Source organism: Rattus norvegicus, chromosome 7, assembly GCF_021556685.1.
Source record: "Rattus norvegicus strain SHRSP/BbbUtx chromosome 7, alternate assembly SHRSP_T2T, whole genome shotgun sequence".
NCBI lineage: Eukaryota > Metazoa > Chordata > Mammalia > Rodentia > Muridae > Rattus > Rattus norvegicus.
The window spans coordinates 140,419,601-140,560,826 of NC_141540.1; the positions used below are offsets into that span (position 1 = coordinate 140,419,601).

General features: G+C 49.0%; 6 protein-coding genes and 1 long non-coding RNA gene across 23 annotated transcripts in view; 4 read left to right on the forward strand and 3 right to left on the reverse strand.

The window, feature by feature from the left end:
• The first annotated feature begins 4,248 nt into the window (after positions 1-4,248).
• Asic1 (acid sensing ion channel subunit 1) lies at positions 4,249-33,734 on the forward strand. 10 transcript variants are annotated; one of them, NM_001414903.1, is given in 12 exon segments: positions 4,249-4,821; positions 5,700-6,077; positions 6,598-6,793; positions 27,439-27,589; positions 28,178-28,305; positions 29,053-29,203; positions 29,517-29,573; positions 29,999-30,152; positions 30,588-30,679; positions 31,155-31,234; positions 31,312-31,416; positions 31,550-33,734. In NM_001414903.1, coding segments are annotated over 11 exon segments (1,581 nt in total). In that variant the 5' UTR covers positions 4,249-4,821; positions 5,700-5,715; the 3' UTR covers positions 31,655-33,734.
• A 1,116-nt stretch (positions 33,735-34,850) lies between these two features.
• On the forward strand, positions 34,851-45,404 carry Smarcd1 (SWI/SNF related BAF chromatin remodeling complex subunit D1). Its single transcript, NM_001108752.1, is given in 13 exon segments — positions 34,851-35,032; positions 35,671-35,858; positions 36,150-36,192; positions 36,291-36,413; positions 36,868-36,990; positions 37,897-38,013; positions 39,072-39,173; positions 39,406-39,567; positions 39,680-39,777; positions 40,944-41,079; positions 42,534-42,656; positions 43,631-43,732; positions 43,836-45,404. Coding segments are annotated over 13 exon segments (1,548 nt in total). The 5' UTR covers positions 34,851-34,855; the 3' UTR covers positions 43,890-45,404.
• A 944-nt stretch (positions 45,405-46,348) lies between these two features.
• Positions 46,349-48,061, reverse strand: LOC148004980 (uncharacterized). 2 transcript variants are annotated; one of them, XR_015626024.1, is made up of 2 exons: positions 47,919-48,061; positions 46,349-47,014 (listed from the first exon to the last, which is right to left on the reverse strand). It is a non-coding gene; the product is annotated as an uncharacterized LOC148004980 (long non-coding RNA). The 2 variants fall into 2 exon arrangements; XR_015626023.1 differs by lacking the exon at positions 47,919-48,061 and adding an exon at positions 47,657-47,918.
• Positions 48,062-49,211: 1,150 nt separating this feature from the next.
• Positions 49,212-56,832, forward strand: Gpd1 (glycerol-3-phosphate dehydrogenase 1). Of its 2 annotated transcripts, NM_022215.2 has the most exons (8): positions 49,221-49,273; positions 49,785-49,962; positions 50,766-50,906; positions 51,541-51,679; positions 52,201-52,313; positions 53,606-53,839; positions 54,116-54,222; positions 54,973-56,832. In NM_022215.2, the coding sequence occupies exons 1-8, from the start codon at positions 49,233-49,235 to the stop codon at positions 55,067-55,069; spliced, it is 1,050 nt and encodes a 349-aa protein (NP_071551.2). In that variant the 5' UTR covers positions 49,221-49,232; the 3' UTR covers positions 55,070-56,832. The 2 variants fall into 2 exon arrangements, with proteins under 2 accessions (XP_087415012.1, NP_071551.2); XM_087558886.1 differs by lacking the exons at positions 53,606-53,839; positions 54,116-54,222; positions 54,973-56,832 and having other exon boundaries at positions 49,212-49,273; positions 51,541-51,944; positions 52,167-52,243.
• A 695-nt stretch (positions 56,833-57,527) lies between these two features.
• Cox14 (cytochrome c oxidase assembly factor COX14) lies at positions 57,528-59,867 on the forward strand. 2 transcript variants are annotated; one of them, NM_001377081.1, is made up of 2 exons: positions 57,528-57,638; positions 59,221-59,624. In NM_001377081.1, exon 2 carries the CDS (start codon positions 59,229-59,231, stop codon positions 59,400-59,402), a length of 174 nt encoding a protein of 57 aa, NP_001364010.1. In that variant the 5' UTR covers positions 57,528-57,638; positions 59,221-59,228; the 3' UTR covers positions 59,403-59,624. The 2 variants fall into 2 exon arrangements, with proteins under 2 accessions (NP_001364010.1, XP_087415152.1); XM_087559026.1 differs by lacking the exon at positions 57,528-57,638 and adding an exon at positions 57,924-57,995 and having other exon boundaries at positions 59,221-59,867.
• A 4,980-nt stretch (positions 59,868-64,847) lies between these two features.
• Positions 64,848-103,198, reverse strand: Cers5 (ceramide synthase 5). Of its 4 annotated transcripts, NM_001108993.2 has the most exon segments (11): positions 64,848-66,685; positions 67,465-67,572; positions 68,406-68,562; positions 69,155-69,261; positions 69,355-69,483; positions 71,125-71,217; positions 71,799-71,849; positions 76,155-76,212; positions 77,275-77,405; positions 81,391-81,496; positions 102,951-103,198. In NM_001108993.2, coding segments are annotated over 11 exon segments (1,350 nt in total). In that variant the 5' UTR covers positions 103,148-103,198; the 3' UTR covers positions 64,848-66,472.
• Positions 103,199-107,053: 3,855 nt separating this feature from the next.
• Lima1 (LIM domain and actin binding 1) overlaps positions 107,054-141,226 on the reverse strand; it is a 100,125-nt gene continuing 65,952 nt past the window's right edge. Inside the window, 7 exon segments of one of the 2 annotated variants that reach the window (NM_001191615.3) lie at positions 107,054-109,989; positions 113,415-113,548; positions 122,580-122,689; positions 124,426-124,483; positions 129,895-129,996; positions 133,824-133,972; positions 134,693-134,777. In NM_001191615.3, coding sequence (NP_001178544.1) covers positions 108,990-109,989; positions 113,415-113,548; positions 122,580-122,689; positions 124,426-124,483; positions 129,895-129,996; positions 133,824-133,972; positions 134,693-134,777 — 1,638 coding nt within the window. In that variant the 3' untranslated portion in view covers positions 107,054-108,989. 2 annotated transcript variants of the gene reach the window in all.

Sequence of the window (141,226 nt, forward strand, 5' to 3'; positions counted from 1 at the left end):
CACCCCAGTTTGGAGGGAGGAAGGGGAAAAGAAAGGTTCAGTTAGCTGTGGCTGCACGGATAGGGGCAAGAGCGTGGGGGAAATCACCACCACCTCCTGCCCCGTGTCCCTCCTGCCCCATGTCCTGCCCTGTCCCATGTCCTGCCCTGTCCCATGTCCTACCCTGCCCCATACACCAGCACAAACAAGAGTCCTTGAGCAGACCAGAGAGCCAGGAGTCAGAAGGGCCAGACAAGGGTGCTCCAGGACTATAGGGGCAGACACGGGGACCTGGCGGGCAACCATGAAGCTGCTGACTCCTGTCCCAGATGTGGGGCCTATTATTCAACAGATCCAAGTACGAACAGGACAGGAACCAGGAAGTTGGAAGAAGAAAGGAGAGGAGAGGAGAGGAGAGGAGAGGAGAGGAGAATGGGAGGAGGAAGAGTGAGCCTTGACAACAAAGAATGTGGTGACTTGGATGAGGAGAGGAGAGGAATGGGGTCAGAAGGGAGCAGAGCATGAGTTGGAGAGGGTGACAGTGGAAGCAGGCAAGAGGAGCATCTGGACCAGAACACCAAGCCAGCAGGGGGAGAAGGGATGGTCATGGGTGGGGGCACAGAGGGGTGAAGGAGTGCAAGGATGGGTCCCCATCCCCTTCCCCGCTGCCTGCTAATTAACTTCTTAATCGCCTCTGCATTTGCTGAGCCGGCAAAGGAAGTGGATGTGGACAGATTGGGGCGTGCGTGATTTCACGCACGGGGGAGCGAGAAGAGCTGCCTCCCAGTCCCAGGGTGCCTTGCCCCCCCCCTGCCCTCCCCTCTCCCCCACCCATCTCCGACAGGCTGGAGGGTGCTTCTATACATACAGCAGATGGGACCATATGCAAGGAAAGTATCCATGGGGAATTTGCCCCATCAGCCTTTCAAGGGGGATGTTGGTGCTTGGCACTACTGATGGAACACAGACTATTAGCCAGGCACGTGCTGTCTTATCCGCCTAGGCATTAGTCGCATTTTATAGTCTATGGAGAAAAGCGGGATCCAGGTACGCTAAATTTCTATTTTCCTTTTTAAAGATGTATTTATTTTATGTATGTGAGCACACGGTCGCTGTCTTCAGACACACCAGAAGAGGGCATCGAACCTCACTACAGATGGTTGTGAGCCACCACGTGGGTGCTGGGATTTGAACTCAGGACCTCTGGGAGAGCAGCCAGTGCTCTTAACCACTGAGCCATTTCTCCAGCCCTAGACTAGATTTCTTGTCCAGGGCCACACAAAGCTGGTGTTGCAGATGCATCTTGGACTGAAACTTAGGTCAGCAAGATATCAAAACCCTGGGTGGATGGGCCCAGAGAAGCAGACGGAAGCCAAAGGACCTCATCTCAGCCCCTGGATCTCTCAAGTGTCATCTAACCAAGGCTTTGGCACCACAGACTTCCTGGTGAGCAAGACCTTCTCAGGATAAGGACCTCTCCGAGGCACCTCCAGTTCCCGTGCCTTTCACAGCTGACCTTTGTTCTAGAATCCCTCATCAACAAACTCCGCTTTAATGCTGGAGGTCTTGAGGTCTGCCCTTGCTCACCATGTCCCCTGTCGGACACAGGGGAAGCTGCAGGAGATGTTTGTGGCAGTGGAGAGGCTGGGAGGAAGTGGCCCCTCTGCAGATCTCCCTCAGACAACAGCAAGCCACAGAGTGAGGAATTTAGGTTAAGATTAAGCTATAGAGAGGCTAGGGATGGTTGTAATTATATGAATCTTGATTCAGACATACTGAGGCTGAGGAGGCTTAGAGGTCTTAGGAAGCTAGGGTGGGGCTGAAGAGGGGCCAATGGCTAAAAGCTTCACCTGCTCTGCCAGAGAATTCAAGTTCAATTCTCAGCACCCACAGGTCGACTTACATCTATACACTACTTCCGCTCGGGAGACCTAGCGCCCTCTTCTGGCTTCCACAGGCACCAGGCACTCATGTGACACACAGACATTCATTTGAGCAAAACAACCATGTACAGGAAAGAAATAATAATATTTAAAAAATAGTTTGGCCATCCAGCCGGATATGGTGGCTTATACCTTTAATTCCAGCACTCGGAAGGCAGAGGCAGTCAGATCTCTGTGAGTTTGAAGCCTGCCTGGTCTACACCGTAAGTTCCAGACCAACCAGGGCTCCGCAGTGAGACTGTCTCAAAACAAAGCAAAACGTTTGGAGATCTAAGCTCCACCCACTGAGTGTGAGGTTTACTTGATCAGAATTAAACCCATTTGGGTCCATGTGAAAGACTTACCCAACTCCCCGAATTAGGAACTATCATCTCGAAGTCTGAACTGATATGTCTATTCTGGTGGGGGTTTTTTGTTTGTTTGGCTTTTTTTACTTCCAGATCTAAACCAGAATGCCAGTAATATTTGTTATTGAAGATTTACTAATGCAGATCAATGCACTACGCATTTTCCATCAGTAACTCACACAGTCCGTGAAAAACAAGGTGAAATAAATCCAACCTTCATCATACCGACCAGGAAACTGAGGCACATAACGACGGGCCAGTGGTATCTGGTGATGGGATCAGGTTATGGAGCCCAGATACCTGATTCATGCCTTTTATCTTCCCCCAGACTCCTCCTGCGGCTTTTCATTGGCCTCAATCAGTTGTCGCCTGCCTCCACCTCACCTCATCACCTTCCCTCCACCCCCGCTGCTCCCTGCTCCCTCGGTAACATCCCAGGTGATTGAAGCAATTTGCAGCCATTAGAAGAGGCTCCACGTGTCGCTCAGCTTGTGAGGGTTGCAAAGTGGAGGAATTACAGATGTTTCAAGATGGTCCCCACCTCCCCCGAGGACATTGGAAGGCCTGGAACCAGACTAGACCCAGGGCTAGAATCATCACTTAAACCCAGTTTGCGACCCTTCTAGGGTAATTCCTAGTCTTGAATGCCGCCTCCCCCATCACCCTCTGAGTAGAGTTTAAGTGTCTGGGAGAGTGCTGTCACCTAGTGGCTGCCCAGGGGCATGGCAGCCCACCAGCACCGCTTGTGCCGCTGGACAGCTCCCCAGGCTGAATGCAAGATTCTCTCTTTATTTTGGCAGCTTGGAGCTCTGGGTCCTGCTGAATGGACTTCTGTCTCTCCCCAGCCCCAAGCCCCTATCCCTGGAGGTAGGGGGTCTCCAGATTTCTACACTGGCTTCCAGGGTACCTCTCACCAATTCTCATCAACTTCTTCCCTCTGTGCCAGGTTCATTCCTCTAACTCAAACCCAGAACCATGTCCCTAAGACCTGTTTCTCACCCTGAGTCCTTCTCTCAAAGCTTCACCAGCCTGTAAGTGGAGCAAAAGAACTGCTACAGATAGAAATCTGGTCTCACATCACACAGCGCAGGCACACGCATGCGTATGCGCGTACACACACACGCGCGCGCGCGCACACACACACACACACACGCACACACACACACGCACACCATCATCTGACACCATCAGACCTCAACAGCCTCTGTGTTAAGAGCCCCTAATGAGCATCAGCAAATTAACAACTTCCCCTTGATTGCTCCTTCTCTGCTAATTGGATAGGGAGGGCCCCCCCCCAAGGCCTCAGAGAAAGGAGGGAGGGAAGGAGAGAGGTGACAGCTACAAGAACAACCCCCAGGTTTCAGGGCCCAGATTTCTGGTCCAGCCTAGAACATACTCCTCCTTGTAGCATTTCTTCATTCTGTACCTTTTTATTCTGTTTTCCCTTTCCCTACTTCTGACCCATTTGCCCTCACTTCTAGCTATGTCTCTTTTCTTCTCTCTGTTTCTCTTTGCTTTATAGGTCGGCCATGGAGGCGCCTGCATACAGGCTGCTTAAGAAATTCACTGGTATACAGATGGGGTCTGGGTGGCCGCAGGTGTTTCATATATGTGCATGTGTGTGGGTCACGTGAAGGTGGGAAGCAGGAATAGGAGCAGGTGAGTGAATGTGTAAACAGGTAAGTGCTTATGTGGGGGTCAGGCTTCAGGGATGGCTGAGTGGCAGGGTAAGACTCTGGTCTGAATGTGTCTGTATCTCCACACAGGCAAGTGCTTGAATCAGTCAAGTGTGACTGTGACTCGGAGTGTGTGTGTGTGTGTATGTGTGTGTGTGGACACGTGTGCATGTGCCACCAGAGGAAGCAGCAGCAAGAGGCAGGAGCTTCGATCTAAAGGAGACGACGTGGGGAGGGGGACGCTGGGGGCAGACACCCTCCTTCCTGCGCGCACACGTGCGCGTACACACACACCATAGTCACACACACATACCATAGTCACACACACACACACACACACACACACACACACACACACACACACACACACACACGCCACAGGGCCTCGCAAGCGGGGAGCGGGCTCCAGGATCCGAGGCGAGGCAGCTCTGCTGAGAGCGGCGGGAGGAGGCGAGCCAGTGGGGGGAGCCCTCGGTTCCGCTCCCGGGCCGGGGGCCCCCCGCGCACACCGGCCCAGAGACACCCTCGCAGACACTCGTAGGCGCGCACGCGCACCCTTTCCCCTCCTCCTCCCCTCCCGCCGCCTCCCGGCCGGACGATGGATCCCTGCAGATCCCGGGGCTGAGAGCACCGCGCAGCGCCAGCGCGCCGAGCCCGGGGCGGACCGAGCCGAGAGAGCAAGCGCGCGCGGGCGGCAAACCGAGCTGAGCCGAGCCGGCCGGGCGGGCCGCTCCCTGCAGGGCTCTACGCGGGTGCCGCGGCGGCCGGCGGCTCGGGTTCCGGGCCATGAGCCCCTCCGCGGCGCGGCGCTGAGTCCACGGACGGCCTCGCGCCCCAGGACCTGCAGCGGCGGCCGGCTTTCCCCAGCCCCCTCAGGTGGGTTTCCGACCCCGCCGCCTTGGGCCCCGGGCTCCCCGGCGCCCTGAAGCCTAGACTCTGCTCCCCTGTAGCTTTCTCCGGCTTCTGGGGAGGCTCGGCGGATGGGGAGGGGGCGGGGGGCCGAGCCGGGAATCTGACTGCGACGAGAAGCTGGACTGGAGGGGGTGCGTTCGGGGCGGGGACAACTGGCTGTCATAGGGAACCGCGCCCCCCCCTTCGTACATCCACCTCAAGCAGCCTACCATCCCCTCCCAAACACACACACACACACACACACACACACACACACACACACACACACACACACAGAACCTGCGCCTGTGCCTGTGCCTGTGCCTGTGCCTGTTTGAGAGCTGGAGACACAGAAGGTGAGGATTCAGGCAGGGCCCCTCCCCAGATGTACCCACCTCCGGAGAGGTGGCCCTGATTTAGCTCCTGAGGTGACAGCCTATTCCTGGGGATACCCTTGATCATGAGAAGAGCTCCTGACCCCTGGTTCAGCCCATTATGGGGAGTTTGATCTTGGATGGGGTAGCTGTTCCTGTCCCGGAGGGACCTCACATCTGGAGGGAACTCCCATGCCTGCCTGTGGGTGCACTGGGGTTTCCCTCATTCACTCTAACGGCTGTGTCTGGGGTCTCCCATAGTCTGGGAAGCTTGCAGGCCCTAGCTGACACCCCAAATATTTGAATGGTTATCATCTTGGATGGTCCCTCGGTTGAGCCACCTCTGAAGCCTGCATGTCAGGGAAGTCTTCCCCGAGCTGAGTAGTGACCTCCGGAGAAGGATTTTGGATGGGTATAACTGGAGGGGACCTGTATATGCCTTCATTTCAGGACAATGACAGAGTCTTGTCTCTTCTTTCCTCCCTCCAGGATCCCCTTGGCAAGGATGGAATTGAAGACCGAGGAGGAGGAGGTGGGTGGTGTCCAGCCGGTGAGCATCCAGGCTTTCGCCAGCAGCTCCACGCTGCATGGTCTTGCCCACATCTTCTCCTATGAGCGGCTGTCTCTGAAGCGGGCACTGTGGGCCCTGTGCTTCCTGGGTTCGCTGGCCGTCCTGCTGTGTGTGTGCACTGAGCGTGTGCAGTACTACTTCTGCTATCACCACGTCACCAAGCTTGACGAAGTGGCTGCCTCCCAGCTCACCTTCCCTGCTGTCACACTGTGCAATCTCAATGAGTTCCGCTTTAGCCAAGTCTCCAAGAATGACCTGTACCATGCTGGGGAGCTGCTGGCCCTGCTCAACAACAGGTGGGCAGCTCCTATCCGCCCCTCTGCATGGCTTGTGGAGTAGCAACCTCCTTAGCCCACCAAGAGTCAACCAGCTCTGCCCTCTAGCATCCCCTCAAACCTGCAGCTCACGGCGGAGGAACCGAGATAGCGCTGAGTGCCAGTCACCTACGCACAATCCTTGATTCCAGTGTAGGTCAAAACAGCTCTATCCCCACCCAGCCTGAGCCAGGAGGTATTGGTTCTTTCCCTGGAGAGCGTCGCCTGCCTCCTGGTACTATATCCACCTCGCCTCACTTAGGGGCTGGACCACCTTTAAAGGAGGAGAGGCTGTACCGTCCATAGCTCCTGCCCTACAGATCCTTGGTGTTCTTGCCCTCTATGTGTCAGGCTCTCCCAACACGCCGAGCTCTCCTCTGCCTGTCTATGCCCAGATCTGATCCTCTGGGGGCTCCGAGGGATGCCCACACCCCACCCCAAGTAGGACAAGGGTACCAATGATCATGCTGATCCGTGTACCCCTCACCCCCCCGGGCTCCAGGTATGAGATCCCGGACACACAGATGGCTGATGAAAAGCAGCTAGAGATATTGCAGGACAAGGCCAACTTCCGGAGCTTCAAGCCCAAGCCCTTCAACATGCGTGAATTCTACGACAGAGCGGGGCACGATATTCGAGACATGCTGCTCTCGTGCCACTTCCGTGGGGAGGCCTGCAGCGCTGAAGATTTCAAAGTGGTGAGTGAATCCCTGGTATAGGGTCTGTCACCCTGGTCTCTGGAAGGGGAGGAGGAGACAAGGGAGGAGGAGACAAGGAGCACATTTTATGTTTGCTGTTCTGGGAGAGGAGGCCCGGTGCTCTGGGGTTTGCTTCTGGCAGATGGGGACTTTCTTAGGCACATGGTGCCTCTGTACTGCATGAAGACTCGAGACTCAGCGTTGCATCCATGGTGGCAGGGTAGAAAGGCCGGGTATATACTACACAAACCACCCATGCAGACACTCACATACACGTGGGCACGCTTTACCCCTCCGAGCTTACGCTCTGGGTCGCAGAGGTCAGGGTCAGCAGTGGTAGGTATGCTCCAGTTCTTGTTACCCAATAGCAGGCCTGTAAACTGTCACCTGGGAGCTTGGAAGAAATGAATGACTTTGCCACCCCACATTCCTAACCCAACCAAAGTTGAGCCTGCGTTGGATAAGATCCTCAGGCGATAACTGCATGTCTCAAAGCTGGGACATTAGAAAACTTCCTCAGGAACAGCCACACGGGTCATTCTCTCCACTCGACCCTCACCACAGAAGGCAGGCAGGCAGGCATGCATGCACGCACGCACGCACTAACTCACAGGCCAGGGTAGGTTTTCCCTTGACATAGTCCCACACCCAGAGGCAGAGCGGAAAACGCAGCAATTACAGCTGAACCAGAGGCTCCCTTTGCTTCTGAAAATGGAGATGCCTTCCCTGCAGTTCACACCACACCCTATGGATACAGTGCCCTCTGGCTCATACCACAGGTTCTGGGGAACTGACTTTGACAACTGATATACTAGGTGTTCTTGGGAAAAATCACAGAGATTCCTCAGGGCTAAAAATCACTCATAGCCGGCTGTGGGGTACACACACACATAGCTGTCTATGGGGGGTACACACACAGCTGACTGTGGGGTACACACCTAGCTGGCTGTGGGAGTACACACTTGCAATCCCAGCCCTTGGAAGACTGAGCTTGATTGGGACTTTGAACCATATAGCTAGACCCTGTCTCAAACAAACCAAGACTGTACCCAGATGGGTTGACATGTTGGCCCAGCTGAGAGTCTGAGGAGGGATGAGCAGTTGAGCCCAGGAGTTCAAGACCAGCCTAGGCAACAAAATAAGATTCTAAAATTAAACAAACAAACAAGCAAAATCCTGGATACAGTCCTACAGGCTTGTCTGTAATCCTAGCACTTGAGAAACTGAGGCAAGAGGATTTTGAGTTCAAGGCACACTGCTTGGGCTATAGGGAGGACCTATCTCAAAATTCAAAGAAGAAACACATGCACACGCACACCCACACAAAGGCAAGAAAAACCCTAAAGATCTGGAGTCTACACTCTCTCAATCCCTTTGCTAAATAACCACGTTACTTTACAAATGCACAGACTGAGGAAGCAGCAGAATAATTTGCCTTAGCTCACTAGCTAGCTTGGATAATGACAGATCCAGGATTAGAACCCATGTCTCCTTAGGCACCAATGTACTGTGTTCTTATCTCCAGTATTCCTGACCCTGAAGTTCCCACGTCACTTCACTGTTGACATTGCCCCTCGGAAACCCCTTCTCTTCGGCCTCTTCCTAATTCTCCACTCTCAGTATCTCTCGTGCCTCCCTGACCATTTTCTCTTCAGCCTGCTTGCTTCCTCTTCGCCATAAGCAACAGGGACCCACTTGTTTGTGTGGAGAGGTTAGAGCCCTGGGCATGTTTAACATTTCCTGCCAAGGTTACACAAGGCTTCCCCATCTCTTAAGCTCTGCCTTGCAGTCCTCCCGAGCCTCACCATTACCCCCAGAAGCAAGTACTTCCTCTATTACTTCTGCACAACAGGAAAGTCCTAGATTCCCCAGACCTTGAGCCCAGAGGGTTCCCAGACTCACACACTGTGTTTCCAAGAGAATTAGAACTGTAGAAGAGAGAGAGTAGCTGCCCCTGTCTCAGCCTGTGGAATATACAAACAGAAGGGAGTGCTGGGGAGAAGAGGAACCTGCTGGCATAGCTGGTTTGGAGTGTTGGATGCGGTGGGGGAAGAGCACGGCTCAGAGCAGGGAGACGCTAAGGTAGTAAGTCCATGAAAAGCTTAGTTGGGGGCTGGTAAGATGGCTCAGTGGGTAGAGGTGCTTTCCGCCAAGACCGGTGACCTGAGTTCAACTCCTGAGATCCACATGGTAGAAGAGAAACACCTCCCACAAATTGCCCTCTGCACACACACACACACACACACACACACACACACACGCCACACACAGAGGTAATGAAATGTGATTGGCCTGTATTGTTTGAGGGAGAATTCTAAGTTATCAGCTAGAGATGTGTTTGGTTTGCAGAGTTCTAGAGCAATCTGGTTTCTTTTTTTTTTTTTTTAAAGTATTTTGTTATTTTAATGTGCATGCGTGTTTTCCCGTATATGTACGAACATGGGTATGTGGGCACCCTCAGAGGCTAGGGGAAGGGCTGGATCCTCCGGAGTTACAGGCATCGGATGTCAATGTTGGTTCCTCTGAAAGAGCAGCATGGAGCCCCCCCCCCCCCCGCCCCAAGCCCCAGTGTGAGTTCTTGCTCAGAGGCAGACACACAGGCCAGCGTCCTGAAGACCCAACTGTGGCGCTTCTTGGTTCTGTATTGTCAGGAAAGACTAGAGTTGTTCTGTTTCTGATGTCCAATGCCTGACCCTGAAAGCAGCTGGATCCAGACTCTTCGGCTTTGTCACTGCCGGCAGGGAGGCTGGCCTCACTGCCTCACTGCCAGGTCCCTTCCTCATGAACACTGCCATATCTGCCTGTAGGGGTCTTCAAGTGACAGCTCCTCAGTGCAGAAGGGCCTGGCTGGCCATCCTCTGCATCCTCTGCAGTCCTAAGGGGGCTCACATTCAGTTCCTCTCTCCCAGCTGTATCATTCTCTGCTATGCCTGCAGTAAGTGTCAGGGATGTGGGTCTAGACTAGGCAATGTAGCCCTAAGAAAAAGCATTTGTCCTCAGGGTCAGGGCCAAGAGGAGACTATCCTGGTGTCCCTCAATACCAAGGTGCCTTTATATATATATATATATATATATATATATATATATATATATATATATATATGGTGATCTTACTTTGTAGCCCATGTTGGCCTCAAATCCTTCCTGGGATTATAAGTGTGTGACTTATAAAAAGCAGGGAGTCTTAATTGAGGGCCAAGCCTCTGCTCCGTGTTGTTTGTGGGGATCATGTGCGTGGGCATATGTAGACCTCTTTGTGTGTTTTCCAAAGGTGGGCTTCATATAAACAGCAACTGCTCTGCTCATGAGGACTGTTCAGGAAGGCACACAACACAAGGCTACCCCAGTACCCAAAGAGCCGAGCTCTCCCAATAAGCCTTTCCCTCCCTGAGATGTACTTCTGAACCCTGGAGCACAGAGAGTAGATTGCTGCTCAGAACGTGGGGCCTCGGAGGGAGGATGGGGGGAGTGTAGGGCCTGAACCAAGTTAGGAGAAATTATTTTGGAAAATCATTTGGGATCGAGAAAGTCGGGAAGCGGGAGGGGCTATCCCTAGGCAATCTGGTTGGGTAGATATCGGTAGCTCCTTCCTGTGTAGCCAAGAGAGCAAGGAAGGCCCAAGATAAGGCCTCTTCTAAACTGGCCATCTCCCATCCTTCCCAGTGGGGTGCTTGGTTGCCAGAGCAACAAAATCTGAAGCTCCTCTCCTTCCCCACCTTGAGGGCAGCAGCCAGGCCAAGGCAGAGCAGGGTTCCATGGTAGGGGGGAGGGGTGGGGTGGAGGAGGGGGTGGGGTATGGGGGTAGGGGGACTCAGCTGCTGCTAGACTCTGGGAGGGGCTGGGGAGTGAACAGAGTCACAGCTGGTGGCAGCCTCCAGCTGCACCTTATCCATCCCTGGCAGTGGGAGCCGGATGTGGCTGGAATGCTGAACAGCTCCAATGGGAGGAGGGAGGGGGCCTGCAGATGGTTGCCCAATCCGCCCTATGCCAGCCCCTCCAGCTGAGGCCCGGAGCGTTTGCCTAGGGAGAAAGAAGCAGGGATTCATGTCTGCGCCTTGGGAGTGAAAGAAGAAACAGACAGTGGGTGTCCTGGGGGTAGGGGTGCAGTAGGAGCAGAAGTAGGGGTGCAGTACGAAGGGTAATCTTAAGCAGGGTTGGGCACCTGGGGCAGGAATCTATGGGGTGCCCATAAGATTACTCTAGATCCTGAAGCAGGCACAATCCCTTAATGACGGGGTGGAGTGAAGGAGGTAGGCATAGAAGGGGAGAGGCCCTCCTCAGGGTTCTGAAGGGAGACAAGAATATTCTGGAACACCGTGGGGAAGGAGGTGCTAATCTAAGAGGAGGCGAGATCCTGGGGCTCAGACTGGGGACATAGAGGTCATCTAGAAGCTGATGGGACACTTGACTGGCAAGAGTGAGGTACTAAGTCCTACAACAAAAAGGTAAACATTTTTAAACTAAGTAAATCATTATTTAATAAGCAAAAATTTAAAAACAAGTATTTAGAGCCCTGGGACGGCGGCCAATTCTCAAACACCCTTTACTCTCACTGGACTCCACAGAAACTCAGAAGAAACGTCCTTAGGAGACCTTGATCCAAGTGGATTTTTTTTTAAAACATCTATGAATATGCTGCCGTCTTCAGACGTACCAGGAGAGGGCGCCAGATCCCATTACAGATAGTTGTGAGCCCCAATGTGGTTGCTGGGAATTGAACTCTGGAAGAGACGTTACTGCCCTTAACCGCTGAGCCATCTCTTCAGCTCTCAAATAAATTTATTCCTTTCAATTAGGGCAGGAGTGATGAGGAGAGAAAGAGGAGAAAAGGCGGTCCTGATGACCCCACCCAAGGGAGTGTGGACAGGATAAACAAGCACCGGATAAAGAGTCTCCACTCCCCCAAGGAATTCAGACACACCCATCCCGCTCCCCTCCCTGGGAAGAACCGGAGCTGAGATGCAGGGGGAGGAGCTAGGAAGAGCCAATCAGGAACTCCTGCCTGGGACGTACCCGCTCGGAGATTACAGTGTGGGGGAGGAGCTAGGCAGAGCCAATCAAGAACCCAGAGACCCTGGGGAACAGTCTTCTTGCTGTGCCTTCCTTTCCTTTCCCTGCATAGTCTACAATCTTTGGGTAATTTAGCTCCCTTTCTCGCCGCTCCCCCTCCACCTCCCCCACCCTGGCCAGTTCTCCTAGACTGCTATCAGCTAAGAGGCTACTCTAAGCTAATTGATCTTTCTGCTCTTGCCTAAAGTAATAGGGAATTGATGTAAGTAACTAAGTGCCTCTGGGGGCAGAGTCGGAAGTAAGGACTCGGAGGAGTGGATGTCTAGCTAATGCCCAGCCGGCAGCCGGTGGACAGCTCACTGGGTGATGTGCTGCACCCCACTGTGGCCTGGAGAAGAATGCCAGCAGACTGGTTGGGGACATTCTGTTCTGCATACAGGTCACTCCTGGGTGACTTCAACTTTGTGGAGAGCATTTGCGATTATGGAGGGGAAGGTTGGGAATATGGTGAAGAGAAGTGGAGATTGGGAGTGAGGAATTGGGAAAAAGGGGGTGACAGGTTCTGTGATCCACTCCCCTTAGGCAGGCACTTCCAAATGCCAGCTCCTGCCCTGGGGGTGAGGTGTGACAGTGAAAGCCAGACCTCACTCTTGCCCTTGGGGGACCTAGCAAGATCCAGGTAGAATTCTTCCACCTACCTCCTCAGCTAGCTACTCCAAACACCCCAGGGTTACAGCGTGCTCCCACCACCTCCAGGCACAGATGACAGTTCTCCAGAGCCAGCCACAAGCCTTCACTCAGGTCTGCTCTGAGTTGTGGCTGCTAAGGCTGCTACCTTCTGGCTGAGAAGAGTCCAGTAAAGGATCCTTGGGTGGGCAAGGGCAAAGTGTACCTATCTGGGATGGAGGGCTAAAGTGAGATTGGGGCATAGTTCTAGGTCCAGTTTCCTGTGAGGAGAGGGGTCGTGCTGAAGTGTTGTCAAGGAGCAGCCCCTGAGGCCTCTGAGGTACTTCTGCCAAGGGTGAGTCTGCGTTTAACAGATGTGCCGAAGTGACTTAGGACATAGGACATCCTTTGTTTGTTTAGTTGGTTTTTGTTTTTGTTTTCTCGTTTTGTTTTTTTCAGACAGGGTTTCTCTGGTTAGCCCTGGCTGTCCTGGAACTTGCTCTATAGATCAGGCTGGCCTCAAACTCAGGTATCTGCCTGCCTCTGCCTCCTCAGTCAGTGCTGGGACTAAAGGATTGGGCAACCATGCCTAGCCCTGAGGGATACTTCTAAGTGATTGTGAAACTGTCCTACTCCCTTAAAAAGTTGTAACTACAGCGTAGCTGTCTTCAGACACATCAGGAGAAGCCATCGACCCCATTATAGATGATTGTGAGCCACTGTGTGGTTGCTGGAAATTGAACTCAGGACCTCTGGAAGAGCAGTCAGTGCTCTTAACCACTGAGCCATCTCTCCAGCCCCAATTAAGACCTTTTAAGATCCTATGAGTTCTAAGAAAGAGAACTCTTTCCCACCCCCACCATCTGTCAACTGACTGTCTCCGGGGCCCAGGGAGGTTGGGCTGTGCTGTTCAGTGTTGTGTATCTCTAATTGGTAAGCCCCATCAGTATGCCGGGCGAAGAACGTCCCTAAAGGAGAGTTTGCTGCAGTGGCCTGGGCCGTGACAGCAGCCAACCAGACTCCTCACGGTACACCCATTGGGTGTGTGTCCCTAGGGAGCAGCCGCTCCTGTGCACCTCCATTTGCACGTCTGCAGGGGAATGCGGATGTAGTATGTGGATGTGTGTGGTGTGGGAGGGGCCTTTCGTGCGGACAGACCTGCTGTTGCATGAGGAGCCCGTGGCAGCGAATTTCAGTCTTGCTTTGAGATTCTAAATCCCCTTTGTCTGTGCTCATTTAAGCCTCACAGTTATGAGTCTGGAGGAAACCTGCTATCACCATTGCAGAGAACGGGACACTGAGGGTAAGGGATGTTATGTGATTTGCCGGAGACCATGATGGCTTTGTCTTCGGATCTTCCAGGTCCAGGCTCTTGAGGCTTTGGTCACAGGACTGTGTGTGACAGATGAAGCTGCTTTGGGCTCCCCAGCTTCATGTCCTCAGGCGAAGCAATGTAGAGTGGTAGAAAGGGTGCAGAAGCGACCCCAGGAACCCCATCCCACCCCATGAGTGGGCTGAATGTCCAGGTGTCTGTTTTCAGTTGTTCTATCTGTTACTATTGTTATGGAAGGGGCTTCCTTAAGTAGCTCTGTCTGGAACTTGCTCTGTAGACCAGGCTAGCCTAGAATCCCCAGAGATCCACCTGCCTGTGCCAGGGTAAAAGGTGTGCACCACCACCCCATGCCTTTATTTTGTTATTTCATTTTATTTTATCTTATTTTATGGAAACTGTGTAGACCAGGTTGGCCTGGAACTCATAGAGATCCACCTGCCTCTGCCTCCCAAATGTTGGGACCAAAGCCGTATGCTATTCACACCCAGCGACACCTCTGCCTTTTTATTTCACCTTGTTTTCAGTCCCCACAACCCCGAAGGGAGTAGCCCCAGGCGGCCTCACTGTATGGAGAAAGTCACACCCCACAGTGGCACAGCATCAAGTCATCCCACTGTATCCGTGATCAACACCCTTAAGTTGACTTGCAGTGCTACCTGGGAAACACCCAGCCCCTTGTCATCCTGGTCAACTGATCGACCTCCTCAGTCGACCCCGAGCTTCTTGGTTCTGTCTTTCCTAGCTCTTCTTTTTTTTTTTTTTTTTTTTTTTTTTTTTTTTTTTTTTTTTTTTTTTTTGGTTCTTTTTTTCGGAGCTGGGGACCGAACCCAGGGCCTTGCGCTTCCTAGGTAAGCGCTCTACCACTGAGCTAAATCCCCAGCCCCTTTCCTAGCTCTTCTTACACCTCCTCCTGACAGATGACTGTGCTCCCATTTACTAAGGAAACAGAAGCTTCAAACAAGATCTCCCCCCCCCCCCCCGTAGCAACACCCGGAAGGGAGCAGTCATCCTATCTAAAATGGTCTCGACTTACTCTGTTGGGGCCCCTCTACCTGCTAAGGAGCTTCTTAAAACCGTTCCCTCCCCTACAGGACATCTCCACAGAGTGGAGCTGTCCTTGTTGACACTGAAGCATGTGCAGTGTGCTCCACCCTTAAAATACACACCTGAGCCAAGCCCTGTGGTACAGATGTGGCAGCTGTCTACAGGTCAAGACGATCCCTTGAGTCTTGGCTGGGAACCAGCCTGGATCACACAGTAAGACCCCCATCTCAAGAAAATAAACAGGTAGCTATAGCAATAGCTACCGTTCGCTGAGTACTTCCTATGGATCAGTTTTTGGGCTACGATAAAAAACCAAAGCATGTATCTTTCACACCCACGAGCCCTCCATATTTTTTCTTTTCCTTTCTTTTCTTTTCTTTTCTTTTTTTTTTTTTTAAGATTTATTTGTATTTAATGTGGGTGGGTGTTTTTCCTCCTCCGTGTGTCTCTGCACCACATGCATGCAGTACCCAATGAGGCCAGAAGAGGGCACTATATTCCCTGGAACCGAAGTTACCAATGGTGGTTAGCAGCCGTGTGGTGGGTGCTGGGACTCAAACCCAGGTCTCTGGAAGAGCGCTGCTTACCCACTGTCTCCCTCCAGCCCCCTCCACACTACTGGGATTCCCTCTGCTATGTTATTAAGAGTGATTTTACGGTTCTCAATACACATTTTCTCAACTCCTGCTTACCCAAGCTGCCTTCTCCCTGATCTGTCTGGCTTTAATTAAAGACCAATGGCGACATTCATGCTGTCAAATCCAGCAAACAACGTGTTTTATTCTTCATCTTCAGTAGCTTTCAAAACTGTTGAGCAAAGCCATGGGTGGTGGCACAGGCCCCAGGCTCTTAGACCAAGCTTCTCAGGGAACTGAGGCAAGAGGATCCCAAGTTCCATGCTGGGCAGGCTTTGTGGTTTCAAAGCCCATGCTATTCCCAGTGAGCTCTCTCTGCCTCATGCTTATATCAAGATGTGAACGCTCAACTCCTACTCCAACACTTGCCCGGGGCCGCCACGTTGACCATGGACTCTAACCTTCTAGAACTGCGAGTCCCAAATTAAACACGTTCTTTTAGAAGTTGCCTTGGTCATGTTGTCTGATCACAGCCAATAGAAAAATAACTAAGACAGACGTCGGTATCAAAAACGGCATTTCCTCTGTGATTTACCCATGGGGGGCTATCGAAGGCTTCAAACACCAGCCTTATCTATTACTGACAAGTACCGTCAGGTCTGCTGGGTCATACAGTCCAAGTGGCAGGACCTATTGAAGAGCCTTCTCCTGCTCTAGGCCCCGCTCAAAGCTAACAGCTTTCCTAACACACCCAGGTGAGGAATGTGCTGGTTCCAGACTCCAAATCCGGCCGCTAAGCTTTGAGCTCCTTTCTTGGAGGTGGGAGAGGCCAGGTGCACTAATTGCCTTTCCCTTAGAAGGAACATCTCTGCCTACCCCACACCACGGGACTCCTAGGAATCTCACTGAGGTAGAAGGCCCTTGAGTTTTAGTTGGATTTATTTCCCCGTCCTCTGATGTACGTATGTATTACCAACAAGTCCAAATGGCTGCTGCGTCCTGCCCACCTGGTCCAACTAACATAGTTTCTTTTTTATTGCCAAAATGAGACAACATGACCAGGCAGCTTCTCAAAGAAAGTATTTAATTTAGGTCTCATGATTCCAGGGGGTTAGAGTTCATGACCATCAAAATGGGGAATGTGACAGTAGGCCAGCAGACATGGCGCTGGGGAAGGAGCTAAGAGCTCACATCTTGATCCACAAGCAGGAGGGAATGACGGCTAATTGGGGAAATAGCATGGGCTTTTGAGACGTCAAAGCCCAAGTGGCACACCTCCTCCAACAAGGCCACACCTCCTAATCCTTCCCAAAAAGTTCCACCAACTGAGGACCAAGTATTTGAATACATGAGCCTATGGAAACCATTCTCATTCAAACCACCACAGGGAGGGAGGGCAGGGGACCAACTGAGATGGTAGAGGCTTGCCTAGTGTTTGCATGAAGCCCTGGGTCCTATCTCCAGCCCTGCACAGCTTGCTCCTATACCCTGGAGGTGGAGGCAGGAGTGTCCTTAGTTCAAGGTCATCCTTCCCTACATAATTAGTTCAAAGCCAGCTGGGATAGAAGTGACATCTTGTCTCAAGGGGTGGGGTGGGGTGGGAGGTGGAGAGGTGGGAATACTGGCACATTCCCGTAATCCCAGCTCTTGGGAGATAGAAGCAGGAAGATCAAGAGTTCATGTTATCCTCAGCTACTTGGCAAGTTCAAGACTAGTGTGCGCTCCAGAAGATGCTGTCTTTAAAACTTGAAGCATAAACCAACAGGATAAACAAACAAAGCATTGTCTGAGGGGCTGGGACAAAGCTCCGTGCTAAAGAGCTTGTCTCCAGGCAGAAGGCTCTGGCTTTGATCCCCAGAGCTGCATCAAAGGACAGCAACAAATTGTTCCCCTGTTTTCTAAACCGTTATGTTTCCTGACCGTCGAGTCTCTCGGCTTAACTGGTATGCCCAGCCGCTTCTGTTTCTTTACCAATTCGGTCCCTTCTATTTGGCTAGTGTGTACCGTCCTCACTCAGGGCTGTGGTTTCATTCTTCTTTTAAATCATAGGGATATAGTTTAAAGGCATAGCTTGAAGGATTTTGCGCTGGGATACCTTACACTGTAACAGTACGTACTGTTGGTCTATACTCTCACGGACACAAAACACCTCCAATACTTGAGGTGAGTGCCATCCCACAGGAGTCTGCGGTTTTTCTTTTTTTCAGAGCTGGGGACCGAACCCAGGGCCTTGCGCTTCCTAGGTAAGCGCTCTACCACTGAGCTAAATCCCCAGCCCCGAGTCTGTGGTTTTTCTAGTGATGAGGCCGAGTTTCACTTCTCTTAAACATCCCGGGCGTTGTACTTACCCTCCTCGACGTCTCAGGGTGACCTACTTTTGCTCGTGATCACCCGTGAGTCATGTTGCGATGGGCGTTTCTTTTTCTTTGCTGTGTGCTAACTCATTATATTCATAGAATGCAACTTATTTAGACGTTCTACTACTGCTAGACATTTGGGTTGTCACCGGTTTGGGGCTGTTATAAATAGAGAGGCTGTGAACATTCTTCTTCCTGGTTTTTTGGTTGACACGTGTACTCACTCCTCTTGGGTTTGGGAGTAGGAGCTATGGTTAAGTCATAAGGTAGGATTCTATTTAGCTTCCGTGGACAGTGCCAGATCAGGCCGCTTTTTCTCTCTTCCCATCTTTCTTTTTTAACTCCGTATTCTATTCCTGTGCAGTCACACCTTCGCTCATGACTTTGAATACCATCTACACGGTGCCGGCTCCAGGTCTCAGGCCAGCTCTCTTCTCAGAGCTTCAACTCCAGTGGCCAATTTTCCATTAACGTCTTTACTCAGGGGGCCTCGAAGCTCCTGAAAGCCATCGGGTGCAGAACCAAACTCATATCGTCTTACTTCTCCAACAAGTCCTCTCTCCCTTGAGTGTCTGCTCTGGAGAGAGCCCCACCAGTTCCACAGGCCCTCCCTGACACCTCATCCCCTCATCTGCCTTGACAGACCCTGCCAAGGACTGACAAGATCTGCAGCTTCATTCGTAATCTCTCCTTCTCTCTCCCTCTCTTTCTGTTTTGTTTGTTTGTTTGTTTTTTGAGACGGGGTCTCGTGTTGCCAGGTTAGCCTGAAAGTCACTGTGGATCCAAGAATGGCTTTGAACTGGTCCTCCTGCCTCAGCCTCCCAAGTGCTGGAATTATAGGTGTACACAGCACACCCAGCCAAAACCTAGCTTTGATTATCTCCAATCCTTCAACAGAGAGCGTACATTACTATTGGACCAGGAGTCTTACAAGGCCCGGTGACTTGGTTTCCCTTTTCTCCTTTCTAGCCACATAGCCTCTGTTTAAGCCCTCAGTCTCTTGTTTGAAACACACATGTGGCGGGGCCTGGGGACAGACAGACAGACAGACACCTTACAGGGGGCAGACATGTCAAACCTTACTTCTCAGGAAACTTTACTGATTCCCAGTCTGATTTAGGCTCCCCCGTCCTCCGCCCCAGGAATATTCTCATAACGTTCCTCATAGTTTGATTTGTAAATGTTTTAAATCATAAGTCTGATACGGGCAGGATCCAGCCCACGATTTGTTCCCCAGAAGCGAGGTAGAAAGAAGGCATTTACAGGTAGATGACCTCATTTTAACTGACAGCCCTTTGTTTGTTTGTTTCCTGGCTTGCTTTTGTGCTATTTTTGAACTATTTGCTCTGGCTATCCTAGAACTCACTCTGTAGACCAGGCTGACCTAGAACTCACAGAGATTTGCCTGCCTCTGCCTTTACAAGTGTGCACCATCAGTCCCAACTCCAATATTAGTACTCGCTGCTCATTAGGAGACTTGAATTGGTTTTTGTGGCTCAGCACTGTGTGTGTGTGTATGTGTGTGTGTGTGTGTGTGTGTTATTTGTGTGTCATGAGTTCATGTATGTGCGTGTGTGTACACATGTGTGTGCATGCATATGTGTACCTGTGTGCATGTGCATTATGTATGTGTTATGCATGTGTGTATATGTATGAGTGTGCATGCATGTGTGTGAGTGTATATGCATGATGTGTACATGTGTGTACATGTGTGTGCATGTGTGTGTGCATGTGTATGTATGTGTGCATGTATGTTATGCATGAATGTATATAAGCACACCTGCTCACGTGTGCCTGTGTAGAAGCCAGAGGTCAGTGCTGGGTGTCCTTGTCCATCTCTACAATGGGCTAGAATAAATTATTCTACTTTGTTACATGCATTTGTATTTTACACGTATGTCTGTGTACCATGGAAAAAGATGTGAAATCCCCAGGAACTGGAATTATAAACAGTTGTGAGTGCCCTGTGGGTGCTGGAATCGGACCCAGGTCCTCTGAGGCGTATCCAGGGCTCTTGCCTGCTGAGCCCCTTCATTTATCTTTGAGACAGATTCTCTCACCGAACCTGAAGCTCATGGATTAGCGAGGACCCAGTTAGCCATTGAGCTCCAGAGAATCCGCCTGTCTCCACCTCCCCAGTGCTGGGATTTTACTAAACATTGCCCAGATGTGGAAGGAGGTGAGATTCAGAAGGGATGCAGAGAAAGTAAGAAAGAACTCAGTTGACACACTTAGCGGTGGGGGAGGACTCGGGGAAGAGGCTCATCCGTGAATGGAAAGCCCTGAGTCATTACTCACTGACTTGTTTTTACTTTATGTATGTGGAGATTTATAGACGAGGTCACCCAGCCTCTGGAATCCATATAAGGACACATGGACAAGAGTGCACACACATATGCACATATATACTACTACATATATACTAGCTCTGGCTGGCCTAGAACTTGTGATGTAGACCAGGCTGGCCTCAGACTCACAGATCTGCAGCCCGACCTCCCGAGTCCTAGGATTGAAGATGTGTGTGTGACCAGGCTGAGCTATTTGTTCATTTTGAAGCAGGGTCTTGTGTGTCTCATGGAGGCCTCAAATTCACTCTGTAGCTGAGATCACCTCCTGGTCCTCCAGCCTCTTCCTCTCAAGTGCTGGGATCACAGCATGTGTGCAGAGGGAATGAATCCAGGAGCTCATTCAGCAAGCACTCCACAGCTGAGCCCCATCCTCAACCCAGGGCCCAGAATGGAGTGTAGGTCTGTGTTTGTGTGCACTTGATCGTCTCCTCATGGGCTGCTGTGTATGTCCACAGCCTGGGTTCCCTGTGTGCATAGTCCCTGTGTGTACACTGTCTCTGTGTGTGCACAGTCTGTGTGTGTGTCCACAACCTGTGTGTGTGCACAGTCTCTCTGTGTATGTCCACAGTCTCTCTGTATATGTCCATAGTCTGTGTGTATCCACAGTCTCTGTATGTGCAGTCTCTGTGTGCACAGTCTGTGTGTGTGCACAGTCTCTGTGTGCAGTCTGTGTATGTACAGTCTGTGTGTGTGTCCATAGTTTGTGTGTGTGCAGTCTCTGTGTATGCACAGTCTGTGTGTGTACACAGTCTCTATGTGCACAGTCTGTGGTGTATCCACAGTCTGTGTGTGTGCACAGTCTCTGTATGTGCAGTCTCTGTGTGCACAGTCTCTGTGTGTGCAGTCTTTGTATGTGCACAGTCTGTGTGTGTGTCTATAGTTTGTGTGTGCGCAGTCTGTGTGTGCACAGTCTGTGTGCACATTCTGTGTGTGTTCACTGGCCTTCTTACCTTACCATTACTGAAAAACATTGAATGTGCCTTTTTGAATGAAATGAAATTGAAAGGGAATTTGAAGGAATGAGGGGAGAGGGAATGGGGGAGGGAAAGTATAGGGATCTGACTGTGTGCATACTTATGTATGGGTGACCATGTGCATGCATGTGTCTGTGTGTATGTGTGTGCATGTGTGTGAATATGGTAGGAGTATGTGCATCTACATTGGTGTATGTGTGTGCGTGCATCTCCATGCCTGTGTGTTGCTGTATAGGAAGGAGTGCATGGTAGTCTTGGTGTAGGTGTGAGGGGGAGTTATGTCAGCTCAGTGTCCTCTAAAGCTGCTGTCCCTCTTTACAGCCTCCTCTCTGGGGGTAAACTCTCACCCTGAAGCTCCCTCTGCCTTAGTTTCCTCTTGTGAATCTAGGATATCTGAAGGAGGGAGACAGTGCCCTCTAGTGGGCAAGAGGTAGATGGGCAACTAGGGTCAACCACAGCCCGCACCCCTCAAGCCAAAGCCTCTGAAACTGAAGGGCAGCAAAGCAGACCCTGCCAGGCGAGAACTAAAGCCTGGAAGGTAGGAGAATGGCAGGTAGGAGAAAGATGTCCATGAGGCAGCGGACAGAAAGGAAGGGCACCCATGGATTTGTACAAGAGAGGATAACAGTTAAAGGTGACTGATCTCTCCTCATACCCAGACCCTCTTGTGGGTTTTTGTTTTGTACCACATCTCTCTATCTCGTTTGTGTATGGGTGCATTTGAGAGGTTAGAGGACAACGTGTGGACGTCAGTCCTCTCCTCCGGCCACCTAAGTTCTGGGGATCAAACCTAGGTGCAGGCTTGTCCGCAAGTGCCTACCTTTACTGCGGCCACCTTACCCATCCTCTTTGACGTTAGTCTTACCTTCTTTTTCCTTGAGGTAGCCTCTCCGCCTCAACCACTCCCCCTCACGGACTCTGCGTTCACGTCTGAAATGTCCTGTGTAGTGACTGACCCTGAGGCAGCCATCAGAGAAGATATGAATAGGGTATTGAGAAAGGACCAGGGAGCTGGCACGGTGGTGTGGACCCATAAACCCAGCTGCTTGGGAGGTGAGGCAGAAAGACAACTGGAGCCTAGGAGTTAGGGACAGCAACACAGTGAGAGCCTGTCTCTTTAGAAAGATCAGAGGGGAGATAGCTCAGCACTGAGAAGCACGGCTGCTCTTCCAGAGGATGCTTGGCCCCTTCCCAGTGCCCATGTAGCTGCTCTCAACCAGCTTCCGGTGGTCTGGGACTCCAGTTCCAAGGGATCCTCTTCTGACCCTCTTAGTGTGACACACATTGTGGTGCACAGTCACACAGGCAGACAAAAACGCACAGACCTAAATAAAACAACAAATTTTTAAAAAAATGATCAGAGGAAGCAGACATGGTCGTATACCTTTATCTTAGCACATGGGAGGCAGACGCAGCTGGATCTCTGTGATTGACAGGAGAAATGCCAGGCCAGCCTGGGCTACAGAGTGAGACCATGATGATGATGGCGATGATGGTGATGATGGTGGTGGTAGTGATGATGATGTTGATGATAATGATGACAACAACATCAGCATCAGAGGGCCAGCAAGTTGACTCAGCAGGCAAAAGCGGGGATTCAAGCCACTGTGCCCGGCTCCAGGCTTGAATTTGGTTCTGAGAGCCCAATGTGAAAAAGAAAACTGATGTCTAAAAACTGTCTTCCGACCATCACACTCCTCCACTCACATGCATGATAATAATAAATAAAATAAAAGAGATGAGGAAGAAAATGAGGCAGAGCTGAGCAGGAGTCCTGGGCTGTAAGAATGTGAGTGAGCTTAGTGGGCCTGGGAGGGTTGTGGCAGCTGGATGTTGGGCTGGGTGCTAGGCTGGATGTTGGGCTGGATGTTGGACTGGGTGTTAGGCTGGGTGCTAGGCTGGATGCTGGGCTGGGTGCTGGGCTGGGTGCTGGGCTGGGTACTAGGCTGGATGTTGGGCTGGATGTTGGACTGGGTGTTAGGCTGGGTGCTAGGCTGGATGCTGGGCTGGGTGCTGGGCTGGGTGCTGGGCTGGGTGTTAGGCTGGGTGCTAGGCTGGGTGCTGGGCTGGATGCTGGGCTGGGTGCTAGGCTGGGTGCTAGGCTGGATGCTGGGCTGGATGCTGGGCTGGATGCTGGGCTGGGGAGCAGTATAAGTAATGAGAGTACCATGCACAGAGCTATCGGGGAGTGAGCTTTACCATGAGGCACTGAGGAGTTTTAAGCCAGGGGCAGGGAGGTGGGAATGGGCAGGATTGCATAACTGAACTGAAAGTGCGGACATGGGGAGACTGAGAGACTACTAGTTGGGAGACCATCGTTCAGAGGGGAAGAACTGAGACAGTCTAAGGGGAATGGAAGACTGGAGAGGGACTGGGCCGAGGCTTTCTCCTCTTCTGGGGTTCCTTTTACCCAGCTAAGGATAAAGCTGGGCAAGGCTGGAAGCTGCACTCCTGTCAGCTCTTCTAGAACCCAGCACCTGCCCCTCACCCCAACACATCCCAGGTTCTCTCCCACAAACCAGCAGGGAATAGGAAGTCCCTAGTAGACTTGTTCAGCCTAGACCTACTCCTGGCCCTGCTGAGAAAGAGTTAATCTGCTTTGGCCCCCTTCTCTGTCTCTCTGTGTTCCTGTCTGTCTGTCTGTCTGTCTGTCTGTCTGTCTGTCTCTGTCTCCTCTGTCTCCTCTCTCTCTCTCCATCTCTTTCTTTCCCTCCCCTTCCTCCCTCCCTCTTTCCCTTTCCTCTTCTAGGTCACCTTCTTGGCCCTAGAGACTTGGCTGCTGGCTCAAGTTCCTCAACCAGTGGCCTTGGGTGACCAGAGCACACACCGAGGCCAGGGGCTAGGGTAGGGATTGGTCCATTAAGAGCAGAGGGAGCCTCAGTACTGAGGGGCACATAATGCTAGGGTTTGGGAGGAGCTTTCAAGTTAGTTCCCAACACTGTTCACCTGCCCCAGGCCCTTCTGTTTCCCCACTGGTCACAGTTCCTTCCACCCTCCGGAGGAGAGCCTCTCACATACCCCTTCTAAACTGGCTTTGTTTTGTTTTGTTTTTAGTGGGGAGGACAAACTGTGGAGGCGGTGATAGCATTCTGTTCAGTCAGCAAGCTTTTCCCCTTCAGGAGTCCCTCCCCCAGTGCTGGGAACTGGTCAGACATGAGTCTGTGGTCACTGAGAAACATCTGCTAATGGAACCTGGGCTGCCCCACAAGCCACAAAAAAAACGGGGTGGGGGGATGAGACCTAAGTGTGCTGAGCTTTGGGGAAGGATGAGGACCTAAAATAGAACTGTAGGTTAGGAGGAGAATGGGAGATTGAGACTAGCTGTGGGTCAAGGAATGACAAGGGGTATTGGAGGCTCGGGGAGTAACAAAGTAAACTGGGCAGGCAGGGAGTAACAAAGTAAAGGGGGAAGGCATGGGAAGGTAACTAAGTATCAAAGAAATGATAAAAGTAAACAGAGGCTGAGGGTGGGCTAGGAGATGGGGGCGGGGTCATCAATGAAACAACGGAGGGACTGTGAGTGGAGAGGAATTGAGAGAGCCTGCCTGCAGAAGGCCTGAGGCTTGGAGAGCCCAGAACCCGGGCTAGATCAAGTGAGAGTAAAGGGAGCCAGAAAAACTGAGGGACATTGGGGGGGGCTTGGGGGTGACAGCATGCATTGTGTCCTAGTAGAGGGCAGCAACTGAGGTCATCCTGGCAGTGAGAGGAGTGGGCGTCACCTCACCTGAGGAGAGGGTAACAAGATCCCAAACCCTCATCCTGCCGAAGCCAGTGTCAGACAAAGGTCTTCAGCTCTCCTCATCCCTGGCAGTGCCCCCCCTCTCTTAGCAGTTCTCCATCAATTATTCATCCTCGGCACAGACCACGCCCTCTCTAGCAGAGCAGTCTGGTCCTCCTCCCCATGCCCTGCCCCAGCTCAGCCACACTGCCACAGAGGCTCTGGTGAGGAAGGACAGACAGCTGGACCGGCGCAGACCTAGCCGAAGTCCAACCTCCGTCCCTTCTGGTGGCTTCTTCCTGTCTCCTGAACAAGATGCCCATCCAGATCTTTTGTTCTGTGTCATTCTCCTCTGGAGAGGAGGCCCCGGGATCCATGGCAGATATCTGGGGTCCCCACCACCACCGGCAGCAGCAGGACAGCTCAGAATCGGAAGAAGAGGAAGAGAAGGAAATGGAGGCAGGGTCGGAGTTGGATGAGGGTGATGACTCACCTAGGGACTTGGTGGCCTTCGCCAACAGCTGTACCCTCCATGGTGCCAGCCATGTGTTTGTGGAAGGGGGCCCAGGGCCAAGGCAGGCCTTATGGGCAGTGGCCTTTGTCATAGCACTGGGTGCCTTCCTGTGCCAGGTAGGGGACCGCGTTGCTTATTACCTCAGCTACCCACACGTGACTTTGCTAGACGAAGTGGCCACCACGGAGCTGGTCTTCCCAGCTGTCACCTTCTGCAACACCAATGCCGTGCGGTTGTCCCAGCTCAGCTACCCTGACTTGCTCTACCTGGCCCCCATGCTAGGACTGGATGAGAGTGATGACCCCGGGGTGCCCCTTGCTCCTCCTGGCCCAGAGGCTTTCTCCGGGGAGCCTTTTAACCTCCATCGTTTCTATAATCGCTCTTGCCACCGGCTGGAGGACATGCTGCTCTATTGTTCCTACTGTGGGGGCCCCTGTGGTCCCCACAACTTCTCAGTGGTGAGTGGGACCCATGCTTACCACAACACCCCAAGAGTCTAGCCACCATTCTCTCTGCCCATCAGCTCCTGAGACTGGGGCTGGTAACCGCTGAACCCGACCTAGCCTGGTCCTGAGCTCACCTGGGATGCCAGAGTCTGCAGCTAGCACAGCTCTTCCTCGTTGGGTCTTGAAATATGTCCCTACCAGTAATTAGTGTTGTTCTGATGCCTAGAATATCCTCTAGTCTCATCTGCTGTTCTCCAGACCTCTCCATGGCCCCGAACCTTGCTCTAGCTGTGAAGTCAATCTTTGACCTGCTAGGGGCTGCCTATGACTGGGCAGTGGTTGGCTATCATCCCTGGGGTAATAGTTGGGGGGGGTGGAGCCACCGTTTCTGGAGTGCAGAATGGGGTCATAGGTGGAGAGGGCAGAGCCCCTTCATACAGACACCTCTGTCAGCAGAGCTCACATCCTCACTTGGTCTCTTGTGCTTTTTCCTATGGGAGAGTCCATCCCCAACTAGCTCTGTGTGTGTGTGTGTGTGTGTGTGTGTGTGTGTGTGTGTGTGTATGATCCACATGTCTGTCAGTGACGTTGGGAAACTTCTAAATCAGAGTCCTTGCTCCCAGCTCTCATTCAGTGGCCAGCACTGGAAGAAGCCATCACTGGAAAATATCACCTTTCCCCATTGGTTCCCCTACCCGGAGGTGAAGGGAATTTCTAGATACAGAGCCAGTGGCCAGCCGCATCCCACCATCTCCCCAGATCAGCCTATAGTCCAGTCTAGCCTGATGCCCCTCTAGCCCATGTATATTTCAGATGCCTGGCCTTTCCCTTCCATACCCACTGCTCTGTGCCCTACCATGTAGGAGTAGATGGGGGTTATCCCAGTCCCTGAAGTGATTGTAACCTGGTGTTTTGGGCCATTGGGCCTCAGCGAGGGCAGAAGATACAGGATCTTCTAACAAGGAAAGTATCTCCTTTGAGGCCCTCTGAGCTCTACAAGCACCGGAATCTGCCATGCCTTGGTGTTTGGTCCAGGAGGGAGGGAAAGTGATGTGTTGGATGTGTTTGGTTCTTGCCTTGGTGACTGGGACTGCTCACAGGTTCTGCTGATAATGGGACAATGGTGGACACGAGAGAGGGAAGAGACTGAGAGGCTTAGCTTTGAGGGGCTTAGGTGTGGAGGAAGGACTTGGAAGGATTTTTAACTGAGGGGTGAAATCCCAAAGCAAGATCTAAAGATCTGTTTCAGAAGGCCTCAGAGGTTTAGCAGTCACAGGTCATGGTGACAACGGTGCATGTTAGGGTCCTAGCAAGAGGAAGATTGTTCCTTGATAGTTCAGTTGAAAAGACTTTCACGAAGGGGCTATTTGCAAAGCTGCGTGCAGGATTAAGGAAGCCAGTGAGGGGTGGGGGGAGGATGGAGCTAGCCTTAGTGGGAAATTGTTATCGCTCCAAGGCTGAAGGAGCACAAAAGGAGTCCTCCCAGCAAGGGTGACAATTGTGGAGGACCTAAGCCACTGCCTGGTTAGAGAGGCAGAGAGGGGATCAGTACTCCGTTCTCTGTCTGTGTCCGATCCCTTGTGGTTCTCACTGGTTAAGCCCGATCGGAAGCTCATCCTGCTGGCAAAACTCTCATGCTCTCTACTCTGCCTTCCACCAGGTCTTCACTCGGTATGGGAAGTGTTACACATTCAACTCGGGCCAAGATGGGCGGCCACGGCTGAAGACCATGAAAGGTGGGACTGGCAATGGCCTGGAGATCATGCTGGACATTCAGCAAGATGAATATTTGCCTGTGTGGGGAGAGACCGGTATGTCCGTCTGCTTAAGAACACCCTCCCTGGGCCCGCCTGGCCCCAAACTCAATTAGGGCTCCACTGTGCAGCCCTGGCACCAAATTCAGACACGTCCCCTTTCTCCCAAGATCTCACCATGTCTGTCTTTGCCCCTATGTGACTTCCGCACTCTCGGTTCCCTGGCTCCTCCTTCCTGGTTTAGTTACTCTCCAAGGTAACCAGGCATCCTCTTCCATCAGTGGCCGCCACTCACTCTATAAATAACTCCCTCTCTTCTTGGACTGCCTGGCTGTCTGGTCTCAGGGGACTTGGGGGCAGAGAGATGAGGAGAAAAGAGAAGGGGATGAGGAGAGATGGAGAGGGCCTGAGCCAGTGACAGTCCAGGAGAGATTATCTGAAACAGCAAGATACATTGTAGACACCAGGTAAAAGAAGTCTGTAGGATCCAGAGGTCACTGGAGCACCATGGAGCTGCTAACACAGGAGGCTGAAGGTGTGCTTGGACCCTATCTCCTCCTTACCAAGTCCCAGTGGAGGCTGCTTCTTACCAGGAAGTTGTGGTGCCCCAGGCTCCTCCCAATTCTCATGCCTTCATCTTTACAGACGAGACATCCTTCGAAGCAGGCATCAAAGTGCAGATCCACAGTCAGGATGAACCCCCTTTCATCGACCAGCTGGGCTTTGGCGTGGCTCCAGGTTTCCAGACGTTTGTGTCTTGCCAGGAGCAGAGGGTGAGAAGCTGCAGCGGGTGTTGGGGAGTCAAGATGGAGTTCTGGGGACCGGGGAGACGGCTCAGTGGGTAAAGTGTTTATTATGCAAGCATGAAGATCTCAAGTGAGACCCCAACACACATGTAAACCAGAGTGGTGCACAGCTGTAACCCCAGTTCTGGGCTGGGCGTGCAGAGACAGATGGATCCTGAAGCTAGCTGGCCAGTGAGCTGCCCCAGATCCAGTAAGAGATTCTCTTTCATAAACAATAAGTAGAGGGAAATAGAGGAACATAGTCAACATCTACTTCTACTTCTGGACTATGTATGGGGCACAGACACACACACGTGCACACATACTTCACACACACATGCACACACACATGCACACACATGCACACACACACTTGACACATACACATGCACATGCACACATGCACACACACACGCACACACACACGCACACACATGCACACACACTTGACATGCACATGCACACGTGCACACACACATGCACACACACTTGACACATACACATGCACACATGCACAGACACACACTCACACACACATGCACACACACTTGACACACACACGCGCACACACATGCAGTAGTGGGTGATCAAGGATGGGAGGAACACTCAGTGAACTCTAAGACCTTAGAGGTCCAGGGGTAAGACTCCTGAGTTCTGTATCTTGCCAGAGAAGTCCATTAAGGGGAATTGGGGAGAAGCCCCCACACTTCCCCAGCTCCCCGGCTCTCCCAGCAGCTCATCTACCTGCCCTCACCCTGGGGCACCTGCAATGCTGTTACCATGGACTCGGATTTCTTCGACTCCTACAGCATCACTGCCTGCCGGATTGATTGCGAGACGCGTTACCTGGTGGAGAACTGCAACTGCCGTATGGTGCACATGCCAGGTCAGGCTCCAAGATTCCAAGCACAGCCCTGGGCTATCTCAGGCTACACTGCCTTCCCCTGTTCCCTGTCTGTATTTTCCTTCCTAACCCTGGTCCCTGGTCATTTAATTTCTTATGTTTCTCACTCTTGTCTCTCAGTTCCTGCCTTTGTCTATAGGGAGCGGGGGAAGGGTCTTTAAAGGGTGGAGTGTGAGAGTAGGTCACTTCCAGGGCACCAGGGATAGCTCATCCTACTGTCCCATCTCCCAGCTTCTGCCCTACACGGCACCAGACCCCTTTAATCTCTACTTGTCCTGTCTTCTTTGCTTTGTAGGGGACGCCCCATACTGCACTCCAGAGCAGTACAAGGAGTGTGCAGATCCTGCCCTGGGTGAGCGTCTCTGGCTTGGGACAGTTAGGGGGAGGGAAGGAAATGCTGTCTGTCCCATGCACAGGGCACTGAGATCAAGGTTGGACTTGATTGGACAATGGTTGTGCTTCTACCTGCATCTGCCTCTAAACGCTGAGAACTGCACCTTCCAAGGTCCCTGTGGCGAATTAATGAGAGTCTCTTGGGAGGGCCTTCATCCTCTTCTTTCAGCCTCAGATGGTTGGTCCTTTAGAACCCCAAGGGAATGCTGCATAAGATTAAATGCAGGGGCAGGAAGGCCGGGTGAGAATGAGCTAAGGATTGACACAGGACCGAGGCGGATGAGAAAGGGTTCTAGGGATATTTTGGGCAGGGTCAGTGTGTCCATCTTGGGAAGGCACTGAAAGGAGGACGCCACTCAACGTGTGCCTTTCACGTGGGCACAGACTTCCTAGTGGAGAAAGACCAGGAATACTGCGTGTGTGAGATGCCTTGCAACCTGACCCGCTACGGCAAGGAGCTGTCCATGGTCAAGATCCCAAGCAAAGCCTCCGCCAAGTACCTGGCCAAGAAGTTCAACAAATCGGAGCAGTACATAGGGTAAGGGGTCTACGGCGCAGGGCGGAGCACTTGTACAAGGACCGCAGCGGGTACAGGTGGGCCTAACGAGAGTCTCTGGGTGCAAGGAAGCTGAGATAAGTCACAGAAGGTCCAAGAGGCCCCCGAAGAGTGTGGGTTGTGTGTGGGGAGACCAAGCTGGAAGTAATTCAGACACTCCTCTCCCTCCTCCTTTTAGCCTCTTAACTCCAAACTCATCCCTGTAACTGGGACCGCCTCCACTTGCCAGCGTGCAGGGTGTCTTTTCAACCATTTAATTTAATCCTCACAGCACCCCTAGAAGGCAGGCAGGACTCTTCATCCGTGTCTCAGAGATTTGGAAACAGACTCAGAGAGACTCACAGCTAAGATGACCTCTCTAGTAAGGGGCAGAGATATGACTTGAACCTAACTTTTTACCCCCCCCCTCCTGTGCAGGGAGAACATTCTGGTGCTGGACATTTTCTTTGAAGTCCTCAACTATGAGACCATCGAGCAGAAAAAGGCCTATGAGATCGCAGGGCTGTTGGGTGAGTTTCTGAACGACCAGCCTTCTCCTATGCCTAGGATAAGATATGACTCCCTCCTACCCCAAACTAAGTGCTCTCAGTCTGTCCCATCCCCAGGGGCCTTTCCCTGAGCCCTCTTGTGTGGCAGGAAGTAGAGAAAAGGGACCCGGTCTTCTCTTAGGACAAAGTGGATAAGTCGGGCATCAGAGGAGGGGTTGAGGGCTAGAGGTAGAAGCCGCTCCGTGTGTCCTTGAAAGTGGTCCAGACACTAAGAAAGTAGTGAGTTTTGTAAAGAGTTTATTTTTCTTGAATAAGAAACACTCATTTTGGGAAGGAACATACAGAATAGAGAATAAAATCCTGCCAGAGTGTGGTCTTCTAATCCTTCTGGATCAAGGCACCAATTTCTGCAAATATGGCTGGCCTGCCCCTGTCCTATTGAACCCCATAGCCCCTTGGTCCTGAGCCCACTAACCTCTCCGACCTGACCCCTCAGGTGACATCGGGGGCCAGATGGGGTTGTTCATCGGTGCCAGCATCCTCACCGTGCTGGAACTCTTTGACTATGCCTACGAGGTAAGGAGGTAAGGGGGCAGGGCTGGGCCACCCCACTGGGGATTCCGATCCACCCACCCTGCCACGACCTCTCCCAGGTCATTAAGCACAGGCTGTGCAGACGTGGAAAGTGCCAGAAGGAGGCTAAGAGGAGCAGCGCAGACAAGGGCGTGGCGCTCAGCCTGGATGACGTCAAAAGACACGTGAGGGAGCAAGGCAGGGAGGCGACCTGCGGCGTGCCCTTCCCCCACAGCCTCAGACCAACCCCGTCTCCACGCCGCCTTTTTGCCCGCAACCCTTTCTGTAACCGGTTCCCGTCTTATGTCCCTCTGTTAGAATCCCTGCGAGAGCCTCCGAGGACATCCTGCCGGGATGACGTACGCTGCCAACATCCTACCTCACCATCCCGCTCGAGGCACGTTTGAGGACTTTACCTGCTAAGCCCTCGCAGGCCGCTGTACCAAAGGCCTAGGTGGGGAGGGCTGGGGGAGCAAGGGGCCCCCAACTGCCCCCAGCTACCCTGTGGACTTAACTGCATTCCTGGTCAGTGGTTCCCTCTTGTCTGTGGTGAGAAAGGAGTCTTGACCATAGAGTCCTCTCCCAGCCTCTATCCCATCTTTTTATTTTAACGAAATTAAACTAATATAAAAAGAGAGAGATCGGTCAGGACCTCAGGCTGCCCCTCTGCTCCATGCTGCCTCCCCTAGCTCCAAGCCTGAATTCTGTCTGTCTGGCTGTCTGTCATCTGAGTGTCCACCTACATTCTGCTGCCACCAGTCACCAAAGCCCCCTCTTAGTGAGGGGTGGAGGGGATCTCCAGGATCTGAAGTTTGGCCCCAAACCAGAGAATGTACCTTAAGGGAGAGGGCTGGTGAGGGGACTTCCCTAGCCTTAAGAGATGCTCTCAGCCGGGTGACTCCCCAGGAGCCCAAGTCTCCAGGTAAGGACTCCATGCCCAGTTCTGCTCCCTCAAGCATATAGAACCTTTAGGGGGGCGGAGGATCTCCTGAAGAAGTAGAGACGGGGACTCCGTGTGGCCCTGGTGCTGTAGGCCACATCCCAATATCCGTAAGTCACCTCCAACCCAAAGCTGCTGGAGAGAGATCCCAAGAGGCAGCCCTCTGTGACATCCCCTAGAAGACCTGACTGGTTAGCTTCCAGCTCAGGGAGAGCGGCACGGCCGCCTGACCTCACTGGCTTCTCTCTCAGAGGCCTTTGCAGAGGGCCGCATCCATAAATTTTCTTATGGAACAGTTCCAAGTCCTCTTCCCTGACTTCATTTGCTTCTCTTGGCAACCTCATCTGCATTTTCTATTTCTATATGATACAGACTCTATATTACTATAGCCTTGTATATACTCCCCTCCGGCCCTGTTTGTCTCAGTCCCATTCCCTCTTGTCTCTGAGAATCATCCCCCAGCCCCAAGTTCTCCCTTCTGTCTCCCCCCATCCCCCCTGCCTCCCATTCTCCTGTCTCTGAATGCCTTTGCCTGTATAAAGAGTTGGATTCTCCCCTGGTGTCTGTACTGTGTACACACATCCCTTTGAGAAGCACAAGGAGATGACACGCGCATTGTAACCTTCACACTGTCTCGGTGGCGACATAAAGGAAGCTGTGAATTACAAGCTCTGCCTCTTTCTGGCCTCTCCCTCGGCCCCCATGACCGGGGCACTCTCTGCCCTCCCCACGGCCTTAACATGTTCCTGCTCCACCTATCCTGGTGCCCTTTGTCTGGCTGACTGTAGCCTCCCTGAGGGAAGGGATTGCTGGAGAGGTAGCTCCTATCCAGGAATGAAGGACACTGGCTGGAAACTAAGCCAAGAATGTTACAGACAGGGGGAGCTGGGGATTGGTGACTGACCCTTGCAGTTGGGCAGTGAGTACCCAAGGCCAGAAGCTGAAGCCCTCATTCATTCAGTGGCCTTTCTTTCCTCAGGGTGCCCAGTGCCCTGTCCTCACTTTGATGCCTAGGCCTACTGCTTGCATTTTCTGGTGAGCCAGGGCTTGGTCATGTGAGGAAAGAGGTAGGCCTAGAGCAGGAGTTGAAAGCCCTGCTGTTGTGTGTCCCTACCATACGGGGCTGGCTAAAAGTCGAGGTAGACGCTTACCTAGGAAGCGCAAGGCCCTGGGTTCGGTCCCCAGCTCGGAAAAAAAAGAACCAAAAAAAAAAAAAAAAAAAAAAAAAAAAAAAGTCGAGGTAGAGGGCCTCCCCACCCCCACCAGGTACCCTTCCCAGGCCAGAGCCCCAATATCTTTCCAGGCCTTCTCTGTCCCCACTGTCTCTTGGTCTCTAATTCCAAAACAGGACTTATGGGCAGATCACCTGTGTGGGTTGGCCTGGAGCCAGAGAGTGAGGCTATAGAATCTTTGAAACCTTTTGGTTCCCAAGAGTTGTTTAGAGAACAGAACTCCCCCAGAAGGAAGCAGGGCAAAGCAGGGAAATGGACACTGACTGGGGGGCAGCAGAAGGGGCTCTGGGTGACGCATGCCTCTGGTCTAATAAACTGGGTTTCAACCATCTCTTCAGTGTTGGTTTTCTGTTTGTTGTTTGTGTTGTGTTGAGACAGGGTTTCTCTGTGTAGCCTCGGCTGTCCTGGAACAGCTCTGTAAACCAGGCTGGCCTCGAACTCACAGAGATCCTCCTACCTCCCAAACGCTAGGATTAAAGGTATGAGCTGCCAGCACCCTGCACTCTGGGTGTTAACCTTTAGATCGGAGCTTGCCTTGAGGGCCACACAACTAAAGAAATTTGGGTGGTAGTCTGGTGTGGTGGTTCCACCTCTAATTCCAGCGCATAGGAGATGGAGCAGCTGTTTTCCATCACACAGTGAGTTTAACGCTAGACCAGGCTATTCGAGACCCTACATACTTGATCAGGTAAAAACACTGATCCACCTGGAAAAGAACAAATTCAGGAATCCTCTGTTCCCTAGGCAGTGGACCAGCAAAGTAATCTAAAGCAACAGATATCCGGGTCTCTTTGGAGAAGATTCAAGGTAAAATAATTCATTAAAATCTGAAGTTAAAGGTCTGAGGTGAAGGGCTAAGTTCCCGTGCCGGGGAGCTGTTAAGCCATTATTTATAAGATGAGGCCCTGGCTACCAGCCAGGAGACCCGAATCCAGGATGGCTTTTCTCTTATCTCGATTTGTCTTTGCCACGACATTCACCTCCTTTGAGTTCAGCTTTTCCGTTTGTAAAACGGACAAACAGCCTGTTTCCCTCTTTAGCATCCGGAGTCTGATCCGTAGGAAAACAAAAAGCAAACCAACCAGAATGCTTTGGAGAGGTAAACGCACTGGGCCGAGGTGAAGCATCACTCCAGCCGCCTGCGGGGTGGGCTGGGCTCTTTGCAAGGCCTTGACGTCCTCCAACCGCCCGGGGGCGCTCGCTCCCGGCACTTCTTTATCAGCACACCGCCTCTCTATGGTGCTCCCTCCTGGCCCGTGAAGGCGGGAGGGAGTGGTCAGCACGCCTTTCCCGCTAGTCGCCCCCTCTAGCCCGTAGTCTCGCTGCCCCGAGCCGCCCGTGCCCGCCGGCGGGCCGGGCCCACAAACAGCCCAGGCGCTCGGGGGGCGCGCGGGGGGCGGGGGGAGTTCCGGTTCCGGTTCTTTGTGCAGCTGCAGCGGCGGCTCCGGGAAGATGGCGGCCCGGGCGGGTTTCCAGTCCGTGGCTCCGAGCGGCGGCGCGGGAGCCTCAGGAGGAGCGGGCGTGGCGGCTGCTCTGGGCCCGGGCGGAACTCCCGGGCCTCCCGTGCGAATGGGCCCGGCGCCGGGTCAAGGGCTGTACCGCTCTCCGATGCCCGGGGCGGCCTATCCGGTGAGTGGGACAGGAGGAGGGGCGCGCGGGCCGGGGGCGGGGCCGAGCGAGGGCGGAGGACTGACAGGGGTGAGGGAGAAGTGGGAGGGACTCCCTAGGGAGGGGCTCGGGCCGGGAGTGGAGGTGGGGGAAACTGAGCGGAGGAAGAGTGGGGGGAAGGAGGTTAGCATCCTTACCTGCTCCCAGCGGCATTGTTTCCGTGTGAGGAGCGAGTGTGGAACCAGGGTGGGTGAAGTGGGCCCTGGGATGGGCATGGGATGCAGAGGGGAATGGGCAGCCCCAGTGTCTCCAGGAACACCCAAGCTATTGCAGCAAATTGAGGTCAGCCTTAGAGGAGACAGCAGCTAGTTTAAAAAAAGAAAAAAGTAGGACTAGAAATGTCTGATGAGTCAGATCCAGCATAGATCAGAAAATTCAAGTATAATCTAGTTTTTAGACTATATTCCATTAAATCACTAGTAGGCCTGAAGAAGCTCCAGTTACCATATTTCAAAGAAGCAAAGGATTGTCTTGTCCTCCACTCTACCCCCCCCCCCAGCCCTACCCCATCCCTGAAATCCAGCCTTCCACCACTTTTCCTTCCTTGGTGGGGCTAGCATGGAAAAATATGACATCTCTTGGTCCTCTCCCTTCTGTAGAGACCAGGTATGCTGCCAGGCAGCCGAATGACACCTCAGGGACCTTCCATGGGACCTCCTGGCTATGGGGGGAACCCTTCAGTCCGACCTGGCCTGGCCCAGTCAGGGATGGACCAATCCCGCAAGAGACCTGCACCTCAACAGATCCAGCAGGTCCAGCAGCAGGCGGTCCAAAATCGAAATCACAAGTAAGATGCCCCCTGGGGTGAAGGAAAGACGGGGATGGGAGGAGGCCTGTGAGGATGCTGATGCTGGGAGTCCCCAGGAAGTCAGGCGCTGCAGTATCAAATGGTGCTGCAGGGACTCACCCTTTTGAAGGCTCTCTGGCCTCGTGATGAAGTGGAGTTTTTGTGGTACTGGGAGATGGAGAGTCATCCCGTAGGCCGTAGTAGCTGTACCATAAATGGAGGTGCTCACAGCGATGCTCATGTTTTGACTAGTTCCTATCCCAACCTGATAACAGTATTTATTCTGAACAGTGCAAAGAAAAAGAAGATGGCTGACAAAATCCTACCTCAGAGGGTGAGTGCAGCAGCTGTAGAGGCCTTCCTGAAGGGGTAGTGGCTTTGAGAATAGAGGTGGTCAGCTCTAGGGCCTGACCCTATCTTTCTGTTCCTAAGATTCGGGAATTGGTACCGGAATCACAGGCCTACATGGATCTCCTGGCTTTTGAAAGGAAACTGGACCAGACTATTATGAGGAAACGCCTGGATATCCAGGAGGCCTTGAAGCGGCCCATCAAGGTACCAGGAGAGTACCAGAGGGTCACAGGAGGGAGCCAGGACGCTCCACCAAGCTTAGGAAGAAAACCCAAAGGCACAGCACATCTCTCTTTGGCATTTAAACTGCATCTTTCCCTTCTGCCTGCAAACCAGGAATTACATCAGGAGCATAGGAGTGGGGCGGCTGGCAAGGAGAGGGGCGGCTGGCAAGGAGAGGGGGGGCTTCCCACTCTCTTCAGCAGAAACACACCCTGTCCTTGTTTTTGCTCCTCGCTACCTTGGGAACCTGCCACTTTGCACGACTTTGTCTCCCTGGCACCCTGGCACATTTACTCAGGCCCAAGTCAGGGCCTGTTTGCTCCTCAGTGGAGTCCTTATCCATCTACAAAGCCAGCCTGGTAGGAGTGACCTGGGAGCTTTAGGGAACCTTGTGCTCTTGAAGCCCCACGGTCAATCCTGTTTCTGCCTTCCTCAGCAAAAACGGAAGCTGCGGATTTTCATTTCTAACACATTCAATCCGGCTAAGTCGGATGCCGAGGACGGGGAAGGGACTGTGGCTTCCTGGGAGCTCCGGGTAGAAGGACGGCTCCTGGAGGATGTGAGTTCAGGGTCCATGGTGGTTGGTGCTCAGGGTGGGAGCTGTTGGGAAGGAGCAGTGCTGTGTGGTCAGCAGGAAACCTGACTGGTGTTCACCACTCCTGCTGGGAGCTTCCGGAAGGGGGTTGGGGGTGCTGTGTTCCCTGCCTACAAAGACAATGGTCCTTTGTGCCTACTCTCACAGCTTCTCTGGTATCAAGTGGAAACCTTTGTTGCTCTGGGGTCTGGGTTGTTGTTTACTTTGCCTGGTGATGCTGCCCTTCGGATTTCAGTGCTCACTTATCCCCACCACCATCTGTGCTTAGTGTTTGAGCCCATGTTTCCTCCCTTAGGTCCTTGAGGTTATTTCTGTCTTCCCAGGTTTCATTGGAGGCACCACAGTTTAAGTACGATAGCCCCCCCAAAGGCTTGGCTCTTTGTTGCTCATCAGACTAATGAGCACCCCAGACTCTCCACCCAGCAGCTCATTGGGGAGGCTCGCCGTTCCCTCAGAGCTCTGCACTCTGACACTTTTAAACTGTGTGCAAGTGAGCTCGTCTGATGCACTTTTGCTGGGGAACCGAGCTGCCTCTGGGTAGGTCCAGGCTATTTGCTGGTCATGTGTTCTGTCCAGAGAAAGGCAGGTTTTGTTCCCCTGCCTCTGGCCTGGGATTCATTTGCCCTCTGCTGTCAGGCTTTCCTCTGCTCAGATGTGCTTTGTTGTGCTAGCGGTTTGGCTTAACTTGAAGTCAGAGATCCTGTCCTTGTTACTGTGCTCCTGGGACCAGGACTGACTCAGTGGCCACCTGGCCATAACCAGAAGATACTTCAAGGGTTTTCCCCATTGGAGTTAGAAACTGCTTCCTAAGGAACTTTGTCCTGGGGACTTCGTGTAACATACCCCTCCCCCTCCCCATCTCTTTTCTAGTCAGCCTTGTCCAAATATGATGCCACCAAGCAAAAGAGAAAGTTCTCTTCCTTTTTTAAGTCCTTGGTGATCGAACTGGACAAAGACCTCTATGGGCCAGACAACCATCTGGTAGAAGTGAGTAGTTCTGCCTTCCAGGCCTTAACTTTTTTGGGGGATGATGGGTTTGGGGACCAAGCTTGAACAGATTAGCCCAGGTATGGGGTTCCGCCGTTGCAGTTTGCACATTGACCTCCAGGCGGCGCTAGCCGTACTGAGTTGGGACCCAGGAGCTCTTGCTATCTGACTTGACCACTTGTTTCTGTCCTGACTACTGCCCCCCAGAGAAAATTCTGGTAGAGTCCTCTTACACTCTCGGCTGTCTCTGCATCTTGCTTACAAGTGTTGGTGGGCTGTAGTTGCTGACATGCTTTATTTTCCTGATCGTCGCTGCTGTAGTTAATGGGTTGACTGATGGAGTACTAGTGATACTAGAGCCTAGGTTATCGATCTGTATCTTCCTTTTGGTCCCTGATCCTTTAGATTTATGTCTCAGATAACCAGAAATACTAAACAGCTCCTGGGTGTGCAGTGTTTCGATGACTGTGTTAGCTGTGAGCAGCAGTGTTTTGGGGACGTGAACCCAGAGCGGTCTAGTGTACGTGTGAACTTAACCTGCCCTTTCTTTACCACTGTAGCTGCAGCCCCTTAACTCCAACCACTAAGAGACATGGGAAGTAAGTCAGAGTCAGTAGAAATCTGTAAAGCGCTTGACTTGATAGCAGTAGAATAGCTAAGACTGGACTAGAGTCAGCTCAAGCACTGGCTCTGTTACATAGCGAATGTAACATGTCATAGACATGGATGTAACATGTCATAGACATGGGTAGCTGGCCCTCAGTAAACTGACACTGTCTTAGGTTCCTGTTCCATGTATAATATTCATTTTGTGGGTAAATTTATTACTGGAAATTCAAGCCATTTTAAATGCAGTCATCTCAAACAGGGTTGGAAAGTTCTGCTTTTGTAGACAATAATTCCAAAGCCATCTATGTTTTTTAGAGATGCCTGGAGCTATTGCTCTTCCCCAGTAGCCACAGTAATGGAAGTTGAATGTTCAGTTATTACAGACGCTCTTCCCTCCCACCCCAGCTCTTCCTCTGGAAGAGTACCCCCTGACACCTTCCTCTCTGTAGTGGCACAGGACCGCCACTACCCAGGAGACAGACGGCTTCCAGGTGAAGCGACCAGGAGATGTGAATGTACGGTGCACTGTCCTGCTGATGCTGGATTACCAGGTACTCTTGGGAGGTGTGGAGAGTCCAGCTTTCCTGGCCGCAGTGTATGAGTGTCTGACTACTCAGGAATGCTCTTCCACTAGAGCGACAGCAGCATGTGTCTTCGTCCTCTGTAACCCTGCCGTCCAGATTTACTAATGTCCGTTAGATTGAGTCCGTTGCTGTACTAAATACCCCGAAAGACACATGGATCCATCTCATTAGCTTCATCTACACTCTTGGTTCTCTGCAGCCCCCCCAGTTTAAATTAGACCCTCGCCTGGCTCGCCTCTTGGGCATCCACACCCAGACACGTCCAGTGATCATCCAGGCACTGTGGCAATATATTAAAACACATAAGCTCCAGGACCCTCACGAGCGAGAGTTTGTTATCTGTGACAAGTACCTCCAGCAGGTATGTAAGGCACATTCTATTTCGAGAGTCTAATTGCACTGAAAGTGCCGATTTGTAATGCCTCTCTCTCTCTCTCTCTCTCTCTCTCTCTCTCTCTCTCTCTCTCTCTCAGATCTTTGAATCTCAGCGGATGAAGTTCTCAGAGATCCCTCAGCGGCTGCATGCCCTGCTCATGCCACCAGAACCCATCATCATTAATCACGTCATCAGGTGAGTGTGCTGGACCCTGCCCTCGGGAGCCTGCTCGTCCCGTTATCAGATGTCCAGAGGTCTCCTTAGATGCACTTGCTCTATTTCTGTTTAGATTACGTAAGCTCATTACTGTGAAAACCGATAATGGCACCAACCTCTGCTTGCCTGTTACCTGCTCACCTTTGCAGAGTTTATGCCTGAAGGTTACTGGTGTTTGGGGTGGTTGCACACTCTTCTCTGGCTAAAGCTAGAGTGTTAGTGGCTGGACATCAGCCAGCACTGTCACAGCAGGGCTCCACTTCCCGCGGGAGATGCAGATTGTCACTGTGGTGGGAGTCAGCAGTCATCTTTTTATGAAAGGAGGGGCTTCCAGTCAGACTCCCACTCTTGCTTTGTTTTCTCATAATTTGGAAGATAAAGAGCCCTGCGCCTGTCAGACGCCTGCTCTTTGCCCTCTTTGTTCCAGTTACTCCGGAAAGACTGAGTTTCCCTAGTCCCTGAGCCCCTCACCTGTAGTCCCTCTATAGCTTGTACATCGCGTCCACAGAAACTGGAGTCCTGTTCTTTTTGTTGCTGTTTTTTTTTTCCGACAAGAGTCTGTGTAATCCTGGCTGTCCTGAAACTCACTCTGTGGACCAGGCTCCCCTCAAACTCATAGAGGTCCACCTGCGTCTGCCTCCTGTGTGCTGGGATTAAAGTCCATTGCACGGACTCCTGTCTTTAAAAGTTTTCACAAAATGCCTTTGGTGCTATTTGAACTTTATGACTTTCTTAAAACCAAGCTCAGCCCAACAAGATGGTTCAGCTGGTTAAAGGCACTAGCTGCCTAGCCTGACAACCTGACATCAGCCCTGGGAAACACACACACACACACACACACACACACACACACACAGAGAGAATGAATATATGGGAATGTACTGAAAACCAAATTTATTGAGTTACAAGTTGTTACTCATAGAGGCAGGCTGGACCGTAGGTTAAATCTGTTTGAAGTAAGGCAGTAAGGCATCTGGAGATACAACTCCATACAGCTCTCCGAAGGAAGACGTTGAGCATCTCTGCTGTGCACTTTGACCTTTTGCAGTCGCTTCCTTTTCCTCTCATCCCTGGACCATCTTCTGACGTTGGTACGTAGGTCTCAGAAAAAGCCATTTACTGAACTCTGCTACTTTCCTCCCCAGTGTTGACCCAAATGACCAGAAAAAGACAGCGTGCTACGACATTGATGTGGAAGTGGATGACACTTTGAAGACCCAGATGAACTCTTTCCTGCTGTCCACTGCCAGCCAGCAGGAGATTGCTACTCTAGACAACAAGGTCGGGGTCTCTGTCCCACCGTCCATCATAGCTCCCAGCTGCCTTTTGCTTTTCGTTTTTAACTAAAAAATATGTTGATACCCAGAACTTGTCAGGCTGTCGGTAACGTTTAGTGATAAGTGGAGGCAGGTTACATACATGCATTTAGATTCTGCCTATTACATTTTGTTTTTGTTTTTAGCATTTTGAGTGCATCTGTCCCTTGTAGAGTAGGCTGGCCTCAAATGCATGATGATTCTTCTACGTCATGTTCAACAGTGCTGGGGTTATAGACACGAGCCATGGCGGCTGCGTGTGAAATGAGACCACGTTATTAAGGACCTGAGCCTGTGCCTCCTGCCATAAGGTATCAGTGGGAGCTCTCCCTGCTGCCGCCATTGGTACTGTAGGCACTGTACGCAAAACCAAAGGGCTTTGTAGCCACCAGAGATAATGTGTGTGGACTTTCCTAGAGAGTAGACGCCTCAACTAAAATTTGAAGGGTGAAATAGAAGTTAACAGATGGCAAAGAAACACAGTGGTGTTTGGGGTATGGGAGGCAGAAGACAAGAGAGATAGAACAAGGTGTGCAAGAATTCAAAGGGAGAATGAGCCTGGGGTATCCATGAAAGAAGCAGAGGAAGGCATGTTCTTCACTCCTGCAATCCCAGCACTTGGGAGCAGCAGCAGGAGGAGGTACACCCCAAGTTCAGGGTCAGTCTTGTATACATAACAAGTTCCTGGCAGCTACAATTACAGATAACCGCAAAATCAGCACAAGAAGTACAAGATGTCAGGGTATGATTTTGGGGAGAGGAAGCTACTGGGGCAGTAGGAGCCTGGCTGTAACGCTTTGATCTGGGAAAAGCACATGTATCCCTCCTGCAGGTGAGGTAAAAGAGCCGGGACAAAACCTTCGTCATGGAGGTACTAATGCTGTTTGCATTAGCGGGGAGGTGGGGAGAGTTGAAGAGGGGCAGACCTGCAGCAGATCCATTTGGAGACTGGGCTGATGGTTTGTGGGAGATGTGTCCAGGCTCCAAACTAAAGGTGCAGACAGGATGGAGTTCAAAGGAATGTGGCTCCTGTTGGGTGGGGCTGAGAGGAGGCCGGCCTTGGAGGGAGAGTTGTCTGGGAGGAGGAGGAGGAGGAGGAAGAGGAGAAGGAGGAGAAGGAGAAGGAGAGTTAGGGGAAGGGTAACCACTTTAGTTGAGACTTCAGCCGACCGTGTCTTGCGAAGCTAAGAGAGCACGAGGGTTTGCTGGAGCATGGTGGTGGCCAAACGTTCGGTTTGTACTGGTTCCTGTTGAAGACACCGAAATTGCAGCTTCCCTTACCTGCATAGGAGCCAGCACGTTGCTTTCTGAAGGGAGCCAGACGGCCACCGTGCGAGTGCTTGCACCCGTGGACTCTGGGCACCTTGACAATGTCAGCCTGGGTCTGCCTTTACCTTGGAGCTTCCTTCTTTCTTTCAGATCCATGAGACAATAGAAACTATCAACCAGCTGAAGACCCAACGAGAGTTCATGCTGAGCTTTGCCCGAGACCCTCAGGGTTTCATCAATGATTGGCTTCAATCCCAGTGCCGGGACCTCAAGGTAAAGAGCCTGAGAAAGGCCCAGAGGGACTCAGGGAGTGCAACACGTGATCATTTTACTTCTGCGCAGAAAGCTGGTTGAAGAATTGAGGGACCACCTTTTTGTTTTTTCAGTCCATCCCATTTTAGAGTTGATGAGGGAAATGAGGCAGGGCCATCAGGAATGTAGTCAGCACTTCCCCAGTGTTGGCTTTGGACTCCCAGCTGGACTAGAACTGGGGATCTGGGCTCTGATCCCCCACAGATGTGTTCCATTGGGAAAACATAGGCTAGTGTGTCACTAAAGGGTAGTAAACCGTGGCCAGCCGACTGGCGGCAGTAAACCTGTTCAGAGTGAGGGGATGCAGATGAAGCGAGATGGGGTTGAAGATGCTTCCCAGGAAGAAGAAAATCATAGGCCCAGGCAGGAAGATGTGCCTTGGCGGCTTGCCATAGGTGCCCGACTCGTGATTGCTGTGACCAGCACAGCAGAAAGGTCACCTGCTGACAGTGACTTAATGGGTGCTTGGGGTGACTTGGGGGTGTCTTTTTTTTTTTTTTTTTTTTGTCTGCTGGGGCTTTTGAAGAAACCTGACCCAAATTGGGCGGCTTGAGCACTGGGATTGTCTCCCAGTGGTGGAGACTGGAAGTCCAAATGAAAGTAGCCACAGGGTTGGTCCTGTACATCTCCACTAGCTTCTGGTGACCCTGGGTGTCCCTCAGCTCAGGCTTGCTGTCTTCACATTGTGTATGTGTCTGTCTGTCTGTCTGCATTTCCCTCCTTTATAAGGACACCAGTTATACTGGATTAGGGCCAATCCCAATGAACTCTTAACTTGATCATCTGCAAAGACCCTATTCCATGTCAGGTCACATTCACAGGTACCGGGGGATTAGAATTTCAGCATCTTTGGTGGGGGTTGGAGGTGGGCAAGAGGTAAGTTCAGCTGAGAGCAGACTTGAAAGCAGGAACCCTGTTGTCCTCTCCTCCCTCAGACAATGACTGATGTGGTGGGTAATCCGGAAGAGGAGCGCCGAGCTGAGTTCTACTTCCAGCCTTGGGCCCAGGAGGCCGTGTGTCGATACTTCTACTCCAAGGTCGGTGCTGTGCCGGGGCACAGGGGAAGTGGCCCAAGGAGGGGCAGCGGCGTTGGCCGCCAGCCTTTGGTTTCTCGAGCTTGCATTCCTGTTTTCTCTGCAGGTGCAGCAGAGGCGGCAAGAATTAGAGCAAGCCCTGGGAATCCGAAACACATAGGGCCTCCCTGGCCCTAGTGTCTGCACCGAGTTTGTGGGCCCCGTGTTGCCTGCCTCAGTGTCCCTGTCTTGGTCTTGCTTGAGGCATTCTAGGAGATGCTGTTGGCTCCAGGACAGTGTCACAATGAAGAGGGTGTCACATTTCCGTCTCACAGTCACCTGTTATCCCTTCCTGCACCCCGGCCTCCCACCTCAGCTCCTCCCCACCAAGCTCCCACGTGCCTCTACCTCCCTGTCCTACATAGGACCTCTAGATAGTGTAGAGAACCGTAGTGGTAATGAGTGCTCTGAAGCGGTGGGGCCTCCTGAGGTCAGGCGGGCTGCAGGGAGACCCAGGCCTTGGGAGCTGTCGCCCTCTGAGCCTCAGGCCTGGGGCAGTCTGTAAGCTAGCTGACCTTGGCTTCCTGGTAACCCTACTTCTTCCCTTCCTTCCCTCCCTCCACAGGTTGGAGCAGATTCATTCACCTTTCTTCTTGCCCTCTAGCACTAAAGGAGCCCAGGTTCCGGGCTTCACTGAATCCAGGTTGGTCCCTGCCCTCTGGACTTAACCTGCTGTCTGACCCCCAAGTGGGGTCCATGTCAGTATTGGAGTGTGGTTTCAACTCTTGCTCCTCCACACACTCCCGTAGCTGTCAGTATAGGATTTCCCCACACCTGCCCTAACCGCAGTGTTTGGGCTGGGATCTCGCCTTTCCTTGTCATTCCCAGCAGAGACTGTCCTTCCTGCTGTTAGAGGAGTGGCTTCTTCATTCACTCCACCCTGCCCCCTTCCAAAAATGGAGAAACAGGCCTGAAATCAAACGGGTAAAGCCCTAGGCCGTCCCTGTCTTCCTGTCCCATGTCTGCCCAGTTGAAACCCACTGGTGGCTTCCAGGGCACTGAGGAGTAAAAGCGCCTAGGGCTGGAGAATAGGTCTGAAATGGGTTTGTGACTCCCCACCCCTGCCCTCTAAGCTTCAGACCTCAGGTAGCAGCAGGCTGTGTGGTCTTGGCCCCTTGGGACAGATGGCTTTGCGTCTTCCAGGGAAGCCTCAGATTCTTCCAGGTTTTGTCACCTGGAGTGGCATGTCCCAGGCTCGCAGACAACACTGCAGGGTGGGAGACAGCTGGGCAGGGGGATTCCGTTGAGCATGGGCTCTGAACCCACAGAACTGACAAAGCCCCTGCTTCCCCACCCCCACCTCAGGCTCCTGCGAGCAGTGTTCCTGCACCCTTCCTTCCTGCCTGTTCTGTACTGGGACAGCAGTGTTTCCCCTGTCCTCCTCATGTCCAATAGCCTCCCTCCTCTTGGAAGGTCCTCCCCACAGTGACACTGGACAACCTTGGGGCAGCTGAGCCCAGCCTGGCTTCTGGCTAGAAGCATGATGGGTGAACTCGGCACTCCCAGTGTCCCTGTTGATAACTGTTTTTATTAACTGAATTGTGTTTTGTTTTGTTTTTTTTCATGGACCAAAATTTTTTTTGTACTGTCTCCTTACTGATGTCACCCAGTTTTAATAAAAGACTTCTGAAGAGCAGGTCCCTGCTGTCTGTGGGGTTGCTGTGGGTCCCCATTGTCTGGGGGGGAATCATTGGGTCCCCACTATCTGGGGGGTGATCACTGAGTCCCCTGCTGTCTGGGAGTCACTACTGTAGTGTCTGCCATCTTCCCTCCCAGTGCCTTCTTCCTTGACAGGTGTTTCTTGAGGATGTTTGCCGGTCGTGCCAGGCTCTGGAGGTCTGGGAAATGAGTCTTTTTCCCCTGGGGACTCTGGGTCTTATTAGAGGCTTGTGACCTCAGCAATGCCCTTGGGTTGGTTGCTCCAACTCCCAGCCATCAAGAACAGACAAGGCAGTGCCGCTACTGGTGTCTCCCTCGTCCTTGAAATCTCCATGTCATGTACTGGCAGGAACAAGCTGTCCTTGGCATCTGTGGCCCCTTGATTTTGATGAAACTGGGCTTTGTTCTCCCAAGAGTACATGTCCATCCAGCCGCTGCCAAGGGCCCAGTGACAGGTTTTCCATACAGACCCACCACATGCACTGATCTCATGCTTTCTGAGGTTCTGTGAATGGCCCCAAGACACCGGGGTTTTCTTTGTGTTGTTTCCCTGTGATAGGGGTCTCTGTAACTAAGGCTAACCTTAAACTCACTGTGCACCTATCTCAGCAGCCCCCACCTGCAAGTGGAGATTACAGATGCGAGTCATTACAGTGCCCGATGTAAGAAGCCTGTTCTGTTCTTAAAATCCAGTGTGGAGTGGCTGCTTTGGTCCTGTGTGGAGTAGATAGGGCTGCCTACCTGGCTGCTCAGACATTAATCCCCCTTGGAAAAAGCACGAAATGCCTGCGGTCCCGCCTGCTTCCATTGGGTGGCTCACAACTTCCCACTGCACTCTCTCGTCCAGGAAGGTGTGGCGCACTGAACGAGCGACTGTCACACCCTGAAGTCACTGCTAAAAAATCTCACCCATCCGTGCAGTTCATTGATACCGGCCTTTAATCTCAGCACCAGGGAGGCAGAGGCAGAACCTCTGAGTTCCAGGCCAGCCAGGATTACAAAGACCCCGTTTCACACACACAAAAAGAATCTTGCCCATTGAGTAGCTGGATATCTGCTGAGTAGTGTTGTCTGCCAGTGCAGGGCATGCTGGATTGTCTGAGTTGAGAGGGTTAAAAAGAGGCGTTATAACCCGGAACAGAGGAAGCAGGTATCAAGGCACTGAACCGGCATCTGTTTTTACCCAGTCTAATTGCACGTGTGATGAGTGGCTGATGAGTCATTAATTCCAAGCAGACACTGTCCAGCTTGCTCTTAGAGAAGCTTTGGTGGGACAGAAAACTTCCTGTGCCGAGCATCCCTTTATTCCTGTGTGAATAGCCACGTGCTTGGTCTCTCTACACAACCGAATAGGCTGTCGGGGCAAAAAGAGACGGGAGTATTTAGGCAAAAACAAGGCACCCATTTCAGGCATAAATGCCCATTCTTTCATGTTCCTATCATACGTGCCAGGGGCAGGAACATCCTTTCTCTTCCAGCCCTCGTAATCAGTGCTCCCAGCTGGCAGCCTGGCACTGGCGCCTTCATCTCGGTGCCAGTGTGATAAAGGAGTGGTCTGTGGGAGGACAGCTCCACATTAGGCAGAATCTGGTAGAAGAAAAAACAACCACTGATTGATTTCGAGTTTGTCCCCATCACAGACTGCCTGGCCTTTTGACCACGATAGGCTGCTTCTGTGTAATCCCTGATCCGGGGTGGGGGTGGGGGGAAGAGACACGCTTCCAGTCGTTACCTCCTACCCACTTTTTCTTAGTGCTGTCAGCACTCCCCTCTAACCTAGTGCCGATTACTGTTACTGGCCGGTGGTAGCCTGGAGGATGACAACACTCCATTCGTGGTGTGCCAAGCCAGGAGGTCTGCACATGAGCATACAGTGGTTGGCGTCTGCCCTGTGGGTCAAGGTGCAGCTCCAGAGGGTGAGGAGCCTGCACTGAGCTTTCCGGAGTGGCTTGGAAACCCGAGCTCCTCCTCTTAGTCAAACAGATGTCTGTGGATGCCATGGTGCTCAAACTGCTAGATGTGGGCCTGCCATTCTCCCCTCCCCCAAAGTCACACATGAGCATCAGAGACCACAAAGCTCAGGAGACATGGCTACCCTTGAGTTTTGGAAGCTGCTGCTGTAACTCTGGCTTCTCTTCTGCTGTCTAGTGTCTGTAAACTAGCTATTTTAAGGGTTCCTGTAGGACAGGCAGAGCCTTGAGAGAAGAATTGAAGGAAGATCAAGCTTACCCAGGACAGTGTGTATGCTGGTCACCGCCTTCTGCCCTTTCTGAAGCCTGGAAGGACTCTGGGCCATGTGGCATCAGTGGTTCTACCTTTGCCCTTCCTTCCTGCCTTCCCTTTAGAGACCTTCAAATGGGGATTATCTGAGGTGAAGGGGCTCACTGTGAGTCCCTGGCCTGTGAGTAACCACGATGACTGTAGTGGCTGTTCCTGGTTGTCAACTTGACTATATCTGGAATGAACTACAATCCAGAACTGGAAGGCTCACCTGTGATCCTGATCTTGAGGCTGGGAGATACAAGTTTCTGATCTGGATCTTGGCATGGAGATCTTGAGGCAAAGTGGCTATGAATCCCAGGAGACTAAAAAGCAAGGAGCTCTCTGAGTTCAAGGTCATCTGGGACAAAGCAAGTCCCAGATCCAGGCGTGGGGGTACACATCTTTAATCTGGGCCACACCTTCTGCTGGAGGCCTATATAAGGACATTGGAAGGAGGAAGACTCACTCTTCGCCTGCCTGCCATGTGGGACTGAGCCACTGCTAGATCCTTGGACTTCCATTCACAGCTGCTGCTGACCGTTGTTGGGGAGTTGGACTACAGACTGTAAGTCATCAACAAATCCCCTTACTGTATAGAGACTACCCATACGTTCTATGACTCTAGAAAACCCTGACTAATAAGAACCTTGTTCTTTTTTATTTTTTTAAAGATTTATTTATTATATATAAGTACACTGTAGTTGTTTTCAGACACACCAGAAGAGGGAATCAGATCTCATTACAGATGGTTGTGAGCCACCATGTGGTTGCTGGGATTTGAACTCAGGACCTCTGGAAGAACAGTCAGAGCTCTTAACCATTGAGCCATCTCTCCAGCCCGTTTTTAGTTTTTCAAGGTAGGGTTTCTCTGTGAAACCCCCTCTGTCTGGGAACTCGTTCTGTAAGCCAGGCTGGCCTTGAACTCACAGAGGTCCACCTACCTCTGCCTCCTGAGTTCTGGGATTATGGGATTAAGGGGTGCACCATTATGTCTAGTTTCTCCCAGGATATTTTAATCCTTGGTCGGGGGTGCACCAAAGCACTGATGCTCGTGTGTGTGTTTGTTTGTTTGTTTATTTATTTATTTATTTAGACAGAGTCTCACTTTGTCGCCCAGACTGGCCTCAAATTCACTGAGACCCTCTTGCCTCTGCTTCCCAAGTACTGGGATTAAAGACTCACAACACCATGCCTGCCCTGTTAGTTGCAGTTTATTTCAGTGCTGGAGACTGAAGCATAGTGGGGACTGTTTTCCTGAACAGACACAAGACAAGACGTAGGTGGGGGGACTAAGCTGAAGCCAGTCGAGGAAAGAAACTGGCTGGCACCGTCAGCTGCAAACGGGAAGAAAAGCTGGTCTCAGCTTCAGTCCTGTTCCCCACACGTCTGTACCCTTTACTCCCCTTTCTCCAGGCCAGACTCCCTGTCCCTGGGTGCCAGCCTCTGGGCCACTTCAGGGGCGGAGCTTGGCTGCACCCACGTGTGGTGGAGTTAAATACTCAGAGCCCACACCCGCCGGGGCAGAGAAGCAAGAAGCAGCACCATGGCTGGCAAGAAAGTCTGCATCGTAGGCTCCGGCAACTGGTAAGCGGTTCTATGAAGGGCATGGGGGGGGAGGGAAGGTTTCTCCGAGGGCTGAGGGGCTCCCCAAAGGGAGGCTGGATGAGCAGGAAGCAGGCAGAGGATGGGAAATGCGCTCAGGAGCGGGCCGGACTCCGGCTGCTGTCTCCAGTGCTTAGGCGGCGCACAGGACAGACTGTGCCCAACCTCCCGGCTGTGCCTGCTGGGCAGCTGCACCTGCTCGCCAGAGGAAGGTGAGCTAAGTGCTGCCGCCTTCCCTGCCCAAGGAGCTGCCTGTGTAGTGTGGGAAGGCTAGCCCACTTCACCAGCAGCAAAGACTGGGTAGACAGAATCGTCTCTCTATTGCCAGTCGCGGTGGGAGGCACATTTACCATAGGCGATCAGGGTGGGAGCAAGGGGGTGGAGTGACATGAGAGGCGGGGAGGTTAAAAAAAAATCCAACAAACTTTTTGAGGTGCTACCCCCCTCCTCCCTCTCACCCTACTCTACTTTCCCGTGCTTCCTCTCCTGCCAGGGGCTCAGCCATTGCCAAGATCGTGGGTAGTAATGCCAGCCAACTGGCACACTTTGATCCACGGGTGACCATGTGGGTGTTTGAGGAAGACATCGGGGGCAGAAAGTTAACTGAGATCATCAACACGCAACACGAGAATGTGAAATACCTGCCGGGGCACAAGCTGCCCCCTAATGTGGTAAGTTCCAACCGCTGTGAGAAGAGAGCGTGGCAAGGAAGGGGTGTCCCCCGCAGTCAACACTCAAAACTGACTTCGAGATGCCTCCTCCTGAAAGGAGGGCAGGAAGCCACTTTAAATGCCAGCTGGTCTGGTGGAGCAGCAGGTGGACTGCCCTAGGCCTGGAGTACCCCCATGCAGCCCCTAAATTGTTCCTTTGGACTCTTTCTGGAATCTGAATGTATCACCCCTTAGAGGTGCTTAGGTGGGAAAGCGGGGTGTGGGGGAGTTGGTCTCCGTGGCAACCAAAGGCTGGTTCTCAGGCCCCTGGACTCGGGGTCCAACCTCTCGTGCCTGCTCTGAACTCTAATCTCGTTACTCATTCACTGGCTATTAGCACATTTGAAGGCTGATCGTTGGACTTTCGGTCTTTGGTCAAATCCATATGGTGCTCTCCTCACCTAGAAAGGGGGACTAGGGAATAGGCAGGGAGACCGGGGCTGCCGCTGCCAAGTAAAGGCCCCTAAGACACAGTGATGAAATCTTAGTTGGCCTCTTCTCTTGCCAAGCCTAGGCTGCCTTTGGCCGTCTTCACTGACCCATGGCCAAGGGCTAAGAGTGTGGCTGTGTGGAGGAGGCGTGTTCTAGGAAGGCTCAGTGACCCAGGAGAGCTGGGGACAGGGAATACAAGAAGTTAGGATATTTCCAGTTCAGTCTCAAACAGCCTCCCTCCCCTAACACTGGCTTGAAGATATTCCAAAAGGGGTCCGTCCGCCTTGGGACTAGGAGAGGTCTAACAGGCACATGACCTGCTCTCCCCACAGGTGGCTGTCCCAGATGTCGTCCAGGCTGCAACAGGTGCTGACATCCTGGTTTTTGTGGTACCCCATCAGTTCATTGGCAAGATCTGTGACCAGCTCAAGGGCCACTTGAAAGCCAATACTATTGGCATATCTCTTATTAAGGTACCAGGGAAGCCTCGGTGTTTGGGGATGAGGTGCTGCTAACTATTACGGGTTTTGGGGGGTAGATAGAAGAGCACAGAAAAGAATATACAGGAAAGAGGCTGAGAACCCCGGACATGGGAGGGATTGGCTTTGGAGAGAGTAAAGAAAGCAGCTGAGGCTGGAAGTGTGGCTTTAGTGGAAGTGTGGCTTTAGTGGTGGAGAATTTGCCTAGCGTGCACGAGGTCCTGAGTTCAATCCCTAGTACCAGAAAGGGGGGAGGAAGGAGGCAGAGAGTGTTGGGGTGGAGAGAAAGAGAGAGACAGAGAGTGTGTGAGTGTGAGTGTGTGTGTGTGTGTGTGTGTGTGTGTGTGTGTGTGTGGTGCTGGGTCACTTGATGAAGATGAGATAGAGGTAGATGTCTTAGAAAGGAAGTGGCTTGGGATGTCTAGGGGGCTCCTTAGGGGCATACGATGCTTCTAAGAGGTAGGTTGGATAAGAGTGTGGGAGGGAGTCAATGGGATGGGTTGGCCACTGTTACCTGCTGTTCTCACAGCAAGTCAGGGCTAGATGGGATTGGGGCAGGATCTCTAGAGAGGGTACCAGATGGGTCTGAAGGACAGCTTACCTGAGCTCCACCCTCTGCCCTGCCCAGGGGATAGACGAGGGCCCCAATGGACTGAAACTCATCTCTGAAGTGATTGGGGAGAGCCTTGGCATCCCTATGAGCGTGCTGATGGGGGCCAACATTGCCAGTGAGGTGGCTGAAGAGAAGTTCTGTGAGACGACCATTGGTGAGACCCCTGTACACACCGCCCTAGCTGCTGCCCAAGCCCTTAGCTGTCCGATGGGAGGGGAGCCTGGGATATCGGGGGGTGGGGCTGTGAGTCTTGCTTTGGCTGGTGTGAGGGGCAGTTGGGTGGTTGCTTGTGCCATGCACCTGTCACCCCAGCTTCTCAGGAGACTGAAGCAGGAGGGTTTCTTTGAGCCCAGGGTCTGGGTCAGCCTAGGCAACACAGCAAGAGCCCAAGAGACCATCTTAAGGATCAAAATAAGAGGGCTGGAGAGATGGCTCAGCGGTTAAGAGCACCCGACTGCTCTTCCAGAGGTCATGAGTTCAATTCCCAGCAACCACATGGTGGCTCACAACCATCTGTAAAGAGATCTGATGCCCTCTTCTGGTGTATCTGAAGACAGCTACAGTGTACTTATATATAATAAATGAATAAATAAAAAAAATTTAAAAAAAAATTTAAAAAAAAAAAAGGATCAAAATAAGAGGTTGTCCTCAAAGATTACCCCTTCTCTACTTTAGGCTGCAAGGACCCTGCTCAGGGACAGCTCCTGAAGGAGCTGATGCAAACACCCAACTTCCGCATCACCGTGGTACAAGAGGTGGACACAGTGGAGATCTGTGGGGCCTTGAAGGTGAGAGGATACAGCTTTAGAGCGAGGAGAAGCCTGCCAGAGGGCCCAGCTGAGCTCTTCCGGGTGGCTGGAACCAACTCTTGTACTTGGGCAACGTCTCCATTGGTGCACACACAGAAAACCCGTAGAAGTAAGGCCAGAGGGTCCAGTTACTGACTTGTAACTGTTCAGCAGTGGGTCCTTCTTCCACCCCTTAGACCTCCTGTGAGAGGCATAGCCTCGAGTCCCTGTGATGGTCCAATGTGAAGAGATTCCAGGTTAATAGGACACAAGATGTTCAGTGTGTCGATGGCCAGAACTATGGTGGCCGGTGTCTTGAATCCCAGCACTGGGGAGGGGAAGGTGGATCTCTGTAACTTTGTGGCTGGTCAGGGACTACATAGTGAGATACTGTGATACTCTAAAAAGGAGAGGAGGTGTGACTCTTCACAGGGAATGTCAAGGATAAATATGAGATAGAAATTAAGAAAAAGTGCCAAGAGGTGGTGGAGGTGTGCACCCCTTTAATCCCGGCACTTAGAAGGCAGAGGGAGGCAGATCTCTTCAGTTCCAGGTCAGCCAGGGCAGGGAGATGACTCTGTTGGTAAAGTGCTTGTCACACAAGCCTAAAGGCTTGAATTGATCCCCAGAAGCCATGTTGAGGAGCTAGGCTCAGTGGCACACTGGTTATTTCAGCAGTGAGGAAGCAGAGGCATGAGGTTCCTGGACAGACAGTCAAGCTCAACTAGTGAGCTCCAAGCTCGCCGAGAGATGCTATCACAAAAAAAAAAAAAAAAAAAAAAAGTTTTTCTGGGCCTTGTAAAGCGAGCCTTTAATCCCATTACTCAGGAGGCAGAGGCAGGTGGTTCTCTGTGAGTTTGAGGCCAGTCTGGTCTACACAGATTTCTAGGCCAGCTAAAGTAATATGGTGAGACCATCTGGCAAATTAATAATAAGTAAATAATAAGAATAGTGGAGAGTAATTGAGAAAAACCATGTCAGTCACTTCCACACACAGGCACACAGATATCTACGCACGCATGCACGCACACACACGCCCACGAGCATGCAATGCACATACACAGGCGCGCGCACAGGCACCCACACATGCACACGCATGCACACTGACATGGGTTTGGGAAGGCACACAGCACTTGGGGAAGGAGAAAGGGGAAGACTTAGTTTAAGAGGCCACGTCATTGTTCATTGATGGGTGTGTCAAGGCCGATACAGGCAGCACAGGGAGGTGCAGAAGGCTCCAAGTAGAGCCTCTGGAGAGGCAACTTTCTACCCATGTCCTCTACTCCTCAAAGAATATAGTGGCTGTTGGGGCTGGCTTCTGTGACGGGCTTGGCTTCGGTGACAACACCAAGGCGGCAGTGATCCGGCTGGGGCTCATGGAGATGATCGCCTTCGCCAAGCTCTTCTGCAGTGGCTCTGTGTCCTCCGCCACCTTCCTGGAGAGCTGTGGGGTCGCTGACCTCATCACGACCTGCTACGGGGGGCGGAACCGCAAGGTGGCAGAGGCCTTCGCTCGCACCGGAAAGGTAGGCAGGGAGATGCCAAGGTGGAGGAGGGGTGATTTGTAGGGAGGTGGCGGGGCAACCAGACCCTGTCTCAGAAGGCAGGGGCTGGAATGTGGCTCAGCGGTAGAGCACTCCTATACAGAGTCCGCTTGAGGCCCTGGGTTCAACCACAGGGAAGGAGAGATTGGAACGGTTCTACTTCTCCTCCACCCCCTCAAGACCCCACCTCCCACCCGACCTTCCTGCCCACGTAGCGCCCCCTCCCACTTCCCTTCTCGTGGCACCCTCTTCACACAGTCCATTGAGCAGCTGGAGAAAGAGATGCTGAACGGGCAGAAGCTACAGGGGCCCCAGACAGCCCGGGAGCTGCACAGCATCCTCCAACACAAGGGCCTCGTGGACAAGTGAGTGTTCGCCAAAGCCCTTGGGGGAGGAGTCCCAGGGTGGTTGCCGCCCCTCTCCACGTGTGCGATGGACAGAGAGCTTGGAGCGTCTGGGGTGCCGACTATGTTCAGCCAGTTCACCCTCACTCTAGCGGTCTTTCCACTAGCTGCCTGGCCCCTTTGGCTCTTTCCTCCCTGTCCCCTGCCCGCCCTTGGACGTTGGAGTTCCAGGACAGGAAACCTCACCTGACTGTTCTACCTCTTCCTACATTCCCTTAAAATCACCATTTCTGTCCCCTACCCCTGTCCTGGGTGCTGAGGATGGGCTCTGCTTCAGGGTCCTCCTTCCCAGGTAGCACAGGATCAAAAGAGCAGCTCATGGCTTTGGATGCAGGGACTAGCCACGCGGGGGAAGACAAGAAATAGCTGGCGTAGTACACCAGCATATAAACCACATCCTTGCTACCGTATCATACTGGACTCATTTTATAACCAATGACACTGAGGTCCGGAGAGTTAAATGGGTTACTCATCAAAAACCAGGAAGGATTTAAAGCCTGAGTCAGACGGGCAAGTGCAGTATGCTAAGATGAGGGTGGGTGGCAACCTGACCCTAAATTCCAGGGCTGGGAATTCAGAGTCCCGGTGGGTAGCAACTGAGAGCTGGCCTAGGGAAGTGGTGAGTTAGCCTTGAGTCTGGACCGAGGTGGGCATGGGTGTTGAGGGTGGACCGAGGGTAGGGACATGAGCTGAGGCTCCTTCTCTCTCTAGGTTTCCCTTGTTCACCGCGGTGTACAAAGTGTGCTATGAGGGCCAGCCAGTGGGTGAGTTCATCTGCTGCCTGCAGAACCACCCAGAGCACATGTGAATTCGGCCAGAGCCCAAGACAGACAGCGCCTTTGCCCCAAGGGAGACAAGCAGAAGCGTGTGACACCACCAGTCTCCAGGACTTCCCATCCAGCAGAGTCCTCTCTGAAGGACCCTGGGGACAGGAGGCTGTGGGGCTCGGCCACATACCTGGAGATTGCTGTGGAACCTGCGGCCTCTCGCAGAACCACACCACGCTTCCTCCACGTCCTCTGGGAGGTGTGGAACCAAGCCCCAATGCTGCCTGCTCTAGGGGTGCAGTTGGGGGAAGGGAAGGCGCCAAGTCAAGGGTTGCTGGTTACTGCCTCACACACACTGGGAATCTGTCCCGTTAAGTGACTGAAGAAGTTCTTTAGCCACAGGAAAGATGAGGCAAGGGCTGCCAAGGGAAGGGTCTGGACGCCTGAGCTGATGCAGACCCCAGAGACCCTTTTGGCCGACCTCTGCTAGGCCCCACGCAGCATCAATGATCTCACTGTTTGCTAACAAAATACAAAGCTCTCAAACAACTCCCTTCTAACTTCTCCTAGCAACATTTGCCACCTCAGAAGCCTCTGCTTCCCCTTCCTCCAGGCTACTCTGGCACAAGAGAGCTCCACACTGGCATTTCTGGCCCCGGGGCCTCCATTCTTCCCAGAGACTTCCTGGTCCCTAGAGCTTTGCCAGGACCTCCCCACCCTGTGTGACCTTTCCGAGCTCTCCCTTGCTGCACCCAGCTGCCAGCACCCTCTTTGGGGAGCAGGAACTCAATCTGCTGACAGAGCTACACTTCTTCATAGCAGGCTCAGATGGCTCAGGCTCCCCTGACCTTCTGATTTGTCCACCTCCCTAGTCAGGAGCTCTGGCTATGAGAAGCGCCAGCCAGCCCCTCCAACTGCTGACGCCTTTAAAAAAGGCATCCGAACCCCATATCTTTCTTCTCAGGGTTGTCCCCATCACTGACTTCATGTCTAACAGAATGTAGGATTCATAGCTTATCTTCCACAGCTCCTTCAACCCGTATTCTTGACTCTACCCTTTCCTCTTGCCCAAGCCAGTGTGTCTTTCCGCTGTTTTCAAACAGCCAGAGCGCTACCAAGTATCTGTATAGGCTTGGAGCCAAGGAGCAGCTCAAGGTTCAGCAGGTTTCCACAATGGTTGGTGGGCCTTGAAAGGCCAAAGCCAGCTGCCCTTGGGACAAGGTCCTCATGAGACCATAAGCACAGCACACATCAGGAGCTGGGGAACTCGAGGGAAGAAACAATTGAAAAGAGCCTGCCCTGGGGTGAGGGAAAGCAGCAGGGGGATGGGAGTATGCCTTGTACTGGCCCCTTTCCAAGGTTTGGTGGCAGCAGGAGAATGTCACAGATCAGCAGCCTGGAGCCCTAGCTATAAATAGTCTCCGGGAGCTGAGAGGTTTCTCCCTCCACCAGGGGTCTCCATTTCGCGTGTGGCAGCAACTGGCACACGGTGTCTCTGGCCAGCTTGCTATTAAACTAACACATCGGAGTGCCAGGCCCCTCTCCGCTCCTAGCCTTTAAGAATTCAGTCTTATCAATGAAGGTCAGAGCCATTGGGAAAGGTGAAGTGGGGGAGCCCTGTCATCGATCCCAACTGGGTCGGAACCCTCCCACGCATGACTCAATTCAGAGCTGTTTCCCAGGAGGCTGGGGCGGGATGCAGACAGATTCCAACACCTTAACCTATGTTTGCTCAGTCAACTGTGAATCTGAGGCCTTCTGTCAGGCCACTTGTCTACCCAATAAAGTGTGTTTTTTCCAGAAACTGGAAGAGTTGTAGTTTATGTGGCAGCACGTGGGGTCATGTATCACTGCATGCATGTTTTACTCAATGTAAGACAAGAAGTGGAAAAAAAGATCATCCCTATTTAATAGCAGCCACAACTCGGGCATCAATCAGCATTGGCGTCCAATTTGCTCCCTCCTTTTCTCCCTCTCCCCTCTTGTGCCTCGTATCCCCTCCTCCACCCAAGCTGTCAGCCAGTCTTCTCAGCGTTTCTTAGAGGCTCTGTCACATCGCTTGCCTACGAGGAGGTCGCGCACAAGACAGAAACATTAGTGAGTCAAACATGCCCCCCTCTTCCCCACCTCAACCCCCATTCTGTGGCCTCACTTGTTAGTGCTGGTCCAGTCCCTACCTGAAGTCGGCCACCTCCAGATCACCCTGTAAAGGGCCACTTCAGGCGCTAGGGGGCGCGCGGCCCAAAGCTGGAGGATCCCGAGGATCTACCTAGCTACAGTTTACGCAACTGATCGTAGACTGCGGATTGGCTGATTTTGAGCTAAAAATTTTCCGGTTTTCCAAGGAGCGCATTTGCTGGAGCAGAACCACAACCCCCAGAATTCAATGGGCCTTTCCGAGAGGAAGACTAGACTGAGCGTGCGTAAGAGGGAGGCGGAAATCGGAAGTTCAAGGCTGGCTCTCTCCTTAGTGGGCGAGTTTTCGCAGGGGTGTTGGGTCGGTCACCAGTGTCTGAGGCGCACCGTGTTGGTGTCTGCCTTTCTCTGTTGCGGTCGCGCGACTCTGACTGAGCAGGAATCGCTCTGACGAGGCCGAGTTGCAGTCTGCAGGTAGGCCGCGGGCCGGGCGGCCAGACTCCCCTGTTTCCCCTCTCCCTCGCCCGCTCAGCTGCTCTGCGCACCGCACCGCGCACCTCCGCTCCGTGCTCCGCCTCCTTGCTCCGTGCCCCTCCGTTCCCCTGTCCACCGCACTGCACTCCCCTGCTCCGCGCATCGCGCGCCTGTTTCCTTGAGAGCGCGCGGTTCCGGGACCGTGCGCTGTGCTAGCTCCTGCCGGGTCCCAGGCTGTCATGACCTTGACCTCCCTTCTAAATAAGACCGCCCCAACCCCACAGCCTTCCGCCAGCTCCTCACGGTCCCTTACAGCCGCTTCTCTGCGGTCCTCGCCACCTTCTGTGATCTAACAGGGTATGGGGTTCATAGCTTACCTTTATAGGCTCCGTTAGTCAGAAGTTGTGACAGCAGCTCAGCTCGGGTGACTTATTAGGGGTGTGTGTGTGTGTGTGTGTGTGTGTGTGTTTGATTCACTGGGCAGTGTTCAGATCGAACCCAGTCTATCACGAGGGGCTCAGAATTTTCCAGAAGCGTGAGCCTTGAGCTTCTCTCAACATTTAGAGGGCAGAAAATCGAAGAGTCATATAAACTCTTACAAACCATACCCTGTGGCATTTATCACGATTAATCCCATGTTTTTCTGAAACCCGCAGTCCATTCCTAACTGTTTTTGTGAAGGATGCCCGGCAGATGAAAACTTGCCAATCTCAAGAGTTCCATTTATTTCCAGAATTGATCCTTGTACCTGGGCTTCTAATTTCAGGATTTTATTGTTGCTGTTGTTTACATGTTTGCCTTTTGAGGCTATCCTGGATGTGCTTCTGTTTGTTTCACTATCCCCCCCACCCCCACCCCTTTTTTGGATAGGGTCTCATGTAGCTCATACTGGCTTGAGATTTATTAAATGGCTTAGGACGATTTTGAACTTAGGATTCGGAATCCTGAGTGCTGGGATTTCCAGCATATGCTCCGTTTAATGCAGTTCTGGGGTTTGTGCCTGCCACACTAACATCCCACTTTAAATCATACTCAGATCTTCTCCATCAGTGAACAAGAGGAACTAAACTTTCACCGGAGTGAAGTGACCCCACACTCTGCAGGGAGGACATTACATGCACACACACCCCCCTGCCACACACACACAAACACACATCCTCAAGTCTATCTTCAGGTCCTGACCTGAGGGTAGAATTTGACTACTGTAATCAGCAGTCTTATTAAATAAAATATGATTCTGAGGCTGGAGGGATGGCTCAGCAGTTAAGAGCACTAGCTGTTCTTCCAGAGGACCCGGGTTTGATTCCCAGCACAGTCTGAGTGGGCTGGTCACCTTTTAAGCACAAATAAGGAGAGCCCGTGTCAGCTCTGATGGCGTCGTATGCACCGGTTTCCTGCCTTCTGCACCTCAGGTGTAGTCATTTTGAGTCAGAGCTCTGAAACGGCCATGCTTAACCCTTGTAAGAGCAGCCACAGGGGTCACCAGCATAGGGTGCATCGATGAGGTGAAGGTGAGAATAAGGAAGGGGTCTCTGGAAGGGTGGGGCCTGTCCTGCAGACCAACTCCGACCTGTCTTTGTAGGGAAAGACATGCCGTCTGCCAAGCAGCTAGCCGACATTGGCTACAAGACCTTCTCTGCCTCGATGATGCTCCTCACTGTGTACGGGGGCTACCTCTGCAGCGTACGAGCCTACCATTACCTCCAGCTGCGCAGTGCCAGGCGCCAGGCCGCGGAAGAGCAGAAGACCTCAGGAGTCCTGTAGAGCTCAGCTCTTCCTTTGGCGCAGCCGACGCATGAGGCATGAGGCATGAAACGGGAAAAGACCTCCCGGAATGCCATCCGTGGCGAGAACTAGGCCACGATGCCTTTCAAACCTGCCGTGGTTTCTGTGGTACTGCTGGCTTGTGTCATTTTGATGATTTATGGAGGCCATCAAAGTAAATGGGAACGTGAGGGTGAGGTTCAATACAGAGATTAAATATTTTGCTTTGTTTGTGTTTAGTGTTTCTATGTACCCAAAGAGTGTATGGATCATAGAGGTGGGGACCTTGAGTTCTCTAAAGCCTGGTCTCTGTCTTATTTTGTTTGTTCAAGACAGGGTCTCTTTATGTGGCCCTAGCTGTCCTGGGACTCTATAAAAAAGACTAGGCTAGCTTGAACTAAGAGATTCTCTTGCCTGTACCTCCCACGTGTTGGAATTAAAGGCCTGCGCCATCATGTCTAGCAATACCTTTCTTGTTGCTGTGAAGACACCAAGACACCTCTGAAGTCACCTCAGAGAAGGGTTTATTTGGGGTATATAGTCTCAGAGGGGTCCACGACCACCATGGTAGGAAGCGTGGCAGCAGGCCGGCAGCCATGGCCCTGGAGAAGCTGAGGACTTACATCTGGTCCATAGGCATAAGGCAAGAGCTATCTGGGAATGGCTGGTTTATGAAACCTCAAAACCATCCCCCTGGGGACACACCCCTTCTGACAAGGTCACATTCTCAACTCTTCCCAAACTGTTCTACCATTTGGAGACCAAATATCAAATTGATGAGCCTATGCGGGCCATTCTGGGGTTTCTGGGCCTTAGTGTTCATCACCGTGAATCTAGACACCGAGTTTTAGCAGTAGTATCATAGGGGAAATCTGCTTTTGCGTATTTGCCTAACAGTTTTGGTCAGAGGACACGGGAACCTTGTGCGTACTGTACATAAGCATGCACTCTACTGCTGAGACACACCTCCAGCCTCTGTCCTAGCATTTATGTTACAGAAGACCCTTGAAAACTCCCTGTGCAAGGGACCATGTCTGACGGACTAGTACGTCTAAGGAACGGGGTGCTCTGGTCAGCACGGCCATTCATGTACCTCTGGCTCAGCGAAGACAGATGTGGAAGGGGGCTAGCTCACAAAGGAAGGGTTGCTGGCTATCATGTAAGACAGTTCATTTGAAGCCAGCAGCAGAAGGGTGGATTTTGAACCCTGCTGCTTAGAGCGTAGTGAGTCTGCACGTAGCTCTAACAGAGAAGGACAGATGATTCAGAAGGTGGCTCAGTGGGAGCTGATCGCCAAACCTGACGACCTGAATTTGATCCTGGACACCTGCATGATGGACAGAGCATGGTCTGTGTGACCCCACCAAATAAATGTTAAAAAAAAATATGTTCAAGTAAAGCCTCAGCCATACTTAGTTTTTCTGAGTCCGAGTCTCTTGCCTTGACCTTGCAGTGACCCTTCTGCCTCTGCTCCTTGGGAGTGGAGAGTACAGTTGCATTTTTATTATTTTCTACATTACAAACCCATACCTAACAAAGACGTGAGAGCACTTGGCTCTGGCAGAGGACCCAGGTTCACTTCCCAGCACCCACTGGCGATAATGAACCATCGGTGATCCAGACTTAAAAGATAGGACTCCCTCTTCTGGCCATCCTGGGCACTGCACGCACATGGTGCGGATATACGTGCAGGAAAAACACCCGTACACATAAAAATCTTAAAAAGTTTAATTAGCTGGGCAGTGCTAGCACATGCCCTTATTCATAGTACTAAGGAGGCAGAGGCAGAGGCAGAGGTTCTGAGTTCAAGACCAGCCTGGACTACAGAGTGAGTTCCAGGGCAGCCAGGGCTACACAGAAACCTTGTCCCTAGAAACAAAACTACTTTTTAAAAAGATTTGTTTAATGTATGAGTGCCCTATCTGCATGTACACCCACATGCAGGAAGAAGGCATTGGATCTCATTATAGATGGCTGTAGCCGCTAGGAATTGAACTCAGGACCTCTGGAAGAGCAGTCAGTGCTCTTAACCACTGAGCCATCTCTCCAGCCCAACCTTTTCTTTTTAAAGTTTTTTTTTTTTTTTAATTTGATGTCAATTGGTTTATGGGTCTATACATTGCAGTGCCCAGCCCATTGGAGAGAAGCAGGTAAAACCAGTTAGAGTACAAACATACAGTTTGTTCATTTCTGAATCGTGACACTTGGCAGGTATGATGGATGGCACCTGTCTTTAGTTCCAGCACTAAAGGAGGCAAAGGGGCTGGGGGGTGTGGTCTCTGAGAGTTCCAGGCCAGCCTGGAACAACCCTGTCTCAGAAGCAAAAAAAAAAAAGGTAACAGAGTGAAGTAGGGCTGTCTACTAGAAGCAGCAGGAAGTAGTATTCAAACACCAACTGGCTGCTCTCAGACTGGCCATCCCAAAGAATGAAAGATCTAGGCTTTTCAATAGATAGATAGATAGATAGATAGATAGATAGATAGATTAAAGTATGTCCATGTTTCTATCTCTATGAAAGATGTGATGAAATTTTAGAAAAGACTATGTAATGTGACATAGAAGATATTTAATTTTTTTTTGGAGCCCCCTACCCCCGATATTTAATTTCTAACTTAGAAAAATATGTCAAATGTCAGCAAGATGGCTCAGTGGGTAAAAGTGTTTGCCTCCACCAAGATGACAACCTAAGTTTGATTCCTGGGACTCACATGGTGGAAAGAGAGAACAAGCTCTTGAAAGTCATTCTCTGGTTGCCACACACGGAGGTGCACGCTTTTAATCTCAGCTCTCAGGAGGCAGAGGCAGGCAGGTTTCCCATGTAGAACAGAGTCCCAGTGCTACACAGAGGCCCTAAGTCAAACAAAAGTATCCTGAAAATATATGTGAAAAATAAACCAGCAGATGGAATATTTAAAAATATATTTACCCTGGGTCAGCATCAAAAACATCTTTAATTTCGGTATTACTTTTGTCAAGATTTAAAGTGTAGGTGAGGGGCTGGAGAGATGGCTCAGTGGTTAAGAGCACTGGCTGCTCTTCCAGTAACCACGTGGTAGCTCACAACCATCTGTAATGGGATCTGATGCCCTCTTCTGGTGTATCTGAAGACAGCGACAGTGCACTCATAGACATAAGATAAAATAAAAATTTAAAGTGTAGGTGAGTGTGACCATGGTGTTCGAGCCTTTAACCCCAGCACTTGAAGCAGAAGCAGGCAGGTCTCTGAATTTGAAGCCAATCTAGTCTACATAGAGAGTTCCAGGGAAGCCATGACTAAGTGAGACTGTGTCTCAAACTACGGGGTTTTTTATTTTGTTTTCCTAATAAAAATGACAGTCACTGGCATAGTAGCACTTACCTCTAATCCCAGAATTTAGGATGCAGAAGTTAGGATTGAGTTTGAGGCCAGCCTGGTCTACAGTGGAAGTTTCAGGCTAGCCAAAGCTACATGCCGAGACCCTGTCTCAAAATAAGTAAAAAATTAGGGACTGGATAAATGGCTCAGCAGTTTAAGAGCACTGGCTGCTCTTGCAGATGACCTGGTTTCAATCCTAGCACCATGGCCACTGAGCTATCTCTCTAGTACCTTAAATGAAGCTTAAAATAATGGGAAAAAAAAAAACAAACCCAGAAATAGAATCCTGTAGAGAAGAAAAGGAATGGAATTATGTAGGAGTGTAGGCAAGTTCTAGCTTAATGCATTCTCAGATATACTGAGACAAGCATCCAGAAACAGACAAGCTTCCAAGAAAGAAACATAAAAGCCAGAATTGGAAACTGAGAAAGATGACTTAACATGGCTCCTGGGGGGTGGGTGGGGAGGAGGCCTTTGGTTTGAATTCAATAGACAACGGGGGGGGGGGGGGAGGCTGAAGAGAGGCTCAGTGGTTAGAAGCACTGGCTGCTCTTCTAGAGAACCTGGGTTTGGTTCCCAGCACCCACATGGAGGCTTACAACTGTCTGTAACTCCAGTTCCAGGGGATCTGACATCACATTCTGTCATGTACAGAATATACAACATGCTCGCAGGCAAAAACATACATACATACATACATACATACAAACAAAAAAGATACTGATCTCAGATTATCTGGTCTTCGCCACCAACAGACTCTGAACGGCTCAGAGGAGAGGGTAAAGATGCCAGCTGCTCATGCCTGGTGCCCTGAGTTCAATCCTCAGGCCCCACATGAACGTGGGAGGCCACAAGTGGACTCTACAAAGTTGCCCTTCGAGGTCTGCATGTCATGTTTATGTGTGCACACACACGGTAATGATAAATACCCGGACCTAGAATATGTAATGCGTCCTTTCCTGAGTTAAAACTGATAACTCGGGCTGCTGGGGTGGTTCAACAGGAATAAACTCACTGTGCATGCCCGATGACTCGCATCCGAGCTCTGGAGCCCATGGTGGAAGGAAGGAACCGAGTCCTAGAAGTCGTCCTGATTTCTACACTGATTTGTACATTCACTTGTACATACAATAAGTAAACAGCTTTAAAAGACAGTCCAGTAACAGGGAAAGGGCTGGGGCCAGGGAAGAAAGGCGGTTCTAACAGGCTCGTGTTTGAGTCCATGGTACTTGGCTCTGCTGTTCAGAGCCATCATGGAAGGGAACATGGGGTACAGTGATGATTCTGCTATCACAGTAGCCAGGAAACAAGGATGAAAGAGAGGGACAAAATACACCCTTCAAAGGCACACACCCAGTCCAGCCCCTGTTCTCACCACACACACACCCGACCCAAATTATAAAGTTAAAAAACACAGTTCTGTGTCTGCTGTAGACGTCTTACTATGAACCCCTGGATGGACTGGCCCGAGACTCAGGGCTCTGCCCGCCTCTACCTTCTGAGTGCTGGAGCAAAGATGTAGGCCACTGCATCTGGCTTTCAGAAGTCTTGAGTTCCTTTATGGATGGATGAGAGGAATCCCTTTCTAAGCAGTCAAAGAACCAAACCCAGCTTCTTGAGCATGTCGTTACCGTGTGGTAGGAGCTACACCTTAGCTACTGTTTTTGGTTGTTGGACTACTTGGTTGCATCTACTGTGAGATTACAACTTCCATGCCAGTCAATCCAGACTGCAATTAAACAAGTTCCTGAAGGTAAGATTTATGTATCCTTGACTTTCAAAAGCACTGTCACTCGTGTTTCACACTGATAGTCAACATGGCTGGTTGAAGAACTAAAGACTGTCTTAGCCTTTCTGATTAGCTCCGACAAAATGACTATGTAGAACTTCATTTCTCCATACCCAGTCTTGTCTTTATATTTTTAACTGTGTGTGTGTGTGTGTGTGTGTGTGTGTGTGTGTGTGTGTGTACATATGCACATGTACCCAGGAGTGTCAGACACTGGAGCTGGAATTAGATGTTTGTGGGCCCCCGTGGGGGCTGGGAAGAGACTCGATGGGTTCTCTGAAGGAGTAGTACATCTGTCCAGTTCTGCTCCATTTCCTTTATTATGACAACATCTCTGTAACTCAGGCTGACCCCAAACTCATGTTTCAGCCTCTCAAGTGTTTGGGTTACAGGCATTAAATCACACACAACTTTCAACTTTTACTTCATTGCCACACTAACACCTCCACGAGCACACCCTCTAGAAATGTTTTTATAATCTAAATGATCACTAAGCAGAAAATCGCTCTGGAATATAGTTACCACATGAGAAAAATAAGAACTACATAGACATGGTGGGCTCATTTACGACATGTTCAAACATGATGTAGTAAGTTCTGTGATAACAGATGAGAGAACAGGCACCCTGACAAACCTTGGCTTCCCAGCAAACTCTTTTACTCTGGTCCATGACTGTTTGCTGAGCTATTAAGCTGCTGTGGCCATGTCTTAGGGTCACCATTGCTGGGACAAAAACACCACAAACTAAGGCAACTTGGGGAAGAATGGGTTTATTCAGCTTACACTTCCACTGCATTGTCCATCACAGAAGCAAGTCTGGGCAGGAACTCACATAGGGCAGGGACCTGGAGGCAGGAGCTCATGCAGAGGTCATGGAGGGTGCTGCCCTTGGCTTGCTCCCCATGGCTTGCTCTGCTTCCTCATAAACCCCAGGACCAACAGTTCAGGGATGGCCCCATACCCACAATGGGCTGCCTGCCCCCAGTCAATCATCAGTTAAGAAAATGCTCTATATAGGCTTGCCCACTGGCCAATCTAGGGGAGTTTTCTCATCTGAGGGTCCCTCTTTTCAAAGTGACTATAACTTGTGTCAAGTTGATATAAAACCTGCTAGCACACCAATTAAATATGTCTACATTAAAACCCTGTATCAGGGCTAGAGACCAGAGCTGGGTCCTCTGCAAGAACTCTCCAGCCCATGGAAAACTTCCTAATCATGGAGCATGTCTATGACCTCAGCACTGAGGAGGCTCAGGCAGCCAAAGCTGCAGCAGGGATAGTTACTAAAGAGACAGACAGTAGAGGGTTGAAACACTTTAATCACAGAAGAATAAACAATAGTATAAAATCATTAACAGCACAACCAGTGGTTGCTGTTCTCCGAATCTCAGCTCACCCTCCCCTCCCCTCCCCTCCCCGCGTACCATTGAATAAGCAGCAGGGCGTCAGTGGCTGTCCCTGACACTGTTGGGTGGCAGGAAGGGGGCATGTGGCTACAGTGATCCTGGTGTCTATCCAGAGTGTTCCATCAGGTGAAAATTACTTCCTCCTCCAAAAGAACAGTCTCCAAGTGCTGGAGCCAAGTGGCCGCACCACTGACTTCCATGGACCAGGAACTGAAGAGTCTCAAGAGCCACGGAAAGAGGACACAGCTGGTTGGGAGACAGCTTAACTCAAGATACAGCGAACGCTGGACCGGAGGTGATTCAGAAGTGACCAGACACTGACTAGTAATCCAGCCTTGTGCCCAACCTAGTGGATGACGCTCATCCACATGCATGATGCACATGTACAGACGCACAGACACACAGACAAAGAGCCAGTGATGTCACTGAAGGACCAGGGCATTAAATACAAAATGGCAGAGTTTCTTTAAAACACAAAAACATTTGTTTCTCAGATTCTCCTCAGTGCCTGGCGGTCCCTCTAGTCACAGGAGTGTATACGTGGGGAGGCCCCAAAGTGTAGGTTGCCAGCGGCTTTACAAGTCCCCTGCTCCTCAGCCAAGTGGCTGCCTCCCATGCGGCCGTTCATGCAGTTGGCACCGTTGCTGGAACTGCTGCCAGAGAGGTTGTTCGTGTGTGTGGTCTCATCTTCCTCTGAGCTGCTTTCTACATCACTGCGGTCATCCTTAGACACCTGAGTGGGACAGAACGAAGCACAGCAAACATGATACTTTCCCATAGTCACAGAAGCCCAGGAGAGCCCACTCTCTTGCCTGTCTGGGTTCAGGTGACAGCTGTCACTGGCTTCCCCAGGCCACTGTAAAGCCAGGAATGGGCCGGCAGTGTGGAGCCTTCCCAATCCTACTGACCCGGTGGCTTTGCCCTTTGTTTTGTATTTCAAATGAGAGGTGTGGATTAGGGCAGCATTTCCAATGAGTCACCTGCATATGAGAGTGCTTCAAATTCTGTTTCTCTGTATTGGGCCATAAAAGGAAAGAAAACTCAGTGACGTGTGTGTGTGTGTGTGTGTGTGTGTGTGTGTGTGTGTGTGTGTGTGTGTGTGTGTGTGTGTGTGGTGTGACCCCTGTAACATACAAACAGTGACAGACGCATGTTATTTAAAGAGCATTTAGTAGGAAGGAACATGGCCCCTGCTGCTGCTGTTATAAAGGAAGGGCGGTTGGTTTAGATGGTGTGTGACTGCAGTTGACTCTCAACTCAGAGAAATGTCTAGGGAATTCCCAGAGGGCATGATGTCTCCAGAGTGACGTAAGGACAGGTTCAAAGGCAAACCACATTACAGACTAGACTTAATTTGGGGACGGAATCTGGTCACCTCAGCTCCAGTCAACAACAGTCACGTAGGTTAGGTGAGTGAACACATTCTAAGACAGATGGGACAGGAAGTACAGCTGGAGGGAGAGCCGTTCAGACAGGTGCTTCTCAACACCAGAAGCACAGAAGTGCACTTACATGCAGAGGATGGGACTGTCCAGCTGCCACCAGGCATAGAAAAGAGGAAGGAGGTGAGAAAAGAGCAGAGGGTACAGAGCCGGGGCTAATCCCTCCTGGGTAGGTCACCTAGTCAGGAGAGAAACGCAGGGAGGAAGAGAGATGTCCAGTAGCTGCAAGATGCCCAGGCACACATACAAGTTCTGAAACCAATTACAGCCATCAAGAACAATGACAAGAGAATAAATACCCAGGCTACACCCATTGTGCGTGCGGTCTGGAGAGACCATCCCACTTGGGACTCTGCACAACTGACAGCTTTCTGGCTTGATCCAGTGTGACTGCTTTAGAACTTGCAAATTTCAATTATGTTCTAGATTAAATGGCCCCTCTCGGGGATGGAACTAGCTAGACAGAACGCATGAGACCCCGGGCTCAGCTTTCCACACTGTCTTAAAAGACAGGGCTATCTTTGTGACTTTTGCACTAAAACATATAACACTTCAGTGTTTATTGAAGACTCTGGCTTCAACCAGTGAGTGAGGCAGATGTTTAGAGACCAATCCTGTGTAAAGCTGCCTTCGCTTAACTAGAGACTTTTACATCATTCCTAGACAGCCCAACCCTCTGGCTTTCCAGTTTGCATCTGCAGCTCCACATCAACGGCCACCCTTTTGTTTTTTGCCAAGTATTCCAGGATGGCCTCAGACTTGTCAGGCAGCAAAGGACAACCTGCACTTGTGATTTTCCGGCTCCATCTCCCTAGCACAGGGGTAACAGGCATACGTAGGCCACCGTGCTGGTTCTGTATCAAACTCAGCATTCCCTCGGCATTACATCATGGTGACCGAGCTGCACCCTAGCCTACTTGTGTAGCTGAGGCTCCCAGGCTGGGCAGACGTCTGCAGAGTCAGAGCCATGTTTCTGCATGGTCCAAAGAAAGTAGGCTGCTTCCTCCTTACCTTGCCCCGGACCAAGGCTTTAAAAGCAGTTCGTGCGATTAGGTAGGACCAGATGACATGCAACATCTGTAGGATCAGGAGGAGGCCATTGAAGAGCCACCAGGAAGGAAAGGGCCCAATAATCTCCCAGCTCTCAAAGAGGGTTGTGTTCAGAATCCTAGAAGAAGGAGACAACAGTCAAACTGTAGAGTCAAGTGAGGCAGACGAGAAGAGACGACGGCCAGGACCCGGATCCTCTGTCCTCCTCCTGCACACTCTCTCTGTTGCAGTGACAGGGATAGTTCTTCCATAGGGAATGAAAGAGAAAAGGAAGACACCGACGGTGTTTTTTACCTTCTGAGACAAGAGGAAGAGATGGAGTCTTAGGAAGTGACGGGGTATCTTACTGTCAATCACTTCACAGTCAGGGTGGCAGTAGGCCTGTATCCTGGGAATGGTTTTGAGGCTCAGGTACAGAGGACAGTGGGTAACTGATTTGCTGATACAAAGCAAGAAATTCTAAGAGCATTGACTTTAGTCAAGGTCAAGATTGTAGAAGGGACATGCATGCACATGTCTGTGCTGGTCAGGATGAGGAAGAGGGCAGAGGAGGGGTGCGGGCTCACTGGAGACACTGCATACAGCAGCCGAGGTCCTGCAGAGTCCAGAGCACATGGGTCTCAGTGTTCGACTGGCAAGAGGAGACTGGAAAACCTAGGCTGGCAGAGGTACTGTCAATACCTGCCACAGCTCACAGCCTTGAGACTTACCACAAAGGGAAGATCCCTAGACGAGTAACCATAAAAGCTGCACCAAAGATCACAAAGAGGGTGTTACAGAGCCGCTCCTGTCTGGCGTAATTGGCCAGCTTGGCAGCCTAGACAAAGATAAAAATGAGTTGGGGACAAAGTCAGTCTTCACATGTCAAGAAAAGGAGATAGGAATCCCGACCATCAGGATGGGCTCTTACTTCTAGCAAGGAGTCGGCGGAGTCATGCAGACACAAGATGATGGCTCCCACTCGCACCATGTTGTTGATGTAGGAGAAACTGATGAGCGTGACGGCGATCAAATGATGCATAAACATCATCAGGAAGTCCTGGGGAGGGAGGGAGGGCAGCAAAGGACAGGCTGTGCAAACCAACCAGCTGCTGTCCCCAGAGTCTTAACCTGTGCACCCCTCAGTGCCTAAGAGCAAGCACCTCAACTGTTTGTCAGCTCTAGCTCCACAGCACCCTCTTCTGGCCGCTGCGGGCCCTGAACTCAACACAGGACACACACAACTGGAGTTAACTCCAGAGAACGGCTGATTAGCTGCAATTCATCAGCTTGGTTGCTGTCTTGTTTTTCTTTTTCTTTTTCTTTTTTTTTTTGGTTCTTTTTTTCCGGAGCTGGGGACCGAACCCAGGGCCTTGCGCTTCCTAGGCAAGCGCTCTACCACTGAGCTAAATCCCCAACCCCAGTCTTGTTTTTCGAGACAGGGTTCTCTGTATGGCTCTGGCTGTCCTGGAATCCACTCTGCAGGTGGCCTCGAGCTCAGAGATTCGCCTGTCTGGAGATTAAGGTGCTGTGCCTCTACCCACCAAGAATTCATCTTACTGCAAATAGTTAAGGCTTTGAGGTTTAAGTCTGTCTTTCTTGAGTTCATAGGCCAAACTGACCCTGAGGCACTCTGCAACAGTTGTTACACGATTCGGTGTAGAAGTGAAGTGTCCACAGGCTCTTTGCCCACTGGTGGCACTATCTTGGGAGGCTGTGGAACTTTAGGGATGGCAGGGCCCAGCTGGAGGTAGGTGAGAGGGGGCCGTCATCTGAAGGCTACACTGGCTGGCTGAGGGCTCCTAGGGCACTTTCTCTGCCCCCTGTTTCAGTGATGTACTTGGCTTCCACTACACCTATTACCATGAACTCAGCTACCCCTGCACCTTCCCTGCATGACGGAAGGAAACTCGAAGCTGTGAGCCAAAATGAACTTTTCATCTTTAAATTGTTTCTGTCAAATATAGTTTTATAAAATATAAGTCATATGGAACTATCATTGTGGACAGTCAACTCACTTTTCTGAATCTTAAAGATTCAGATGTGAGTATACTGTGGCTGTCTACAGACACACCAGAAGAGGGTATCGGATCCCATTACAGATGGTTGTGAGCCACCATGTGGTTGCAGGGAATTGAACTCAGGATCTCTAGAAGAGCAGTCGGTGTTCTTAACCTCTGAGCCATCTCTCCAGCCTGATTTTTTTTTTTTTCGGAGCTGGGGACCGAACCCAGGGCCTTGCGCTTCCTAGGTAAGCGCTCTACCACTGAGCTAAATCCCCAGCCCCTGTGAATTTTTTTTTTTTTTCTTTTCTTTTCTTTTTTTCAGAGCTGGGGACTGAACCCAGGGCCTTGGGCTTGCTAGGCAAGCGCTCTACCACTGAACTAAATCCCCAACCCCTCCAGCCTGAATCTTAATTTTCTAAAATTAGGTTTTCCCCGAACCAGGCCTTGGTGCCCCAAGTTCTGACTGACTCCCTGAGCTTTGGTGTAAAGGACCACTAGAGCGAAGAAGGACGGAGCATGCATATTGGCCGCCTGGCTGCTCCGCCGCTGCCCTGACCACCTCATACATGCTCCACCATTAGCCACGTCAAGCTAATGACAGTGATGTCACACCCACTTTCTGTCAATGAGGGAGAGAGTGTCATGACGGTAGTGGCAGAACTGTTAGAAAGCAGCTGAGGGGTTGATGTCCTTACCTTTCTTTTAACATCTATAAACTGAGAGAACACGAGGGACCAGTAGAAGGCCAGCTGTGTGAGATAGTAGTAATAGAGCTCTCTTGAGAGTGGCTGGAAGAGAAAGGAGCAGTTGGTCAGCGGAGCCTTCCCAGTCCCTTTCTTCTTCACTGTTTCCCAAGACACCAAGACTGGATTGGTGTAAGACATCAGCCTTTTCCCTTTGCACCTTTGTAAACTCCTCTCCATTCTCATCTTTTAGAGATGAGGTAAGGCTAACACAGCCCATACCACACCCTGACTACTGTGTCTGGAATTAGGGGCAGAGTGGCCTTAGGCCTTCTTTTCTTCCACAACTTTTCACTTCCCTGACACTTTCAAAGTAGAGACTAATCAAGATGCCCCATGAGGATTCTAATAGCTCCCAATGTACAATGACTGAATCCGAGTCAGCAAGGACCTATTAGCACCAGAAAACTGCGTTTCCTCCCAGTACAGCAGGGCCATGCAGAAGTGGGACCTGAACAAAAAGCTCACTGGTGTTTCTGCTCTACGCCCTGGATATAGATGCCTTGAATCTGTGCCTCAAAGGACTGTCAGGGAACACTGCTGGCGTTACCTGTCCTAGACTGATATGCACTGTCACCCACCTTACCTTACACAAATACAAAGTCTTGAAACGACTGAGATCCTACCTGATATGGATAGTTGTACCAGCACTGTCGGGTATCCCAGAGCCAAGGCATCTAAGAAAAAAACAGAATCTAGGTTGGCCTCCAATCTCCAACATTGCTACGAGAGCTACCTAAGCTAGGGGTACAGAAAGAGGAGAGCTAGCTGTCGTGGTACACCAGCAATCTCAGCTTGTGGGATACCTAGACAACAATGTCAAGTTTGAGGTCAGTTTGAACCACAAAGCAAGTTAGTGCCCTGCAAGAGTTACCTAGCAAGAGTTTGTCTCAGTAAACCAAGCCAAACCAAAAGCAGACCACCATCACGGTAGAAGAGGCAAAAAAGGAAAGAAAGCTCGGGCTCACCTTGACCTCACTGCAATCCCCCTGCCTCAGCCTCTCAAGTTCTGGATTTTGAGTTGGAGATTAGTCTAGGCTGTACAGTGAGTTCTGGACCAGCTTGGACTACATAGTGAGGCCTTATGTTAATAAACAAAGAGAAGCTGGTGTAGTTGTGCATGTAGGGGCAGAGGGACTGGCATGAACTCTAGGCCAGCCTGTGGTACAGAGGCACTAGGGACCCCAATTCAGGCCTTTGTGTTCTCATGGGCACTTTGCCAACTCAGTTTTTATCTTCCTAACCCCATTCTTTAGCTAGTGAGTTTGTGCACATGCCTGGGTGCCCAAAAGCCGGATTAGAATCTTAAATTCCCTGGGGCTGGAGTTATACTCAGATCTTCTACATAGCACACTCTTAACCTGTGTGCTGTCTCTCAATCCTAGCCCCAGAATTTTTAAAAGACATGTTTTTAAACTATGTCTGTGTATTTGTGTACACGAGTGCAGACACCTGCAGAGGCCAGAGCTCGTAGGCCCTGGAGGTGGAATCAGTTAGGAGCTGCCCCGCAGCTGGGAACTAGATTTTAGTCCTTTGCATGATCAGGATGCACTCTTGTTCATTTTACCACATATGTCTATGGGTGCTCTGCCTGCACATCTGTCTGTGTCCGTGTGTGCAGTGCCCACAGACAGATGGCTGTGAGCCACCGTGTGGGTGCTGGGAATTGAACCCAGATTCTCTGGATGAGCAGCCAGTGCTCTGAACTGCTGAGTCCTCTCTCACTAGCAGTGATCATCTTAACACTGCCATCTTCCCAGCGGTCTCCACCCTATGTATTGTTCTTGTTTCTTTTCTTTTTTTGTAACAAGATCTTACTATGTAGCCCAGGCTGGCCTGCTGGCTTTAGTCTTCTGAGTGCTGTGATTAAAGTGTGGGCTACCTCGCTTGGCCTACTGATTATTAGTGTGTGCTATGGCACCCACAGGTCAGAGGCCTACTCTATGTCATTTGTTCTCTCCTTCCATCACCTCTGAGACAGAGTTTCTCTGTGTAGCCCTGGCTAGCCTCAAACTCAGAGATCCACCTACCTCTGCCTGCAAAATGCTTGGATTAAAGGTGTACATAACCAGGCTCAGCAAATGTTAATATTTTTTTAAAATGTTTAAATTGCTCACAATACTATCTTCATATCCTTTCAGTAGTCTAGAGGGTCTATAGTGATCCCTTTATATTGGTAATTCATATTTCCATCTGTAGTGTAACAATTTTTTAAAAAATTTTCTTTTGAGACAGGGTCTCATTATGTAGCCCAGGATGCTCTCACACTCCTGGACCTCGTGTGTCAATGTGTCACTGGATCATGGGTAAGTGCCACTGAGCCTGGTGTGGTGGGCGACATCAATTTTAACTGAACCTTTTGGAGGACTGGCATTTGCCTATTGAGTTTTCATCATGAACTCTGCCCTTCTCCAACCCACAGTCCCAGGATCATATCCAGGCCCTCACTGAGGGAGCCACACTTCAGTCTCTACTGTCCATTATTTCTTTTAATTTACTTTAGATTTACTTTGTTCTTCTTTTTCTACATTTTGTATCTTTAAATTTTCTTGTATGTGTACACACCTATGTAAGTGTCTGCCATACACATGTGGGCACCTACAGAGCCTAGACGTTGGTGTTGGATCCCCTAAGCTAGAATTACAAGCAGTGGTGAGCCTCATGACATGGGTGCTAGGAACCAAACTCAGTTCCTCTGGAAAAGCGGAAGTCACTCTCAACCACTCAGTATCTCTTTGGCCCCTTTTGCTTTCTTTCTTTCTCTTTCTAATATTCTAGCTCCCACTTTTCTTTATTGTTCCTTTTAAAAATTTATGTTTATTTTTGCAAGTTTTAAAAATTAAAATATACAGGGGCTGGAAAGATAGCTCAGTGGGTAAAAACACTGACTGCTCTTCCAGAGGACCAGGGTTCAATTCCCAGAACCCACGTGGCAGTTCACTACTGTCTGTAACTCCAAGATATAACACTCTCACACCAATATACATGTAGGCAGGACACCAATGCACATAAAATAAAAATAAATTACTTTAAAACAATTAAAATAGGCTGGAGAGATGGCTCAGTGGTTAAGAGCACTGACTGCTTTTCCAGAGGTCCTGAGTTCAAATCCCAGCAACCAATGGTGGCTCACAACCATCTGTAATGGGATCTGATGCCCTCTTCTGGTGTGTCTGAAGACAGCGACAGTGTACTTATATATAATAAATAAATCTTTTTAAAAAATTAAAATATACAGCTAGGTATGGTGGTACACACCTTTAATCCCATCACTCAGGAGGCAGAGGCAGAAGGATCTCTGAATTTGAGGCCAGCCTAGTCTACACAGTAGACTCCAGGACAGGGCTGTTTAGAGACACACTGTCCTAAAAATACAAATAAATAAATAAATAAATAACTATTATAATTCCTGTCTCCCTCCAATGTCCCCTGCCTGGTGTCTTCTTAATTCATGGCCACATATATGTACATGTGGAAAGCTTACAGACTTTAAATTTCCTTTCTTTTCAAATACAAGCATATGGAGGATGGAGAGGTGGCTCAGCAGTTAGAGGACTACTGTTCTTGCAGGACTCAAGTTCAATTCCTAGCACCCATATTACATAGCTCACAATGCCTATACCTTCAGCTCTTGGGGGAGGGGGACATTGGGAGCACTGTGGCTTTCATGGGTACACGCACACATACCCATGTACAGATACACAGACATACAGTCACATAATTGAAAGGACCATGGGGATGGAGAGATGACTCAGTGGTTAAGAACACTGGCTGTTCTTCCATGGGACCCGGGATCAGTTACAAGCACTCACATGGCAGGTCACAGCTGTCTGTAACTCCAGGATCTGACACCTTCACAAAGACACACAAGCAGGCAAAACACCAATGCACACTGGGTGGTGGTGGTGGTGGTGGCACACACCTTTGGTCCCAACACTTGGGAGGCAGATGACAGCAGATCTCTGTGAGTTTAAGACCAGTCTGGTTTACAGAGCAAGTTCCAAGATAGCCAAGGCTACACAGAGAAACACTTTCTCAAACAAAACAAACTGTTTTGTATAGATAGTCAATAAGAACATGGCTCCTCTGTCTGTGACTATGCAGTTGTCTGTGCCTCCCTTTAGATCTATCAAATTTTCATCTACCTTTGAAGACTCAATTATAACATTTAAAGGAAAACATGTACAAGGGTAAAAAAGTAATCAAAGCTTCCAAGCAAGCGTGGTAGTGTCTTGTCTACAATTCCAGCATTTGAGAGGCTAAGGTAGGAAGATTGCCATGAACTCAAGGAGAGCCTGGGCTTCAGTCAAAGTCTGTCTTAGAGACAAACTCTGGGGAGATGAGAAGAGAGCTCTGTTGGTAATGTGCTTTCCAAGCACACATGAGGGCCTGAGTTAGGTTCCCCAGCTACCATATAAAACACCAGAGGATTTACAACTCCAGTGCAGGGAAAGACAGGGTTGCTGCAGGTCTACTGAGAAAGCCTGTCGCAAAAATTAAGGTGAGGCATGCGTGGTAGCCCACACTTTTTATCCCAGTGCTTTGGAGGGAGAAGCTTGTGAATCACTTAGATCCAGGGCAACACAGAGACTGCATCTCAGAATAAACCAAATGAGTGGTCAGCAACCTCATTTCCTCTCGTTAGAACAGTAATTTTCTCAGTGCTCTGTAAGTCATTACATACTAGTCTGACTAGTCTGACAGTGGGGTCTTGAAGTTAGTGAAGTGAAACCCACGGTAGAAGATGATGGTTAGTATGTAAACTGCACTGGGCACGGCAATAGAAAACCTAAGGGAAACACTGCCCTCTGCTGGAGTGGTGCCGGCACACACCTGTCATCCCTGAGGTTGAGGCTGAGGCTCAAGGGCAGCCTTACCTCAATAGAGGCACAAACAGCTGAAGCCATTTTATATTCGCTTCAGGAACCCAGGCATCTCGACATGGCTAAAACCCAGTGAGAGGACAGAGAGTTCAGACTCACCGACCAGAGAAATCTGACTCCGTAGCAGAAGATACAAAAATAGAAAGTGAATCTCCACCTGGATGAGCAAAGAATAGAGGTTACTTAAATGTCTACTCCAAAGGGGGGAAACTCCAGCTAGGGAAAATAAAGACAGTATACTAGGACAACTGTCCTCTAGAAAGCCAGCATCAGCTTTGAGCCTCTGTTTAGAATAGAGTCCCACAAGAATACACTCGCCTATTAGACCCTTCACAGTTCCCAGTTTTTAAATTGCACGGCAGTGACTAATAGCCATTTTGAGAGAATTAAATCTCTGATTTCAGGTACAGCATTCTTCAGCAAAGGAAAACTTCCCACAAAGTTTAAATATAGAGCGAGCTGGCACTATTCTGTCACAGTGGGCAGGGTATACATGCCCACCTATCTAAATGCACTCAATGGAACTCACTCCCAGGCTTTTTAAAAACAGATATATTGTATCATTAACTTTTAAATGCAGGAGTTGGTGTGTGTGTGTGTGTGTGTGTGTGTGTGTGTGTGTGTGTATGTGTGTGTGTGTGTGTCTGAGGGCAGGTACCCAAGGAGACGAGAGGCTTCAGATCTCCTGGACTTGGAGTTACAGAGGGTTGTTAGGAGCTCCCTGATGTGGGGAAGGAAGGAAGCTTTCACCCTCTGTTAGTGTATTAAGCGCACTTAACTACTGAGCCAACTCTCCAGGTCACTTTAAATAAAAAAGGGTAGACAGACGGGTTTCACTATGTAATCATGGCTGGCCTGGAATTTGGATATATAGACCAGGCTGGTCTTGAACTGGAGAGCCAATGCCAGCCTCCAAATGCTGGGGATTAAAGTTCCATCTACTTGCCAAGAAGGAACAGAAGGGAATCATCTTGCCTTAGTGGCAGGGACAAGCAGGGGAGTAAATACATGTGAGTGAGCAGGCTTCCAGGTTCGCCCTTTCTCACTGCTGCTCTTGGCTCACTGAGGAGCTCTAGCTGAGAAGCACTAGGACGTAAGCTCCACTTCCATTACCCCTGAGCATTAGAGTCAGACATTGTTATCCTAATAGTAAACTGATTTCCCAAAAGAGAACAGTTGTATCCCACCCTTCTCGTTCTCTGTCCCCACTGACACATACATGCTCTCACAGAACTTAGTGAGCGTTGGAGGCTTGTCCTGATTTCTCCGATGGCGAAACCAGCATTGGATTTTTCGAACATCCCAGTCCAGTTGCTTTGATAGGCCCTTCAGCCTTTTCTCATCAGGATACTGCACATGTATGGCCAGAGTTAGAACACGCCTTCTCCACAATTCCCCGGTAAAACCCTCTCTAGTTGAGCGGCAAAGGATGACAGCCACAGTGGCTTCAAGTGCTTTCTCTGTTTTACCTCCAAATCATTTTAACGATGCCATTTAATTCTAATTAACTTAATTAAAACATCAGTTAGTTTAATAAAGTCAAACATTTGCCCAGTGTCAAACTCTGTATGTCTTGGGGACTCCCATACAGTTCGAATGGAATGGCAATTCTAAAGCAACTAAGCTTACTTAGCACTTTATACTTAGCACCATCAATTCTATTTCCATTTACCTCATGCGCACAAGCGCACACACACAGACACACAAACACACACTCACACACAAAAACACAAACAGCTTGCAGAGATGGCTCATTGGTTAAGACACTTGTTGCTCTTGCAGAGGGACCAAGTTCAACGCCCAACACAACATGTGGAACTTCACAACCATCTGTACTCAGGTTCCAGGAGACCTGAATGTCCTCTGCTGTCCCCCAACAGCACCAGGCACACACATGGGGTACATTACACACACGCAGGCAAAACACATATATGTTACAACAAAAACAAAGCAAAACCCAAAAAACACAAAGGCCACTAGAACCACATGCATACTGATTAAAAGCCGGAGCAAGAAAAAGTTAAAAAAAGACATGATGCATGCGTGTTTAGGGACGAGGAATGGAGGTAGATGCTAAGAAGGATTAAAATTTAAAAGTGTTACATTTAAGGATTTATTTATTTATTTATTAAAGATTTATTTCATATATGTAAGTACACTGTCGCTGTCTTCAGACACACCAGAAGAGGGCATCAGATCCCATTACAGATGGTTGTGAGCCACCATGCGGTTGCTGGGATTTGAACTCAGGACCTCTGGAAGAGCAGTCGGTGCTCTTAACCGCTGAGCCATCTCTCCAGCCCCTATTTATTTATTTTACATGAGTACACTGTTGCTTTCTTCAGACACACCAGAAAAGGGCATCAGATCTCATTACAGATGGATGTGGTTGCTGGGATTTGAACTCAGGACCTCTGGAAGAGCAGTCAGTGCTCTTAACCACTGAGCCATCTCTCTAGTCCATGTTACAGTTTAGAGATTCTGGCTGAAAGGTATCCCAAGAGGCTAACCTTCTCTACAGAGAGACAGAAGAGACCACCTAGGTGTGAAGAGTCACCCCTTCCTATCCTTACTGCCTTAGGGTTTTATTGCTATGAATAGACATCACGATGAAGGTAACTCTAATAAAGACAACATTTAATTGGGACTGTCTTACAGTTTCAGAGGTTCAGTCAATTATCATCATCATGGTGAGAAGCAAGTCATCATGCAGGCAGACATGGTGCTGGAGGAGCCGGAAGTTCTTTATCTTGATCCAAAGACAGCCAGAAGGGGACTACACTAGGCAGAGCTTGAGCATATATATTACCTCAAAGCCCACCCACAGTGATATGCTTCCTCTAACAAAACCACACACCATACCTCCTCTAATATGGTTACACCTCCAATAAGGCCACAACTCCTATTAGTGCCACTCCCCATAGGTCAAACATTCAAACACATAAATCTATGGGGGCCATACCTATTCAAGCAACCACAGTCCACTCCCTGAACCCCATAGGCCTATAGCTCTAACATAATGCAAAACGCACTTATTCCAACTCCAAAAGTCCCTACAGTCTATCGCAGTCTTAGCAATGTTTAAAAGTTCAAAATTCAATGTTCTGAGATTCACACAATCTCTTTACTGTAATCCTCTATTAAAATCAAAATCAAAAACAGATCACATACATTCAATAGATCATGGCACAGGGCATACATTACTGTTCCAAAATGTAGGGAAGAGAGCACAGTGAGGAAAAACTGGACCAAAGCAAAACTGGAAACCAGCTGGGTAAACTAAACTCTGAACCTTCATGTCTGACGTCCAATTCCTTTTAGCTTTGTTGACTACAACACACTTCTTTCTCCTGAGCTGGCTCGACTCCCTGTTAGCAGCTTTCCTCAGCAGGTGTCCCATGGCTCTGGCATCTGCAACATCTTGGGGTCTCCAAGGCAACTTCAACTTAACAGCTTCTCATTCCAACGTCTGGGATCCACATATGATCTTCTGGGCTCTCCAAAGGGCTTGCTTGGGTCACTCATCCAGCTCTGCCCTCGGTAGCACTCCAGGATCTGGCAGTCTCCACTCCACTGTTGCTGCTGTTCTTGGTGATCATCCTTTGGTCCTGGCATCTCTGACAGACTGGGCTCTTCCGCTGCACTTTCATGACCCCTTCATGCCTTCAAAACCAGTCCACGTGGGTGACTCGCACTTATCATCAAGTCTGGTCATCAGCGACAAGGTCTACCTCTAGGACAGAGCTTTCTTTGTGCTCTCAGAAGACGTTTCCCAGAAGATTTCACCCTAGTGAAGCTGATCTCTTCTTAATCATTGATAATTTCTTAGCTCCGGCTAACAAGTATCAGTTGTCCCAGTAGTCCCTTCCATTCTTGATTTCAAAGCCAGAGCCACATGGCTGAAGCTGCCAAGTTCTGCTTCTTGCAGGAGTTGGAACATGGCCCCCTTATTCTATTACATCATCACCAGCTTTCTGTTTTCCAACTCCTTCACCGCCTGAGTTTGGCTGTTCTGGAGCTTGCTCTGTAGGTGGGCTTTGAACTCAGAGATCTGCATGCTTGTCTCCCGAGTGCTGGGATAAAAGGTGTGTAGCATCAGACCTGGACCTGAGCTTTTCTTTACTTGGATCTTGCTCTGTATTAGACTGACCTCGAACTCAGAGACCTGCTTACCTCTGGCTCCTGGGATTAAAGGTATTTACCACCTTGCCTAGACCTAACCGTTCCCTAATTCCTTACACAAGATCTTTATAAATTCTAGATTGCAGTTCATTCCAGATATAGTCAAGTTGACAACCAAGAATCGCTGTTAACAGTCCATCCCGGGTTACTTTGATACTAGGTAGGACCTTGCCTAGGTCACCACTCCCCTAATTCCATTTAATATCCTTGAACACATTAGCCACATTCTACTTTCTGGTACCCCTTTAACCCTTGAATCATACTTTTTTTTTTCTAAGCTTGCTATTACACTTGAACAAAACACTCTTCATAAGAGTGAACCACAGGAACCACAGGAGAGTCTACACTAGGCAGTTTTGAGATTTCCTTTGTCAATGCAATTAATCTAAATCTCTTCTCCTTAGCCTAGGAAGACTCTTCAGATGAGGACAAAAAGAAGCCACATTCACAAACATCACAAGAATGATCTCTAAGTAACATATTAGAACTCTTCTCCTCTGAAACCTCTCGAGCCAGGTCCCCAGAGTTCAAATCCCCTCAGCATCACTGTCTTTCATGCTTTTACGAGGATGCCCATTAATCCCCACTTAAAGCATTCATTCCACTGTTTTCCAAAGTGCCAAAATCCACATTCCTCCAGACAAAAGCGCTGTCAGGCCTATCACAGGAATAACCTGGTCCCTGGTACCAACTTCTGTCTAAGGGTTTTACTGATGTGAAGAGACACCTGACCAAGGCAACTCTTATAAAGAAAAATGTTTACTTGGGGCTGGCTTACAGTTGCAGAGGCTCAGACCATCATGGTGGGAAGCATGGCAGCGTGTAGGCAGACACGGTGCTGGAGGCAGCCAGATACATATTGCTCCAAAACCCATCTATGCAGTGACATGCTTCTTTTTTTTTTTTTTTTTTTTGGTTCTTTTTTTTCGGAGCTGGGGACTGAACCCAGGGCCTTGCTTCTTTTAACAAGGTCACATGCCCATCTCCAGTAAGGCCACACCTCCTATTAGTGCTCCTCTCCTCTAACCAAGCATTAAACACATGAATCTATGGGGGGCCATACCTATTCAAACAACCACACTTACCTTCCTCACATATGCTATTTCCCCATCTATGGAGCAGTCTTCCTGTGGTCTTTGTCCTGCTTACGTACCTTAGAGATAGATGTGAACACCTTCTCAAGGGTGACATTGGATTCCACCTGGTAGACAGCACTGTCTTCAATGCCAATACGGAGTGCACAGGGTTTAGCAATAAATCTGTAACAGAGAAAACGCAAGGTCCAATTCTAAATATAGTTTGCTACTATGACAGAGGGGTCCTGATTAGTATAATAATATGAGAAAAAAGTGGGAACACAAGACTAGTAACAGAAACTTGTTATTTGGTTTCCTATTCTGCCACTGACTCACTTCCTGGGAAGACTATTTGAAAAGGTTAGATTTGGGGCTGGGTAGTGGTGGTGTACTCCAGAGGCAGAGGTAAGAGAATCTGTGAGTTTGAGGCCAGCCTGGTCTAGAATGACTTCCTGGATAGCTATGGCTATAAAAAGACACCCTGTCAAAAAAGCAAAAACAAAACAAAACAATGATGGAGTGGGCCTGGTGTGGTGGGGTATGCCTTTAATCTCAGCACAGGCAGAGGGTGGCTGGATCTCTAAGTTCCAGGCCAGCCAGAGATACAAAGAGAAATACTGCCTCAAAAAGTAACAACAGAAAAACAAAAACAAAACAAAAGAGTTGGATTTCCAGTGTGGTGGTGCAGTAGGTGGTACATGCCTTTAATTCTAGCACTAGGGAGCCAGTAAGACAGCGTTTCCCAGACACAAATAACGATAATAAAGACGAGTGTGAAATACTGTCACAAGTGAAGTGTTCATTTTCCTCCCATCAGACGACCAAGCCAAGTGTGGTGGCACATACATATGGTCCCATGCTTGGGAGGGGGTGGGGGTCCTGAGGCAGAGAACTGAACATTAGCCCATAGTACAAAGAGAGACTCCCATCTCAATATCTCAATTTAGTCCCTGGGGAGTAAGGGTGATTTTTTTTTGATAATTTTTTTAAATTAAAGATGTGTGTGTGTGTGTGTGTGTGTGTGTGTGTGTGTGTGTGTGTTTGCCTGCATGTTAGTGTACCATGTGCATGCAGTGCCTAAAAAGGCCAGAAGATGGATTAGAACCCCTGGACCAGTAAGTGCTGGGAATCAAACCTGGGTCTTCTGGAAGGGCAGCTAGTTCTCTTACCACTGAGCCAGCTCTTTTGTCCCCAGGTCATTTTGTTTTATTGCTGGGGATTGAATCATCCTCAAATGTTTTTTATGCAATATCTGGGGCCAGATGTTCTCTTCTTTTTTAGACCTAGGTAATCTTATGTGTCTGGGTGTTTTGCCTGCATGCATGCATGTATACCATGTGTGCTGAAGAGACAGAAGGCAGACTGCAGTTTCCTCTTCTCTTTGGTCTACATATGATGTGTGTGCAAGTGTGCCAGGGCACCCTTAGAGGTAAGAGACAACCTTATTCGAGACAGAGTCCCTTCGTTGTTTGCTGCTCTGGGAGCATATAGCTGGCCTGTGAGCTACTCCATCTCACTGCAGGAACAGAACAAGAGGGACAGGAGAAGTGCTTGCCCTACCCAGGAGAGTCAATGAAGGCCCTCAAGACCGTTATCTACCGAGCTGTCTCTCTGGCTCAGAACTAAGCCCCCAGTTCAGCATTAATTATCTTTGAGGGCTAAGAATAAGTAACTTTACTATTTTCTCTTATAAAGAAGCAGTCATATCTTCTATGAAAACTTTAGACAAACAGTTACTTAGAGTACAGATTTAGCCACACCTATAGCCCGCTTTCTCAGCATAGGTGGTAAATACTCATTTCCAAGCTGGTGCTGCTAGATTTTAACCTCCAGCTTATATTCAGAGTCCTTATAAACACAAATACTAGACAATATTTTTATTTAATAAGGGTCTGTAAACCAGGAAGCAGCACTCTTCCATGGCCTCTCCATCAACTCCTACCTCTGGATTCCTGCCTGAGTTCCTGCCCTGACGTCCCGCGGCGCTGGACTGTGAAGTGTTAAGTGGAAGCTGATATAAACTCTCCTCCGCAAGCTGCTATCGGCTCTAGAGTTTTATCACAGCAACAGAAACTCTAACAGTGATATTCATTGACTGTCGGGTAACTAACTGGTCTAGAGAAACCTGTTCTTGCTCTACTAGACCTCAGTTTGGATCTGGGGTTGAAAATCATTCAAAAGGACAATCAAGGCAGTCGTCTTGTTTTTGAAGCCACACCATATCAGAGACCAAAAGGTTCCCTGGCATATCCTCTTAGCCACATAAGTTATGAAGATCAAAAGCAGAAAACAGCCTTTGTGGTTCCTAAATTAGCCCCTTACCCAAGTCCCTTCTTCAACCCAAAGGCACAGTGAAATAAGTTCAGACCTGGAGTTAGATATTGTCAACCAAGACCTTAAGGAGGTCAAATGCCTACAGAACCAAGCAACATCAATCAATGGCTATTTCACTGTGTACTTAGCCAGATGTTTTGGACTCCCCTGGAACTGGGAGTTACAAGAGTCTGTGAGTCGTCCAGCATAGATGCTAGGAAACCCAGCTGGCTCCTCTGGGAGAGGTAAATGCTGAGCCATCTCTGTCTGCAGCCCTCTGCACACACCAGAAGAGGGCACCAGATCCCATCACAGACGGTTGTGAGCCACCATGTGGCTGCTGGGAACTGAACTCAGGACTCGGAAGAGCAGTGGTTAAGTGCTCAGCTGTCTCCATCTGAACCAAGGTTTTATGGCTGTTGTTTTTGAGGCAGGGTCTCCTGTGTGTCCCTGGCTGACCTGAAATTATGACACCAGGTTGGCCTCAAAACCAGAGACCCATCTGCTTTTGTCTCTGAGTGCTGGGATTAAAGTCCTTTACCACAACCAGCTCAAAATGTTTAAAATTTTTTAAACATTTATTTAGCGTACGTACGTACGTACGTGTGTGTGTGTGTGTGTGTGTGTGTGTGTGTGTGTGTGTGTGTGTGTGTAGATATATATACTCCTGTGCTATATATATGCTCACGTGTGAGGGAGGGTGAGATGAAACTTGTGGGAATAAGAGTTCATCGTCATGTAAATTCTAGAGATTGAGTTGAGGATGATAAACTGGGCAGCAAGTGCCCTTTCCCTCCAAGTCACTTCACAGGATTATTTTAAAGACGGAATGACGCGATGTACAGCTAGTCTGGCACCTGATAGTAAACACTCATTAACAGTGGCTTTAATGACTTCAGGACAGAAGTAGTTCCATTGGTAATAGTGTGCCTATTAAGTGTGAAGCCCCGGGCTTGATCCTTAGTACTGCACACCTGTAACCCCAGCATGGGGAGGGGAAGGCTGAGGAATCAGGGGTTCAGTGTTCATCCCTAGGTGTACAGCAGGACTGAGAGCAGGGCTTAGTTGGATGAGGCTCTGCTGTGAGTGGTGGCCTGTGCCTGTGAAGCTCATGCCCATGCCCATGAAGACCCTGTGCTCCAGGCACATGTCTACTGTCATTCCCACTACAAACACAGTCTCAATCTGGGTTTTTCACTGACACACTCAGCGAGGCGGAGCAAGAAGTCTACTTCACTCACAGGTAAAGCTGAGATCTTATCATTCTTCTTATCTGACCTTGGGATGGACTCGGGATCCTAGAGCTAACACAGTTCATTTCTTACCCTCATTAGTTCAGAGTTTCAGTGGAAAACCATGAAGCCAGCCTGGTCTACAAAACAAGTTCCAAAGCCACACAGGGCTACCTAGGGAAACCCTGTTTTTGAGAAAGAGAGAAGGGAGGGGAGAGGACCCTGTGGCTGGGGAGATAGTGCACTCAGTAAAGTGTGTGCCTTGCACGTGTGCAGACCCTCTGATCTACAGTAAAGAAAAACAAACCAACAGCAGGTGTGATGCTGCACCTGTAACCCCAGCACTGGGGAGGCAGAGACAGCAGGATCTCCAGGGCTTTCTAGACAGCCTACTGGCCTACCGGTCAGTTTCCGCGTCAGTGAGATCCTCTGCTGTGTGCTCTTCCAGAGGATCCAAGCTCATTTCCTAGCACCATACTGAGTGGGTGCAGACACCTGGGACCCCAGCTCCAGGGACTCTGACACACACAGTGCACTTATATATACTTTTTGTTTGTTTTTCCAGATATGGTTTCTCTGTTTTGCCCTGGCTGTCCCCAAATTCATTCTGTAGACCAGGCTGGTCCTGAACCCACAGAGATCCATCTGCCTCTGCCTCCAGAGTGCTTGGATTAAAGGCATGCACAACCATAGTCTGGTCAAAACAAACACTTTTTAAAAAGTGACTTTATTTTATTAGTATGTGGAAGTTTTCTCCTTTGACCATGTGAGTCCCAGAGATCAAACTGGGACAGACAGTGGGACTTGGAGGCAAGTACCTTTATCTAATGAGCCATCTTACTGACCCAGAATTTGTATCCTTCAGAAGGTCTATAAAGCCAAAACTGCCTTCATAGTACTTCCATGAGCTTGTAACAATTCTTTTCTCCCATCGGTTTACAATGAAACTACACAGCTACTTGGCATATCCAACTGTGACAGAATGGATGCAGAGCTAACGTGAGAACAGACCTGCCAGACAGTGAGCAGACAAAGCTATCAAATTACTCTTCTTCTTAGTTTGGAAAAATTATTTTTACAAGATGTTATATTACCATGTAGCAAGCTCATTATTATTTTAACTATTAAATGTATGTTACATTTAAAAGTTTTTAATTTCTGTAGCAGTACACATCAGTAGACCTTATTCACGTAAGTAAAATCCCATTTAAGACCCTGAATGACCTTCACTGTTGCTGAGGCAGGGTCGTGACGCGTATCTCAGGCTGGTAATTTGCTCCCAACTGTTGAAATTACTCCTTACAGCAGGCAGTGAGTAGTCTATGGGAGCTATTTCTTCTGTGTGGCTATCAGAGGTGGCCTCAGGGGACAGCCCACCTTGTTTAAGACAGAGTTTCTTCTGTTCACTATTGTATAAGCCAGGCTAGATGGCCTACCAGCTTCCGGTGACTCTCTGGCCTCCACCTCCCATCTCCTCTACCATGGGACACGCAGGGACACTGGGTCCGGCTTTTATTTAGATTCTGAGGATCTGAACTCAGGTTGTGCAGCCAGAACTTTTACCTGCTGAGCTATCTCCTTAGCCTGAAAAGTATTGTGGGTGAGGGGGTTGGTAAGGTGGTTGAGTCAGGATCTTGCCGGCACAGAATTCACAGCAATCCTCTTGTTGGTCTCTTGATTATAAGATTATAACTGTGAGCCACTGTGGGATTGTAATGGCCCAGGGTTATGGAAGAAGTGTGGAGGAAGTTTTAACTCTGGATATCTTAAACGTGAGGACAGCAGGAATTGGCTACCTACCCGCTTACAACTTGGCACTATAAAACCAGCTCCCCCATCATCAACCCTAATAAAGAATTGATTACCCTGACACTTATCAGGCTTCACTCCTTGTCGATCTTATAAGGCTGTCCAGTGTTTTCCCCCCACCTCTGCCCTGGCCAATGGTATACAGCCACACGGACCTTGCTGTAGAGACCCTGGCCACCTCTCCACCCCAATAAACAGGCCAGTTCTCCAAAGCTGTTCCAGGTGTGTTTGCTGCCTGCATACTCAGGGCAGACTGAGATCCTATACTGCACCCACCCCAAGACCAGCTAAGCTTCCCTTCCTCCAGTCCAGCTTGGTGTGCAATGGGCCTGGCTACCAGGAAGGAGAAGTGGGCATGGGGCAGCAGGCCACCATGCCTCGCCTGAAAGCTGTTCTTCTCACTAACTACTTCAGGATGGAAGTCTAGTGGATCAGCCTGAAGGTGAGGTATACCTGCACTGTGGGGATGACTACATTTTGCCCTTCCTCTATTAACACCTGAGCAGGTGAGTCAGTATAACAACCTACTACTTTGCTTCTTGACACTAACACTTCTATTACGTCTATGATTGGTTCTATCATCAGTGCTGGATGTGAGTTATCCGGGAATATCTAAAGTCCAGACTGCTTCTTAATTGATGATTTGTTTTAAGCCATACAAATAGGCTAGTACACTGAGACACCTATTCTGGCTCTCAAGAATGCTCTATGGGGCTAGGAAACTTTGGGATCACTAGGTTAATTATGTTATCTACCAAACAGACAATAAGACAAGCATTTGTGAGTGATCGATCTGCTGATGTGTGCTGAATGTCAAATGGATACCACTATTCAGAAGGCAGCTACACTTGGTGCAGTAATGGGGCAGCAAGAAGAAGGGTGTATATGAACTTGAGTGAAAAGAAGGTGAGAGTTAGATCTGCAAGGGTGAATGTGGTTGTATAACAAGAATAAAGGGTTGCAGTGGTAACACACCTTTAATCCCAGCACTCGAGAGGCAGGTAGATCTGTGAGTTCAAGGCCACACTGGTCTACAGAGCAAGGCCAGCCAAAACTACACAATGAAACCCTATCTCAAAACAACAAGGGAAGGTACACTGAGGAGCCACAGACAGTTAACAATGGCTAAAGGAGGGGGGCGGCCTTCTCTAGAGGTAGAGCTAACATAAGTTGTTCATGCTCACAAGATAACAGAGCAGAACAAACAAAAGGCAGGAAAACACAAGGGGCAGCAATGGCTCAGTAGGGTAAGAGGGGAGAGGGTACCAGGCTAAGCCAGCTCACCAGCCCACAACCCTCCTTCCCTCTCAAGTTGCTTATCCCACCCTTACTTAGCTTCTTTCTTTCTTTCTTTTTTTTTTTTTTTTTATTGATTTTTCAAGACATGGTTACCTCTGCCTACCTCTGCTTCCTAAGTGCTGGGATTAAAGGCGTGTGCCGCCACTGCCTGGCCAAAAATAAGATAAAACCAAAAAAAAAAGTGTGCTAGGTGCTGGGATGTAAACCTGGTCTGGAGGAACGGCTGGCACTCTTACTGCTGAGTCATCCCTGCAGCCCCGCTTAACTTTCATGATTACACATCTCAGTGCACGTGCTTCAAGGTGAAGCACAGATTATGGAAAGGAAACAACAAAAAATGTCTCAAAAAAGTCTTATCATACTTCATATTCTATAAACAACTTTCACTAGACTCTGCGCCTGTATTCGGAACTAAAGTGCACTTTTCCAGGTTTAACAGCCCTGCACCACAGGTCTCAGGCAGTCCACCAACAGTCTATGTAACAGAAAGCCTTGAATTTTGGATCCTCCTGCCTCCACCTCCCTAGTGCTGTGATTATAGGTGTGCTGGGCCTACCACACTGACTACACCTTAACTGTTGGCTTTATGGCTGCCCCACTAAAGACTGAAGCCATGATTTTAGTGGGGGTGGTAGTTTTCTGTATGGTTTTTGATCAAACCTTTTTTGGAATGCTAGCAAATATTCTAAAGCCAGATTATTTACACTTTGTCCTCGAAGTATGTATCATAGTTAGCCTCTCTAGTAAACAGTTGCTGAAGAATGAACAGGTTTTGGACGAGGCATGGCAGCACAGGATTGTACTCATACCTACGCAGAACTGCCTCAGCTAGGGCTCACTGCTGCAAAGAGACACTGTGACCATGGCAACTCTGATGAAGGAACACATTTCACTGAGGCTGGCTTACAGTCAGAGGTTTAGTCCACTATAGTCATGGCAGGAAGCACGGTGGCATGTACACAGGACAGGCATACATAATGTGGGGAAGGACTAGAGTTCCACATCTGGATCAGAAGGCAGTAGAAGGAAGACTGAGCCACTAGGCCTGGCTTGAGCTTCTGAGACCTCGGGGTTGGGGATTTAGCTCAGTGGTAGAGTGCTTGCCTAGCAAGAGCAAGGCCCTGGGTTCGGTCCCAAGCTCTGGAAAAAAAGGAAGAAAAAAAAAAAGCTTCTGAGACCTCAAAGCCCATCCCCCAACACCTACTCAACAAGGTCACATCTCCTAATAATGCCACTCCCTACAGGTGTTGGGGGTGGGGGGAGGCCTTTTTATTCAAACCGCCACAGAGACTGTGACAGGATGGTCACAAGTTCAAGACCCACCTGAACTACAGAATGAGATCAAAGCCAGCCTGTGCAATTTAGTAAGACCCATCTCAAAATAAAAAGTTAAAAAAAAAAAAAAGAAAAAAAGAGTGGTGGGGGTGGAGAGCATAACTCAGTGGTAGAAAGCATTGCCTGGAACCTATGAGACCTTAGGAGCAGCATCTGACACTGACAGCCAAACAAGGCAAACCAAGAACAACGACCAATGACATACTCCTCTATCCATGAAGTGAAATGGACTACAACAGCAAGTTCTGGGCCGGCTCAGTCTATGCAATGAGACCCCGCTCAGGTGAATGGGTGAACAAATGAATGAATAAACTCCATCATAAAAATCCCTGTTAGATGGTGCAGTTCCACCTTTAAAGACAAAGCACTTCCTGGGTCAACTTTGTGCATTATCAAAGCAGGATGTCACTGACTACTGAGGAATCAGAAATGAAGTTAACCAAAATTCTATTCTGTGTGTGCGTGCTTTGCCTGCAAGTGTATGCCTAGTGCTTGAGGGAGTGATAAGTATGTCAGGTCCCTGGAAATGCAGTCAGGGACGGACTGCTGAGTCACCACGTGAATGCTGGGAACTGAACCTCCCCAAGAACAATAAGTGCTCTTAACTGATGAGAGCTCTCCAGCCCCAAGTTAACCAACTTTAATCTACGATCAGAGATTTCCCTAAAAAGACAACAACCACAACCGTCTGATTTAATGGGAGACACTCTGTGCCTGTGATGGAGACTTCTAAGACAGATGCCACCCACAAGCTAAAATCTACAAGAAACATCCTCTTTAATTCCTCCCCCCCACCTCTAGTGTTGGTTTATTTTGGACACAGACTCTATAGCCTAGACCACCCTCAAATTTGTGATCTTGCTTTAGTCTTATGAGTACTGGGATTACAGGCTTGTGTCACCACACTTAATTAGAAATCCCGGGTTTACAAGAGAACACAGAATGTGATTATTTTCTCTGCCCTCTTCAGCTGTGCAGCTTTCTGTGCGTATATGATACTTGGCAAACTTGTTTACAGATCATTAACTACTGAGCAGATTTAGACAAAAAGTAAAAATACAGAGCAACAGTTACCTGTTAGTTCCTATCAAACATTACTGAAAATAGAATATTTGGTTACTTATCATTCAGAGACAATTGACATATTAAAAATCATTCAGCCTGCTCACTGTTAAGATATTGATTTTGTTACTAGGTGATGTGTATCTTTAATCCCAGCACTCAGGAGGCAGATCTCAGAGCTTAAGGCCAGCCAGGCCTATATAGCAAGTTCTAAGCCAGCCAGAGCTACACAGAGAGACCATGTCCCATAAAACAAACACAAAAGACGAACAAACAGACAAACGGAGGTTTTGATCTTGTCAGTCTTTGATCCACTCCACTACTTGGCAGCGTTGATTAGATTCCTTACTACTTTTGGCAGTGGGGGTTGGAGCTTGGGCTCTTTGGTTCCCCCTGCCTCCATCCTTAATGATAAGATTACAAATGTATGTCAGCATGCCTGGTTTTTATGTGCTTGAGGTAAGGCCTCTCCACTGCCCTGGCTGCCCTAGAACTCACTGTTATCGGGCAGGCTTTGCCTCTGCTTTTGATGCTGGGATTGAAGGTATGTGTCTCCAGACTGTGAAAACTGAGCTATAGATGGCTAGGCAGTAAGGAGAACTTGCTGTTCTCAGAGAAGACCCATTTTTGGTTCCCAGAACCCAAATAATAACTCACATCTTTTGTTAACTTGGAAGGCAGAGGCAAGTGGATCTCTGAGTTTCAATGTCAGCCTGAGAAACACTGTCTCAACCAAACCAAACCAAACCAAACAACATTGTCCTCTAAGCTGGATGTAGTAGTGCCTGCCTTTGTCCCCCACTCAGGAGGCAGCTGTGAGTTCAAGGCTAACCTGGTCTACATAGGAAGTTTCAGGACAGTCAGGGCTAAATAGAGAGACTTTCTTTTTTTTTTTTTTTTTTTTTCTTTTCTTTTTTTCGGAGCTGGGGACCGAACCCAGGGCCTTGCGCTTCCTAGGCAAGCGCTCTACCACTGAGCTAAATCCCCAGCCCCCATAGAGAGACTTTCAAAAAGAACGAAGTTATTCTCTGACCTCCACAAGTGCTTTAAGGATGCACACACCTGCACAGGAGCATACACAGACACACTCCAAACACAACAGATAAATGTACTGATAATAAACTTATGAGGCACAGGAGTAAAATTTTTAATAGACAAACTTCATTTATTGCTACTTATTTTTAACTATGTATCTATACACCTGAGCACAGATGTGAATAGAGGCCAGGGCATTAGGTCCCCTGGGGCTGGAGTTACAAGTGATTGTAAGTCACTTAGTATGGGTGCTAGGAACCCAACTTGGGTCCACTGAGCCATTTCTTCAGCTCCTACTAGCCACAATTTTTAGGAGATCAAAAGCAGAGCTATGGACTGGAGAGATGGCTCAGCGGGTAAGAGCACCGACTGCTCTTCCAGAGGTCCTGAGTTCAATTCTCTGCAACCACATGGTGGCTCAACCATCTGTAATGAGATCTGCTGCCCTCTTGTAGTGTGTCTGAAGACAGCTACAGTGTATTTATATATAATAAATAAATAAATAAATGAATACATCTTTTATAAAAAATAGAGCTAGAAGGTTACGACTGCACTTCCAGCATTCAGGAGGCAGAGGCAGTAAAATTACGAGTTTGAGGCCAAGTAAGACCTTGTCTCAAACCACCTACAACTGCTATCACTATCAGCACCAAAACATTATTTTTACATTATTCATTTATTTCCCCCAACAGAATTTTGCTGTGTAGCCCTGGCTGTCCTGGGAATCAATCTGTAGATCAGGCTGGCATTGAACTCACAATAATCTGCTTCCTCTGCCTCCCAAGTGGTAGAGTAAAGGAGTGTACCGCCACTATCGGGTTGTTTTTTACTATATTGATTTTATTTGACAAATCTAAAATGCTAAACCTGATTTGATAGTACACACCTGTAATCCTAGCACTCTTGGAGTGAAAGCAGGAGTCCAAGGCCAGCCATCTTCAGCTACATAAGGAGTTTAAGTTTAGCCTAGGCTACAGGAGATCCTGTGTCAAACAAGACAAAAGCTGTATAAGGTATCAATACGTAAATCATGCAAAAAGTGTAGACTAGCGTGCAGCTCGGCTGTTCAAGTGCTCACCAAGGGAGCCCTTGACTTATAAACCAGACAGGCTGGTCATCTGAGGCCTGCCTGTGACACAAGGGACCCTGCCTCAATAAAAGTAAAGACTGAGGTGTTTTAAAGCCAGGGTGTACTGTGTATTACTTTACATCTCAGCTCTGAGTCTTCACACTTGAAATCCTCAGAGACATGTAGTACGTAGTGATTGCTGGTTTGGACAATAGAATTCTAATTATTCTACCTAGGAAACTGGCGCCATTGTTTGATTTTGGAAATAGTTAACTCCCTTTGCAGTATCATCTCAGTTAATTTCCCTAATGATAAAACTGGAATAGATTCAAGTACAAATGGTCAAAACTGTCTATATTCTTTAGAAGTAAAATTTTGTTTGCCTGAAAATATCTCTGGAGAGGAATTCAAAATAGGCAGCTCTCCCCATCCCACTCTATAAGGAGGTACAACTGCTGTTTCTGTTCTTTCGTTAACCTCTTCTTTACCCATTTACAAGATTCTACCATTATTTTGAATAAGGTTTGGTGCCAGCAAAAAATAAGGAGCACGTTTCTTTTCAATGACAGACACACAGTCTCTAGGGATACATCAGAACCTGGTCCCAGTCATGACAACTGTGCTGGTGGGAATATGCTTGGCCCAGGGAGTGGCACTATTAGGAGGTGACACTTGTTAGAGGAAGTGTCACCACAGGGATGGGCTTTGAGACCCTCCCCTAGCTGCTTGAGGACAGTCTGCTCCTGGCTTCCTCTGGATGAAGATGTAGAACTCCCGGCTCCTCCAGTGCCAGGACTGCTTGGACACTGCCATGTTCCCCAATGATGACAGTGGGCTGAACCTCTGAACCTGTAAGCCAGGCCTAATTAAATGTTATCCTTATGAGAGTTGCCTTGGTCATGGTGTCTGTTCACAGAAATAAAACTCGAACTAAGACAGAAGTTAGTACCAGGGACTAGGGTATTGCTGTGATAGGCCTGAGCATGCTTTTCTTGGGAAGAATATGGATTTTGGCAATTTGGAAAGCAATGGAATGCTTTAAGTGGGGCTTAATGGGCTATCCTAGCACGTATACGGAAGACTTTGTTGCTGAGTGATTTAACTATTGAAGCTGGGCTCTACAGGTTTCAAAGGAGAATTTTAGTATGTGGCTAAGAGACTGATCTTATGATATTTCGGTGAAGAATGTGGCTGCTTTTTGCTATTGTTGAAAGAGTTTGCCTGAGGCTAAGGTGAAGAGATTTATTTACTCTTTGACAAAGGCATTCATGCCTGGTGTAAATCCTGTTGTGTGGTTACTAAAGTTCACTCTTATGAAGAGCACTTTAATGAAATGGAGCAAGCATAGAAAGGAAAAATACAAAACGTATGATTCAAAGAGTAAAGGGGTGCCAGAAAGTGGAGTGCAACTAAATCCTGTGTTCAAGGACATTAAATGAAATTAAGGGAATGGTGACCTTAGGACAAGATCCCACATAGCTGAATTTAGGATTCTCCAGTTGCAGATAGGATAGTCATATCTAAGAACTATTATGATCTGGTTATTGGTTTCATTTGAACCTTTAATCTGGAATGAAGTACAATACAGAAAAAGCGGGGTGGGGGCAAACCTGTGATCCAGATCTTGAGGAATCATGGCCATGAAAAGCTGGGATTAAAGCATTCAGCAGAGCCCTGCAGATTGGTGAATTCAGGCAAATCTACAGAGCAAGCTCCAGAACAGCCAAGCTCAGGCAGTGAAGGAGTTGGAAAACAGAAAGCTGGTGATGATGTAATAGGACAAGGAGCCATGTCTCAGCCAGGGGGTTGTGGGGGCGGGGGCACACAGCATCACTGAGGTAAAATCTGGGAAGTGTGTTCTGAGAACACAGAGAAACTGTGTTCCAGAGATAACCAAGGTTGTGCCTCATGCTAGTAGATGGATCTGGTAACGTGTAAAAGTTGCCCAGTATTGTTTGAAGGTATGAAGAGGTTATGGTGAGCAGCTAAGGCTTTTTGCACAGTCAGAGGCCAGGTAAGACCATTGGTGAAGGTGCAGCCTCAGTTGCAGTTGATAGCCCAGGACTGAAGGGGTTATGCAAAGAAACTGAGGTGTGGCACCACAGAGGGAACCTAAGAGAGGCTATTAGTGAAGCCTAGTTGCAGCAGAAGACCCCAGCGTATTAGAGATGCCAGTATCACGGGATGACCACCAAGAACTGCAGCAGGAGTGGAGTGGAGTCAACCAGAACCTAGAGTGCTACAGAGGGCAGAGCTGAAGAAGTTACCCAAACTCTTTGGAGAAGCCCAGGACATTGTGTGTAGATCACAGACATTGGAACAAGAAGCTGTAAGGCTGAAGTTGCCTTGGAGGCCCCAAGATGTTAAGAGATGTCAGAGCTGTGGAAGACCTGCTGAGGAAAACTGCTAATGGGGAGTAGAACTAGCCCAAGAGAAAGTTTGTTGCAGTCAATAAAGATGAAGAACTTAGAGATCTGAGGAGCACTTTGATATCAGACATGAAGATGCTAAGTTTGGAGTTTGCCCAGCTGGCTTTTGGTCTTGCTCTGGCCCAGTATTTCCTCACCATGAGGTTTTGGAATGGTAATTTGTATCCTGTGATGCTGGAGGTAAGATATCTGCCTTTTGCTTTTGCTTTTTCTTTTTTTAAAAAAGATTTATTTACACTGTAGCTGTCTTCAGACACACCAGAAGAGTGCATCAGATCTCATTACAGATGATTGTGAGCCACCATGTGGTTACTGGTATTTGAACTCAGGACCTCTGGAAGAGCAGTCAGTGCTCTTAACTACTGAGCCATCTCTCCAGCCCTTGATTTTGATTTCTTAAGGGATTATAGTTTAGAGATTGCATGAATCTCAGAAGAGACTTTTGACATTGTGGAGACTGTTACAGACAATGGGACTTTTGAAGTTGGGCTAAACATATTTTGTATTAGGCAATGCCTAGGTATGGCCCCCATAGATTCATGCACTTGAATGGGACCAAGGTAGAATGTGATGGTTTGACCCAGGGATTGACACTATTAGGAGGTGGGCTTTGAGAGCCTGTTCTTAGCTGCCTGACAGTCTGCTCCTGGCTTCCTCTGGATGATGTGTAGAACTCTCACCTCCTCCAGCACCATGCCTGCCTGGATGTGGCCATGCACTGATGATAATGGACTGAACTTCTGAACCTGTAAGCCAGCCCCCAATAAAATGCTGTCCTTATAAGAGTTGCCTGGGTCATGGCTTCTCTTCATAGCAGTGAAAACCCTAACTAAGACAACAATATAGAGTTGTCTGCAGAATACCAACATCTACTGTGCAGAAAAAAACCTGTGGAGGGGGGTTGGGGATTTAGCTCAATGGTAGAGCGCTTGCCTAGGAAGCGCAAGGCCCTGGGTTCAGTCCCCAGCTCCGGAAAAAAAGAACCAAAAAAAAAAAAAAAACCTGTGGAGGGAAGGTTTTACAGAGTGAGCAGGGACAGGGAGCTTTTGACTCTCAGGAACTAAGATGGAGCCATGTGACCATTTTTTCCAACCTCGCCCTGCAGATGTGCAAATGCCATTTAATTCTATGATTTGCAATTCAATAATGCTCACAAGAACAAATGCAGGGAGCAGTGGCTTGGGCTGTACTCCTTCTAACTAATCAGCTTCCATGGCTATTCCTCTCAGAGGCTAGTCTCTAGGGGACTTTAATTCTGGGCTAACATGATGTGACAAGGAGAAGAGGCAGCCAGGCTACTTATTTAAACAAAACAAGAACTGGAGAGGTGGCCCAGTGGTTAAGAGCATGGACTGCTCTTCCAGAGGCCCTGAGTTCAAATCCTCGCAACCACATGGTGGCTCATAACCATCTGTAATGAGATCTGATGCCCTCTTCTGGTGTGTCTGAAGACAGCTACAGTGTATTTATATACAGTAAATAAATAAATCTTAAAAAAAAAAAAAAGAAAATTAAAGCTGCATTTAGATCTGGGCATGGTGGTGCATGCCTTTGATATAGCACCTAGGAGAGAAATCTCTTAAGCCAGCTTGGTCTACAAAGCAAGTTCCAGGAAAGCCAGGGCTATGGGGGGTTGAGCGGTTGGGGGAGCTACACTTAGTAGACATGAGGAAAACTGGTTGGGTGGATGTGTGTGTGTGCTATGTAGTAGAGACACCAAGATTTCATAAGAGGGAGAAAACAGGAAAAAGCTGGGCATATTCATCATTAATTCCAGCACTGGGGAGGTAGAGATAGGGTGAGTTCAAGGCTAGCCTGGTCTATAGAGTAAGTTCTAGGACAGCCAGGACACAGAGAAACTCTGTGGTGGGGGCAGAGAGAAGACAGGCTTAAAAAATATGCCAACAAGTTGTGGTGGTGCACGCCTTTAACCCAAGCACTCTGACAGCAGAGGAGATCCCTGAGTTTGAGGCCAGCCTGTTCATTTTACATATCAAGTTCTAAGCAAGCCAAGGCTATATAACGAGACTCCCACCTCAGAGAATAGGTCACACATAACAGGCCGGCAGTAAGCCTTCTCAGTTCCTAGCCACAGGACATGCTATCTGGAAGGTAGCATTGGACACCCTAGTGAAGCTGCTTGAAGTGACAGGACTGAGATGACAAATAAACAAAATGAAAGTGCTCACCTATGTTCTGCATGATTCACAAAGTAACTGTCTTCTAGCAACTGAAGCTTCTATTGCAATGGCATACCCCAAGTAATTAGTCTACCTAGACTTGGTGTATCGGTATTTAACAAATACTCAAGGAGCTGGATATCAAGTTTAAACAATTTTATATCAAAGTTGAGCTTAAAAATCCAGAGCAGTTGTTCATGCCTGTAATCTCAACAATCAGGAAGAGGGAAGGCAGCTTGAGTAAGAGAGAGATCTTATCTGTCTCAGAAACAAAACAAACAAAAATAAGATACAACGTATCTAACTTAGAGCATTCTTCCAGGTTTCTTTTTTTTTTTTTAATTTTTATTCATTTATTATATATAAGTACACTGTAACTGTCTTCAGATACACCAGAAGAGGGCATCGGATCTCTTTACAGATGGTTGTGAGCCACCATGTGGTTGCTGGGAATTGAACTCAGGACCTTTGGAAGAGCAGTCGGGTGCTCTTAACCGCTGAGCCATCTCTCCAACCCTCTTCCAGCTTTCAACTAGCAATGTAATACTGAAGGAAAGAGAGAGAAATGTTGTGGTAGAGTGATCCTAAGTGTGCATATGAGGGAAGGAAGATAGAGGCTATAGCTATAGAAAAGTACTAAGCACACACAACACGGTGGGAGGTGGCAGAGAATCCTCATCTCTGAGTCAATGCAAATATCTATTTCATACTGAAATCTCTATATTCCCGATAATCCCCCTTTGAGTATCTGTGTAGATGAGTAGTCCCTTTCCAGCCATTCAGGGAATATCTATTGATCACATGCTCACTGTGGACTACACACACACACACACACACACACACACACACACACACACACACACTGCTGAAAGGTAGTACCTGCTTCTGGGTTTTGCATGTGCTGTACTGGAGAGAAAGCCCAGGGCAGGCACTTGATCTCCTACCTATATATCCTTAGGCCCACACTGCAATTCTTGAGCAAAACAGATAATAGTGCTAGGTGTGGCAGCTCGTGCTTGTAGCCCTAGCACTTGATCAGTGGGGGCACAAAACCCCTCAGGAATGAGAGGCCAGGCTAAGTGACACAGAATTGAAGCCAGTCTGGACTGCGGAGAGATATTTTATTTATGGTCAAATAGTTTTTCAAGTAATCTCTACTAGAAGAGGCTGCAATTCTCTAGGGAATATGGAAAGAAAAGAGCACTGTGGTTCATGAGAAGGAAAAGGAAGTAAACTCTATTTTGGAGGAGATGCTGAGACAACACAACCGGGCTGGGCCTACCTATGACCCTAGCAAGGGCAGGAGGATTTTCTTTTTCTTTTTCTTTCTTTTTTTTTTTTTTTTTTTTTTTTCGTTTTTTCAGAGCTGGGGACCAAACCCAGGGCCTTGCGTTTGCTAGGCAAGCACTCTACCACTGAGCTAAATCCCCAACCCCTGGCAGGAGGATTTTGAGTTGAGAGCTAGCCCTGAATATATGGCAAGATCTTGTCTGGAGGAGGAAGCTTTTTACCAAGTAGGATATATTTAAGACTCCTTAAAACATAAAATATAATTCTTGACTCCAGGGCTCAGGAGGCAGAGGCAGGAGGATCTCTGTGAGCCATAGGCTAGCTTGGTCTATATGGCAAGTTCCAGAACAGCCAGAGAGACCCTATCTTAAATGTTACTGTGTTGTTACTGTATAACTTAAGACACTCAGAATTACTACTGTGTGCATGTGTGCGCGCACAGACAAACAAAGTTTATCTATGTTGTGGTAAATATTAAAAATAGAAAAGGCACCAACGCACACTATCGCCAGCACCAGTGGGCCACATGGCATTCACAGGGTATTTTCATCTCAATCAGCAAAATGTCTCCACCTGACTCCCTAAATTCCCAATTTCCATCCCACACTGCCACCTGCTATTCTCTGGGCCCTGCCACCATGACTAGCCCCAGAAGCGACCCACTGACCGACCCACTGACCGACCCACCGACCGACTGCCTTCTAGTTCCCATGGTAGTGGTTGCTGCCAAAGCCTGCCCCATTCAGCCATCCTTGTGGTTATAATCACAATTCCCAGCATCCTGGTAAAATCAAAACTCTAGAAGCTGGTAATTTATCGAACAGATTTATATTAGTAAATTCTCACCCCACAAAAGAAGGACAACCAAGATGGAGGCAGAGAAGGACCACCCAGATCTGTGTGGCCTTAAAGTGCCACAGGTAGCTATGAATATTTCATAAGGGATGGATTTTTACAGGACAATTTGTCTTATCTAGGTGGGTAGTTTATATCGATATCAATTGGCTCTGAGTTTGTTGTGTGGATGTTTTGTGGAGTTAGAATTTACTGATATAAATCTGACTGATAAATTATGAGTTACTGAGTTTTGATTTTAATAGGTTACTGGGAGTTTTGACTGTAACAGAGTACGGATGCTGGGAATGTGAGCAGAGTTCAAAGCAGAGAGTGGGAGGCTGCTGCTGGGGCCAGAGAGTAGCAGGAGCCAATGTGGGGCTAGCCATGGAGATGGAGACGCCACTGGGGACAGAGTAGCATGAGGTGAGTAGCATGGTGCTTGGTGTCCCACATGCATTATTTAATATTTACCACTCCATATCCGAAATAATCGGAAAATTTTTTTCTGTATTTTCTCATTTCCCAAATCCTATTTAGTAAAAAAAAAAAAAAAAGTATTTATTTTTATATATTTACATATCTCAAGTATATATATATACCTTAAATATATGTCTTTATATATATTATATTAATATATAATATAATAATATAAAGACATACAGTTAAAATTCAGTCTCCCTCCCATATAAACACATTAAAGCAAGTACAGGAGTAACATGAATTCCTCCCCTTGCAAAAGGTTAGTCTTACTTAGTACATATCCCTGGCTGGCCTGGAATTCACTATATAGTCGAAACTGGGTCCCAAGTTGATGATCTTCCTGCCTCAGCTTCTTGAGTACTGGGGTAGAAGTTAAATATTATAGCTGGGTGTAGGAGCCCATATTAAATTGTAATCCCAGGGCCTGGAAGTGGTTATACATGCCTTTAATCTCAGTACTTGGGAAGCAGAGGCAGATAGATCTCTGTGAGTTCAAGGCCAGCCTGGTCTACAGAGTGAGTTCTAGGACATCCAGGGCTACACAGGGAAAGCCTGTCTCAAAAAACAAAAAAACCAAAACAATAAATAAATGTTAGCTCAGAACTTGGGAAGCTAAGGAAAGAGAACTCCTCCTGTGTGTTCAGGACCAGCTAACCTATATAAAATATCAGGCCAGCTAGTTTCATAACTTAGCTCCTGCTTAAAGTAAGCTCAAGCAAGCAAACAAAAATCACCTGAAGGTGGCTTGAGGCAAACAGTCCTATCATAGACTCTGAAAGAACGCCATCATGGGAAGTGAGATTAATGCTAGGTCTGGCACCAAACTCTGAGGTACTAGGATGAAACTCAGTGTTCTACCACAGAGCAAAACCCCCAGTTCTTGTTAGACTCAGTTCACTGTCTCAAAGGGGACTGACATCTACCACTTACCAGTCTATGATTGCCACATCATTTGTTTCTAGAAACAAACAGGCAGGATTTGGGAAATAAGAAAATGCAGGAAAAAAACAATTTCTCAGTTATTTTGGATAGACTTTTTTTCAGGGGTGTGTGCTTTTTTTTTTTTTTTTTTTTGAAATTTTTTTATCTCATTGTAGTCCTATAACTAATTATGGTTCAAAGCTGGCCTTGAACTCAGACATCTACCTAGGTGTGTGTCACTATGCCCAGAAAAAAAATCATAACATATATATATATATATATATATATATATGGATATATGGATGTCTCACGTCATAGACATGCATCTATGCATGCCCCTGGAGACAGAGGAGGACCTCCAATCCTCTGACCTGGTTGTGAGCTGCCAGGTGAGTGTTTGGAATCAAACTCAGGGGTACTCTGGAAGGCACTGGATTTTCTGGCACAGTTCTTAATGACTGAGCCATCTCTCCAACCCCTTAGATAGGCTTTTACTGTACTTTATAGCTTTTGTTTCCCTTACCGAAGAGCAGCACACAAAAGAACAGCAGTCAATTCCAAGCACTTTCTGAGATAGCTGGTCTTAAAGGGAAACAAAATAGCAAGACTGTTTCTAGGATCAACTTTTCCTAAGATCATATGATAAACAAACAAGAAGTATCGAATTAGAAAGAATGCTGTTCATCCCCTGACACTGGGGCACTATAGAAACATGCAGATAGAATTCCCTCAGGGAAAGGATCGTTTCCAGTGACTCCTCTGGGGAACAGTCTCCAGCCATCTGAGGGAGCCCTTTAGAATTGGAATCCATTCATCCATCCGTAGACATATATGGATGGATGGACGGACACACACACACACACCCCACATACACACACACACACACATATATATACATATATATCATATATATACACACACATATATATGGAGAGAGAGAGACAGAGACAGAGAGACAGAGAGACAGAGAGAGACAGAGAGAGAAGAGAGAGATGTGTACCAACAGCAGAGGTAAGCCACAAAACTGTTGTAGGAGAAACAAAAACTCCTTGTATGACAATGGAAAATGTATTGGATTGTCTGTTTTCTTGATAGCCCTTACATTTCGTTTTCAGCTGTCACTATGGAAGAGAATACCAGGATCATTTTCTCCTAAGTCTGCACCTCCACCTCGGGGTTACTTAAGATAAGGATGACTATCTTGAAAAACTAAGTTCTTGGGGGCCCAGAAAAGACTGAGTTTCTCTTACTACGTTATATATTTACTTTTGCATCTGAGTGTCTGGCATGGCATTTTTACAAGAGAAAAACAGTATTAATAAATAAAAAAAAAAAACCCTCATAGACAAATCACAGGAGTAATCCAAAACAGACGCTTCTGAGCAGTGGATTATTTTGTCTAACCACATCTCCACACTATTCTTGCATCACAGTCGTGTTTGTTCTAGATAAGGTTTTTACAGAAGGCGCGTTTGCCTATGCGAAAAGTACTTCCTTGGAGAGCGAATAAGCTTTATCAAAAACACTGCTATGATGGATCCACATAACATATCGCATTAGATTCTTGTCAAATAGTATCTTTTTGGCAGCAGATAAGCCTAACCATTCGAAGAAAGGGGAAAACTTTAGCCCAGAGCACATGGTTGGGCCAAGTATGTTGTGAATACTACAACCTTAGAAACTGGTTCACAAAGCTGTTTCCAATAAAGTTTCAGGCTCCATCCCCTTCAAAATGACCACTCCTCCCATCTCAGGCTTCCAAGGCCCGCTCAGCAGTTCCTCTTGACACCTTCCCCAAGCGTTGGAAGCCTCGGGCTTCACCACACCCTATCCTAGCTAGACGTCCGCTGTCATTCTCACAGACGTCCACGCGCTAACAAATCAGGGCTTGGGGCCTAACTGATCCTGTTGCTTCAAACCTCAGGAGTAAAGTAGCTTTAGTAAGCATTACGCCTCACGCATCCTATGTAGCACGGAAGGTCTGGCGCCTGCACTGAGCCCACAAGCTTCCACGACCCCAACTTCTGGTTCTCTCGGGCCCTTCCCGTCCCTCTCGCGGGGCTCTGCGGGAGCACGACTCACTCTCGGGTTCCTGGAGATTGGGAGGCAGCCTTCAAGAGCTTCACATGACTCTGGGGTCTGCACTTCTGGGGCCCAGTGCTCCCCCGACTCTCATTCGTCCACACCCCAGACTCGCGCGGTCTGCACGCACGCAGGCTCCCGGGGCGCGCCGCCGGGCTCCGAGCATCCTCGCCGCGGCCCCCGCCCCGGCGCCTCGGCTTCCGGCCCTCGGCCTCCGGCCCCCGCCGCCCTCCGCCACTCCCGGCCCCGCGCAGCAGCGCTCACCGCTCGAACAGCATCCTCACGGAGAAGAGACCTGCTGCCAGCGGGAACACCGACAGCACGTGCCGGGCGCGCGGGTAGCCGTAGCCGTCGCCCGGGCCCTCCAGGTCCGCCCAGCTCACGTTCTGAGGCAGCCAGAAGCGCCCGCTCCACAGCCAGCCCCACAGGAGGCCCAGGGCTTCCGCCGCCGCAGTCGCCATCTTACGCGCGCCCGGCGGCCACTGCCGCCACAGCCTCCGAGGCAGCCAAGGCAAAAAGAACCCGCTGGAAGGCGGCCCCGGGGCGGGGCCCGGCCTACGGCCACCCTCTTCCGTCCTCGGGTCCTCCCAGACGCCCAGCCCGCCTCTCCCACAGGCCTGGCCTCCTCCCGGCCCATCCCTCCTTCCCGCCCACTTCCCCAGCAGCCCAGGCCCCTCAGGTGGAGCCCAGCCTCGCCCCGCTAGCCCGTTTCGTCTTGGCCACGCCCACCTGTCCTGGTTACGCCCCTCACCTGCAGCCCAAGCCCCGCCCAGTTTCTTGCAGCAGGTTTAACCTCACCGTGGTCACACCCTTACTTCAGGCTAGTTTCTCTCTTTTGGGAACATTCCTCCTAGTCCAGCAGATTCAAGTCCATTCTGGCTCCGGGCCGGTCTATACGGTCCTGATCATCTCTTACAGGACCCGTGTCCCAGCCAGTCGGCTGTGCTGTTCATCCTAATTGATTCCACGTCTCTTGTGCACCTCCTTGATTTCTACCCCCCTCCTTGGCTTTAGGCCTTAAAAGTTACCTTCACTTTTCCTCAAAGAAAACACAGGGCTTTGAAATATCCTTGGATTAAAAGCCTGTAATTCCAGCCTCCACTGTAATTCCACTTGGGGGCTGGAGGCTGGAGGATCAGGAGTTCAGGGTTATTCTCTGCAAATTCAAGGCCAACACGAACTTCATGAGACCTCCCCACCCCACCCCCATTCCCTTTCGAGTGTGTGCAGGAGGTGGTCTTTCACAGCTGTAATCTCAGCACTTGGGTGTCTGAAGCAAGAGAACTGTCATGAGTTTAAAGACCAGTTTACATACAATATAGGGCTCTCAGGGCAGAAGGGAGTGGGGGGAAAAAGCAAAGGAAATCTGTCCTGTAGAAGTTTGGGAGGAATAAACTGAAATCCAAAGAGAGGCAGAATAGTTTGCCCAAAGTCATATAAACAGCTGTAACTAGAAACTCTTTAGACTCCAGAACCCTGGTTTCCTTATCCTACAAACCTCAACTTTAAATGCTCAAAGTGAACACTGAACTCTTGTAAATCTACATAAATAAGGAAACAAGAGACGAGGCAGTTCTCAGGGTACTAAACTGTCCTTCAATTGCCAGAGAGCCCTGAACATTGGTTAAAACCTAGCCACAAGGTTAACAGCCAGAAACTAACTAGGGATGGTGGTGATAATAATCTCAACTTATGTTCTGAGAACAACGAATAAAGGAACTTCACCACCTTAAGGTTTGAGGTGAGGGCCAGTCATGAAAGAGCCATCCAGGGAGGACACTCAAAAGTTTACCTCACCTCAGTGCTTCTCAGACATTAGTTTACCCCATGCCCCATATGGAGAGTGTTCTAAGGTTTCTGGGCCCAACCAGAGACGCTCGGAACAGAACCCATGGAGTGAATTTAATCTGTTTTTCTTTTTTTGGTGTTGTTGACTGAACTCTAGGCCTTGCACATGGGAAGCATGCTTGCTACAGCTGAGCTATATCCTCAGCATCTCTTCCTTTAAAAAAAAAAAAGATTTATTTATTTAATGTATGTGAGGACACTGTCACTGTCTTCAGACACACCAGAAGAGGGCACCGGATCCCATTACATGAGACGGTCATGAGCCATCATGTGGTTGCTGGGATTTGAAATCAGGACCTCTGGAAGAGCAGCCAGTGCTCTTAACCACTGAGTCACCTCTCCAGCCCCGGGTCATTGTAATTTTTTATAGACTTTGCAAAAAGCATTATTTATTGGTCTTCTCATTCTAACATCAATAAAACTTGCTTCTAACAAGGAATCCAGGTCTTATCTTGCCCACTTGGTAGGACTTTTTTTTTTTTTCCTGAGACAGTTTCTTGGCATATCCCTGGCCGTCCCGGATCTCACTCTAAATACAGCTGGCCTTAACGCAGAGGTCCTCCTGCCTCTACCCGCTGAGTGATGGGATTTAAGGTCTGTGCTCACCTAGTCAGACTTTTATACAATCCATTTACCCCCACGCCTTCCATCCCAGCACTGGGGAGGCAGAGGCAGGTGGATCTCTGGAGTTGGGGGCCAGCCTGGTCTACAGAACGAGTTTCAGGACAGCCAGGGCTATACAGAGAAACCATGTCTGGAAATACACACACACACACACACACACACACACACACACACACACACACACACACACAGCGAGAGCGAGAGAGAAATAGCCTTCTGGATCCATAGGGTTTAAATCTGAGCACTCAGAACGTGTCAGCTGAACATATGGGAAGTGGTATACAATGATCTTTGGTCTAAGATGTTATTCAAAATCCCCCGCCTCCCAAATGTGCATGTACCGATTCTTAGCTTGTTAATTAGCAACGTTCCTACTGAAACAGATGATAAAGTGAGACGAGCTGAAGAATCTAACTTTTCCTAAGAGTGTTTGGCTAGGCATTAAACACTGCTAAAATGGCTATAAGGACAGGCCTTTTGGTACATACTCTTTAATATTTACTCCAAATAAGCCAACGTCCCGAGGATCCGCCCATTTTACCCTTCAGCCGACAGCTGTCAGACCCTGCACTTGTGCGTAGCTGCCCTGACTTAACCAGGAGCTGATAACCGAGCCACCCTTCTAGTGATGATCGGCTGACAGCCATCTTGACATCCCAGCTACTGTGAGTGCTTCATACCCTGAGGGCAGTACAGCTCAGCTTCCAGGACCACTGCCCCCAGGACCGTTATAGAGTGGCCATGACACCTGCTTCTAGGCTCCTTACTCTGGGGTCGCCACTGTTCCAAGAAGCTTGCACTGGCTTTGGAGAACTCCCTTCTGAGCAGGACAACCCTGTGATGTCTAAACGACTGTACTTAACGTGGGGCAATCCTCTCGAAGCTCAGGTCGAGGGAGGGAAATTGTCTTTGCAGTGACCCAGTGAAAAGCCCCAACTTGGTAGAGCTCAAGGCCAGCTATCAGTAGTGTATGCAAGACTGTAGCTGGGATTCTTTCTTTTAAAGACTTACTTATTTTATTTATGTGAGTACACTGTCACTGTCTTCAGACACCAGAAGAGGGCATCAGATCTCATTACAGATGGTTGTGAGCCACCATGTGGCTGCTGGGATTTGAACTCAGGACCTCTGGAAGGGGAGTCAGTGCTCTTAACCGCTGAGCCATCTCTCCGGCCCTTAAGTGTGTTTCTGTGTGTGTCAGTAGGGGGCATCACACTCTCCAGAGCTGGAGTTCAGATGATTGTGAAGGTGCTAGGAAGAACAGCACGTACTATAAAATCCAGGGCCAACTCTCCAGTCTCTCCAGACTATTCGAGATCTGGTCTTGCTTTGTGGCTTAGGCTGGCTTCCAATTTAGTAAACCTCCTGCCTCAGCCTCCTGAGTCCTGGGATTACACGCATGGACCACCACCACATTTGGGTTCCAGGCTATTATTAAAACCACAAACCAGTGGTAGCAGGAAACACTTGGGGAAGCCGATTCTACACAAGAAATCAACCAAACACGCTCACACCCAGACTGAAGAGCCTGCGTCTTCAGCAGAGATGGCTGGAAATCCTGTTTTGTGTGTTAGGCACAATGGTAAGGTGAATTAGTAAATGTTGCGTACCGTAAACAGTAAAAAAAACTGCCACTGGAATTTGAGTTGGTAAAACAAACAGTTCATTCTGAATGCACACACCAATTCTCTTGCCAAATTACTTGCAATTTTTCAGGGGGGAAAAAAATGTGTTCTTCAGGATAGACGAAATGTGCCAAATTCGGTTCAACATCGCCATCTGGTGGTGAGATGAATTCATAGCACTTACCCCCTCAAACTGCTCAAACAGAAGCAGGTCCGGAGAGACTCTAACAATGCAAAAGAAACGGTGGAAAAGAAGAGCGGTGCGGACACTTAGAATGTAAATTAAAAGCTTTATTGAATAAAAATGTTTTAGGCTAAACAAGATCATGAGGAAACAGATTATCTTACATCTCTAAAACGGAGCTAAATCTCTACAAATGCAAAAAGGCCTCTATCTTTTTTTTTTTTTTCTCTTTTTCGGAGCTGGGGACCGAACCCAGGGACTTGCGCTTGCTAGGCAAGCGCTCTACCACTGAGCTAAATCCCCAACCCCGGCCTCTATCTTAAAACACCCCGTCCCCTTCCTACACATAATTTGGGATTATCAGTTACATATAAGAAATGCACTCGCGTATACTGTTCTAAAGCCTTAATACCAGAGAAGTCCACCTGTGCTCCCCAGTGTCTGCTGGCCTGACAGGCTCGCCTGGACGTGGGACTCTGCGCTGAGGCGCTGCCTCTAACAGAATGGCCTGTGGGCCTTGTCTGTCTGTGTTGTGAGTAGGGTCACCTTGGTCAGGTGGCCCTGGGTGGCGTAAGAATGCCAGCTGAGTAAGCCAGAGAGATGAAGCCAGTGAGCATTGTTCCTGAACAGTCGGCTTCGGTTCTTGCCCCCAGGTTCTGGCCTGGTTTCCCTTCACTGTGGCCTGTGGGTGGAAACAAACCTTCCTCTGCTAAGTTGCTTCTGCCCAGCGTTTTATCACAACAATGAATCAAAGTAGGACACCGCCTGAGAAGAGAGGCCTAAAATTGATTTACCAAGACGGAAATATCATCTGCCGTGAAAATCGATACATTCTAGAGCCTTAAGGACTGACGAGATCTGCCTCAACCCTGAGGCTTCGGAGGTCAGATCTTCGGTTCTCTTTCGCTTGGAGTGTGGTGGACGGTGATCCACAGTGTCTTATACAAACACTGCGGCTTTCGGTAGGATGTGAGAAGCCAGGACAGACAGCAGACACCCAGAGTGCAGGCGCACACTGGCATAGGGCACTGATCACCTGGGTACCATGTCTGGCTCTCTCTCAGAGGTGTTTGTAATGTTGGCTCTGTTTTAACAACTTGTTTATTATTACCGATGACGGGAATGTGAGCCACAGGGGACGTTTGTCAGAGGGTGACCGTGTGCAGGCTTCTCGCTCACCTGGGCGTAGGCTCTGGGGATTGAACTCAGGCACTGAGGCTTTTGAAATCAGCACCTTTACCTGGCGGCAGCGGGCCATCTCACTTGGCCAAAGGTTGCTGTTTTGTGCCTCGGTAATTAAAAGTGCAGAGAGTAGGATGAAAGTAAGTTTCCCATATCTACCAGAGGAAGAAAATGCATTTAAAAAGCTCAAAAGACTAAATATTTGATTTCAGCAGTTGAGTACTAAAAAAAATTAAAAAAAAATGAAATTGGTAAAATTGCTACACTGTGCCCTTTATGCTAAAGTGCTTCTGGTTGAGAGCTGGGCTCCTGAATGTGTTCTGAATGTCTCTAATATCACAATGGTCTCTGTAGTGTGAAAATGTGCCTCTAAATATCTAGTCACTTTAATATTGATTTTGGGGGAATGCGGCAGACCATGGGCTGCATCATTGAGAGAAATCCCTGCTTAGCCCTTCCCTGCTAAAATGTAGGGGTTCTTTGTTTTTGTTTGGTTTTGCTTTTGAGGCAAGGTTTCTCTGGGTAACCCTGGCTGTCCCGGAACTTGCTCTGTAGACCAGGCTGGCCTCCAACTCAGAGAGACTCCCCTACCTGTGCCACCAGAGTGCTGGGATTCAAAGGTGTGTGCCACCACACCAGGTTTAAGATGGTGTTTCCACAATGCACTTAGAATTGGTTTTGGGGTGTTGTTTTGGGTTGGTTTTGTTCTGTTTTGCAAGCAGGAATTCATTTCCAAAGTTGCTCCCACGTAAAAGACCCGTGGCGCCGAGCTGCCTGTTTGTGCGCAGCACTTGATAAAGGGCAGTGAGTTGCTAACAGGAATCTAAGGCTGGAGGCCGGTCATTCCTCATCCTCATCCTCGTCATAGTACCGGTTTCTCTTTATCTGCTCCTCCACGGACAGCTCTCGGACCACTTCCCCCTCCCAGAACCCGACATCTTGGGATTTTTGATTGAATTCTTTAGCAGTCGTGGTGTCTCCAAAGCCAGGCCAACCCGGAGACTCGGGTTCTAATGGAGACCGCTGTGCTGGGGCGACGTCGTCTTCAGCTATGCTTGCGCCATTTCCTATAAAACTCTCACTCTCCAGCTCAAAAGAACGACCGTCCCTGCCCCTCGGCGCTTCCTCCGCTTCCGCTTCCGCTTCCTCGCTCTGCCAGCGTGATTTTCCCACACTCTCCTTCTCCCGAGAGGGCCTGGGGCTTTCCGTTTGTGTCACTGTCCCTCCTCCGAACTCCTCACTCTGCTCGGGCTCCGGCTCGCTCCAACCCTTCCTGAGGGACGGCGACAAGGGCTTGGGGCTCTTGACCGAGGAGGTTCGAAAGGAAGCCGCGACAGTAAACGGGCGGCTCCTCTCCTTCAGGGACGAAGAGCGCCTCAGCTTCTTCAGGTCCAGATCTACATCCTCCGGCGCCTCTGTCTTGCAGACTTCATCCTCGGGAGGCCACTTGGGCTTTGACACTTTGAACCCTTCCTCCGGGGCACTTCCTGAACTGCCCTGCTCGGCTGGGGGAGGCCAGGCGATCCTCAGCTTCTTGGTCTCCGCTGGCTTATTCTCTTCCCTCTCCCTCTGAGAGGAGGCCTTGGCTTCCATACTCGCAGCCAGCACGCCGACCTTGGCGATGGGGGCATCTTCTACACCCGGGCTATGGGGGGTCTCCCCTGCACTGGGAGGCTGGGCTGGTCTCCCCAAAGTCTCTTCATTTTCACCTTTGCTTGCCCACAGATCCTTATGCTGCTTGTGCCCAAAGCCTTCGTCATAGTTGCCTTTGGACTTGAAGAGTTGGTTGAAGTGAGGCTTACAATAGATTCTTCCGTGTAAGGATGCATATGTTCCTAGACTGTCACCAAAAGAGAAGACACCAAGTCAGTGACTCTTCCTTTACACTCCCACTTATACCAGCAGGCTTCTGGTAATGCCAGTGTTTTCTGAAGATGTGAAAGGCCTCCTCCCCTTTGGAGGGTAGATACTGTGAATGTGTAGGGTCTTGTGTGTGCCAGGCAAACACTATACTAACAGTGTACCCCAGTCCAAGGAAAATATCTTTAGAAGCGCATAGATGACCTATCCTAATGCCTGACCCTTTTTTTTTGAAAGATTCATTTATTTATTATATATGTACACTGTAGTTGTCTTCAGACACATCAGAAGAGGGCATCAGATCCCATTACAGATGGTTGTGAGCCACCATGTGGTTGCTGGGATTTGAACTCAGGACCTCTGGAAGAGCAGTCAGTGCTCTCAACCACTGAGCCATCTCTCAAGCCCTGCCTGATCTTCTTTTAAGGCTTTTTGCTTGTTTGTTTTTGTTTTGTTTTGTTTTGTTTTAGTTTTTCGAGTGTGTGTGTTTGGGGGGCTAAACGGAGGCTGGCCTTGAACTTGAAATCCTCCTGCCTCAGTCTCCTGATTGATAAGATCTCAGGTGTGCAGTGCCATGACTGTCTTTACCTTTACACAAAACATGCTCACTCCTTGGACTAAGCCTTCCCTGGTCACTATCCTAATGGATATGAATTCCTCGTTTTCAAGTGATTTCATTCTCCTCAGTGAAAATGTTTAAAAATTACTTTTCCTATAAGTCTGTCTTAACCCACTCATACATTTCTTCAGCATTTATAACCTGTAAGTTCTATCTTCTTCTTCCTAGTTTATCAGCTGTGCTAATTTTAAAATAACGACACTGTTAGAATGGATCCAATGAGCTGCAAATATTTGGTTCTCAGTGTCTAATCCTGACGGGATAAAAACAAGTCATGCTGACAGGAGAAGGAACAGGAGATAACACTTTACTCAGTTTAATTTTTTTTTAATTATTCAAAGATAGAATCACTAGGTAGCCCTGGCTGACCTGGAACTTACTATGTAGAATAGGCTATTCTTGACGTCATAGACTTGAAGTCATAGAGATCCGCCTGCCCCTGCCTCTTGAGCGCTGGAATTGAAGCTGTGTGCCCCCAGCCCAGGCCACTATATAATAGCTTGTAAAGAATCATAACGGGGGCTGGAGAGATGACTCAGAGGTTAAGAGCACTGACTGCTCTTCCAGAGGTCCTGAGTTCAATCCCCAGCAACCACATGGTGACTCAGTCATCTGTAATGGGATCCGATGCCCTCTTCTGCTGTGTCTGAAGACAGCAGCAATGGATACATAAAATAAATAAATAAATAAATAAATCTTTATTTTAAAAAAAAAAAGAATCATAACGGGCTGGAGAGATGGCTCAGTGATTAATGGCACTGGCTACTCTTCTAGAGGTCCCAGGTTTGATTCCCAGCACCCAGATGGCGGCTCACAACTCTAGTTCTAGGGGATCTGGTGCTTTCTTTTAGGCTTTGCAGACACATGTGCAGGCAAAACACCCATATACATTGAAAAAAATTAAAGGGTCATTGTGGGATGATGTCACGCAGGTGAGGCAGGTACAGGCCTGTCATTGGACGAGAAGGAAGGATGGGCAGGAGAAAAGTTTGAAGGAAGAGGAGGAGACGGGAGAGAAGCCGCCCGGAGAGAACATGGAAGCTAATGTTAAGACTCCACGCTGCACCTTTACAGGCTGTTATGAATGTTCTTAAGGGATGGGTGTGTACTGGGCTTTGTATGTCTAGGTGGGCAATTATATCTTATCAACTGGATCAGAGGTTATTGTGTGGTGTGGTTTTTCATGTGGAGAATTGAATTTGGGAGAGTGTGTGGGACGCCATGGAGTTGGGATGTGTTTCTGGCATGGAAACCTGCCTTGGGAACTAGATAGGTAGAGAGATGGCTGCCAGCTCAGAGGGAGGCCTTCAGCAGTGTGATATGGGATGGAGCAGAGTGGGTGAGAGGCTTTGCTGACTGAGACTTAAGATATCTAGCAGATATTTTGGGGTAGTGTGGTGCCGGACCTAGAGCAGGTAAAAAGACTGTTTTATGTTTTATATTTTTACAACAGGTCACAAAATGCTAGTATTTCCCCAAGAGAAATATATGTTTTGTTGAAAAAAATTAATTCAAAGTCAGGTGGTGATGGCACACATGCCTTTAATCTGAGCGCCTGGGAGGCAGAGGCAGGTAGATCTCTAGGTTTGGGTCCAGCCTGATTTATGGAGTTTCAGGATAGCCAGGACTACACAGAGAAACCCTATCGTGAAAAACAAAACAAAAAACAAGAGAAGAAGAAGGAGGAGGAAGAGGAGGAAAGAGAAAGGAAGGAAGGAAGGAAGGAAGGGAGGGAGAATTAACTCAGTGGGCAGAAAAGGAACTGAAGAGCACAGATCCCAGAGGCAGATTTTGGCGCCGTGTGAAGGAGTGTTATCTACCTAGAGCTACCGCTGGGTCTAGCTATGGTAAGGTACAAAACCCCGTAAGTGTCCTGTAGGTGCCAGGGCGTCTTTCAAGAGGATTCTAGAAGGGTGCCTGCTTGGGGGAGTAAGTGACACCTTGGATACTTCCTTTCCTCTGAAACTATGTAATTAAAATTAATGTGAACTCTTTTTCCCAGTCTGCCATATTGATAATTTTCCTTTGAGTCCTTCTCCCCACCTTTCTTCAGTCCTGGCGACTGAACCAAGGGACAGGAATGCTGGGCATTCATTCTACCCCTGGCTACATCCTTCGCCCTCTTTTTTCACACTCAGTTGCCGTGAGCTTGCAATCTTTCTGCCTCAGCTGGGATTCCAAGCCCAGGTCACCAGCCCTAGAATGCCTTGGGATTTAATGGCTTATGGTTCTATGAGGCAACAGGAAAACGTTGTGCTAAATCTGGTCATGGATGCGGGGCTTCATTAGCAGTTCATAGGATCCTAGGCTTCAGTTCATCACCACATCACACCACATCACACCATCACACCACACATCACATCACACACCACATCATATTACAAATATTACATACAACATATCACATCACACCACACATCACATCACCACATCACACCACACACATATCACCACATTACACATCACACATCACATTGCACATCACATCACACATCATACCACATCACATATCACACCACACAACACATCACATGTCACATCACATTCACACATCACACATCACATCACATTACATCACACATCACAGATCACATCACCACATCAGACCACAATGAGAAGTTCCCAGCGCCATCATCGTTCATATGAGGGACTCACCACCAGTGTTTTCTGCTTTACCAGGAACCCCAGTAGTGTCAGTGCAGCAGCCTGTGGTGCCCGTGTTCTAAAAGCCTCGGTCCCTGTACGCTCCCACTCTGCCCACAGAGGCCCGCTTGGGTCTGGCTCACCTGAGTTTGTTGTTGCAGTAGGAGCATCGGAAACAGCTGATGTGAAACACCTGCTGGTTGGCCAGGAGCCGTTCCATGGGATACACCGTCTTCTGACACTCCACGCAGCTCTCTCTTGCGGGTGCCTGAAACTTCTAGACAAGGAAGCAGACAATTTCAGCCGCGGCACTGATGACTTGGTTACCCTGCCGAGACGGGCCTAGGAGTTAATTCATCTAAGGGCCATTCTCAAAGGAACCACACCTGCTCGGATTCTGCCAGCTGGCTTGTTAGAGCTGGGAGGCTCTCCTGGATTTCTGTACCAAACTACATGGCTGCCCTAAGTGTAGAAGCCTTTGAGGTCAGGTGGGCTTGGGCTGCATTGCAGAGCAAGGTGTAGACAGGCTGAGACAGAGACACAGACAGACACACAGACAACACACACCACAGAAAACACTGGAGATGGAGAGCTGTAGTTAGAAGGTCAGGGAGTAGGAGAAAATGAAATCACAACACAGAAGGAGGAAGTCTGATTCAAGTGGCGGGAAGGAGGTGACTTTCTGGGTGGGAGTGTCTGACGCTCAAGTGGAGAGGTGACTGTAACAGCCTGGTGTGTGTTGAGGGGCTGGGGTCTGATGCTCAAGGGAAGGCGGTGCATGTTGGGAATTAGGGAAAGGTATTTCAATTCCAGAGGAGTATCTTTTGCTATTCTCTGGATGGGTTTCATTCTAGCCAAGCTGTCCTCAGACTCGTCGTACTCCCACGGGTGACCCCAACCTTCCCAAGTGCCAAGACTGTATGCATAAGCCGTTACATCTAAATGTGTGTGGCATATTAAAAAAAAACTTTTCAAATGTCTACTATCATTTTATTCCTGGATCTATGCGCACGCACATCGCTGTGCATGTGTGCAGATCACAGGACAACTCTGGTGAGTTTGGTCTCCCCTCTTGCCATATGGATTCTGGGGATAAAACTCAGGTCCTTAAGCTCGGCAGTGCCTTTACCTGCTAAGCCATCTTGTAAGAGAAACAGACTAGGGGTTGGGGATTTAGCTCAGTGGTAGAGGGCTTGCCTAGCAAGCACAAGGCCCTGGGTTCGGTCCCCAGCTCCGGAAAAAAAGAAAAAAAAAAAAAAGAGAAACAGACTACCTTATTGGGCTTCCAGAAGGAAGCCTCTCCTGCTAACGATACATTGTTTACAGTGTCTGAAAACTAACAGAGAATGAAAGCAGGGCCCAGTAACGACTCAGTTAACTGTGAACTACTCAGTTGGTGGGGAGCTTGCCGAACTTGTACATAGCCCTGGGTTCACTGCTCACCAATGAGTAAAACTGGGCATGGTGGTACAACACTTGAGTGGTGAAAGCAGGAGGGTCATAAGTTCAAGGTCATCCTCGGCTATACAGCAAGTTTGGGGCAAGCCTATGATTCATAAGACCCTAAAGTCTTCCCTTCAATATATACGGGTTAGCTGTTGTAGCCCTGATAAAAGCCAGAATCCAAAAAAAACAAAAAAACAAAAAAACAAAAAAAAAACAAAAAAAACCCCAAAAACAACAATAAAAAAAAAACCATTGTAACATTGTAAGCGTTTACATGGGTGGGGCCCCAGAAGTCTCTACTCCTGAGTGTGAATACCCCCAACTCGCTCCAACACAAAGATTAGATGGCCAGGCATCTCTCACTGGCACCCTAGGCACCCGAGTGGGGCGGAAGATGAGCTTGGCTCTCTGCAGAAGATGTAAGACAATAAATAATGCAAATTAATCCCCAGGCCAGGAACCTGAATTTAGCTCAGCCTGAGAGGACCAGGTGGTGGGCAAAGCAAACTTTAGATTTAAAAAATAAACCCTAGCGGGTGTGGGTGCTTGCGCTTACCATCCCAGTACTTGGGAGGCGCCTGCAAGAGGAAGGCTGCAAGTTCAAAGCTATTCTGGTCTATACAGCAAGTGCCCACCAAGCCAGCCGGGCTAGAGGGAGACCCTATTGTAAATAAACCAAACCACACCAACCAACCAACCAACAAGCCAACCGGCCCTGAAGGCAGACTGTAAAAAAAGTTTATTCACTACAAACAAAATCAGTGGGGACTGTTCTCCAAGCAGATTGGGAGGAAACCCAGCCTCGAGTGTAGAGCAAAGCATGGCAGAATGATGGGCAGACGCTCGCTGACTCGCTCACTCACACAGCGTCTCAAGGGCTCTGGAAGAGAGCAGAGCTGACTGGAGGGCAACTCACTTCATTGGGGCAGGGTCCTGAGAGGAAAAATAGCGAAATGACCAAAGGCCGGAGGCTAGCTCGGTTTACCAGTCATGAGGGGAAGTACCTAAGGCTGGCCCATGTTACGGCACAGAGCTGTGGGAGGTCACTAGGCCATTATTTGAATAACAGGTTTCTTTTACAGACACAACTGGATTTAAAGGGAGATACTGTTGCCCCTTTAATAAGGTTTTCTCTGAGAGGATGAGGTGGCTATTTTTTGTTTTTTGTCTCCCCCCATACCCCCCAAAGCAGGACCTCCATTAAAATGCAGAATAAAACGAGAGAATAATGGTGCAACTGGAGCTACTTGAGAGAAGCCGTCCAAGTCATAACTCAAATGATGTAAGCAATGGGGTAAATGTGTTTATCGGACTGAGGATCTCCTTCAGTTGCAAAGAGGGGATCCTGTATGTTTAACAGTTGAAATAGATTTGGGAGAACGAGGGGAAGGGACACTGAGAGCATGCGTGTACACATGCATTCATACACACATACATACATACATACATACACACATACACATGCATGCAGGCGTACACACACACACACACACACACACACACACACACACACACACACAGAAGAAGCACACTGCAACAGGGTGCAGCCCAGGGAATAGAAAGAACTTGAGAGACAGCAAAGGTTTTGCTCACATTAGGAGGAAAGTAGAAGGCAGGAGCAGAGATTAGGTGCCAGGAGCAGGACGCAGAGGCTGGAAGAGACAAATAGGAACCTTCAGTGAATACACAGTAATCCATGTGCCCTGGAGCCCTCAACTGCAGCCGAGCTCACCTAGACTCAGACCCAACAACAGGACCACATTCTAACGCTGCTAAGGGAGGTAAAACCCAGCCCCTCTCAGATCCACCTGGGGCGAATCCAACCTCAGCTGAGAAGGCTTTTATGAGCCCTCACCCACACAAGGACTGTCTTGCTCATAATTGTTCCTCCCTCCTTATTACCTCCCACGCCTGACCCACAGCCGCATTGTTAGGACTTTGTCACCTCCCACACCTGACCCTCAGCTGCTTTCTTCATTGAAGCCTCCCACACCCAAGTGAAAAGTCACCCCCTCCTTGACATCAACTCCACAGCCTGCTACCTGAGCACGGGACCTGCTGCTTCCCACTGCTTCTATCCGAGCTCCTGCTATTATTTAAGGCTTGTCCAGCGAGGGACTTTAGACTGTCATAAAGACAGGAGCAGTAGTAGCGGCCGTGCCATGCCTTCCCTTTAATTCTCCGTCCTGGGTGTTCAGCCACTTTTCTGTAAACACCCCCCACCCCCCGTCTATTCAGACAACAGGAAGCATAGTCAGTGCCCGAAATTCTCCATTACAACCTGCCCATGCCTCCACAACAGGTTGACTTGTCACAGCCATGCAGAACCCTGCTGACACGGGAATGTTTGATTCCTTTTTCTATGCCTCATTTCTCACACGGAGACTAAAGTATCAGGGGTATCAGGTGCCTGAGCAAGGTTACAAACAGTCAGAGCAGGATGAGGATGGAAACCCACAGTTCCTGTCTCGAAGACCAACGGAGTGTTTTCTAAAGGCCCCTGGGCTGTACGGGCAAGTCTTAGGAGAAGAGGACAGATACTAATTCAGTGCAAGCACCCTGGCCCTCCCACAGCCAACACGCTCACGAGAGTGAGTCTTCGCTTGATTTCAGATTCGAATGTGGAGAGACTGTCCTCAGGTCATTCTGGAGTGAGTGGGGCAATAGATAAACACATTGACCAACACAGTCTTTCCCCTGTGAAGAACATTATAGACCTCCTGTCGACGGGCATCTATCTATCTGTTTTAGGTTAGTTTCCAACTTGTCTACCTGTCATCTGGAATCCTTTCGACACTTTGTCTTACACATGCTCGATTTCAGTCTGACGAAGGCAGGCATGTAGGTGGCATATCCGCTGATGAGGGGGGAGGGAAACAGCTGGCAACAGAACGGGAGGCTAGGGCGGTTGACAAAATGAAATTGGAAAGAATTCACACTGAGGTCAGACCTCCGTTCATCAGATGGATACCGCAAATGCTATTCATTCTTTCCTTCTGGGTTTGTGCAAAACAGCGAGGTAATAAAACTGGAATTCTTTGCCACGCAGTAAATGGTGGAGGGCGGCTCTGCGTAGCCTGCAGCTTCTGAGGGAAACTCTCTATGAAGCCCTTCTCAGGACATTCACATCCCAAATAGACTGTCTCTAATAGGTTTGTCCCTACGAGAGGAGGCCCAGGAGCTGGGAAAAGCAGCGACAGGATCCTGGTGACCTTTGGTCGTGATTCTCCTAGCTTTGTAAAAGAACATAAAACCAGGTTGGGGGCAGTGGGGACCTGACTGGAAAAAGTTTGCATATCATGCATGAGGTTCTCCATCTCTAACACCATATAATAAAACCACAAAGCCTCTTATCCCTGCCCTCAGAGAACAGCAAGGCAGACACGGGAAGGGGCACCTCTATGCTTGTCCTTCCAAATGGCTGGTTGTGCTTTCTTTCCTTATCCATCAGCAGGACCATCTAAGGAAGCTGGGGACAAATTGGTGACCCTCAGGGTTGGTCACATCCTCTTGCTTTTTCTTTTCTCCTGGGTCTTGGTCTTTCTCCCATACCCTACCACTGTTAATTAAACCCCTGCTGTGCCAAGCCTGGTGGTAAATGCCTGTAATCCTAGTACTTGGGAGGGAGACACAGCAGGATTACAAGTTTAAGGCTAGCCTGAGGTATACAGTGAACTGAGGCCAGACTGAGCTGAATAGTGAAATCCTATCGCAAAACAATTTTTGAAAAGTATTTAAAAATCCCCAAGGTCGGGGAGGGGGGAGGTGGCTTATGGACAGGAAACTGGGAAAGGGAATAACATTTGAAATGTAAGTAATTGGGCTGGAGAGATGGCTCAGTGGTTAAGAACACTGGCTGCTCTGGCTGCTCTTGTAGAGAACTTGGGTTCAATCCCCAGCAACCACACAGTGGCTCACAGCCATCTGCAATTACTGTTCCAGGAGATCGGATGCTTTTTTTCTGACCTCCTCAGGGACCAGGCAGATGACAAACATTCGTGCAGGCAAAACATTGGAGAGCTGAGATTAAGAGAGTGTGATATCATGCCCAGCAACATTTATTTTTGTTTTATGTGCATGCGTGTTTTATTTCCATGTATGTTATGTGTGCTGTATGGGTACCTGGTGCTCAAGGAGGACAGAGGATGGCATTGGATCCCCTGGAACTAGAGTTACTCATGTCTGGGCTGGAGAGATGGCTCAGTGGTTAGGAGCGTTGGCTGCTCTTCCAGGGGTCCTGAGTTCAAATCCCAGCAACCACACGGTGGCTCACAGCCATCTGTAATGGGACCTGATGCCCTCTTCTGGTGTGTCTGACGACAGCTACAGTGTACTTACATAGAATAAATAAATCTTTAGAGTTACTCAAGTTTGTGAGCTACTCTGTGGGTGCTGGGAATTGAACCAGGGCCCTCTGCGAGGGCACTCAGTGCTCTAAACCACTGAGCCAACTCTCCAGTCACCTGCGATTTTTACATTAAAAAAAAAACTCTTGAAATTGTTTGAGTTCCCTGCTTAGGATGCCCTAGTTTCCAGTAACAGGCAGGCACTAAGAACAGATCCCCCACCCCACCCCCCAGGATGCGTGGGACTCAAAAAGATCTATTTTGAGTGAGCAAGTATATTCTTTGCTACATGTAATTTCCCAAAGTAGAGAACTGACTTCTGATGCAAAGTCTAGAGCCACGAGACCAGTTACGACAGCAGCTCTTGCCAGACATACTTACTGAGGTATTTCTCTTGCCTACAGGCTGCAAGGGGACTTTAAGCAAGAGGAAACAAACAGCCCTTAGACAAAGGGGAGCTAAGATGAGTCCCACGCACCGCTCCACACACCTTTAGAGCCTTGGACTACTGACAAACACAAAGGAACCGGGCAGCGTGCCCTAGTCTTTCACACAGGCTTCACGCCCTGAGCTGTGTGTGCAGAGGCTGATGACCAGAGACAAAGGAGCCCACATAACTCTGAGGTAAGCACAAAGAGATCTGTCTACAGCCAAGTATCTTCTCTGACCAACTAGGAACACCTGTGTGATGTCCTCTTACACAGCTCCCATTGGCTCGGGGCCTGGAGTCTGAATCAGAAGGGATTTCATTCCAGAACTGGGCCAGCATAACCAAGCCCTGCGTCACCTAGGCAAACAGGCAAGGCCATGTTGAAGAATAATGTTCTCAAGACTAGACGTTAGCTCTCGGATAAACCAGGGCTCAGATTCCTCAGTGACAAAGAATCCATAGCCAGGTCTGTCTTATGAGTCATTGTTTTATACACATAGGGTCAGTTTCAGTGCATAGTCCAGGCCAGCCTGGAATTTAACATCCTACTGCCCCATCCTCAACATGCACCACCATCCCTGGGTTTAGTACCATTTTCTTTTTCATTTGAGTTTTCGTGCGTGCGTGCGTGTGCGTGCGTGTGTGCTTGGCGGGGGTGGTTTGAAACACAGTGTAGGCATTCAAAGGACAGCTTGCAAGAGCTGGTCCCTTTCATGTGGGCTCAAACAGCTTGTCAAGTGCCGTATCTGCTGGGCCACTTCACTGGTAGGGTTGGCAAATTTCATGTCAACCAGACACACATTAGAGTTATCAGAGGAGGGAAACTCAAGAAAATGTCTCTATAAGACTGGGCTGTAGGCTGGGGATTTAGCTCAGTGGTAGAGCGCTTACCTAGGAAGCGCAAGGCCCTGGGTTCGGTCCCCAGCTCCGAAAAAAAGAACCAAAAAAAAAAAAAAAAAAAAAGACTGGGCTGTAGACAGGCCTGTAGAACATTTTCTTAATTAGTGATGTACCTGGGGGTGGCGGGAGGGGGGCAACCCATTGTGCAGGTGAGGTCACCCCTGGGCAGGTGGTCCTGGGTTCTGTAAGGAAGCAGGCTGAGCAGGCCATGGGAGCAAGGCAGTAAGCAAAGCCCCTCATGGCCTCTGCATCAGCTCCTGCCTCCAGGTTCCTGTCCAGCCTGAGTCCTGCCCTGATTGCTTTAGTGATGGACACTGATGTGGAAGCGGAAGCTGAATAAATCCCTTCCTCCCCAACTTGCTTTAGTCAAAGTGTTTATCACAGCAGCAGGGACCTAACTAGGACACTGGTCTTCTTTTCCTGCCTCTTTCTTTTCTTTTCTTTTTTTTTTTTTCTTTTCTTTTTTTCGGAGGGAACCCAGGGCCTTGCACTTGCTAGGCAAGCGCTCTACCACTGAGCTAAATCCCCAACCCCTTCCCGCCTCTTTCTGGAGAGCTCTGGAATGGAATCCAGAGTCTCACAGATTAGGAAAGTACTCTACCCCAGAGCCAGGGCGGGGCCCTAGCTAACACACCCTCTATCCTTTAAAAAAATCATTTTTATTATTTTAATGCATGTCTGTGTGTGGTGTGCTTATGTAGCTGCAGATACCCAAGGAGACCAGAGGCATTGCCTCTCCTTGGAAACAGAGTTAGGACAGTTAAAGTCTGCTTAGTGTGGATGCTGAGAATCAAACTCAGGTCCTCTGCAGGAGTGTTCTGTGCTCTTATGCATGCATCTCTCTAGCTGTCCCCTCCCCGCTTTAAATCTACTTTTGATCCAGAGTCACAAGCCAAACCTTGACCTCTGGTACACAGGGAGCAAACCCATGGTACTGGCTACCTGGCCGGGCTCAGATCTTTCTGCTCCCTTTAAACGTTTCTTCTTGTTTGCTCCCTGCCCTCCTAATCTGCCCTTTTTAAATGCTGGATTCCTCTGCTTTCTCTTTTTGTTTCAGACACTCGTGCTCTGTTTCCTTCATCCTTTTTGTGAACTGACGGGTTCATCCACACACCAATTATGGACACAGAAGGGAAATCCTCACAGCACATGTGTGCATGGCGCAGGAGCAGCATGGACCGCCCTAAATCCAGTCTCTCTTTCAGCTTCTCTGAAGCTGAGATTTTTTTTTTTTTTTTTTGGTTCTTTTTTTTTCCGGAGCTGGGGACCGAACCCAGGGCCTTGCGCTTCCTAGGCAGGCGCTCTACCACTGAGCCAAATCCCCAACCCCCATGCCCAGCTTTTTATACAGATGCTGGGAGAGCCAAGTCCAGGTCTCCGTGATTACGCGCAGCAAGCGCTTCTAGTCTCCTGGGCTATCACAGCAGCTCTGCCCCCTTTTGTGTTGTTCTGTGTATGAGTGCTTTGCGTGCGTGTACATATATGTGTACCACATGCATTCCTGGTATCCCAGGAGGCCAGAAGAGAATGGTAGATCTCCTGGAACTGGAGTTACAGATGGTTGTGAGCCACCATGTGGGTGCCAAGAATTGACGGCGTGGTCCGGGTCCCAGCCGCGTGCTGCAGGTCGTCGGAAAGACCCATAGGTGTTCTGACCAGTGAGCCATCTCTCCTACCCATGAAAGCGACTCTTTTTTTTTTTGGTTCTTTTTTTCGGAGCTGGGGACCGAACCCAGGGCCTTGCGCTTCCTAGGCAAGCGCTCTGCCACTGAGCCAAATCCCCAACCCATGAAAGCGACTCTTAAGCACACCCTACTGGCATTCCGTCCAGGAAAGCACAAACAGGTAATGCTGAACAGAACAATGAAAACTGCAACACGCCATGGGGCTGGAGAGATGGCTCAGTGGTTAGGATTGCTGGCTGCTCTTCCAGAGGTCCTGAGTTCAAATCCCAGCAACCACATGGTGGCTCACAACCATCTGTAATGGGATCTGATGCCCTCTTCTGGTGTGTCTGAAGACAGCTACAGTGTACTCACATATATAAAATAAATAAATAAAAATCTTTTAAAAAAAGATACTTTTCCAGGACACATACCAGTAACTTCAAAAAAAATACTAAAAGTAAAAAATTGCAACTCACAATACTGAAAACAAGAGCCTAGGACTCAAGAGAGCCATCGTACCTTCGCTGTTTTGGAAGGAGAACTTTCCGGAAGACTGGAGGTCCTGGCGTCGGGACTCAGCGGCTTAGTGTATATGGGCTGCTGGGCCTCACTCCTCCCCTGGGAGTTACCTGGTGAAGTTACACAAGACAGGCATTTTAGAGTAGCTCATGCAAACCTCAGGAAGGGATCTTTGAAAAAGCGAAACATGGGTACTTTCCACCAGGGACTGGTCGGTCCTTTTAGCATCAGGAAAAACCCTGCGTTTCTGTTGAAGAAGGTTCTCAACTGAAAGTGCCTGGGCTCCCCCAGGAGTCAGGCTGTCACTAAGACTTTCTCAACCTGCAGCACGAGGCTGGGACCTGGACCACACCGTGCATCATTCTGCTCTGGAGCCTTTGCCATTTCTGAAGGCCGTGTATAGACTCTGACAGGTTCCTGGTACTTTGTAATCCCAGTAACTTCCAGGGTGCTTTGGCCGAAGCTGGGAAAGCGTGGGATAGGTGTTGAGTCGCCAGCCATTCCTTGGAAACATTTTTGACACAGGGGGTGTAGCCTGTGCAGCCCTGGCTGGCCCGGAACTGAGATAATTATCAAGAAAACCTTAATGTGACAGTATCATTCTCTTATCAAGAATTAAAAAAAAAAGGTAAGCTAGCCACAGTGGTGCACATCTTCAATCCCAGCACTGGGGAGGCAGAGGCAGGTGGATCTCTGTGAGTTCGAGGCCAGCCTCATCTACAGAGTGAGTTCCAGGACAGCCAGGGCTGCAGAGAGAGACTCTGAATATTAGAGTCAGAAGTGGTCCAGCATCGTAAGTGTGTGACGCACATCTCACGTCTGTAACCGCCCCATGCAGGAGTCGGAGGCAGGAGGGATCAGCTTCCTCTACACGATGAACTCCAGGCCCACAGTGTATAGTGAGACTGTGTCCAAAATCAGAGATGGTAAGAGTCAAGTCAACACCAAATCTTTTATCTTTGAGAAAACAGGCTTAGAATACTCCAGAACAGGATAAAATTATATGAAAATTTAGCACGTGAGCAGGACAATCCCTAGGCCTTCAAAATGTTCTTCAAAAATTAACCACTCTTGGGGCTGGGGATTTAGCTCAGTGGTAGAGCGCTTACCTAGGAAGCGCAAGGCCCTGGGTTCGGTCCCCAGCTCCGAAAAAAAGAACCAAAAAAAAAAAAAATTAATCACTCTCTCCTGAACGTCCTCTATTCAGAGCAAAATGTCAAGATTGGTTTATGTGGCTTCAGACCTGGAAGAGTTTAGTACGGACATAGGATAAGTTCGATGAGAGAATGTTGTTAGACGTATTCTTTCAGTTAGGGCCAGAGCGATGGCCCAGTGGTTAAGAGCACTGGTGACTCCTCCAGTCCCTAGGGATCTGATGCCATCTTCTGGCCTTGAGAGACACTAGAGACAACTACAGGCAAACACCCACACACGGTAGGTGAAAAATCTCAAAAACTGAAATATTCTCTTTATCCTATGTTAACCACATTTAATTTTTTTTTCTTTTTGGCCTTTTCAAGATGAGGTTTCCCTGGCTGTCTGGGAACTCACTCTGTAGATCAGGTTGGTCTTGAACTCACAGAGATCTGTCCACCTCTGCCTCCCGAGTGTGTGTGTGTGTGTGTGTGTGTGTGTGGGGGGGGGGTTAATGGTGCGTGCCGCCACTGCTGGCTAACGGTGTTTAACTTAACTTCTCCCCGAGCTATGACATGTGTGAAGGGGATCCAGCACCAGCCCTCAACGCCCAGGCCCTGGTGAGATTGGTTGCTGGGTTTGGTATATTCCTTCCTCCACAGACAATAAGAGGAGGGGAACCCCCACCACGGAGCTCAGAGCAAATACTTACAGGTGTCATCTTCTGCAGGGACAGGGTGGGCCACCAGGCTATTCTCAGTTGCAGAAACCTGCAGGAATAAAAAAGATTAAGAAGGATTAAGAAGCACATTAAAAATACAAGAGCAAAGGGTGCCAGTGCCATAAAATCCTGCTGACTCCAGTTAGTCACTGGCAGCCTGAGGGGGAATAACGGCCCCAGAACAGCTGAGCATTTAAACGAGAGGCAGCAAACGTCTTTTATGAGGATATTAGCGTGCCTCTCAATTACAGAGGAACGCTAGAACAGACAGCACTCAGCTGCCAAGCCAGTATCATCTCCCTCATAAAGAACTCTCAAGCCATATCTTAGGAAGAAAAACCCCTGGAGTCGAGGAGAACAAACCCCTCATATGGCGCCGAGTATGCTCCGTGACGAGGAAAAGTAATGTATTAAACCCGGGAGTTACTCTTACTCTCATTTTCCTGTTCAAGTGTTTTTTTGTTTTTTGTTTTTGTTTTTTTTTTGTTTGTTTGTTTTGTGAAAAGGTTGTGCAATGGGGGGTGGAGGCAGGAGGATCAGGAGTTGAAGATAGTCCCCTGCTACACTGTGAGTTGAATGTTAGCCTTGGCTACGGTATAAGCTGTCTCAGAGGGGGTGGGGGGAAGCAGGAAAAAGAAAAGAAAAGTAAAGAGAAAAGCCAGGAGTCGAGAGTGGGCTCATTTGAAAGACCCAGATTTAATTCCCAGCACCTACATGGTGTCTCACAATCATCAACACAATACTCTAGTCTCAGGGGATCGGCCACCTTTTATGACCGCTTCAGGCATCAGGAACAAACACAGTGCATAGACATACATACAGGAAACATTTAGACACATAAAATAGTAATATATAGAAATCTAAGGGAAAACAAACCAAAACACTGCCATACCCTGGAGGGGGGACACAGGGAGGGAGCAATGGGAATACAGAGGAGGGGGTGGGGGAGGAACAACAAAAACCAAAAAAATATTTTCAGTTTTTTTAACAAGAAGCAGATCTTATGTCTAGGTATATATCTCTTTCCTCAGAAGCCATCAACTTTAAATAAACGAACTCTCTCCCTCCTTTTTATAGGCGGTCTACCTTCTGTGTCTAAGATCTCGATGCTGGATTGAATAGGTGATACCCAGTGTATGTATCAAGGTGTTTAATGAGCTGAATACATTCACAATGGAGACGATGTGGTTGGCCGACCACACTCGAATGCCAGCATTTTCCCCCCTAGTCTCCTTTCACTACAGGAATCCTACCTTGGCAGAGGATGAACTAGGATAATCACAGTTGACATTTACCGAGTGTTTACTCTGTGCCAAGTATCGGACTGATGGCCTCACACACGGCATTTCATTCAGTGACTTGAAATACATTTTTCTGAAAGTTGTGCTTGGTTAGAAAAAGGCCTTCGCTGCTGGCAGGTTGGCACATGCCTGTAACCTCAGCCCTTGAGAAATCACAGAGGTAGGAGGGGCCAGAAATCCAGGGTCATGCTTGCTAACACGGCCTGTACTACATGAGACCCTATGACCCAAAACCAAAGCCAAACAAGACTCTTAGCTCTAGAGAATTTGTAGGAGCATCCATCCTGGGATATTGTCCCCTCCCCTTTAATCTGGTCCCTTTGAACCTGTTGGGTACACTTAAGGTTGACATCACTGCCCATCGGCAGACAGAACACACTGACTCAGAAACTCCCAGGTAGGCGCACCAGAGACCATGCTCAGACATCTCACTAAAGGAAGAACAGCAGCTTGACAAAGCGTGGTATTTCAAGAAAGATTCCTTGGGGCTGGAGAGATGGCTCAGCAGTTAAGATCACTGGCCACTCCTGCAGAGAACCTGGGCTCCATTCCCAGCAACCACTCGGCGGCTCACAACCGCCAGTAACTCCGGTTCTGGAGGATCCAATGAGGTTCTCAATTCTCAAAGGATAAATACACCCCACTCCTACCCCGCCCTGTGTGTGCATTGCTTTTTTAAAGAACATTTCCTGCAGCACTAATGTCCTTTTGCAGCAGGCTGAAGTTCAAACAGAGCTTAGGCACTGGGTAACAAAAGGTGGCGAGGTGAGGCTCTGAGGTCCTACAGACTCGGACACAGCCCAATGCTCACAAACTCACAGGATGTGCAGGAAGAGGATCTACTCCCTGCCCCCTTCCTCCCCACCCGATCTCCGAGTTATGATTCACTGCAACCCGTGCTCCTTTATGCTGTAATTAAAATGTTCTGATCTTTCGGTTCAGCCCAGAGTTCTAATTTCAAATTAAATCAGCATGGGGACAATCAGGAATTAGGCACGAAAACAGAATTAAAGCCACAGGAGCATGATCTTCCAGATAAGTATTTCTTCAGATACGCTCCTGAGGTAACAATGGGGGTGGGGGTGGGGGGGCACATATTTCAATGCTGTGATTTTTTTTTTTTAATTTACAGACTATAAGGAAAATTCCAAACGTATCTGCTTGTTATATTTGAGAAACGGCTTTCACTGAGTAGTACGGGGAACTCCTTTAGTCCACTCAAGTGGGCAGGGGCAGACAAGCCTCTATGTTTCAGGCCAGCCTAGTCTACCTGGCAATTCCAAGCCAGCCAGGACTACAGGGAGAGACACTGTCTCAAAAAATTTTAAGGGGTTGGGGATTTAGTTCAGTGGTAGAGCGCTTGCCTAGCAAGCGCAAGGCCCTGGGTTCGGTCCCCAGCTCCGAAAAAAAAATTTTTAAAAAAGAAAGAAAGGAAGAAAAAGAGCCCACTTACGAAGTTCGTTATTTGTTTTAAAGGTCTGCTTTTAGAGGCAGGGGGAGGGGGGAGGGAGAGGGGGTGCCCCACGGGGGAAATCGGGAAAGGGGATAACATTTGAAATGTAAGTAAAGAAAATACCCAATTAAAATAAATAAACAAATAAGGAAAAAATGAAGATCTGCTTTTGTTTCTACGTGAGCGCTCTGCCTGAGTGTACGCATGTGCACTGTGTACGTTCGGTGCTGGGTATGACGTCTATTTGAGTATGAGTCTAAGCCGGTTACCTGCTGCAACTAAACCGTCTAATTGTGATTGGCTGAACTCTCTCTGTGGCCTCCCACTGATGTCTGACCACCTGGCCAAATCAATCAAACAGCAACTCCTAAGAGGGCAGTCCCAGGCCTCTGCACTCCACTGTGCCTGTGTGTCTATTCTTTTTTTTTTTTTTTTTTTTTATTCTAATGCCACTTCTCCACGCCCTTGGCCCATCCCTGCACATTCCTCAGGGTTTGGCTCAGACGTCATCTTCCTGAAGAAGTCATCTTAGCTAGCTCTGAATTCCACGGCCCCACCATCTCTCAGGAAACCTACCCTAGTGATTCTTGACAGTTAAGATGCTAGAAGGTTAGCTTGTTAGTGCTCTTGCGCATGAAGGACTTGAGGCTTGGGGAGAAGGGGGAGAGGGAGAGGGAGAGGGAGAGGGAGAGGGAGAGGGAGAGGGAGAGAGAGAGAGAGAGAGAGAAGAGAAGAGGGGAGGGACAACCTGAAGGAGAATAAACGTTTGTGTGCTGCTTCTCTTTGTCTTAAATGGGTCTTGCTGGCCTCGGACTTTCCATGCACACCATGCTGGCATTAAACTCATGCCCCTCTGGCCTTCACTTCTTTCATTGGTTCTGGGGTTACCGGTATCTGTGACTATGCCTGGCTCAGCCTTTAGGTCAGCCCTCCCATTATGTTAATTAATTGATTATTACACGTGTGGAAGTCCGAGGACTTCTCGCAGGAGTCGGCTCTCTCCTTCCACCATGTCAGTCCTGGAGACTGGACCCAGGCCCTCAGCTTTGCCTGCACAAGCCTTTCTCTGGGAGGCCATCTCACTGCCCCAGCCTTTAGTTTCTAAGTGTCGAATCTCTTATGCGTAACAAACCGCCCTGAATGAGGGCTGGAGACATAACCCAGTGGCAGAACACTTGCCTAAGTGTGCGGGGCCTTAGGTTAATCACTGCTGTAGCAAAGCCAAGACCAAACAAATAAGAGTGGTGTCAAAGGCTGGACAGATGGCTCAGCGGTTAAGAACACTGACTGGGGGCTGGAGAGATGGCTCAGTGGTTAAGAGCACTCACTGACTGCTCTTCCAGAGGTCCTGAGTTCAATTCCCAGCAACCACATGGTGGCTCACAACCATCTGTAATGGGATCTGATGCCCTCCTCTGGTGTGTCTGAAGACAGCAATACTGTACTCACACATAAAAAAAAAAAAAAAAAAAAAAAAAAGAACACTGACTGGGCTGCTCTTGCAGAGGTCCTGAGTTCAAATCCCAGCCACCACGGAGGGGTGTGTCTTACATCCATCTATAATGGGATTTGATGCCCTCTTCTGGCACTCAAGTGTACATGCAGGTAGAGCACTAAAAAAAAAAGAGCCGTGTGAAAAGCTTGTACTCTCAGTGATTCAAGAGGCTGAGGCAGGAGGATGACTGGAATGTCCGGATTCAAGATGAGCCTGAGCGACAGAGACCTTCATCTCAAAACTATACACGAGTGCTTTAAAGACAACATCTCAGGGCTGGAGATGGCTCAGAGGTTTAAGGCATTTGCTTTTCCTGCAGAGGACCTGGGTTCAATCCCCAGCACCCACCCACATGGTGGCTCACAACCATCTGAAACTCCTCCTCCGACTCTGAGGGCACTGGTCACTCACACGGTGCACATACATTCCTTCAGGCAAAACACTGTACACATACAGAAAAGTAACTTTTTTTTTATAAAGATTTATTCATTTATTATTATATATAAGTACACTGTAGCTGTCTTCACACACACCAGAAGCGGGCATCGGATCTCTTTACAGATGGTTGTGAGCCACCATGTGGTTGCTGGGAATTGAACTCATGACCTCTGGAAGAGCAGTCGGGTGCTCTTAACCGCTGAGCCATCTCTCCAGCCCGAAAAGTAACTTTTAATAGAGTCTTTAAAAATAAAAATTACGGGGGTTGGGGATTTAGCTCAGTGGTAGAGCGCTTGCCTAGGAAGCGCAAGGCCCTGGGTTCGGTCCCCAGCTCCGAAAAAAAAGAACCAAAAAAAAAAATAAAATAAAAAATAAAATAAAAATTACGGGGGTTGGGGATTTAGCTCAGTGGTAGAGCGCTTGCCTAGCAAGTGCAAGGCCCTGGGTTCGGTCCCCAGCTCCGGAAAAAAAATAAATAAATAAAATAAAAATTACATTTCTGCTCAGGTTTTTATAAACGGCTTTAGCTTCTCACCTTCTGAGCATTTGCTGAACAAAACAGTTTTCCAACGACGGCTCATTACTTGGTCAGCTGTGAATCGCGAAGCTTCCTAACTGAAATTTATGTGGACCTGCAGAACTGACAATCTGCCCTGGCAGCTGCCACCAAATTCCCAGACACTGCAGCCTGGAGTCAGACTCCTTTCTAATTTTAAGCACCTAATGTAGAACACATGCTTCCCCGGCAACTGGACGCCGGCGTTCTGACCTACCTTGCTCCCTTCCTGATGGATGCTGCAGGCCTCGGGGCCGGGGGGCACGTTCTCCTTCTGCTCCCATTTGTGAGTTTTGCTTTCACTGGGTTTCAGCTCACTCTACAAAATAAAAAATAACACGTGAACTCGAGAACACCTAGCATCCTGTCCTCTTCACGGCCTTCTTTCGAATGAACATGGCACGTCTATTCTCTCTCCTAGAACTCAGGTCAAATCAACCCCATGACACAAGCAAACCCACAGACCAGTGAGAGGGCCAAAGCAGCTGTGTGGACGTGTACCTCCGAGCTAAAGATCTGTGTGCCTGTCTCAAACCGGATGCTCGTACCAGATACTCGTCGGAATACAGACACACCGAGGTGGACACCCCCAGCCCGCCCCCCGGCACACTGCATTCTTGTGATTCCCTCCCCCAACAGCACGGCTCGTGAAAGTGCAAAGCTTGTGAGTTTTATCCAGAAAAGCCCATTCTGGAGTGGGGACAGGGGATGCCAAGTGCCAAGAATTAAGGAAATATACTGACCACAGATATAAAGGCTCGGCCTGGAAAGAAAGACAGGGATGATGATGGGTACGTGTAAAAACCGAAATTACATCAGTGATGCCATAAACAATCTTTTTCCTCAGAGCTTTCGAAAACAAGTTTTTCCACAGAAAATTCATAAAAGCGTACCTTAACCTGTGTTTCATGACAAAGCCTCAACATTAAAACAAAAACAAACAAACAAACAAAAAAACCTATGCATTTGTACCACCATGAGGACTCTGGGAGTAGAATGTTAACGAATCTACTAGTTGGAAATAAAACCAGCCAAAGGGGGATATGAAGATGGACTTTCCCTAGCTTAGCTTTACTGTGCTTTCTTTCCTATGGCCCCCATGCCTCCTTTCTTTCTTTCTGACAGGCTCTCACGCAGTCCATGCTGGCCTCAGACTTATTAGATAGCCAAGGATAACCCTGAATTTTTGATCCCCCTGCCTATACCTCTCAGGTACCCGAGTGTTGCCACATTCAGTTCAAGGTGGCCCTGGTGGTTAAACCCAAGACTGTGTCCTAGAGGCCACTCCACGGACTGGGCTACATTTCCAGCCCCTCTCCCTGAGTTGTAAGCCTTTAGGCTCAGGAGGGAACAAACCACTGCAAAGCCACAGAGCTAACAAAGGTGGGGGGAGGGGGTGAGTTTGCTAAGGTCAGCTACTCCAGAGTGGGCAGCCTCTGCTCTGGAAGAGCGCCTACCAGGAGGAGAGGGCCACCGAACTGCCCTAACTTACTATCTGTCTCGGAGCCCTCCTCTAAGCAGCTGCTGAGGACAGTTGTGTCCTGTGAGGAATTTGAGACATTCTTGGAGGATGAGATAAAACGTACTTTTCACAAGAATTTCCAAAGACTTCTCGACTCTTGAAATCTCCAGGGCAGACGAAACTCTACCGGGAGTACTGAGTTAGAGATAAGATCTCTGCAGCCTGGCTGACCCGCAACTGACTTCAAATGTTCATCCATCCCATGTTGCTACACCCTTGAGGTTTTGTTCTGTTTCTAAGGGGGAGCTAAGGATGTACAGCCCAGCCGGTAGAGAGCTTGCCTGGCATATATAAAGCCCCGGGTTCTATCCTCAGCACCAAATAAACCAGACATGGTGGCACAAGCTCTTGGGAGCTAGGCGCAGGAGGATCAGGAGTTCAAATACCAGTCTTGGCGACACAGGCAGTTTGAGGTCAGCCTGGGATACAGCAGACCATTTCAAAATGAAGAACAAAAACCCGGCTGTCGGGAGGGTGCTTTGCCACCGTCATGTCCGATGCTCCTTCCAGCGTGCAAAACACACACAAAGGAACAAGGTCACTGAACAGGTTCTCCCACCCGAGGAGTCACCTGGCTTTTTTTGTTTGCAGTAGAAAGTTCCAGACAGACAGACAGACAGACACCTCGAGGAACAGGCAGGAAGCAGAGCTCTGCACCTCACCCCTCTGCATCTCCTGATCTAGGTTCTGAGGGAAGCCTAACTCCGCTCACTTTCCACACTCAGGAAGCTGTGGGGTTTCACGTTATCGATTCATACGCACCGTCTCTTGTTAAAACTACGTGGGAAGCTGGAGGGAGGGATGAGCTCAGTGGTCGAGCTCTCATCGAGAATGGGTAAAGCTGTGATTCTGATCAGTACAGAAAGAAAAAAGACTGAGAATTGGTTGGTCGGTACTACTGTGTGTGTGTGTGTGTGTGTGTGTGTGTGTGTGTGTGTGTGTGTTTGTACGTGTGTGTGTTCTAACTCTGAAATACACATTGTGAACTTGAATCCGCACTGTTTCCATCTGTCCAGGAACAAACAAAACTCAGCATTATTCCTCCAACTTCATTAAGACCTTTGGCCACTAACAGATCTTGTACTCTGAAATCACAGAAGGAACAGACATGGGTATCCTTTAAAGACAAGGAGCTGGGCTGTTTAAAGGTGTCGCACTGCAGCATGCCTGAGGTCCTGGGTTCAGTCTCTGGCGCTAGAGCAAACAAATGAGTGGATCCCAAGAAGACAGAGGAGCACGTGATGACACGCTGTGCTTCAGTCACCTCAGTACTCGGGAGGGAGGCCAAGGCGAGAAGAGCTCTGTGAGTTTAAGGCTAGACTGGCAGTGGTTTGCGCCTTTAAGCCCAGCACTCTGGAGGCAGAGACAGGCGGATCTCTTCAGTTCCAGGTCAGCCTGGTCTACAGAGTGCGATCCAAGACGGCAGGGCTACACTGTGAGACCCTGTCTCAAAAACAAGAAGAAAGAATGGCAGGTTTCGGGGCCGGGGTGTGACTGAGTGGAAGAGTGTTTACACATATGTGCTTTGATTCTTGGCATTACGGGGTTGGGAGTGGGAGAGGTGGAATACCAAATTCTTCATTCATCAAGCACGTCATTCCCAATCCCCTCTTCCTACGATGTCATCGTAGGAGTTAGAGATTGAACAGACTATACATAGAGCTCCCTTACGCTGGGAATTAAATCCTGAGCCTTGGGCATGCTAGGCAAATGCTGTACCATGGACCACATTCCCGGCTCTCACGGAATCTTTAAATGAAATGTCCAGGATGAGCAGCTCCATAAAGGCAGGACGCAGTTTTGTGGGTCAGTGGCTGACTACAAATAAGGATTTTCTCTGGGAGGTGACAGGTTTTGGACTTAAAATAGCAGTGGTAGTTGTACAACCTTGTGAATACACTTAAAAAAAAATCACCTAAGTGTGTTGTGTTCTTGGTCTGTTTTCCCTGTGGAGCCAGGGCCTCTAGCAAGCTATGCAAATGCTTTACCATTGAGACGCATCCTCAATTAAGTGGCAGTTTTATGTTACATGAACAATAGTTCAATGAAAAACTTAAAAATAACTCCACATGGGGTTGGGGATTTAGCTCAGTGGTAGAGCGCTTGCCTAGCAAACGCAAGGCCCTGGGTTCGGTCCCCAGCTCCGAAAAAAAAAAAACAAAAAACTCCACATTTATGTTCAATGAACTTATTGTTTTTCATATTTCCCATGATGCTCTTGCAAAAGGAAGTGAGTTGAAGATATAACCCAATGTAGCATGCTTGCCTTGCCTATGCAAAGGCCTGACTTTAACCCTAAGTACCCACCACAAAACCAAAAGGAAGCTCTCATAATGGATGTTCCTATTAAAGCTAATGAAATAGCGCTTCTTCCTCAGCAACATCGAAAAAGATCGGCAGACGAGCCAGGAAAGGTCTCGATATCACAGCGGGCGACATCACAGAAAATGAGCGTGGTTCGAATGCACATGAGCTGGAGGGGCAAAATCAAGACCAGAAAAATGGACGACTACAGGAGGGCGGGGCTTATGAAAAGGGTGTCGGGGTCAGAGGTCAGGGCCCCGGAAGTATTTCCGGAGGCAGTGTTCTGTGGGCTATGAGTAAGAATGGTGCAGGGCACGTACTGCGTAGCTGGCTGGGCTGCTCTGCTTGGACACGGCAGCCTGGTACTTGGCCATGCGGTCCTTTATGGAGGTCTCAGAGAGGCGTGGCAGCTCCAGATTCCGCTTACTCTCATTTTTCTCCGAGTTGAAGGCAGAGGAAGACAAATGACCTGGAAGTGTGGAATAGCATGCTTTGTTAGAGGATAAACGGGATTCTAAGTCCCGGGTGACAACAGTCTAATGCATAGCTTTTTTCCATTAGAAGTACATAAGGTGTCGTAGCTCTGGTCTGTAATCCCAGCACTGGGGAAACTGAGGTAGGAGTGCCACATGTTCAAGGTCAACCTAGGCTACAGAGTGAGACCCCGTTTGAAAATGAAACAAACCAAAACCCATAACCAAAAACACCCAAAAGAAAACTAGAAATATAATTGTCTTTCATAAGATAACTTTAACTCACTTTCCTAACACTGAAAGGTACATAAAGATACATTTTGTACATACACACACACACACTTTAAAATTTATTTTCTTATTTTTTGGGGTTGCTGAGACAAACTCAGGGTTTTGTGTCCACTAAGCTACAGCCCCAGCTCAGGATAAGCAATCTTGGTCAGTCTGTAATCCCAGGACTGGAGAATTAGCAGTTCAAAGTCAACGTTGGCTGCATAGGAGGTTCTAGGTCAGCTTGGGCTAGAGATCTTGTTTCAAAAAAAAAAAAAAAAAAAAAAAAAGGACAAAAATAAAACTCAGGAGAGCTAATAGAAAACAGAACAGTTGGGACCATCTCGTAGCTACCACGCTCTAACACATCTCTCTAACCTGTGCCATTCTTCCTTCCTGAAGGCTCTACAAAGACCGAGTAGCTTCTTAGGACCTCATCCACTCACCTGCACCTATTTCCAAATCGTCCAGGGAACAGCTGTTTTCAGAGAGCCTCCTTCCGCCTGCATTTCGGCCCTGGGTCCAGGGACTCTGTCCAGAAGACAGGAAAATACGAATGTAAGGGCTCACAACTCTTTCATTAACAAAAGCCAGAAGATTAGGACTTTTAAAAAACGCCAAGCGGCACACACACTCACAGGCGCTCACAGAAAAACAAGTAACTCAAAACAGACAAAGCTCTATTGGGCCGCACAGCTGCGGGAGGAGAGCCCCTATCTCAGAGGACAATGACGTGTCCCTTAAGATCCAGCACCCGCTGCTCTCCCTCCCCACCTCGCTGCTCCCCGCTGTGGCTGCCTTCATCATGGCTCTTTTAACGATCTCATTATCTTCTTAATTGGCTCTTTTTCCACCTCCTAATCCAGTCTTTGAGAGGTTGCCATTATCCCAACTAATAAAAAGTAATTATTCCAAAATCTACATCTTACCCCTGAAGTCCCCTGTTCAAAATTCTTTCAGAATTTCCCATCAGCCCCTGAGTGCCATTGCAAGTGTTTAAGCACATTTGAGACAACCCTCGCTGGTCATCGCCTACCCAGCCTCCTCTCTGGGTAATCTCTGCCACATCTTTTATCCTTCAGGGAACCCAAACTTTTCTGAGGACCATGGCGTAGTAAATGAGGCTCCCTCCACCCATATCATGTTTGTCCTTCCACCTAGCAAATGCTCTTCTTCAAGACAGGTACCACTCCCTTCTACATACATTTAGCTACCCTTCCCCCAGTCTGAAGTATCCAGTCATGTTTTATTACAATGATTGGTAGACCCCTGTAACTCTCCCTCCACTGGCCTGCAAGCCCACGGAGGCTCCGAGCCCAGGCCTCTGCCCTCACATACTCCCAGGGTTTCTAGGCCGTAGCATAGTTTGTCTCTTCAGTGCCAGGGATTGAATCTGGGTCCTTGCACACACCAGGCAAGTGCTGCCCACTGAGCCATGCTGCAGACACTGGGCATAGATTTTTGAATAAAGCATTTTGGGATTCCAGAAATCCCAATGCTTTGTGTCTCGTATTTTGCACAGACTTTTAGTTATAGTTACAAATTAGCCCGAGTGTGGTGGCACACCTGTAATTAGTCCGTCAGAGGCAGGGGGATCAGGAATTCAAAGGCAGACTCTGCAAATATAGGAGGCTATATTTTTGTAGGTGATCCCACCTTACAAAAACCAAAACATATAAATAAAGTTGTAAATTATAATTTTAGGACTAGAAATATACTTGGGGGGGGGGGAGCCACTTAGTTTCATGGATTATTTCAAACATAGATGTGGAATATCACATTCTGTAATGATGGCCTTCAGCCAGATTCTGCCATTCAAATATCTGAGAAATACTGGAAGCCAGTGCGTCAGAGTTAAGAGACGCATCCCTGCCTCCCTTCCCCCCATCCTTCTTTCCTTCTTCCTACTTCCTTCCGGCTCGATGATCAAATTCAGAGCCCCGGTTATCCTTTCCTTGGTAAGTGCTCTGCAGCTGAACCTTCTGAATTCAGTACTTGAGAGACTTTTTTTTTTTTTTTTAAATCCAGCATAGTTAGCCAGGCAAGGGTGGTTAGCCAATCCTGGTGGACTGTGAAGTTGAGCTCCCACCAATGGCATGAGCTGCAGTCACCACCCTCAGGGAGAAAGGGTAGGAGCCCTTTGGGCCTGGTGTGCTGTTAGCTGGGGTGCACCCTTCTTACAAAAAGCTCCGCCTTGCTCAGAATCTCATGAGTCCTTTGTATGAATGGGTGTTCTATCATGTGTTTGTTTTGTGTTAATAAACACTGGTAAAAGCTAATAAACTTCTAAACACAATGGGCTAACTGACCTCATAAAACTTACTTGTTATCTCTAATTATCCTATAATAACATATTTCAAATAAAAACCAAAATCAAGCAGGCAGTGAGCAGTGAGTTATACCTGGAATCTCAGCACCCGGGAGACTGAAGCAGGAGGACTGTCATGAATTCCAGGTCAGAATGGCTATAAAGTAAGACCTCGTCTCATAAGCCAAAACAAATAAAAGCCCAACATTGCCATACCAACTACATCGATATGACTTATTTGCCTCAATAATTTTGGCTCTGGGAAAGAGGAAAACTGACAGCCAAGGAGAAATCAAGGACTGCCAGACACGCCCCATCCACATTATGAGTTTCTTACAGAGGCCAAATGATGAAGGCTTGGATCCAGCCTGATGCTGAGGGCGGGCGAAACCTTTGCAGGGTCTAAGTAAGAGAGCCAAAGTCAACTCTTCCTTTATAAGCGGACTATCGGCTCTTTGGAACAGTGATAAAAAATTAACGGTGATCACCCAGGTTCCAAAGGTTCAACTCCAAGTGTCAGTGTAGTGTAAAATAATTAGAAAAACCAGAAATTCGTATTCATAAATAGACCTCAAGTGAAAGAAAAAAGATTTTTTTCTCTATCCTTTCTCTTTTTCTCCCTCCTTCCCTTCCTCCCTCTTTTCCTTTATATTTAGGTGAGCAGAGGATGACATAAGTTCTCACTCTGTAGACCAGGCTGGGCCTGAACTTGTGAATCTGGGTTATAGATTCTTCTTGAAGACAAAATCAACAAAAACCTATTTGTTGTGTGTGTGAGCATGCATGGACACACATCCCACAGTGTGCATGTGGATGCTGGAGGGCAACTCTCAGGAGCTGCTTCTCCCACCACTTCCGGACCCAGGGGTCTGACCTTGGGTCATCCGCTGGCCAATCACGTGCTCTTACCTGCTGTGCCTGCCACCTTACCAGCCCTAAATACTTATTAAAAAAAAAAAAAAACCAAATACTTTCTTTTTATTTTTTTTTATTTATTTATTTTTTTTTGTTCTTTTTTTCGGAGCTGGGGACCGAACCCAGGGCTTTGCGCTTCCTAAGTAAGCGCTCTACCACTGAGCTAAATCCCCAGCCCCTTCTTTTTATTTTTTAAGCTTTATTTATTTATTTATTATCTATAAGTACACTATAGCTGCCTTCAGACACACCAGAGGAGGGCATCGGATCCCATTACAGATGGTTGTGAGCCACCACGTGGTTGCTGGGAATTGAACTCAGGACCTCTGGAAGAGCAGTCAGTGCTCTTAACCGCTGAGCCATCTCTCCAGCCCAAACAAGTATTTTCTAGTCTACATATCCTGACAATTACATGCGTGTACAGACTTTACTCTCATGTGACCAGGCTCTACTTGCTCTCTTTCTTCTTTCTGAGACAGGTCTAACTACATAGTCCCAACCGGCTTGGAACTCACTGTGAGGACCAGGGTGAATTTGAACTCACAGCAATCTTCCTGCCTCTGCCTCTGCCTATTGAATGCTGGGATTAAAGGCATGTACTATCTTGACTGGCTAGGTTCTACATTCCTTTTTTTTTTTTAAATCTATTTATTATGTATACAATGTTCTGTTCTGTGTGTATGCTTGCATGTCAGAAGAGGGCATCGGATCCCATTACAGATGGTTGTGAGCCACCATGTGGTTGCTGGAAATTGAACTCAGGACCTCTGGAAGAGCAGTCAGTGCTCTCAACCTCTGAGGCATCTCCCCAGCCCCTAGGTTCTACGTTCTTTTTTTTTTTTTTTTTTTTTTTTTTTGTTCTTTTTTTCCGGAGCTGGGGACCGAACCCAGGGCCTTGCGCTTCCTAGGCAAGTGCTCTAACCACTGAGCTAAATGCCCAACCCCTAGGTTCTACGTTCTTAACAGAGGAATTTACATTCTGCCAAAGATAAAATTCAAGTACCAACCCAAGACTATGTGTTACGAGTTGCAACCTGTAAAACTCAGCGTTGGTCCTCGTTTCACGCCCCTGCCTTGTGTGGAAAGAAGGGAACAGACCCTGTGGGTACAGGAGCACCATCTTTCCTTTCATGTGAAGAACACTTCCCACCTTTGCTGGCTTTTAACTCCAGTGCTTGGGATTTAAAGTGGGGTGTGTCAGAGCTGCACCCTGGCACTCTGCAGGAGAAGGCTGGAGGGGTCACCCCGGTTTACACAACCAGTCCTACGGCAGCCAGGGCAACACAGTGAGACCTAAAAGTATGGGTGTGGAAGCGTGGGCCTATAGTTTCAGCACTTCAGCCGTAGGAGTTGGGAGTTCAAAGGTCATCCTCAGCTTCATAGCAAGTCTGAGGGCAGCCTGGGTTAGTGAGACCCTGAGTAAAACAAAGCAGTGTTCAGGAGACTGCTCAGCTAATCAAGTGCTTGCATGACAAGCATGAAAACTTGACTGTGCTCCCTAGAATTCTTTTCTTTTAATCATATGCGGGGGCGGGGAGGGTATATACTTATAATCCCAGTTGGGGGGGGGGAGAGGTGACAGGTGGTTCCCTATAGTTCACTAGGCAGTCACTCAGGAGCCGGTGAGATGGCTCAGTAGATAAAGGTGCTGGCTATCAGGCCTAATGATGAGTTCGATCCCCAAGAGCAACAGTAGAGGGGAAGCCTGGCCCTTGCCATCTTTCCTGACTTCCACACAGAGGTATGGTTAGTGACCCTCCCCTTGTGATTTTTATGAAAACCATGAACTAAACAAACAAGAAAGAAACAAGGTAGACAGCTCTTGAAGAATGACATTGGAGGCTGTCTTCTGAGGCAGGAGGATCCAGCGAAGGCCAGACTCAGGGAGCAAGACCTTGTCTCACAACAAAACCAAAATCCAAACCAAACAAGGCCCGCAAAACATCAAACGCTAAAAAAGACCAAAACAGAACAGACCAGACCAGCAGTCACACAGGAGCCTTAGAAATACTTTTCGGTTGAGTCTGGTGAAGCAGGATTCGAATCGAAATCCCTGGGAAGCTAATGTGGAATTTCAAGGCTAGCCCAGGAAGGGAAGAATGCGCAGATGTCTGACCGTCCAGGAAACGGGGAACTGGCTGTGCGGATTGGTTCTGAGGAGGAATGTGGCTCTGACCAGCCAGCTACAACGGGCCCAGGCAAGGCTCTGGTTTTTACTTTCCGTGTTTCAGCTTCAGAGCAGAGGCGCTAACAACGCAAGACCCAGGCGCACCTCAGACGGCACGCACGTCAGATTGCATGTGGGTTCTGTCACAGTTTACAAGTGATGAAGTTCAGGAAGGGGCAGTATTTCTCAAGGAGGTCACGGGGGAGCGGGGGGAGGGGAGGCCCAAACAGAACAGCAACAACAAAAAGAGTGTGATAAGCAGGTGCACATGCACACACACGCACACGCACACAGAGGCACACAGAGACACACACACATGCACACACATACACACACATACACACACATGCACACACATACACACACATACACACACATACACACACATACACACAAACACACATGCACACACACACGCACACAAACACACATGCACACACACACATACACACACATACACACACACACGCACACAAACACAGAGGCACACAGAGACACACACACATGCACACACACACACACACACACATAAACACAAACACAGAGGCACACAGACACACACAGAGGCACACACACAGAGAGGCACACAGAGACACACACACATACACACACATACACACACATACACACAAACACACATGCACACACATACACGCACACACACACAGAGGCACACACACACAGAGGCACACAGAGGCACACACATACACACACATACACGCACACATGCACACACATACACACACACACGCACACAAACACAGAGGCACACAGAGACACACACACATGCACACACATACACACACACACATGCACACAAACACAGAGGCACACAGAGACACACACAGAGGCACACAGAGAGGCACACAGAGACACACACACATACACACACATACACACACATACACACAAACACACATGCACACACATACACGCACACACACACAGAGGCACACACACACAGAGGCACACACATACACACACATACACACAAACACACATGCACACACATACACGCACACACACACAGAGGCACACACACACAGAGGCACACACATACACACACACATACACACACACATGCACACACATACACACACACACACGCACACAAACACAGAGGCACACAGAGACACACACACATGCACACACACACACACAAACACAAACACAGAGGCACACAGAGACACACACAGAGGCACACACACACAGAGGCACACAGAGACACACACACATACACACACATACACACACATACACACAAACACATGCACACATATACACGCACACACACACAGAGGCACACACACAGAGGCACACAGAGGCACACACATACACACACACATGAACACACATACACACACACACGCACACAAACACAGAGGCACACAGAGACACACACAGAGGCACACACACAGAGGCACACAGAGGCACACACATACACACATACACACACATACACATACATGCACACACATACACGCACACACACACAGAGGCACACAGAGGCATACACACACACACATACACACACACAAACACAGAGGCACACAGAGACACACACAGAGGCACACAGAGGCACACACACAT

Bases quoted from the DNA above. Each gene is read 5' to 3' on its own strand.
- Asic1 (XM_087559176.1), top strand. From the start codon at position 25,134: ATGCCCATCCAGATCTTTTGTTCTGTGTCATTCTCCTCTGGAGAGGAG. The intron at 27,590-28,177 runs GTATGTCCGTCT...TCATCTTTACAG, and splicing joins GCCTGTGTGGGGAGAGACCG to ACGAGACATCCTTCGAAGCA. The intron at 31,235-31,311 runs GTAAGGAGGTAA...GACCTCTCCCAG, and splicing joins TCTTTGACTATGCCTACGAG to GTCATTAAGCACAGGCTGTG.
- Gpd1 (NM_022215.2), top strand. From the start codon at position 49,233: ATGGCTGGCAAGAAAGTCTGCATCGTAGGCTCCGGCAACTG. The intron at 50,907-51,540 runs GTACCAGGGAAG...TGCCCTGCCCAG, and splicing joins TTGGCATATCTCTTATTAAG to GGGATAGACGAGGGCCCCAA. The intron at 54,223-54,972 runs GTGAGTGTTCGC...TTCTCTCTCTAG, and splicing joins CACAAGGGCCTCGTGGACAA to GTTTCCCTTGTTCACCGCGG.
- Cox14 (NM_001377081.1), top strand. From the start codon at position 59,229: ATGCCGTCTGCCAAGCAGCTAGCCGACATTGGCTACAAGACCTTCTCT.